At 40.6% G+C, this 115,184-nt stretch overlaps 2 protein-coding genes and 1 long non-coding RNA gene across 12 annotated transcripts; 2 read left to right on the top strand and 1 right to left on the bottom strand.

Moving 5' to 3' along the window:
- The first annotated feature begins 744 nt into the window (after positions 1-744).
- On the top strand, positions 745-17,411 carry hgfac (HGF activator). Of its 3 annotated transcripts, XM_085266969.1 has the most exons (15): positions 746-1,288; positions 1,395-1,446; positions 1,790-1,883; positions 4,881-4,954; positions 5,063-5,206; positions 6,955-7,086; positions 9,129-9,239; positions 9,773-9,947; positions 10,681-10,778; positions 11,635-11,676; positions 11,836-12,100; positions 14,031-14,170; positions 14,480-14,620; positions 15,022-15,164; positions 16,828-17,411. In XM_085266969.1, exons 1-15 carry the CDS (start codon positions 1,226-1,228, stop codon positions 17,020-17,022), a joined length of 1,869 nt encoding a protein of 622 aa, XP_085123095.1. In that variant the 5' UTR covers positions 746-1,225; the 3' UTR covers positions 17,023-17,411. The 3 variants fall into 3 exon arrangements, with proteins under 3 accessions (XP_085123097.1, XP_085123095.1, XP_085123096.1); XM_085266971.1 differs by lacking the exon at positions 6,955-7,086 and having other exon boundaries at positions 745-1,288; XM_085266970.1 differs by lacking the exon at positions 11,635-11,676 and having other exon boundaries at positions 747-1,288.
- Positions 17,412-19,502: 2,091 nt separating this feature from the next.
- Positions 19,503-98,118, top strand: LOC146580305 (protein Dok-7-like). 8 transcript variants are annotated; one of them, XR_014891247.1, is made up of 13 exons: positions 19,503-19,801; positions 19,897-19,942; positions 21,850-22,080; positions 29,013-29,213; positions 37,096-37,215; positions 48,642-48,740; positions 48,932-49,728; positions 51,594-51,642; positions 54,618-54,706; positions 56,443-56,512; positions 73,472-73,651; positions 97,740-97,936; positions 98,087-98,118. XR_014891247.1 is itself a non-coding variant. In XM_085266968.1 (13 exons), the coding sequence occupies exons 1-13, from the start codon at positions 19,748-19,750 to the stop codon at positions 79,379-79,381; spliced, it is 2,685 nt and encodes an 894-aa protein (XP_085123094.1). In that variant the 5' UTR covers positions 19,503-19,747; the 3' UTR covers positions 79,382-83,025. The 8 variants fall into 8 exon arrangements, 7 of the variants coding, with proteins under 7 accessions (XP_085123094.1, XP_085123091.1, XP_085123089.1 ...); XM_085266968.1 differs by lacking the exons at positions 97,740-97,936; positions 98,087-98,118 and adding exons at positions 51,832-52,443; positions 79,245-83,025; XM_085266965.1 differs by lacking the exon at positions 98,087-98,118 and having other exon boundaries at positions 97,740-98,014.
- Positions 96,119-97,031, bottom strand: LOC146580306 (uncharacterized). The gene is made up of 3 exons (XR_014891684.1): positions 96,871-97,031; positions 96,609-96,746; positions 96,119-96,464 (listed from the first exon to the last, which is right to left on the bottom strand). It is a non-coding gene; the product is annotated as an uncharacterized LOC146580306 (long non-coding RNA).
- Positions 98,119-115,184: the final 17,066 nt, after the last annotated feature.

Below are 115,184 nucleotides of genomic sequence, written 5' to 3'. Positions count from 1 at the left end.
AGAAAATTGATTTAAGGACTTTCATGGTTGTTGATGTCAGATGAGTGGAGCTGAGTATTTCAGAAACGGCCGATGTGTTCCTGCACTCGCTATGGTTCATAGAGAACGGTCTGAAAAGAGAAAATATTTGTAAGTGACGGGTCTCTGGGTGGAAATGTCTGGAGAATAGCCAGACTGGTCCAGGTGGATACTAACCACTCATTACAACCAAGGTATGCAGAAGAGCATCTTCAACAACACTTCCAGCCTTGAAGCAGATGGCCTATAGCAGCAGAAGACCGCACTGTCAACTAAGGAACTGCCAACAGGAAAGTGATACTGCAAACAATATCTCACCACAACTATTGGGACAACAGAAGATTGGAAACATGTTGTCTCGTCTGATGAGTCTCCGTTTCTGCTGCGACATTCAGTTGGTAGGATCCGTATCTGGCGTAAACATGAAATCAATCCCGAATTGTATCAGCGGTACAGACTGCACCGCTTAGTGAGCACCATTGAGACACCACAGCCTACCTGAGTATTGTTGCTCTCTATGACCACAGTATGCCCATCTTCTATTGGCTGATAATGTGTCGTGTCACAAAGTTCAGATCATCTCAAACTGTTTTTTTAAACATGACGATGAGTTCACTAACTCAAATGGCCTCCACAGTCATCAGATCTCAATCCAATAGTGCATCTTTGTTCTCTATTGTGGTAGCACGGAAGATTGGCATCGCGGATGTGCAACCGAAAACCTGCAGGTACCGTGTGATGCTGTCATATCTCGCGTCGATATGAAGCAAAATCTCTGTTAAGTACAGAAACGACGCACACCTACACCACAGGTGAAAGAAAAGCTAAAATTGGGCGACTTTAGGAGAAAGCAGTGTTAAACCTAAAAGGGGTAAGGATTGAGCGGTATTACCTCTCTGCCTGCCTCTGCCTCAAGAAACTTCTTGTTTCTTTCGTGAGTCGATAAGTCGTAATGATAAACCGTGGGCGAGCGCAGAGGGGGAGCTGGGGGAACACCAGCCGGGATACAGGATGCCTCAGCGTCAGACAAGCCTAATGACGCAACGGGTTTACTCAATACAGCTTCAACTTGTGAGGGACAGGATAATACTTGCAGGATTTCCCACGTTTCCTATGACCAAAAACGGGCTGAGGACTCTGACACTGACAGATATTACGTGACAGGCACACGGGAAATAAGCTTCTCGGGACACCAGGGAAACATCAGATGCAAACTTTCGCGATGGCACACGCCGTGATGCTTTTTCTCTCGTGCGTTTTCGCAGGAGTGGTAAGTTTTAGCCACACTTCTCTACTCAAGTGAGTCTGTGCTTATTGTTATTGCGTGTTTTTGAGAGCGTGAAAGGAGTGAAATAATGTCTCTCCCTTGATTTCAGCACACATTAGCACCTACATATGAAGCAGAGGCGGTGAGGGAGAGCCATACAGGCGAGTTTCTTTTTGTTATTGTTTGTTTGTTTGTTTGTTTTTACTCTGGTCTTAAAATCATTTTTCCTATATTATTATTATTATTATTATTATTGTTATTGTTATTATTATTATTATTTTACTTAGTTGGTGGTGCAGCACTCTTAAGTCCTGAGTGAGCTGATGTTTGCATAGGTGTTACCTGTAGGGGAGGGGGTGTAGCTTGCTTATGGATTTTTGTACATTCATTTGAAGTGAAAGGGGTCTTTGTGTGTGGAAACCAGCGAGAGAGTGGGTGGGTCGGGGTTTCCAAGACAGTTTCTGCTGCTAATGTTTTGTGTTTTCCCCTTTACGTCCTCTGCAGTTGTTACCACCACGGGCAAAGAATGTAAATTCCCTTTTCGTCAGGGTGGAAGGATTCATCATCACTGCATCACTGTCCTCTCCTCAAGACCATGGTGAGTCCTTATTAGCCAGCCTGTCTGTCTGGATCTACTGTTTTGGTTGCACAAACAGTCTGTAATGTGTGTGTAGTCAAGTCAAAACACACTTCTGACAGAAGTGTCAGTCCTCTGACACACACTGACAGATCTCTCTCTTCTCTCTCTCTCTCTCTCTCTCTCTCTCTCTCTCGCTCTTACACACACACACACACACACACACACACACACACGTTGTTTGATACGCATGATTTGAAACTTTTATTCCACAAAATGTAAAAAAATCATCTTTGGATAATTTACAGATTATTTGATTGCATGGTTTGTATTGAACTTATTTTCTTAATACATCTTTTATTTTTTTGCTGTCTTGATGATGCGTGTTTATCATTGCCTTTGTCACTTCCCACTTAGTGTTGTCACTGTATATTTTATTCTACCACAGCGACTTGAAAGCAGCTCCCGCTGCTTTTAAATGTGCTAATTAAATAAAAGCAACTAGCCTTGACTTGACAATACCCTTAGCACGGTCAAGGCACATGTAGCAGAATAGCATCGTGACTGATGGAGCGGAGTCAGGCTGTGTGTTTTGATTGCTTGATAGTTAAGAAACAATGAGCCATAATCTTCCCTTTTCAATCTCAAACTTACTGTATACACACAGGTCAGACAGTTAGCTACACATTCATGATGCAAATCTCTGTGGTGCTTAAATGATGCTCATTTAGTACTAAAGGACCCAAAGAAAATATCCGGTCACAACATTACACCGCCACCACCATCAGCCTGAATCATGGACTCGAGGCACAGATTCATGCATTCATGTTTTCTACACCAAATTCTGAGCCTACTCATTAGACCAGACAGCATTTATCTTCTGTTGGCAGGCGTTTGTAAATTGTAGCCCAAGTTCCCTGTTTTTAGCTGACAGGATCATGTGTTTTTTTTCTCTTGTTGTTTTCCATCTGCTTCAAGGTTTGACGTGTTATGCGTTCAAAGCAGTCTGGCCATTCTCCTCTGATCTCTGTTATCAACAACACATTTTCACACAGAGAACTGCCACTCAGTGGATATTTTCTGTTTTTCAGGCCATTCTTTGTAATCCCCAGAGATTGTTGTGCTGGGATATTCCCAGTAGATCAGCAGTTTCTGAAATACTCGAGCCAGCTGGTCTGGCATCAATACCATGCCACATTCAAAGTCACTTGAATCACCTTCTCCCGATGCTCGGTTTGAACATGTTTAAATGCATTGAGCTGCTACCATGTGAGGTGGGGCAAAATATCGATATTTTCATATATCGTATACCGTTTTCTTGTAGTACATTTATTGATGTACTGGTTTCAGATATCAATATATGTATTCATTATAGCAGACACTACTTCAGTCTTTGTGGTGGCAGTTATCAACTGAAGAGCTTAAAATGAGCTTAATGAGCTGACACTGAAGAAGAACAAACTCTTTACTTCTTTAAGTATAGTTCTTCTTGTTAAGTCACACAGATACGGTGTCATAGATGACTGTCTTACAGTGGATTACAGTATCACTGGAATATATATATACAGAATATGTCTGTGTAAAAAATAAAAGGCAATATATTTATATCAGACTTTTGAATTTTATAACTTTAAAAGAAAGCACTGGAAACAGTCAACCTTTGTGGGGCTGGAAGATACAAAGTGCAGCTTTCTTCTCAAGGGAGAAATGTCGAGTTAGTGTTCTTATTTCTAATTGGTTGATAGTTCCTGGCTTTTTGCATGCCCTTAAAAGAACAAACACACTGGTGTTTTCCATCACTGCTGTAATAGCAATGATTTGTACACTGATGCAGTGTGTTTGGGGTGTGTAGTCACACCTAATTACAGCTCGCGGGGATGAGGGATTTATGCGACAGTGCCATCTGATCACAAATTTTAATGAGGTAATGAGCGAAAAAGCTTTAATAAAATGCTTATTGCTCAATTACTGCTGGGGCCTGTGATGATTTTTATCATAATACAGTGTTATCATTAATAACTGTGAAGATAAAATGCAGAGGTACTCTGTGAAACTGCAACTATAGCTGAAGTTTAGCCGTTTCACAGCGTTTATCCCGAGGGTGCATAAACAGCTGCCTCAGTAAAACCATCATGGTGTAATTTGGTTTTTTTTAATCGCTTCAGATTGTGACACAGCAACAATCATCTTTTTATGATATTGGAAAAAAAACCCAAAACAACAGGAGACACGCTGGCAGGGTTTCAGTCTTCACTACTTGGAAATGATGCAGAAAGGGTGGATGCCAGTAAGGTGGAGCAACGTTTATGCAATTATACATGGGCCAATATTTTCTGGTCCACCTACATGTAAAGTTGCGGCGGTTTGACCCTGCTTGTTTTTGTGATGTGCTCATCAGCTCACCGTCAGAATGGGTTTGTCATTGAGTGTTGTAGTTACAGTGAGTGGAGAAGAAGTATGTTAATGTTACGCAGGTTAGATTAGTGGATGATTGACAGAGTTAGTTAGTGTGTGTTGGCAGAAGATGCAGCGTTCTGGAGCAGGGTGTCAGTACTTGTGGGTTTGATTAAGGGTTGGGTAAAATCCTCTGCACATGGTTTACGCAATTTTATGTCACAATATCTATATGCCCAACTCCAACAGTATAGCATGACTAACCGTCAGCGGGCACGCTAACTTACACGCTTAGTCAGGATATGCTTACTAAGGTTGTAATCAGGGTGTGATTTGTGAAAAAGACGTTTGATGATTTATTTATTATTTATTTATTTATTTTTACATGAAAAAAAAGAGTGGTCCTATATACTCCTTTATACAAATTCAGAACAAAAACATCCAACCATACTTAAAGAAATTACAGAAACTTGCTTAAGAGAGTTCAGGTTATGTTGAAGAATAAAGGTGATCATACCAAATATTAACTTTCAAGCTTGTTAGAATTGTGCAGACTCTGTTTTTGGCATATTTGCTGCATTTGCTGACTTGCAGGTGACTCTCTTCCTGTTTCCTTTGTCCCAGGTGCTCTCTTACACACAATTTTGATCGGGACAGGAAGTGGGGTTTCTGCGCACCAGAGAGAAGCCATCCAAATGGTTAGCTCACCAAACCAGCTGCAGATTGAATTTCCACTGCTGTTTAATTAGAAACTACAGTGTTGCGGTTGTTCTCCTGCTGATTATGTTTTGATGTTTTGATTTCAGTTTTTGTCCACACTTCACGCAGAATCACAGATCCGTGTCAGGCGAACCCGTGTCAGAATGGAGGCGTCTGCACAGCGATCCCACACAGACGCACATTCGAATGCTCCTGCCCTGAGAGCTTCTCTGGGAGAATATGTGAACAAAGTAGGCACCTTTATTAATATTCTATGAATTAAAGGTATAGTGCTTGTCATCCATTCATATTTGGTTTTGTCAGACTGTCTTTTTTTTTGTCTGTTCCCTGAACATATTCACATCAAAGTGCACATTAGGCAGCCCATTGTCATTCATCTGTTGTCCACAGATGTAAACCAAAATCAAAAGCATGCCAGCTAAAAACTCTGTAATCAAATTCATGCTTAGTGAAGGCAGTTGAGTGTGAAGAGTTAACTCCTTCTTCTCTGGGGACCAGTGAGCCACATAGAGAGGCTATATTTGTTAAAAATGCTCAACTGTTGACTTTTCAGAAAGGTTGCAGATTGTGGCTCATTATGCAAAGAGGCCACTCATCATACAATGACTAAATTGGTGTGGCATTTGACGTGCTTCATTTCTGCTACATCTGCTACATTCAATAACGTTGTAGTTTACTGGCTCACTGGTAAGTGCTGTTATTTACACTGATTTACAGCTTTGATTAGGAGGAAAATTGCTGTCAGTAATTGTTGGAGGTTTGAAAATTTCACTGGTGACAAGAATAAGGATACTTTTATCCACAGAGCCCAACGCTGTTCTTTGTGAGCTTACCTTTTCCCAGCTGTGAACAACTAAATTTGGAGATTTTTCATAGATAGAAAATTTACATTATAATCTGGACTCGCTGTGCTTGCACAAGGTTTTCTATGGGAGTCAAAGAACATGCTAGGTTATAAGGCTGCCTGTATGGTCCCAAAATACACTCGCAAAAGAGACTTTTGATCTTAATTTCCTGCATAAATAAAGGTTGATTAAAAAAAGGAAACAAACCGTGAAGACAAACAAAAGCATGACAGTCTAAGTTCACTCTTGATTATCACAGTAGTTAAGAGTCTGCGTGGCTTTCAACCCCACCTCATGTAACCCTGTTCTGCCGCTGCCAGTAGCACCACCCCATCTGTTAGTTCCAGAGATTTACACATTTACAATAAAAAAAGATTGTGGCCGATGCCAAAAAGCTGCCACTAGCAAAGCACCACAAAGTTGCCGTGCCCAAAGGTGGAATCACTGATGTCTGATGCAATAAATTCTCCAATGACTGGCAAGCTGTGATTATCAATTTTTGTAATTATTGGTTCCCAAACTTATCTGGGCAGGAGCTTCATATCCTGAAGGAGTTAAGGCAGAACTGGTTACAGACCAGCAGTGACACAGTGATTTCGCTCTTTTTTAGCAGCAAATGTAGTTTGTTTAATTGACTTTAAACTGGTTTAGCTGCATTCAGCTATAGCCTCACACGCCACTGACAGACGTGACCTGATGCTATTAAGATGACAACTGAGCAATCTCTATTTGCTGATATAGACACTGAGATGTGATTGAAAGATCTGAGTGGCAGTCTTATGTTCGCCACAGTCCTATAAATGCGGCATACGCTTCACAATAACGTGACGTGTATAACATTGAAATGACATGCCAGTTTCATTTAATCTGTGTTTTCCGTTAAAATGCTGCTGAAATTTCGCGTGCTTGCCTTCAGGCCAAAATAATGGCAAATCAGTTATGAGTTACCTGTAAACAGGTTTCACTTTTCAGCTGAAAGCAAAGCAGTGAAAGAAGATGGAAAAACACAGAAAAATGGATCCGTCGCAGCAGCTCAGCCATCGGAGATTTGCTCCGTACGCTCCATTGAGCTCTTCAATCTGCTCTCCCATTTCAGCCCCGACGCCTTTCATGTGTTGTGTCGGCTTTTTCAGAGAAGTGCTACGAAACCGTACACCTGCGCTATTATGACATCGGAGAGTCTTGGGGACGAATTCACCTCCGTAATGTGGAACAGTGCACATGTGTGGCAGGGGAAATCAAGTGTGAGAGAGTCCACTACACGAGTAAGACATGCTTTCTGCTTTTGTTGTTCTGCTCTGAATGTGTCCAGTTTTTTTTTTCTTGGCCATTTTTTGCTATTTTTGGGGTGATGAGAGCAAAACTCAATAGGCTGCAATGACTTCAGCGCTATTTGCTTTGACAGCTGCTTGAATTGATGCTCAAATCGGCGAATGACAAACGAAATATTGCTACATGTTGGAATGTTTTGGGGTTTGTTTGTTTTTACATTAAATAAACATAAAGATAAAAACCTAGCAACCTTAGCAACTCATATAATTTTAAAAAAATAGTATACAACTTGATCTCAGGCCTCCAAAAAAGTATCAGATCTCCTCCTAGCCTGAAGAATTTTTTTTTTTTTCACTCTCATAAGAGGGGGTTTGAAAGACGTGCCCTACCCTTTCTTTGATCACAGCTCCATAGTTACAAGAGTAACTTTGCATTGAAGAAAAGGCAGATTATATGACTCACTGTGACTCAGGAATGGTGTTTTAGGACACACCCCATGGGTCCATAGGGTGCTTTCATCTCAATGTTCACGGGCATTTAGCAGATTCCCCTGGCATAAAGGAGATACAATCAGAGAGGTATTTTCATGCTTCTTCAGCTGAAACTGCTTTTGTCATGATGATAGGGGCTCAGCTTACAGGAGTCGCAAAACTAAAAAAAAAAAAAGTTTTCTAGCTTGAACCTGACCCTTAATGTGCTTTACATTGTTTTTCTTCAAAGCACATCAGGACTGCTCACTTTCAGTAAAACCCAATAAACTCATGGCATCTCTGATCCCCAGCATATTTTCTGTATGTTATATTATTTCACAAGAGGCTGCTCAGACCCAGATATATTACATGTACATAAGAACACAGATGCATGGGTGAGAGCGAACCAAAGCCAAAAAAATGAGACCGGAAGATGTTAGTAAGTCCACCTGAGCGGAACTGTAGAGTCAGGTTAAAATACTCAGAGGTTTCTTTTGCAGTTTTCTTTTGGTAATCTAAAAATATTAAAAATTACATTTAAAACCTGCGTGGGAAAAACCATGATGGTGTAGCAATGCTAATTATTGTTGAATTATTGTCTGTTATAAATGTACTATTACAGTGATTTCCAATGATTGATGCCACAATACAGAAGTTTTAAATAGCGAGGTCAGTGTATGTCAGACTAATCCCTGTGAGCCAAAAGCTCAGGCTTCATACTGCTGTAAATGCTCAGTTTCACACAGTTTTTCTTTTCAGACGTGGTCATGCATGATTTAATACATATAGTACATACATAATACATATATATTATATACATATATAATTCATACCTCATACACAAAACAGCAGCAACCACCTAAGTGCTGTTTAAGCTTTCTCGTTATGAGGGGCAGCCAATCAGCATAAAGTTCCCTTAACGCCCCAGTCGCACACGTCTTCAAAGTAAAAGTTGTACAACTTACGTTCTCTGTTTTACTAACACTTCGCAACTAGCTGGTGAGTGTTTGCAGATGAGTCTGTGGCTACCACACAAATTACTTGTGACAACAGCAAATTGCTAGTGTCCAAAAAGAATCACAAGGAAGCTTTAATGCATCAACAGCAAGCAACAGGTCAGTCAGGCAATACACTTTTTACCTTAGCAACTGGTGGTTTCCTTGGTTTAGTTCAGACCGGTTGTTCCAAAGTGTAAAAATTGCAAATGTCTGGCCATTTGCTACAATTTTGTTGGCATCTATAGGAATTCTACTTCAGGACTCTACATTAACTGCTTACATTCAGAATTCAGAATCTCATAGATTTGAAACAGAAATTCCTCCAAAGACAGTAATGTAGGAATGGCAATTTTAATAGTTGCAATTTCCCAGCAAAATGACCTAGGTGCTCGGCAACCATTTTATTTTATAGAAATATAACCAGAATACAATACTTTTAAACTGTGCATAGCGACTATCATAATGGGTCCGTTAAACAAGCTAAATGTTAATAAAGTTTTGCTGAAAAACAAGCATTTTAAAGAGAATGGCATTAGGATGTGACAGTGTGTGTCTTGATGTGTCCAGTGTGCCGTACAAACCCATGTCAGAACGACGGAACGTGTCGACTGATCGTATCCACCGGAAAGGAAGTGTGTAACTGCAGGCATGGCTACAGTGGACCTCACTGTAGTCTCGGTAAGTCATACGCTGAGTGCTACGTTCCCGTTTTCCTCATTCAAATGGAAATGCAAAATTTGCTCTGAGCAGAAAGCACAGTTGACATGAAATGATGTTTGTATTGGGCTAAAAATAGCAGAGGGCAGAATTTCTAGTCACTGCAGTCTGCATAGAGCCAGAGTCTTTGTCATATGCGAGAGCAGATGTATGGAATCCTCATTGTGTCACGTATGCACAGACGCATGCTCGTGCATGTGTGGATGACAATAGTTTGATTAATGGTCACAGGTGAGGGCGTGCTGGTGAGCTTGTAGCCAGCTGTCATTGACGCGTTCAGAGAGAGGTTTTAAAACGTGTTCTAACTCATTCTGAAGAGAAAAGAGCTGTCATCGCACACACATATCTGCTGCATCGGGAGTTTGTGTGATCGCTTTCATATTGTTTACATACCTGTGTTTTACTGTGGTCACGGCTGGGATTATTTCCATGTCTCTCTCTCTCTCTTTCTCTCTCTTTCTCTCTCTCTCTCTCTCTGTGGCTTGTGTGAGCAGAGCCAGAGACAGAGTGCTATAGCAGCAGGGGCACAGGTTACAGAGGCCTGGTGGGCACCACCGTGTCCGGCGCCCAGTGTCTGCCGTGGAACTCAGACCTGCTGTTTGATGAGCTCCATGTGGGCACAGTGATTGCATCACCTGTTAAAGGCCTTGGGGAGCATGCCTACTGCAGGTGTGTGTGCTAAATCATCCTGCCTTAATAGCAGCTATGGTAGATTTTCTAGTAGTTGTTTCTCCAACAGTTAATCAAAATGAGATATTAAAGCCTTTGTCGCTTGCTGTGCTGCAAACAGTCTTATCTGGGAGGCCACATTTCTATACAGTTTGCACATAATTTCTGTTTTAAAGCTGCAGTATCCAACTTTTTTTTTACCCTGAGCTAGCAAAAGCCGTATGCTCCTTATCTGTCAATTCCATGTGTCAACTCTTGTCATTCGTGTGACTTACGAGCACATAGCTACTGAGGGGGAAACCCTGAAACCATCATGCCAAAAGGCTTATCTCTGGCACATTCACCCTTCCTGCCTTCTTCCATCAGCTGATTTCTTACTATGACTTCTCATGAGCAGGAAGACATACTGACAGCAAATGGCACGTTTCCCAAATTTTCCCAGGCCAAAGCAAACAATGGGACTTAGACTTACACCCAGGCTCGGATAGATCATTAATTATTGGTAAGATTGCATATTGCAGCTTTAAAACTAAAACCTGAATCCTGGTTGTTAAAACGTGAAACGAATGTAGAAAGAAAGCGAATTATCTGCGTGTGAGTGTGTGGATTTGAATGGCAATGGAGCCCCTGTGAGACATTCAGCTAATGAAGCAATATATAAAGATAGGAAGCAGCGAGGCTACACGCACAGAAGCACGCACACACTCTGTCCGTTGTGTATCTCTGTGTGTAGGAACCCAGACGAGGACAAGAAGCCTTGGTGTTACACAATAAAAGACAACGCCATCTCCTGGGAGTACTGTGACGTCCCCTCCTGTGTAATGGCTGCGTGTGAGTAAGCAGGACGCAGGGAAGGAGTTTGTGTGCAGAATGTAATTATGTTGTAATTGAGGCGTTATATTGGAGTGTGGATATGCTTTAGCATAAGATTAAGGCATACATCTGTTAGCTTGACCAGACACCTGAGCTGTTCTGCCGTTTAAATCTATATATGTACATATTCTAATACCCCTCGTTTGTAATAATGTTCATATCCAACTCTTGGCTTAATTTTGTTTCCTCGTTAAGAGTATCAGATTTATTTAGCTGCCACTCTCTGAACATTCATTCCATCATTACAACATGCAATAAGTAATGATCTTACACAAAGGTCACGCAGTGCAGCAGCGTCTTCTCTCTCTCTCGGCCTCGTTCATATGACATTGACACTGACGCTCCGTATTCGAGAAACATTTCTCGAATGTGGAGGCTTATTAAATGCCTTCACATTTAATTAAAATCCAGTTTTAGATTTAAAAACAAAAAAAAAGTGCAGAGAAGGCAGCTAATCTGTGCCGCTGAGTCACGCTGCTCTCGAAAGTTAAATTCAGCCAAGCTGACTGGTTTAGTGAAAGAGCTTTTTTTTTTTTAAAGGAAAAACATTGGCTAGGTTAGATATGGGGGAAATAATAAGACATTACTCACCCTGAATCAACACGTCACGTCAGGTGGAGCCAAATGTTGATGTGGTGAGTGGGGTTTGCAACAGCTGTCTATCTGTCTGTCATGATGCCAGGGGTATGCACCGAATTCATAATCCTCTTCCTGATCATCCTCAACACATGATTTGCAGCCAGAGGAAGCTTTGCCACACTGAACATCATCACCTTATAGAAATGACTATTTTTGTTTTTTGTGCTTCTTGCAGGGGGAAATCAACCAGCAGTAGATTCAAAATTATTCAGAAGAGGTATTTAGGAAGCTAGTTTTAAAAAAAAAGTCTAAATCTAAGCTAGTTGATTGATTTGTAGTTTCTTATCTGTTAGGGTCTTTTAGCTCTTTTTAGAAAGTGGCATTTTGCTGTGTCCAAGTTAAGCTGAAAATAATCCTCTGTTTGAACTTTTCTCAGCTTCTTCTCTGAGGTTTACTCCATTCAACGTCCTGCCCACCATTGAAAAACCCAAACCCTCCAAGCCGGCCAAAAAACCCTTATGCGGGAAAAAGCACAAGAAGAGGTTATCGACAGCCAGAGGGAGGATAATGGGTGGAACTTCGTCTCTGGAAGGTAGTCATCCATGGATGGCAGCCATTTACATCGGACAGTCAGACTTCTGCGGCGGCACTCTCATCTCCTCTTGCTGGGTCGTGTCTGCGGCCCACTGCTTCTTCAGCAAGTATGTATTGAATTCTACCGCTGCAGAGGATGTTACACACATTAGTGGAAAAAAGGCAACGCTATGAGTTTTTCCAGCCATTTTTTCCTCTCTACACAGTGTTATCTCTTAACCTTGGAAAGTGTGAGTCTTTTAAGAAATCGTATCCCCTTTTGAGTCAGTCTATGAAAGACTATAGGAAGCTTGACAAAAAAAGTCACATTTCTTGAATTTTAAACAGTAATATATTCTCTCTGTATTATATAACAAACGTGTCTAAATATGCATGTTGTAATGTTTACATGCAAATGTTAGCACCTTCCTCTGATGTCAGTAAAACAGATGTCTGTTTACTGACATCCACAAGTTTAAATCTTTAGCTAAAGCAACTGAATGTTGCACTGGACCTACACAGCAGAGTGCATATAGGAAAATACAATATATGGTATCTGCAAGGCTTTCTTTTTAAGCCCCATGTCTACTGCTACAACTGTGTTTTAGTACAGTTGGGGCATGATTGGATTTCTTATTAGAAAGTATTAATTAAAATTCATAATATAAAATAGCATTATCAACATCGCAGGGGTTTAACTATCTTATAGATAGTTGGTGCTTTAGGAAGGAAAATTACAGAATTAAGTGGATTTTTTTTTACAGCACAAGTGACATTAAAATCATTAGATTTTAATTATTAGACTTTAAAGCAGTGTAATAAAAATTAGACTGATTTTTAGCCCAAGTGACGAAGTGGTAAGAATGCATGCCACATGGCTAAAAGATCGGTCAACCAGTCTGACTCCCTTTGTGTGTCATTGTTCTCTTCCTGTCTATTGTTGCTACTATGGTTCCTACAGGTGTAACAATCATGATAAGAATGGTCTTTTTGCCATCTTGAGTGACCACATTTGGATGGTAGGACGCTGTGCTAAATTATCAGCTAATGATTGGTTGGTAAGCTTGGTTAGCATCCTGTAGCTATTTACCGCTCCTGGAAAAGTAATGGCTAAAGCCCCAGACAAACAGGGCTAGAGACCAGTCACTGAATCCTTAGCAACTGCCAGTCACCAGCATAAAATGTGAATTAATTAGTGAAAACCTCTTTGTTATTACTTTGGTCATGTTTTCAACTTGTCTGCAAACACTTTCCAACTACTTTGCAAACAGCAGTAAGATTTTACAAAGTGCGATGCCAGAAACGGAGACTGTTTCTGGTTTGCGTTGCACTTTCTCCAAGTTTAAGTACCGCTTTGCTAGCAGTTAGCAATTATACAAAATGCTGTCTTTCATGCAAACTGCAAAGAATCTGCTTGCAGCCAACACGTTTTTTGATACAGCATCGTCTTTGCAACTGAGTTTAGCTAATGAGGGCTAGCAGTCTCCAGCAACCACTCACCAAGTGGTCGCAAAATGGACAGTTTTCCTGAGTGACATGCAGTTATATCACATCCAAAAGGGCAGGCAACTCTCAAGCAATGTAAGCATAATGCCAAGCAAGGGCTGGTTTAAGGCACGTCTGCATTTGCTTCACCTTTTAGACCTGGAAGCTATATTCTCTTTAATAATGCATAACTTTAACTTTTGGTATTGTTTTGTTTGCTAGCAGATTCATGCGTTCGTCCATAGTTTGCACTTAATACGCGAACAAATACTCATCGACTACTTTCCAAATGGCAGGAAAAACACCCGTTTAATTGCAGCATTTGGAAGTTCTGCATTGGCTTCCTTTTTCACCCCCCTTAAAGGCCAAATGTGATTGACTGTGCTGCTAAAAGCTCAAACAAATGTTCTGTGAAGGTATTTTGGGTTCTCTAATTTTCCCACCAGATTTCACGAAAAACAAGGTGAAGTACTCCAGTTACCTCAAGTTTATTTTGACTTGATGAGCTTTGTGAGTGTGGACTTTGGTATACTGGTATACTATAATGAATTAATTAAGAATGTCTTTCTTCAGCCCCCTGAAATCTCAAATCCGTGTGGTCCTGGGCCAGCATAGCTTTAATACCACCAGTCCCAACACGAGGACATTTGGAGTGGAGGACTACATCTTTCCAAGGCACTTCTCAGTGTTTAACCCAACACTGCATGACATTGGTAATTATTTAACGCATACACACACGCGCACACATATGCCAGTGACTCACATAAACTGGAAGACCTCTTGTCCCTGTTCAGAAACACACAAACCCACTTAAGAACCCAGTCTGTATGCACAGCTGTGCTTCACTGAACAGCTGTGTCCCTCTGCACCCCCGCAATAAAAACACGCACAAACACAGATGCACACATATATGTATATTGACAGTTGGGTGTGGCATTTTCCCAAGGCGAAGTCAGCCACTCGCTTCATACCTTTGCTTCATTTCTTTTCCTGTTTCATAACATTTCATTTCTGTTTGGCAGTTCTAATCAAACTGAAGAAGCAGGACGGGCGATGTGTGAAGAAAACCCCGTTCATCAGGCCCATCTGTCTCCCAGACAAAAGCATGACGTTCCCCGATTACTACTGCTGCACCATTAGTGGCTGGGGACATACACAAGAGAGTGAGTAATGAGGAGGTCATGGCAGAGCTGTGTCATTTCCGTTTTGTCACGATGACAACTATTTACATTCGTGCATTGATCACAGGGAGCACATTTGTCGTGCACCTCCAGTGAATTATTTATTTGTTTACACGCTTAAACCGTGAGGGTGGGGCCAAAATTGTTTGCGCTGCTATGTGTCTTTGAGAAAAGTTTCAGATTTATTTTTAACGCACATAAAAGAAACATTTTGTCACTTTGGAAAATAATAATTTGCTTTCATCTTGAGGGCTAAATCTGTCACAGCCGGGAGACGATTAGCCTAGCTTAGCTTAGCATAAGGACCGGGAAAAAATATGGGGTGACAGCTCGGTGTTACTGGGCTTTTATCTAACACGACTCATTTGTGTTTTATTTGACAGAGGGAATGGGATACTCCACTCTGCAGGAGGCTGGAGTAAGACTGACTCCTCACGATAACTGCAAGAAGCCAGAAGTGTATGGCAACCATGTCACTAGTGACATGATTTGTGCAGGGATTAACGGCTGCGTTGATGCGTGCCAGGTAGGGAAGCATTTTGAGGACTGTCGTGTTTTGATGTAATTCTGCCAAGGAAGTGCTGATGTCCTAAAACAGAGTCCCATGATAGAAACATCTTTTTTAATTTTAAATTAGCTCCTGGCTCAATGTTCTATTTGCAGTTAAGACACCAGATTCACCAGCACTATAGAGCTCAGCAGTGAGGTCCTGGAAATAAAACTCATAGTCACGTTCTGATTATGAGCCATAATACTAGAACTATACATAGTAGAGCTGCTATGACATTGTGAAATGATGATATGTGTCACAAGAAACCATAGGTCTATATGATAACAACTTTGTTTTTGGGGAAACAAGTTTTATTTACTATGTCATGAAGAAAATGCTGAATTTAAACAGCGGTATCTCTCGTGGTTGGATATGAAGGTTACCATGGACATATCTAAAGGAAGGTTAGAAGGTTAGAAGTCGTTTGCTGTAAATTCGATGAATTGCAAAACATTATGGGTTTTAACTAATCATTTTTTTCTTTTTATTTCCCTTTAATTTTTTTATCTGTATCTTTTCCTTTATAGTCATGATTCACCTCATAGCTGGTTGGCTGGGTTAAAAGCTTAAAACTCTATATAAGGCTTTTCGGAAACATCAGTGGAGTAGGTCCATCCATCCATTCTCTTCCGCTTATCCTTATCAGGGTGGCAAATTCACTTGGGAAAGTGGGCGATTGAGCGCAATAGTGACAATATTATCTCTTATTATCAAGTTATTTATAAAGAATATCAATAGGACTTTAACTTCAGGAACTTTTTTGCGATTTAATCTCTTTTCTGTCATTACATTTTTTTTTTTTTCATTTCAGATTCTGCTTCACTTATTTTACTCTCAGCCAGAACCAAAAAGCTGAGCATACTTTTTACATTTTTTTATTTTATGGTATATTTTTGTTAGTTTTTTTCTTTAATTATTTAACAGTATTTAAATTAAGAGTTAGATTGTATTAATAGTTCTAACTCACAGTGTTAATGCTCCTGCTCTCAACTACACTCTTACACGCTGCATCAAACAAACTTTGATGCACAGTCATGTGATCCCGCTGCAGGTCATTGCATTTATATGAAGCTGCTGGATGTTGGAGATATGAACTACTTTGCTTCATGAAGATCACATTTTAACCAAAAATCTATTTTACAATGACAGATTTTAGAGTTTAAAAAAAATCAACGTTACCTTTTCAACATCTCATTTAATGCGTGACTACACAAACTTAAATACACGTGAATTCAAGAAAGAAGAAAACAAATGTCTTTATTTCACTGTGGCTGGGACGGTACAGTACTTAACCCGCCGCCTTGGCTCTGTTGGGGATGACATCAGAGGCCAGGCTCGAGGTTTCACAGTAATGGAACAGCACTTAAGATGGCAGGAGGGATTCCCCTGAGTGAAATGTTGGGGGAAGGCAACGAGGGTCTCAGTGATATTCAGAGATGTCTGTGGTGTGACACTACCCCCTCATCCTGCTGTGTAAAATATTTGAACTCCTTCCTGTTAAATGAAATGAGACAACTGACTGTTTAGCTCATAGGTAGAGAGCAATTTTGAGCAATATATTCATTTTTAAGTGTGTGACTCAGCCGTTTGTGTGCCTTCACTGTGATCATCCACTACATCCACTTGTGCGTTTCCTCAGGGCGACTCCGGGGGCCCGCTGGCTTGTGGGAGGAATGACGTCAGCTTCTTATACGGGATCGTCAGCTGGGGGGAGGGCTGCGGCCGCTCCAATAAACCCGGAGTTTACACAAAAGTAGTGAATTACATAGACTGGATCGATTCAGTGATCAAACGCAAACCCAAGCCTTCACCAAACGACATTACCTGGAAATAACCTTTCCTGCATGAGATGTTTAGAGATATTATATATGAACTTTTTTACAATTTTTTTTATTATTGTAAAGCTTCTGGAAGTTTACAGGTTATTTGTTTAACTGTGAAATATTTTGAGACTGAATAAACCTTCAATGACTTTCAGTGACATCAAACTTTGAGTGTCTTTGTTAAAGAGCTGTGATATGTTGTGAATGTAATTAAAACAAGCCAGTCTCAAGGTTACCATGATGTTTTTCTCCAAGTGGACTTTTCTCTGTTATCATGAGGCTGGATTTTCTGAGATTTGATATGTATTGCTGTTCAGTTCATTCATCAGATATTTCTCTCTTTAGTTTTTTTTTTAAATTAAGTATATAAATGGGCTTTAGAAATAATAGATGGATTAAAAATAGCTCATCTCAAGGTCTTGAGTCCTTTTACTGTACTAGTTAAGCACATTAGCTTTGAAACAGTGAAACATCTCTAAGAAAATAACAGAAACTGGGTAAAAAACAATATATATTTATTGCTGATATATGTACAATTACATAAAAAGACTGTATAGACTTGATGTGGTACTTTTAATATGCACAGTTCAGTTTTAAGGTTGTTTTGTGGATAAACTTTCCAGATACCTAAAACTATGAAGCCAAATATAGAAAGTAGCTCCAAGAACAACTGAATGTAAAGATAATAAAGGGGTATTAAAAGCTTAAAATTACCTTAATAGGTCCAGAGACACTGAGTGTATGTGATTAGCTCCAGGGTCTGGGAGACCTTGGGTGGCACCAAACACACCCCTGAAGTTAGACTGCCCTGCTTTGGTTCTCAAATCAATGAAGTGCATGGATACAAATTACCTCGGGGTGTGGGTGACCTTTTTTCTGGAAATTCTAAATACACCTTCATGGTGTTTAGTTGTTTAATCCGTTTAAATTGAACTTCAGATTGCTTTCCGCCCTTGGTGTGGTTCTTTTGCACAGGTGTGCAGACTAAAACAACTGTACCAAGGCCTTTCAGAGGAGGCGGACCAAACAAACTGCAGAGCAGTTCGCTGGTGAGAATGCGATCTCACCTCGATGCAACCCAGTTACCAGGTATACACTAATCAGCAGAGTGCCACAGAGGTACACTGAACATTATTGGCTGAAATAATAATTAACAGAAAAATATGAATGTTAGGACTGAAGTCTCCATGTTACCACTCGTCCAGAATACACAGCTGTCTTCCTGTTTTTGCTCTTGCTGCTCCCACTGCAGATGTGTGGCCGACAATGAAAATGAAACTTTGCATTTTTGCAAACTCATCAGCTGATAAGTGGGCTAGAGTAAATGAAGTAGGTGTATCAATGAGTACCCCTTCACACGGTGAATCAGTGCCTCCTGCCTCTTTTACTGTGCAAAGGTTTTGTCCATTTTTTGGCCACATCTACTAATGTACATTTACACAGGCTGGTGATATGTCCACAGTTAAAATCCTTATAACTTGTTAATTGTCAAACCTTTTTCCAGTTGTTTTGTGTTTTGTTCTGGTTGCTTTCCATTGACTTAACCTTCAGTCCAGTTTACTTCCATTTGATGCAATTCAGAATCAGATTTATTTATTTAGTGCCAAAACACAGCAACACCTCAAAGTGCTTTATACTGTAAAGGACCTACAGTATTTTGAAGAAAACTCCAACAATCCATCACCACTTTGTGATGGTGGGAAGGAAGAACTCTCTTTTAACAGGAACAAACCTCCAGCAAAGGCAGGCTCAGGAAGGGGCAGCAGTCTGCTACAACCGGTTGGGTGGAATAAAGAAAAAGACAAAAACAGAGCACAGTGAGACAAAAACAGACAAACAAACAAACAAAAAAACAACCCACGAATCCTGGCAACTGCTTAGTTTAACTCGTTAACATTTTGACCCCACATGAACGCAAAAGGGTGGTGCTACATTCAATGGCCACTTTATTAGAAGATTAGTACACATATTGATCCATACTGATATGATAGCATTACACATTTGCTCCACATGCATCTCCACAAAGGTGCACTGCTGGATTGAGATCAGGTGACGGTGGAGGCCATGCCAGTACAGTGAGCAGGCTCATTGACATGGTGATGTTTTCCCGCTGGACCAATTTTTTTTAATCTTCTGTTGTCCAATGTTGGTGAGCCCATGACAATTATATAGCCTCAGTTTCCTGTTTCCTTAGTTCCCTCCCAGTGTGGTCTTCTGCTGCTATAGCCCATTTGCTCCCAGCATCACAATGTTCTTTTATGCTATTCAAGTTACTGTTTCCTTCCTCTAATCTCATCAACAAGGCGACCTCGCTGAGAACTGACGCTCACTGTACATTTCCTCCGTTTCATTCCGTGAATCCTAAAGATGGTTGCTGCCCTGTGATTGGTTGATTAACGAGCTGTTGAAAAGGTGTACCTAATAAAGTGTCCGGCGAGTGTATATGCCTAGTTTGATGTATTAACGTGCTCGGTTTTACTGTTAGAGTGGCGTGTGGCATGTTAAACACGCGGGAGCGTCTCACTGTACCAGCCCAGGTGGCAGCAGCAGCATGGCCGGCAGACGGACACACAGGCAGGCAGGCAGGCAGACAGACAGACACTGGTCATGCCATTTTCCATGTGCCTTCCTTGCTGGGGGGCGAGTTTGCGCCCCGCTAGAGGAGAGCGCAGCTATTTTGAAAGTGACCCCTCATTCAGGCAGCGACTCTGCAGCTGTCAGGAACCATGACTGAAGATGACGGATTCTGTTGTCGTGGAAGGATACGCCAGACTCAGAGACGGGAAAAAGGTTGCTTTTACTTTGTCTTAATATGCGGATATCTCCTATGCACACTTTGACCAGTGCTTTAAAACCCCCCAAAAAACTTTTCTTTTGTTTCACAGTGGAAAACTAGGTGGCTCGTGCTCCGCAAACCGTCGCCTGTAGCAGGTAAAAAAAAACTTAAAAACTAGCTAATTTTGTTTTTAGCATTTCTCGCTCGCATTGTTGTTTTGAAATTAAATCTGACAGCGGCTACACAAATCTGCCGCGACAAGCTGGAGGAGGACAGTGAGCTGGTGTTGCACTGCTTGTGTTTTCTGTTGCGTGAAAGCTCAACAAGCCTCGGCTTCAAAGGGCCTGCGTTTGTGTTCAAATACACAGCTTTGACCCAGGAGGCTATGGCGTCCAAGGAGGGACAAAAAGACCTAAAACTTTTAAAATAAGGCTTGCATGACAAATTCAATACATTTGAATTTCAAAATCAACATGTGTGCAAACCACAGTTGGTATTAAAAGACGTGTGTGTGTGTGTGTGTGTATATGTATATGTATATGTGTGGGGTGATACTGCAACTTGTGTTGTAGATCCGATACCAAGTAAATACGGGACCAGTGTTGCCGATACTTTGAAACCTAACCTATAAAGGCACTTTATCTAGGGGAGATTTGGTGAATTGTTGTTAATTTGTAAATTCTGAACACTAAATCAATGATTTTAACTTTTCCCAATAAGTAATTACCAGAGCAAAACACAATTATTAGGTTTTTGTGCAGTTTCGTGCAGATAAACAGTTTTTTTCCCTTTTATTTTGCCTGTAATGTAAATGTGCCACTTTGGGGAAACTTCAGTTGTTTAAATGTGTTATGGGCTATAAATAAAATAGACGTGACTGTCAACACAAAAAAGTTCAGACGTAGTGGATTTTTGACATATGTATATTTTTTTTTGTTTCCAAAATAATAATAATTTATTTAATACAGTTCAGCAGGCTACATACTGAACCTAGTGGATAGAAACAAAGTATGGAGCCTATTATTGAGCTAGTATCAATCTGACACCAATACCAGAGATGATATTGATACTATCCACACTTGCCCATCTCTAGTAAAACCTATATTACACAATGGTTCTGAAAAAGAGCTGAAACATTAGCACAAGCTAAAAGAATTTCATTAAACGTTTTTAATGACTCAAACGTTTAACGTGGGATTGTGTTTTAAAAAAATGGGAAAACTGATGCCAAAGGTGCTTTTAATCCACACACTGTCTTTTTCCCCATGCTGTAAACTCACTCTTGAAAGCATTTCTGCACAGTTTACTTTTTCTTTTTACACAGTTACATTTATAAATTATTTATTTTTACCACGTGTACTGCTTCTGCTGTACAACAGCAGGCTTTCAGATTATTTCTAAATCACAAGCTTCAAACCTGTGGTTCTTATTTGATCCCATCTTCAAAGCTAATGTGCTAAGGTCTGAGCCAGAGACTCGCTGTATTTTTAGATGTACCATGAATGTGAACAGTCACGCTTACCTGCGAGGCTTTGGCTCTGCGGAAATAAAATCTAGTAGTCATTATATTTGCACACATTTTCAAATATTTTATGGAAAAGTGAGTGGATTTAGCATGAACTTGTATTTGTACCGCATTCAGTTTTACCGCAGAAAGGTTTCTTGTGTATGTTGCGCTGCACAGCTCAACATGCTCCACAGTGAGGCTGAGTGCTGCTGCTCTTCAAATCTTTGATGTCATGTTATCCCAGCTGTCTGTGCTCATGCCTCAGTTATGCGAGTGTGTGTGAAGGAGAGGGATGATACACGGACACACACAGTGTTGTTTTGTCAGTTGACACTGATTGTTTGAAAGGTGGCAACAAACAGAGGACACTACAGTAGCTACTGTGGGTCAAAATACATCCTGTTAGTAACTGTCAGTGTCATTTGGGGATTCCAGTATTGATTTTACTTTTTTTTTTGTTACATCTTAAAAAAAAGAGTAGAATTTAATAATGTTTTAATGCAGACTGTGTTCTTCTGTCTTTGTTTCGTCTCCTGCTCATTGTCTGTCCTGCAGACTGCCTCGTGTTGCTGGTTTTTAAAGACAAATCAGAGAAAGTTCACGGCAACAAGGAGAGGGCGAGCATCACCTTGGAGGAGATCTGCGGCTTGGAAGCTGGACAGTGGTATGAGGGTGTGGCTTTTACTCTGACCATCCTCTGCCTGAATCAGGCTGTTTTGCTGGGCTTTGACAGCAGGGAGGCCCTGCAGGCATGGGACGCCCGCCTGCGATATAGCCTAGGAGAAGGTGAGAAGAACCATGAGTGTTTGTTTTACTTGTGTTTAACATCCAGTGTTTCTTTTTCTTTCCCCTCAAAACCTTTCAAGGAATTTAAATGATGATATTTGACGTTCCTATCCAGCTGTTCAAAATTACCCCCGTGCAATCATCTACATGCTTCTGAATCAATTTCCTAGATAAACAAATGATTTTTGTCTTTAATGAATATCTGTTATCTACTATCATACTACGTTTGTTGTCTAAAGTGATATTTTAACTTTTTTTTTTTCCATGTCTGATTACTCTTAAGAATGTCATTTAGTCAAGCACTGACTCTCTTTAGTGTGCATATTGTTTACTGTGTGGACTTGTTATATAAGTTACATGCATCATGAAGCAATAGGAGCTATTAATAGCAACGAACTGTTCAGTAGGTGGCAGCTGAATTTTACATTTTACATTAATGACAGTGCTGGGGGACCTGATTGTGTGGAAGAGGCTTAAGACAAATTGCATTGCAGTTGTTCCTTCCAGTTTGTCGTCTGTTTTGTGTTAAAGTATACGTGTGCATGCTTGGACAGATGCACTTGTGTCTGTTCAGGCTTGCATTGAGAGTTAGATAAGTGTGTGTGTGTGTCCTAATGTCACTGAGTGGAGTGCATCCAAGCTGGCAGAAATGTCACCTGCCAGCTGCTGGGCTGAGGGCCACCATGCACAGAGCTTTTGTTGTCTTACGTGAGACTGTATGAATCCTTTTTAACCTGAGCGATGATGTGCTGCACCTGGCCAACATGCCCTCGTCGCCGCCTCCGTTAATCAATCTCCCTGGCCAAGTTTGTTCAAATCCACGAAAGTTTTTAGTTTAGTGTTGTTGAGGAAGATCCACAAGATCCACACTTGCTGTGTGTGAAATTTAGCAAAGTCAAAGGCAGAAACGCCAGTGAAGTGTTGTGATTCGCTCTAATTTTATACCCGACTTTCCCCTTTTTCTTATTGTCGAGACTCAGACTCATAAAACACAGATGTCTGTGACACGCTTTGATTGATTGCGCTGGGCTTTAGATCTGAGCCCGTTGTGCTCGGCTTGCTGATTTCATTCTGTCTGCAGCTGTTTCCCCTTTTTATTTGTGAATGAAATCAAATCCATGCTGAAGTAATCATCGTGTGAGGACACTGTGTTTTCTGCCCCTTGTGAAGCTTTTCTCCTGTTTTTGTCAGTATGCAAAATTACATTGACCGTTGTCTTTCCATTACTCATTAGTTCTGCAATCCTGCTCACTTTAATCCCAGTGAATCCCAGTAGACTGTTTGGTGGTTTCTTTGATGGTTCATTAGGACATAGTTGTAGAGCCCTCAAAAAATCCCTATAGAGATAAAGTGCAGCCATTGACTGTATGTAAAAGATGGATGCAGCCAATGTTGCACCCTGTTTGTGAGCTTGCAAACGGAAGATTTAGCTAGCAGCCATCTTGTATTTTTTTTAACAGAAGTAAATATTTTGATAAGGATTTTGAGCCTGAAGTTATCATTTAATGCAAGGTTAGCAACTACATCCATAAACTGTATATATGGATGCATGTGCTCATTAGTCATAAGTAACAGATTAATAAAATAATGTGATTTCACTCACAAAAACAGGAGTACTGTCTTGACTTTTAAGTACAGTTAACCATCACAACAGTGTGTGTTATTTGTTAGATAATTGCAAAAAACATCCTACAAAGAAACAAAACCACTAACGAGGTTCAGTACAATGGTTTTAATCAGCCCAAATACTATTACTGACCTAGCTGCAACATTATGCTCCAAAACACAGCATCAAACATGGGCGTAGGTTCTAGGTTGGAAAAATAAAGCTAATATAAAAGTGTCTCAAACCTGCATTGTGTCTTAAAGACACCAGATGGTCAGCTTTAGTTTAGTTTACTGGTGTAATTGATTAATTAATTTAGTTAATTCCTTTTTAAATCTTTGTCTTACGTTCTGTATGCTCATTGGCTGATGACTTATGATTGACCAGTTGTTAGCCAATGAGCAAGTAGATTTTAAAAAGCAGGATGCATGTGGATGGGCAGATATGACTGTGAAACTCTTTTTTTTTTTTTTTTTTTTTGTCAAATATTTTTATTGAAAAAAGAAAACAACACAGTACTTGCAGTTACCGAAATACAATTAACCTTTCTTCATTTTCCTAAGTAAATATATATATATATATATATATATATATATATATATATATATATATATATATATATTAGGGGTGCAACGATACACAAAATTCACGGTTTGGTTCGGTTTGATACTTTGGTGTCACGGTTCGATATTTTTTCGATACAAAAAAAATGTTCATGCCTTTTTAATTTGTCATTTATTAAAATTATAAATATATATTTTAACTCAAAAGTACAGTTTTTAAATTTAACCCTAACCCTTGTGCGTGTTTTTTATTTTGACAGCGAATGCGCACCTGCGGACCACTTATGTGCAGCCCTGGTTATTTAGCTCGTCATATTGCAGCCACAGAAATTCTTTTGTCCATGAAACCATAAAGCTGCACTTTCTTTTTGCCTTATAGTCTGATTTGTCATAACTTCTCCGTTTTGTGGTAAGCTTTTCTTTGGCTGTCACTTCTTCACCCTGACCTGTCTTATTTGGCTCAGCAGAACTAAAATATATATCTGTCTGTGAAGGTTCTCAGTCATCCAGGTCATCGTAGTCAAATATAAATCCTGCTGCTTTTACACACGCACTCACATAAGCTCAGCGATTCTCTGCGATCAACCTCTCACATGTTTAAGCTGCGGGAGATTTCACTTGTCATGTTTGCATAGTAAGCTAACAATTAATAAGACGATGTCAGAGGAATTGGTGCGCAAATTATCATCACTCACAGATCAGTGCTGTCGCTCTCTATACACAGTTCGCGCGATTGCAAAGTGAAAGCAAAAAAACAAGCGCAAATTCAAACGCGATTTCAATATGTCACATATTGACAGTGGCTCACCGATGCCAATGACATAATTACCCAGCTACATTTCTGAAAGAATGCAAAAGCATTGACATATATTTTTCCTACAATAGCCCGACGGGCAGGGCAGAGATAGATTTTGGTACCCCGACTGAAAAAATCGCTAGCTCCAGGACGTCGGGCTAGCGATATTGCAAGCCCTGTATCTGATTGAGGAATCACTCATCTTTGGAAAAGAGTTTATTACAGAGGAATGTCTCTTTCCAAAATAAAAGCTATACTATCCGCTTCTTCTGGGCTATATTCTCAGCAGCATATTAAACATATAAGGAGAATCATGTGCTAACAGCTGTCTAAATGACTCGGCTAAAGTTAGTAGCATGCTTGTTGTTTTTGTCTTTGCACTAGGATGATGTCGGCGTAAATGTGCTGTCATATTCGTTGTGTTCCCACTAGTGCTTTCAGGTTAATCTCGTTGAAATGACCTTAACGCCACAACACGGCAAATCTCCGTTAACGAGCTACCGCCGATCGGGGCGTCCATGGGGCTAGACGGCCAACACGTTAACGAGCTAACTGCGCTAACACACTAGTTCCCACTCATGTAATTGAGCATTGCATGGCACATCCAACATACTGTTTTACTTTAGTCCATGACTCGCTTACCTTCAGGGTCATACGTCACATGAAAACCAAAATAATTCCAAACGCCAGATCTGAATGAGGGTGGGGGAGGTCCATGTTGCAAGGAGAGCTTAACTTCTGTCTCGCTAGCTTGCCCTGCGCTCTTCCTTCTGACGATGCTGTCTGTGTTGAGCGCTCAGTGAATCTGCATTCGACTACTCCGCCTAGGCTGCACTGTCGAGCCTAGGCGGAGTAGTCGAACGCAGATTCACTGAGCGCTCAACACAGACAGCATCGTCAGAAGGAAAGTTGATAAAATAAATTACAAATTTTGTATTGTTCGATACATATGCGTACCGAACCGAAAGCACTGTATCGAATGGTTCAATATCGATACGAATATCGTTGCACCCCTAATATATATATATATATATATATATATATATATATATATATATATATATATATATATATATATATATGCCCACACTCTAAAACAAAGACCCCCCCCCCCCCCCCCCCCCCAAGTCCCACACAGATCAACACAGCCATCAAACATATTACAGCGATATAACAATAACAGAAGTACATTTAAACAGGCAATACCTCTAGACTCGTAAAATAAGAGATAAAGGGTTGCCACTTGTGGAAAAATGTGGCTGTGCAACCTCTCAACGTATATTTAATTTTTTCAAGTTCTAAAAAAACATGACATCTTTAGGCCACCGGGAAGTAGTAGGATACTTAATAGACTTCCAATGTAACAATATTAGACGTCTCGCTAACAGGGATGTGAAGGCTATAATATCCTTTTGTGTGGTATCAAGTGTAAGTGAGCGATCAGGAATCCCGAATACAGCAATCGGAGGACAAGGATGAAGAGTTACCCCAAGAACAGTTGACATAATACCAAAATACCCTGTTCAGAAACCTTCCAGCTCAGGACACAGAAAAAACATGTAGCTAAGGTGACAAGGAGAGCCATGGCATTTATCACATTTATTTTTCACTTCTGGATACAATTCAGAAAGTCTAGACTTAGAGAAATGCGCCCTGTGTATGACCTTAAATTGACGAGCACAGGAGGTGGAAGATCGTACCCTCGCTATTAGGGATGGGTATTGATAAGATTTTAACGATTCCGATTCCATTTTCGATTCTGTTTAACGATTCGATTCCTTATCGATTCTCTTATCGATTCTTTTTTTTTTTTAAAAAGGAGAACACTAAAGTCGATTAGCTTAGAACTGTGTTTTATATCTTCTCTTTGAACAAGATAGAAATTTAGGAGTAACATGACCTTACAAACCCAACAGTGAGATCTTAAGAGAGCCACAGCCTACGGCTCTTCAATGGGGTGTCACAGGGTCCCCAGGAAAAAAAATGTATATGTAAAATAATAAAATAAATATTCTCCTGTAGCAATAACAAAGTTTAACATAAATTATTCTGTAGCAATTACACAAGAATATCCAGTAATGTCCTGCCTACAATTAAACACATTCACTTACCAAAGTGAAATCGGGGGCATCTGCTGTGGCAAATGGGTGCAAGCCTTTGACCACAAACTTAGACACTGCTGGGTGACATTCGTCTATCCTGGCCTGAAAGGAGACGCTACCGGTAGACTGCGGCGAGAACTGCCAGCATCTGAGCCAGCCAGACTCTGTCTCTCTCATCATGGTTATCTAAATGCAACGCACAGTAATAGCAGGTTTTGTAATAAGGTAAATCGCGCTAACATAATATGCAATGCTAATTGATTAGTTACCTGCAGTATTAACGGGAGAGGACATGGAAACGCTACCGCTGCTGCTGGGTTGAGCTTCGCTAGTCCGGAGCGGATCAAAAACACGACATTCGTTGAAAGCAATCGCGTGTTTTTTGAGCAAATGCTTTTGCATATTCGTAGTGTTTCCTCCCTTTGATGAAATCTCTACTTTGCAAGTATTGCACGTTGCCCTGTTGTCATCCTTTCTCATAAAGTGTAACCAAACTTTTGAGCGTTTGTGCCGCTCAGGCGCCGTGTTTCCTACTGGGTAAAAGACGCTACTCAACGTGATGACGTCATTCGGGGCGACTGGAATCGATAAGGGAATCGTTTTTAAAAGTGGCAAACGATTCCAAGGAATTGAAACTGTGGGAACCGGTTCTCAACAAGAACCGGTTTTCGATACCCATCCCTACTCGCTATAGCCTGTTCCCAAGACTCCTCATGTATTTGAATTCCTAGTTCTCCTTAAGCTTAACAATAGAGTGGTTACTAAAAGACAGGATAGTATCATAGAGTTTCGAAATGGTTGACTGTGAAACTCTTACTCATTGGCTAAAAACATCATAGTCATAGTTTGTTAGTTTGTTTTCCGTGAAACCGGTGTGCATTTTCACGGAAAAACTCCATGAAATTTAAATTTTTATTCATTATGACACAAAACGAATGACTGAGCCCATAAACCCATCAGAAAGCTTTTAAAGAGGTCAAGTCAGAAAGCCATTTTCCCGTAGACTTTTTGTTTGTTTGTTTGTTTGTTTGTTTGTTTGTTTCTTTACTTGCTTGCTTGCTTTTTTTAAATACCAAGATAGAGATCGTGAAAATGCTAATCCCTAGCCTTCAGAACAGGACTCTAGAAAACCAGTCAACGATGTTATATTAGCTAAGTTTTATACCATCTATGCCTGCCACTTAAAGTGGCCACACTTTAAACAATGGAAAATAGAATTGGAAAAATATATTCAGGGTATATCAGTTTATGAAAACAATTATCTCTACAGAAAAAGTGTTTATGCAACCTACCTGGCTCTGAACAGTTCTACTCTAAACTTGAATATTTTAACATGGTTGCTGTGTGGATTGAATTACCGTACTTCTGGACCAGCCCCAATGGACACTTAAGGTATTGCAGGGTTTCTGTGTTAGCTTTATTTTTCAGCCTCATACCAAAGTGAGGCTAAAACTCTTACAAAATACCTACACTTCATTATACCAGAGGATCTTTTTTCCAGCTCCCTCTTGCTAATTAGCTGCTAGAAGCTAATGTTAGCGATGTGTTAGCAAGCTACTATATTTAGGTAATGTACTTGCAAACATAATTACTCATAGCTTCCTAAATGGCACATATTTCACTGCAATGCAAGTCGAACGCTGATGCTTCAGATTTACTTACAAAAATATATTCACCCAGAACGGACATTTGGGTATTTGAGAGTGACAAAATAGGAGGTACTTCGCAGCTTATGAAGAAATGTGTTCAGGGTTATTTGCCTCATTTATGTTCCTCTTTACTCTTTCCACTCTTTCTACTTATTGTAAAACTCATTTACAGTTATTGGAATATGCGTTAAATTTGAGGATCTGTGTGTTTCTCAGTTCACAGATTCAGTGTTGGAGTCTTACCAGGGACCAAGTTGGAGAGCGGGCCTGCAACTCTCCATTTGTGCAACAATTTGTTGGCTCTTGCTCGGGATGTCCCTCCTGTTATTATTGGCCACTGGAACCTTCCAGACCTGCGTAGATATGGACCTGTACCAAATGGATTCGTGTTTGAAGGAGGAACAAGATGTGGCTACTGTAAGTTTATAGCTGCTTAATTATTGTCTGTTTTGTGCAACATTTGAGTGTGTTAAGTTTATGTAAATGGGTATTAAAATAATATTTTGTGCTTGGCAGAGGGTTTAGGGGATAATTAGCTATTAGGCTGCACAGTGACAAAGAAAATGTAATGCAAAATTTAATCACCGATTGTAAAGTGAGGCATCTGAAACACATAAACAGTAAAAGACATTAAACAAAAATGTAATAATATTAAAATAACACAATTGGAAGAAGAAGAGCATGAATGTTAAACCCCAACAGTGAATTTCAAAGAAAATGTGCTTTTAAGAAAAGACAGAGACTCAAGTATGACTGCGTTAAACATCTCCATCCTTTCATAACATTAATATCTCTCCATCATTAGAGGCTAATGGCTCATTAAATCATGATACGTGCTGTGGTTTGTGTCTCTCTCTCTCTCAAAAACACAAAATAATCACCGGCTGTGATTTGCGGTGATTCATGCTTATCTTTCTGCCCGTGAAAGAGAAGCTCTTTCTCAGTACAATAAATCTGACTCAAAAAATATGCTTTCTAGCCTGAGGAAATATAGCTAGAAGAGGAGAGGAAGTTTGAGTCTTTGTTATTGATGATTAGTTTGTCCTTGCCTTACTTTTGCAAATGTGCCTTGTGCAAAATAGAGTGGACCTAAAACCTTTTTCCTGTGACAGGAACAGTAAATAGTCTGCCGGAATAATATTTTGGTCCAGCAGTCCAGAGAAAATTAATCTTTCAGGCTATGTTCTTTCAGGCTCCGTTGTTAAGCGTAGAACTTCTTGGATGAAAACTCATCCTGCAGCGAAATAATAACTCAACAGTTTTTAATGTTGACCATGCTTCTGTCCGTACGATTGGGCTGATGAATAATTTATCAAACGTGGGCATATGAAGACAGCAACACACAGTATCCTCTGCTGCGTCCTGCAAACAAATTTAACTTTTAGTACTTTGGTTTAGCGCTTTTAAAACCCCGTGGTCATCTGTTAAGCATCCGTGGACCTGATTTGGATTCCTGTGTGATGCTCAAACTTTGAATTTGCATGTTTGCATGGAGAAGATCGCTGTAAACATCAGGATTAGTGGGTTGAGGTCAGTCACTGGGTGTGTTTTTTGCTCTCTGGTTGTACATCTGGCATCCCTCGGGCGGGCACGTTGAGGAAGGTGCTCAGTGGAGTTTCATGAACCAAAAAAAGAGAGCGCCCTCAGCAACTACATGTGCTGTTATCGTCACGAAAGACTGTATGGTCCTTGTTTTTCTGCTTCCTTTTTGAAAGGCTTCTTATAGAAACTTTTATCAGGCAGCTGATGGTGTGAGTTGGTCATTCGTCTTTAGATGTTTTATTGTAATACAGAATTTTGGTTTTCTTTAGTATATATTTAGATTTTAGGAAGTGTTTTTCTGACTATGATGATTCCTGCCATGATTTCCCAATGTAGGAAGATCCTATAGTGACTGTTTTCAAATGACATCATGTCATTGGAGAAACTGCAAGCAAAGCATTAAGTATAATAAGAGTGTTACTATAGCAATGCAAATGAAACACAGTTCTAAAAACCCTTCCACCAATGGCAAATCCCACCAATCCATCAGTCTCTAAACCATGTTGTGTCAAACAAAAGGCCCAGGGGCCAGAAACGGCCTGGGAAACACAAAGGAGTACATAGATTTTGGAAGCTGTGTTTTCAAAGGTTTTACAGCCTTTCCTACTGATAAAGACTGGCACCATACCAAAGTTATTAAGTAATTTTAAAAGCTATCCACTATAGAAGTTTCAGTTCTTTACAATAGACCCACAGTAAAACAAACAAACAAACAAAAAAATAGAAATGAAATTTTTCTGTGAATTAATGAAATAATTCAGTTTTGTAATTACAGGAGAGTCTGAGCGATGAGCTACCAGAACCTTTTCTGTAATTTTACACATTTATTTATTCATTCTGGCAGATGTCTTCCTTTTCATTATCTTATTAGCAGCTTGTCATTATCGAGTCCTACTGTTAAAACTACACTTCTATTTTGAGGATTAGTTGTGATAGATTTGTAGTTAAGGGTCTTTACAGTGACACAAAAGAGAGTTTTTCTATTTTGGCCAAATTAAGATCAAAGTGTGCTGTATGACATGATGTGAAATGAATTTAACATCTCAGCTCAGTGGCTCTAAACTGACACTGGAAATATGTTTTGATTTGTCCATATAACCTACCAGAAATATTGTTGTCTGGTCATTACTGATGAATCAATATTAGCTATTAGATAGCTAAAAAGCAGCCACTATTGCTTTAACAAATTCATTCCCCTTTCCCTCCCCAATGGGAGCGTTACTGGCCAGTTTGGCTCAGCATTACACAGAACGTTATATATTTAGCACATTTAGCACTGGCGTTCTTGTTATGCACTTTAATCTTGACGGAAGTAGAAGGGATGTGTGTAAAACCATTGCTAAAATGTTTCAGTGGCAGATCTTTTCTGTTTTTTACTAGTTAAAGTGCTCCAGCAGATCGTCTCTGTGGGTCTCAACTGCTCAAAACTGTCAGTTTGTTATTTTTTATTTATTTTTGCAGGGTGCTTTGAATGTTCACGGATTAAAACAGATGATATATTGAAAGGCTAGTGCTGCATTTGTATGGAGTATCTAGTTTCTTGGAACGGTGCTTCACCCTGCAGGACTTCGAAAGCTATGAATCACACAGTTGTGTCATTAAGTAAATCACAGAGCTGTCCACACTTTGCTTTTCCAAACTGTGCTCATAGGAGCATTAAAGCAGCAGATGAGCAGATGTGAATCGTTACTTCTGATCAAAATTTCCAGAGTATAATCAGAGCAACAATATGATGCAGATATTTTAAGTTTTGTCGAAGCGTCTGGCTTTATAGTGACGTAACAAGACACGTACACAATCATCTGATCACACGTGCTTGGTTAAATCTGAGAGGAAATTGGATTTAGATTGTTTCCAAACCCCACAACCTTTTGTTTTTTTTGCCACATAACCCATTTTAACACTACACAGTAAAAAGCATGTGGAGTAACGATGTCACAGCAATGTGTCTGACATGCTAGGTATCAGCTTACCATAAAGACAACACTTGAATCCACACTGCTGTCTGCTCAGCTGTGAAAATGAGAAACTGAGTTGGAGTTGCTCTGCTGGTCAAACTATATATAAGTTGTCTGTTGTTCTCATTATGGTCTGTATGGTACATATGGTACACAGGCAGCTCCTTACCTTTGAGTCTGTCCATTTAGTCTGTAGGTTTAAAGTTAAAAGGGTTTTGTTCTTAAAATTGCAGTTTTATTGAGTGAAATTAGGTTTGACTTTATTATGTCTTAGTCAAGCCCTGCGACAGACTGGCGACCTGTCCAGGGTGTACCCTGCCTAAGGCCCTAAGACAACAAGGATAGGCCCCCACAACCCTGAAAAGGATAAGTGGAAGAGAATGGATGGATGGATGTTTTAGTCGCATGCTAGAAGAGCACATATTCAGAAACTTCAACATGTCACCTTAGAGATGTCGTGTCATACATGTATTTTGGCCTTGTGGTTCTTCTTTTTTTAAATGACCCCCTTCTTTGAAGCATTATGTAATCACCCCACTTGAAAGATGTTCATTCAACTCTTTGACTTTGAACCAAATAAACAAACCACCACAGATGTGACGCAAATGCACGTTTGTTTAAAAGCCGAACATTCTGGCTTCATGAAACATGCCCCAAACAAGTTAATTTAATTATTGATCTGTTTTTCCCAGATTAAGCACAGAGGAGGGAAAATATGGAATCACTTTGTGATTTGGATGTGTAAAACAGACACTTTTTAATATTAAAAATAGTCAGCAGTTAAAAGAGCGTTTGCAGACCTCAGCAAGCTGTTACACCTGATTAAGAGGAAGCAGCTCTCCAAGAAGAGAGGTGTCAGTCAAAAGGATTATACAGCTCCTTGTTTTTCCCCAGTCAGCTGTGTCTAAGAAAAGTGCAAAGTGTTAAGAATAAAAAAGGAAAACTTAAGGGTAGATGGAAGATGTCAAAGAGTCAGAAGAAAATTGAAAATGCTCAAAACTCCCCATAAATTGGCAGAAAGAAGAATCAGTGGTTTTGTGATAAAAGTGTAAAAACTGGGATTGCCAAAGGAAAGCCAGCATTAACGCCTAATGGGAAGAAAACAAGGTTAGAGCGGGCGAACACAATTGTGCGCTGTGGATGATTTGCTAAGAGTCCCGTTCAGTGATGAATCTGCATTTGCCAAAGGGGATGATGCTGGGACTTATTATTTGGTGCCATAAAAAAGATGAAGGCCTTGAGAAATCAAGCAAAAATGGAGCAGGAGAGATGAAAGTCTTTACCTCAACAGTAAATGCACAGGTGTAGACTGCTTTATGCTTTTCTTATTGCACTGAGAGCGTGGTTTTGGTTATGATTAGGATTAGTTTTCGACATCACGATGATGATGATGCGTCTTGTTGTCACAGAAGAAAGGAAATGCAGACAGACTCATTGACACAGTCAGCACATAGTCCAGATCTTAACCCAAACAGAAAATTTACAATGTCTGGGAAAAAAATGTGCCATTACACAAAATTATTTAATTAGTTTGAAGTTTATTTCATGAAGTCAGAGTTGTTCAGATAGTAAACAACAAAAGGAACAAAAAAACAACGCTTTATCACATCTGTGGTTTGTTTATTGCTGCAAAGTAAAAGAGTTCAGTGAACATCTTTCAAGTGTGACGACTTCATGTTCTTTGCCAGAGGTTGTAAGTTTTTCCATGTAGTCTAAAATTCATATCCAGTGGCATACACTCCAATAAGGCCACATCGGCTAATAATATTGTATAGCCTTACGTATAGGTCGGGCTCTGAATACTACAGCGTATGATTACAAAGCAGTGATCACAAGAATGGAGACGCTGTGACTCGTGTAATATTTTGTACTTTGTTCAGATGTTCTTCTTGTACTTGCTTTTTCCTTTGAGATGCAAGATTGTTGAAATCCTGCTTTTGATTGCTCGTGCTTCCACAGACGTGTAGTACCAAAGACCCCAGGTAACTCAAAGTACTCTCTGAATGACTCACATTCAAAAGCTTCAACTCGACTCGTTTAAAAAAAACAACAACAAAAAAACAGGTCATGACGCTCTTTCTAAAGTGTTCCGGTGGCCTTTACTGCTTCATCAGTCTGATTTCTAAGCTTTGATTTTTGCTCTGTGCCTTTTTTCCTGTCCACACACTTTTGATCACGTGTAATATCAGTCAAAATTCAAAGAGTGGGCTTGCTGTGGCTGCTTTGAATTGCTTAGAAGTGTAATGGAGAGCACACAGCATGACAGACAGCAAACTATGTTTCAGTCGTTCTTGTTTGTTCGTTGCGTTTTATTGACTCGGCAGATGAAGCATTAGAAAAACATCTGTTCAGAACAACAAGAAAGGAAATGATTCAGGCTGTGCATAATCACCCCTGCTGTGCCCAAAACTCAGCAACATGCATCACTCTGGAGTTTTCCTTAAGGTCTGTTTGAACACGTCGGGCCGCGTGCGTCCCTGTGATAAGATAACGTTTGAAAAATTCAACAGATGTGAAACTATTAAAGTGAAGAGGACCGTATGTGAACACCTGGAGGGGACAGACAGACATTGGAGCATTAAAGATACATGATGACCCTCCTGGAAACATGACATTTTATTTTATTTTTTTAAATTTAAGAGCCAATAAGCCTTCAGTAGTCTACTGGCTTATCTTAAAGAAGGTCAAAGCTGCTTTACTTTTATACAGAAAAGGGGAAAAAGTAAGGCTGCATCTCAGTGTTTGTGTGCGGCGAAGGCCGAGCATTCCTGTGACATGTAATCCCTCGGCACAGTTTATCCACAGCACGGCGAGAAGTGATTTAGCTGTGCTGGGTGTCTCACTTTTGGTTAGAGCAGCTGTAGAACTGCAAGCTGCATTTGTCCTGCCTTTTGTCCACGCCACGGGCGAATGGTCATTTAAGTAAAGTGTAGGTGTGCGTGTGAAATGCTTAGCGCTAAAGTGACTGTACACTTTAGTGCACTTTGCTGTACCAAAGTGTTCAGAAAAACGATTTTCTCTAAACGCAGTCAAAATGACCTCTCAGTAATTAGTGCTTTAATAGTTTTGTTACTTTATTTACTTTCTTTATTTGTTCCTGAATTTTATCGTCCTGGAATAGTTAAACTGGATAATGTTTACATGCATTTCTGAAGGTTGCAAACATGGTAGTGAAGGAAATCTGAATTTCACTTTAAAGTAATTAAAGTTTGCTAGACTTTCATCTTGAGCCATTTGGATGACTCTGCTGCTTTCGAAATAAAAATGCCAACCTTGGCTCTCGGCGCTTGCTCATTTACACTTCCCACTTAACAAAGTTGGATTTTATAAGCTGTGTTACTTTGTATGGATGCTGTGTTTTTATCACCTCTTGGAGCAGAGACCAGAAGGGTCCATTTGAGTTGTTTTCATTCCTGCAGAGATTAATGTGAACTAAAAAGCTTTGCCACCTGTTCTTTGTTTTGTTTTGAATGTTTGTTTTTGGATTTTTTATTTTTTTGGTAATCGTGCATTTAGTAGTGTAACTAAAATGCAGTCACCTATCAAAACCAACGTGTATATAAATTTGTAACGTTGCAAGATGAACGTGTATGAGGTGAGACACCACTTAATCAGCTCCATCGTAAAAGCACAAAGGAGGCAATAAATCTTTAGTTTGAACAGGTTAAAACAGTTGAGCAGACTTTGGTGCTGACCTTTGACCCCTGCTCACAGCCACAGCAGTGTAAGGGCAGCTTTGACATGGGTGGCTTCAGCCGCAGAATGACACAACAACACTTTGTAAAGCGCAGGCCGTTGTGCTGTCAGAGGGAGGTCAAGAGACCTCAGGAGAACGTGACCTCTCTGACCTCTCCACTATATTAAATCCTCCTTTATTACACTCTAAATTGTTGAAATAGACAAACTGGGAACCATAAAGAAGGAACTTTTTTATTATGTAATACTCTATAACTGCAGCTTTGTGAAACGCATCATGCCTCAGTTTCTTTCTGAAAAGGTTCATGTAGTGCTCGTTTACATATACTACACACTATAAATAATCTGTCTATGTCTATCTGTATCCATCTCTATATATCTCTATCTCTATATCTGTCTACATCTACATCTATCTATTGTAACAAATTCTACTTTTAGGTGGTATTTTATTCAGGAAATTATTTTTATATTGATATGAAAAAAAAAATAATTTGATGTCATAAAAAAACAATAACTAACAGATGCTCTTTGATTAATTGTTATTATTAGCAGCTGTGTTTTGTAAAATATCTGAGTGGTCCATGATTTTGGCGAGCTGTTGACTTTCCTTGTAGAACCATCGAGGAAAGTTGTGGCTTGGAGTAAAAACTTTATGTCCCACTTACGTAAAGATTACGGCCGCCATTTTTTTTTTTTTTTTTAACATCAGAATTAAAGCTGTTCTCACTGGTCCCGGGTGAAAATTGTGTTGCTGCAATATTAATTTGCTCATATAGTAGGCTACGAAAACAGAAAGGGTCAAAAACCTCAGCATGTTAGCGTGTTGAATGACTGTCCTGGTTTAAAAGTAAAAGACAAATAGTTTTTAATTTTAAATAGTAACCAAATATATCTCAGTTTAGGACATTTTGATGGTAGTTGAAAAGTAGAAATGTTTTTTGTAAAATTGAAAAGTTTGTCTCGTTTTACTGATTTATAGCAAGAAACAGCCTGTTCTTTTTTTATTATACTGGCATCACCAATGTTGCACTCTTTCTTGTTGATTATTAACCGTAAAATACACTTTCACAAATTAGCTTAAAACTAATGAAGTCTATTTTCAGGGGCTGGTGTTTTTCTGCTCGCATCTGCTGAGAGCGAGCAGATCAGCTTTCTATTCGACTGCATCGTCAGAGGCATCTCCCCCACCCGAGGCCCTTTTGGACTGCGGCCCATTTTGCCAGGTCAGTATCAGAGGTGTTTCATATTGCTTGGCTGAAAAGAACTGAAGTTATACGGAGGGGGAATGTCAAGATGAAGGAGTAATTGTTTTAAAGCCGTGCTTCTTGGGGAAAGCAAACGGCTCGCTGACTTGTTGCACTAAAATGTAACTTTTAGCCTTTTAGCGGAGGCTGGGGGGAGTGACTTCTGAGAATTCCTGCCTCAAAGACAAGACGTGGACTTCTAAGTATAAATACTAAAGTCAACATTTACCATTATAATTTTAGCTAACTCTGCTTGTGTTGCTTATAGAGATTCATCATGGCTGACATGCTCTAGCTTCCTGAAATCCACCCATTTTTGGCAGAATAAAGCCAGAGGATTTCTTTGATGATGGATACGCTTTGATCTGCCTAAATTATGTCTGGCAGCTGTGTTTTGGTTTTTTTGTTTGTTTTTAAATGCAATTACATAAATCCCCATGAACCAATTTATCAACGTCCTAACCCCTGACTTAAGTGATGAATGTAAAGCTTTAGGTCACCTTAAACTTCAGTAAGAGGATGACTATTATACTCACTCTGATTAGGTAACAAATTCAATTGTATTCTATGTATAGTCCAGGGTGAAGTGCTACTGGTGGGCACGTTAGAGGATGGCTCTAGTTCCAGATTGTTGTCAGGTTTCAGTTTGTGAAAGATGCCAAGCACCAAAATGTAAATGGTTCTTCTGTTCCTTTGCAATCTGCTGTGAAAATCTGACACGTGTCAGTTGTCTTCACTAATGGCAGATCTGCCTTTTGTGATATAATATCACTATTTATTTAAAACACTGTAGTGAAAGTAGATGAAAGGAATTCATCAAAAAATGTGAAGTGAAAAAATTCTATTTTTTTTCTGCATAATCCATCATATAAAATTGAATCAAATGGAAAAATCTCTTTATAAAACTTGTTTTATTAGTTTTAATCTTTTAACTTTATGCACATTGAATCAAGCAAGAATTTAATTATATGCAACAGTCTTTGACTTGAAGAAATTTATTTAACATTTAAACCTATTTTCTGCATATTCCAGCATATAAAATAAAATTATTTTTTTGTGTCTACACTCACTCTTTCAAATAAATGCAAATAAATAAAATCATAGATTCAGCAGCACTAAGTCCTGTCGCCCTTAAATCTATTTTTACCTGTTTAGCAGGAGTGGGGCCTGTGAAGGTTTGCCCAGTACCGCGGCGTTCATGTCAGTGGGGGGATCTGAGTGTTTCTCTGTGAATTTCACATTCCCACCGCAGCGTGCTCGGTGCTTGCTTAGATTTGAAGTTAAATTTTTCGCTGTAGAAAGAACTTTTATTCCCACGCAGAGTGAACAGCGGACGCTAATGTTTTTGTCACTTTTTACTAAATCAAATGCAAAGTATCGTCACTACTTCTGAGCTTTAAACGCTGCATGGTCGTTCTCTCTCCTGCACTCCATATTATCAACTGTTGATCTAAACACGTCTGTTGCTGCCACGGATGTCGCACACTTGTACGTCATGGTCATGAGACACTCTCACAAACAAAATCAGGGTTTAGTACCGCAGTAACGCAGAGTGCTTACGTTAAGTAACAGTAATCTAATTACTGTTTTTTTTTTTTTTTTTTTTTTTTTTAAATCCCTTACTTTACTCGTTACTTGAAAAAAGTAATCGGATTACGCGTTACTGCCCAGCTCTGTTGATGAGTGACCATTTTTGAGTGGGAGGGTTCTGTGCTAATTTATCTCGCAGTGCTTGCTAACTTGTTGTAGAAAGGGCATCCATGAATTGCATGGGTGTATCATATAAACACCAATACTTGCTAACAAATTTTGACTGACTGTACAAAGTGGAGCACAGATCTCTTGTCTTTGGTACAGTTACTGTACAGCATAGCATATTATTTGTTTGTCCAAAGTGCGGCCCAGGGCCTCCTGGTGCCCACAAAGGTACTAGAGGTGGTTTGCAGCAAGAACAGAGACTTAGTTTGAAATTACTCATGGTTACAGTTCCATCCATCCAATCTCCCTTACTACTTTGATCTACATTTACTGCTTTTTCTTGAATTTTGAATAGAGTGAAGATTTAAGATTGGGTGGGCCTCGTGGGAATTTTCTGGTTTTTAAGTGGGCTGAAACATTCTCCACGTTGGGAATGGCTGTGTAAGATTATCTCAGTAAACACGCACACCAGGTCTAGTAAGATGGAAAATAAAATAGAAGTTGTAATTTGGTACGGCGTCATGATCCATGTTATATTTGTTCATACATTAGATACAAAATAGAAAAACCCTGTAGCCATTCTTGGATATATTTTGTATTTTACATTTCCCCATATTTGGTCACTTCCTTTAAACACTTTCAAATGTTAGATTACGTGTTACTGAAGTGGTTAAACATTATTTGGTTCCCCGCTGTTTCCAGCAACACTTTTGATTTTCCACACTAGCAGTTACAAAAAAAAAAAAAACATTTCTCACCCAGCCGCCAACTTATTAGGAAATGTTGAGAGAGTAGCTGCAGGGCCTTGTGGATATTTTGGTTTTCACACATCTAACCGCCCAATCGCATGTTGAGCTCATATTCCTATTATTGTGATGCATAGTAGAATAAATAGTAGGGAGGATGTGGGTTGGGGTGGGGGTGGAGGTGTCAAAGTCATGGTAGCAGAGCAGCCAAAGCCTCCTAATCGCTTCGGGCATGTGTGTAACCTCATCCACAGCATTCCACTGCTGCCTCCCCCCATCATTCTTGGTCACAGTGCTCTTGGCTCTCCCCTCCCCTTTTCCCTCATCTTTCACTTTGTCTCATCCCCCTTCGCAGTCCTTAACCGCGTCTCTCGTTCTCACTTACCTTTCACCTCTCAGTCCATGTCCGAGTCTGTCTGTGTCACATGATTAAATCTCTGTGCTAGCTGCTATTTTGATTAATTGCTGTTAATGTTCTTGGCTTATTTATCTGTCTTTCGTCCTTGGATGCTCCAGTGTGTCAACCTATAGTTTTCCTGCTTTGTGTTTAGTTCCCAGCATACAAATTGTTCCTGCAGTGCTTCTTTTTTGCATTTAGTCATGAGTACATTCGTGTGTAAATACGAAACATGTAAAAGCAGGTGGACACGTAACCTACATGCATTTTAAGCTGTCAGACAAGGAAAAAACACCTCAATTGATGAAAGATTATGTAAAACGCTGATGGCTGGTTAGATTCACCTTCATAAAGGGCTAAACTAAGATTGACATTTGATCATTTGTACTTATCACTGTAGATTTATTTCATGTAGATTCTTTATTCCACAACCGAAGACATTAGAAAAATGTAGTGAGGACATTTATGAAGCCTGTTTACAGCTCACTGCCATCTTTGCCAACTTCTGGAGCCATAAAATCCATAAGTGGCCAAAGGGGAGTAACCCTGAAGGCCTGAACAGAGCTCAGCCGGGATGTGCAAACCTGAAAAATATTGATGACCTTGATAGATTGGATACCTGTCAGTCAAGGAAGCATGACCTGAGGCTGGGTTACTGCTTGTTAGAAGTGCAAATGATTTTCACTTAGTTTAAATTTATTTCTCTCTCTCTCTCTCTCTCTCTCTCTCTCTCTCTCTCTCTCTCTCTCTCTCTCTCTCTCTCTCTCTCTCTCTCTCTATATATATATATATATATATATATATATATATATATATATATATATATATATATATATATATATATATATATATATTAAAAAAAAAAACACCCAGCACGCCCCTGCGGGCGGTTTATCCTGCAAGCTCGGGTCCTCTACCAGAGGCCTGGGAGCTTGAGGGTCCTGCGCAGTATCTTAGCCGTTCCCAGGACTGCGCTCTTCTGGACAGAGATTTCCGATGTTGTTCCCGGGATCTGCTGGAGCCACTCGCCTAGCTTGGGAGTCACCGCACCTAGTGCTCCGATTACCACGGGGACCACCGTTACCTTCACCCTCCACATCCTCTCGAGCTCTTCTCTGAGCCCTTGGTATTTCTCCAGCTTCTCGTGTTCCTTCTTCCTGATATTGCTGTCATTCGGAACCGCTACATCGATCACTACGGCCGCCTTCTTCTGTTTGTCTACCAACACTATGTCTAGTTGGTTAGCCACCACCATTTTGTCCGTCTGTATCTGGAAGTCCCACAGGATCTTAGCTCGGTCATTCTCCACCACCCTTGGGGGCATCTCCCATTTTGACCTCGGGACTTCCAGGTTGTACTCGGCACAGATGTTCCTGTACACTATGCCGGCCACTTGGTTATGGCGTTCCATGTATGCCTTGCCTGCTAGCATCTTTCACCCTGCTGTTATGTGCTGGATTGTCTCTGGGGCATCTTTACACAGCCTGCACCTGGGGTCTTGCCTGGTGTGATAGACCCCAGCCTCTATGGATCTTGTGCTCAGAGCTTGTTCTTGTGCTGCCATGATTAGTGCCTCTGTGCTGTCTTTCAGTCCAGCTTTGTCCAGCCACTGGTAGGATTTCTGGATATCAGCCACCTCCTCTATCTGCCGGTGGTACATACCGTGCAGGGGCCTGTCCTTCCATGATGGTTCCTCGTCTCCCTCCTCTTTCTTGGGTTTCTGCTGCCTGAGGTATTCACTGAGCACTCGGTCAGTTGGGGCCATCTTCCCAATGTATTCTTGGATGTTCCTTGTCTCATCCTGGACTGTGGTGCTGACACTCACCAGTCCCCGGCCCCCTTCCTTCCGCTTAGCGTACAGCCTCAGGGTGCTGGTGTCATGGTCCTGGGTCGTTGACCCAGCGTTTTGCGTTTTTTCTGATCTGTATTAGTTAGGGTTAACCTGAAGTTTGGTGTATTGTCAGCCCTACCTGTGTCTGTCCTTGGTGCTCTGTTCATGTCCCCGTGTTGTGTTGTACATCAGTCTGTTTCCTGTTTTATTTTGAAGGCTCGTGTTCTGGATTTCCTGTTCTGTTCTGAAGGTCTGTGTCTGTTGTTATTGTGTTCAGCTTGTCTCCTCCGGTCCCCAGGTGTATTAGGTTCAGCTGTTCTTCCCTCCTGTGTGTGATTACCTGATTACCTTGTGTGGGTATATTTAGTGGGTGTCGGTCTGTGTTCGTTGTCGGCTCGTCTGCGTTCATCCATGTATCACTGCGTTAATCTACATTCATCTGCGTTCTATGGTGTTCCTGTCTCTGCGTCTCTCTGCCCCGCACCCCTTTGTATGGTCCCAGGTTTGTCACTTAGTTTCTCCCAGTTTAGGTTTCCGTTTGTAATTACTCGTGCTTCATTGCCTGTTTTTGCCACTACCACCCTGTAAATAAAACGTCACTCGTATCATCAGTTTGCTGCATTTTGGGTCCTCCTTTTCCTCCACACCACACGGCTCCCTCCGCCAGCCGTGACAGCTGGACTTGGGGTGAAACCCTCCATGCATGGTAAGGAGCTTTCTTGTCTTGATGTCAGTGGCTTCTATCTCCTCCTTTGGCCAGCCTATTACCCCAGCAGGGTACCTGATCACGGGCAGGGCGTACGTGTTGATGGCCCGGATCTTGTTCTTACCATTCAGCTGACTCCTCAGGACTTGCCTGACCCTCTGCAGGTACTTGGTGGTTGCAGCTTTTCTAGCGGCCTCTTCATGGTTCCCATTCGCCTGTGGGATCCCCAGGTACTTGTAACTGTCCTCTATGTCTGCAATGTTGCCTTCTGGTAGTTCAATCCCCTCAGTTCTGACTACCTTCCCTCTCTTTGTTACCATCCGACTACACTTCTCCAGTCCGAACGACATTCCAATGTCATTGCTGTATAGCCTGGTAGTGTGGATCAGTGAATCGATGTCTCGTTCACTCTTGGCATACAGCTTGATGTCATCCATGTACAGGAGGTGGCTGACAACTGCTCCGTTCCGTAGTCTGTATCCGTAGCCGGTCTTGTTAATGATCTCACTGAGGGGGTTCAGGCCTATGCAGAACAGCAGTGGGGACAGAGCATCTCCTTGGTAGATCCCGCACTTGATGGTGACTTGTGCTATGGGCTTGGAGTTGGCCTCTAGTGTTGTACGCCACATCCCCATTGAGTTCCTGATGAAGGCTCTTAGGGTCCCATTGATCTTGTACAATTCTAGGCATTCCAGTATCCAGCTGTGGGGCATTGAGTCATAGGCCTTCTTGTAATCAATCCAGGCAGTGCACAGGTTGGTCAGTCTGGTCTTGCAGTCTCGGCTGATTGTTCTGTCTACCAGTAGCTGGTGTTTTGCGCCTCTGGTATTCTTGCCAATTCCTTTCTGTGTCCCGCTCATGTATTGACCCATGTGCCTGTTCATCTTAGCCGATATGATGCCTGACAGGAGCTTCCATGTAGTACTGAGGCAGGTTATTGGTCGGTAGTTGGAGGGGACCGGTCCCTTCTTGGGGTCCTTGGGGATCAGGACAGTCCGGCCTTCAGTTAGCCATTCTGGGTGTCTCTCGTTAACTAGCATCTGGTTCATTTGTGCTGCCAGACGCTCGTGGAGTGCAGTCAGCTTCTTCAGCCAGTAGGCGTGAACCATGTCGGGCCCTGGTGCTGTCCAACTCTTCATACTGGAGACCCTTTCTTGGATATCTGCCACTGTGATGGTTACTGGACCCTGTTCAGGGAGGTCGCTGTGGTCTGCCCTCAGATCCTCTAGCCACTGAGCATTGCCGTTATGGGTTGCATCCTTCTCCCATATGCTCTTCCAGTATTGCTCCGTCTCCAGCCTTGGTGGTGCTGTTCTCTTATTGTTCCCTTGCCACTGAGAGTACACCTTTGCTGGTTCTGTGGAGAACAGCTGGTTTATTCTCCTGCCTTCTATCTCTCTGGTGTACCTCCTCAAGCGGCTGGCCAAGGCTGTGAGTCTTTGCTTGGCAGTTTCCAAGGCCTCAGGTATGGACAGCTTGCTGTATTTCTTAGGCACCTTATTTGTCGCACCTTTCTGCAACTCCCTTAGTTGGCTAACCTCCCTCCGTGCTACTTTGATCTTGCCCTCTAGCCTCCTTCTCCATGGAGGGTACTGCCCCTTGTGGCTGTTCAACTTGTAGCCAAGCATCTCACTGATCACTGCTGCCGTATTGTAGATCAGCTTGTTAGTGTCGGTAATCGTGGTTGTAGGTATTGTCCGTAGTGCTGCATTAACATCATCTAGCAGACCTTCTGAGGGTACTTCACGTAATCTTGGTAACCGGCTACGGGGGATCCAGGTTTCAAATTTGGCCATGATCCTATTTTTCAGGTCAGTTCCTCTCGCACTCAACGATCCTTCTCCTATCGCACTTGGGGCTATGTACCCAATCTCGGGTGGGGGTGATGATATCGCCCCCCTGACCTGGCTTCCTGACTCCTCCTTGCCGTACTTGCCGTAGCATTTGTGTTGTACCTCGTCAATCTCTAGCTGTGAGAGCAGTCCCTTCTTTCGAATGTTGGAACACTGAGCTACTAGTTGTTTCGCCGTCATTGTGGATGTTGGGTATCGAAGAATCCATAGGTCCCTCATCCTATTCATGTAGCCCCTTCCGCTGGGGTTACTTGCGTAGTAGCATTCCAACAACGCCCTGTTTTCGTCTCTTGCCCACCGATGCCTTCTTGTTCCAGTAGCCCACTTTTCGTCAGGGTGCCCTGGTTCCTCAACACCTGACGCGGACCTTGTTGATCATGCAACGATACACAAAATTCACGGTTCGGTTCGATACTTTGGTGTCACGGTTCGATATTTTTTCGATACAAAAAAAATGTTCATGCCTTTTTAATTTGTCATTTATTAAAATTATAAATATATATTTTAACTCAAAAGTACAGTTTTTAAATTTAACCCTAACCCTTGTGCGTGTTTTTTATTTTGACAGCGAATGCGCACCTGCGGACCACTTATGTGCAGCCCTGGTTATTTAGCTCGTCATATTGCAGCCACAGAAATTCTTTTGTCCATGAAACCATAAAGCTGCACTTTCTTTTTGCCTTATAGTCTGATTTGTCATAACTTCTCCGTTTTGTGGTAAGCTTTTCTTTGGCTGTCACTTCTTCACCCTGACCTGTCTTATTTGGCTCAGCAGAACTAAAATATATATCTGTCTGTGAAGGTTCTCAGTCATCCAGGTCATCGTAGTCAAATATAAATCCTGCTGCTTTTACACACGTACTCACATAAGCTCAGCGATTCTCTGCGCGATCAACCTCTTACATGTTTAAGCTGCGGGAGATTTCACTTGTCATGTTTGCATAGTAAGCTAACGATTAATAAGACGATGTCAGAGGAATTGGTGCACAAATTATCATCACTCACAGATCAGTGCTGTCGCTCTCTATACACAGTTCGCACGATTGCAAAGTGAAAGCAAAAAAACAAGCGCAAATTCAAACGCGATTTCAATATGTCACATATTGACAGTGGCTCACCGATGCCAATGACATAATTACCCAGCTACATTTCTGAAAGAATGCAAAAGCATTGACATATATTTTTCCTTCCTACAATAGCCCGACGGGCAGGGCAGAGATAGATTTTGGTAGCCCGACTGAAAAAGATCGCTAGCCCCAGGACGTCGGGCTAGCGATATTGCAAGCCCTGTATCTGATTGAGGAATCACTCATCTTTGGAAAAGAGAGTTTATTACAGAGAAATGTCTCTTTCCAAAATAAAAGCTATACTATCCGCTTCTTCTGGGCTATATTCTCAGCAGCATATTAAACAGCTGTCTAAATGACTCGGCTAAAGTTAGTAGCATGCTTGCTTTTTTTTGTCTGCTTCCACTTGTCTTTGCACTAGGATGATGTCGGCGTAAATGTGCAGTCATATTCGTTGTGTTCCCACTAGTGCTTTCAGGTTAATCTCGTTGAAATGACCTTAACGCCACAACACGGCAAATCTCCGTTAACGAGCTACCGCCGATCGCCCGTGCATGGGGCTAGACGGCCAACACGTTAACGAGCTAACTGCGCTAACACACTAGTTCCCACCCATGTAATTGAGCATTGCATGGCACATCCAACATACTGTTTTACTTTAGTCCATGACTCGCTTACCTTCAGGGTCATACCTCACATGAAAACCAAAATAATTCCAAACGCCAGATCTGAATGAGGGTGGGGGAGGTCCATGTTGTAAGGAGAGCTTAACTTCTGTCTCGCTAGCTTGCCCTGCGCTCTTCCTTCTGACGATGCTGTCTGTGTTGAGCGCTCAGTGAATCTGCATTCGACTACTCCGCCTAGGCTGCACTGTTGAGCCTAGGCGGAGTAGTCGAACGGAGATTCACTGAGCGCTCAACACAGACAGCATCGTCAGAAGGAAAGTTGATAAAATAAATTACAAATTTTGTATTGTTCGATACATATGTGTACCGAACCGAAAGCACTGTATCGAACGGTTCAATATCGATACGAATATCGTTGCACCCCTAATAAATATAATATATATATATATATATATATATATATATATATATATATATATATATATATATATATATGAGAATAAATTGATAAAAATACAAACTCCTCATTTTACACTATTTAACAATCTGAAATACTCAGTGCAGCTGTTTCAGTAGCAAAAACCTTACAGCATTAACTTAGTGATCATTTACTGAGTGACTTTATCAGTCTCTCATGTTGTTATGGTTAGGCAGACCCTTTTTCAGTTTCAGCATTTGTGTATGCACAGCTCTCTTGCGGTCCTACCACAGCATTTTAGTCGGGTTGGACAAACACATTCTTTTCCTTTTCAGATATTCTGTTGTAGATTTGCTGCCGTGCTGGGGATCATTGTCCTGTTGCATGATTCAGTTTCAGCCAGGCTTGAGCTTTAGACAGATGGGCTCTAGAAAACTTTGCTACACAGAGGAGTTCATGGTGCCAAGATCCTGAGGTCTGCAAAACGAGCCCAAATCATCACCCCTACACCACTGTCATTGACAGTTGGTATGAGGTGTTTGTGCTGATGTGCTTTGTTTGGCTTTTGGCAGACGTGCACAGCCAAACATCTCCACTTTGGTCTCATCTGTGCAAAGGAAATTGTTCCAGAAGTCTTGTTCACATGCAGCTTTGCAAACCAAACCTCGCTGCCATTCTCCTGCAATCCTTCCAAACACATCACACTTGTTGAGCCCTTTTCTAACTGTACTGTTATGAACTTTGACATTTAACATACTGAGGCCTGTAGATTCTAAGATGTAGTTTTTTTGCAGTTTCTACAGTATTGCTTCAATATTCTGTTATACTGCCACAATAGGGGATGCTTATATTAAACATGGCCAGAATTTCAAGTAATGAGGTTAGTGTATGTGCCAGTAATCTCTGTGAGCCAAAAGCTCAGGCTTCAGACTGCTCTAAACACTGTGATGTCAGAGGATATCTCAAATATGGTCGTATGAGCACTGAAACTCCACCCACCTGCTGTCCAGACCTTCTGTTTCTGAGTGGCAGGCAATCAGAAGAAAGTCGGCTTAAAGGGAGAGGCTATAGCTGCTTGTTTCAGGCAGAGGATGATCTAAGCCTTAGGTCTTGTTGTAACCCCTTAGATTCTAAGGGGTTACAACAAGACCCTAACTTTGACTCATGCAAAGGTATGTTGTAGTCCAGTAATGTAAGCATGGAGTTCAATCAGAAACAGGAAAAATCCACAAAAATCTACAAAATACTTAAAGGAAAAATAATGGAGGAACCTCAGCCTATATGTATAAATATAAATATATGTATATGAGGAAGCCTGCTTTCTCAAGTGGCACCATTAAAGGAATGTGTGGTCAATATGTGGGGAAAAAAAGACACTTTTTATTTTTAATTTTTTCCCAGTGTGACCTTTTTCAAACACCTTTTTAGACACTCCTGTACACTGGAGGTCAGTACTCATCACCTGGGATTTCAGACTTATGGTATATTTACCACTTTACTGATGCAGGATTCAGATGGATATAAAAAAATATATCAGCCCAGTGTTAGAACTGACCTTGATGGTCCAAGGCACATTAGATTCATGCACTGCCGCCAGCAGCAGAACGCGTACCAGCAGAGCCACGTGGCAGCACTATTAATACACCCCTCAGTGTTGCACAAATACTGCTAGGTGTTCCCCTGTGTGACCCTTTTCTCTGCCTGTCCAACAGCACGCTACACTCAGGGATCAAATAATAGCACACGTCCGCAAAGTTGTTTACTCCTTTTCACTTACACCTTGTGGCTGACACTGTTTGCGCGTTCACAGACAGTTGAGTGAGACCGTTGCAGTTTAGAGTGTCCCCTCTCATGTCTTTAGAGTAGCTGGATGTGTTTTCGCAGCTGTGCCCGTGTCACTGCCGCGGTTCAGCTGCGTCACATTTGATCCCATATCTCATTGACAGTGTCGAGATTCATCACACTTAGCACTTACACTTCATTTTTCTCTGCCCGACTTTTCATGATTGAGATCATGCTGGCTGCTATTTATAATACAGCCCTTTGTTTTTTTTTTTTTACAGATCCTAGTGGCAGCCAGACCACTTCAGAGGAAAAGCTGAACCTCGAGGCCCAGGAGCTAGAGAAACGACTGAGCATGCTCTCTCATGGGAGTGGCACAGGTAGAAAACACGACTAAAGTTTTTGGGTGCGCTGGCAGGTGCTTTGATTTATTGTTCCGTTAAGTGGAAGGAAAAAAAGACCGAGGCAAAGAGAGTGTGTCATGATTCCTTAATGTGCTTTGTTGATGAAAGCAGTGTTTTTGTTGATTAAATTCATTAAAGGTTTAATTATGTTCTGCTCGTCTTGGCAGTCTCTTTGACTTACTGCCCGTCTGCTGGGGGCGACGACCGCAGCATTTCCGGTTCTTCTGACACTTCAGACACCAGCCACTCAGACTGCAGCATTGGCAGCCGGCTGGGAATTTGGACTGAACCGGCTTCCAACCCACCTGAAAACGTCAGCCACACGCGCGCTAAAGTGCCACTGCAGATCAGCGAGAAGCTTTCTGCCAACCAGGGAGGTGGACACCGGCCTGCGGCTAAGCCGCCCCGGCAACTTCAGGAAATCGGTCGTCAGAGCTCATCAGACAGTGGCATCGCCACTGGCAGCCATTCCTCGTACACTGGCAGTTTCTCCTCCTACACAGGCAGTCTGGATATGACCCCTGGAGAGGACTTTGGTTCTTTTTTAAGCTTGCCTCCACATTTGGCTCAAGATCTCAGCCCTTGCACTTGTCCTGCTGTTCCTGGACGTGACTACCAGGTGCCAACTTCACTTAGGTATGTCTATGACACTCCCAGGAGTGTTTTACAGGAAGCAGGTGGAGGTGCCAAAGACAATGAAGCCTCCGCCTCAACTAAAGACCCTCCAGCCCTTTTAGGGTTCACAGCAGAGGCAGCAAAACAGGACAAGAGCAGTGCCACAACCCCTGAGGCTCACTCAGAAGCTACTGAAAGTCAGTCAGTCAGTGAACTCTTTCAGGGCCTTTCAGTGACGAATAAGAAAACCAAGGTGGCACCCTCTAGTGACTCTTGTAATACCTGCACCTCCTTCACTTCTGTCTCCAAAACCATCGTGACCATCTGCTCTGTATGCGGTGGAGTTAAGGTAAGTGGAAACACAAGTATTCTGTTTGTTTTCTGGCAAAAGGGAATGTTGATCAGATCTGGGTTAAACAAGCGTAGCTGCTCTCATGAACCATCTGTTTTTCCATCAAACTTCAAAAAACGAAGGAAAAAAAGTCATCAGTCCTGTTCAAATGGTCTCGTGAACACGCTCCATTATATAACCTGCTGTCACGCAGTAGCAGCTTGTGTGCACAGGCTTTATCATCAGTGTATCATCTGTTCTGTAGCCCGCTTGTCAGTGTGACCTTTGTGGTATCGTGCCGCGCTGCGTTTGGTGTCAGAACAACTAACAGTCCCACGGCCCATCTGTCCAACACGTTAGTGTTTCTGCACTCGGTTCAGTTTTACACTGTCACTGAATATGGCAGATTCACACCTTGTAAGTTATGAGTGACTTGCAATTTTCTATCCTTATTACACCTCTGCATCTGTATATCTGTGTATGCATATCTAGGTCAAAACACACAATCTTTATTTAATGCCTTTAACGCCCTTTAGGCTCACTTCAAGCTGTTTAACTCCGTGCGTGCTTCACTCGCCTGTGAGCGCCGAACTATTTTGCTGTTTTATTTTATTTTTTTAAATACTCAAGTACAGACTTTGGTGGTATTCTTTGTTTGAGCTTTGGCTGACTTCTTCTGTGGTGTCAGAGTTGGTGTGAATTTTTCTTTTTCAGAGTGTAGTCTTTGTAAGGGGTACAGCTGATAATTATTTATCTTATTAATGAATCTGGGGACTATTTTGACAAAGATTTTGTGCATATTATGTGAATAAAGTACTATTATAATTCATTCAGGGCTAGAATTGGAGACAGTTTTTTGCTTTTTCAGAATTGCATGATACATGATACATGTTCTGATTGGCCAGCGATGGCTTAAGGATTAATCATTTGTTGACTTTTGGAGTAACAGGGAGTTATACACATATACAGTGCATTATCTGATGGCTTGCTGCTTTCAGGTACAAAAGTAGCTGAAGGTTTTTTCTGTTCCTTATTAGTCACTTTTACTCAATACAGAGAGCTCCACCTGCTGGCAGTGCATTTATTTAAGAGTGCAAGCTGCATTTGTTTGATTGGGTAGATAAAAAAAAAAAAAAAAAAAAAATCAGCTCTGTATTTTCCGTTGGTCTACAGTGAAGTAGATGAATACTAGTTATTGGCCAGGTGGATCAGACATGAATGCCACGGGAGGGGATCCAACTCCTTCAGCCTGAACAACACCATCTACCCCTGTAGTGTTGACTGGCTCAGTGGAAAAGGGCTAGTTCACAGGACACATTAAACCGTGACTATTATAATTACAATCACATGGATGTAATAAGATTTAAGGAACCTGGTTGGTTTCTCACTTGGGGAGTTTGTGTAATTGTTTTATAAGAAAAAACAAAGCAGCGCTGGCCTGTGATCATGTGATGCCGAAGTCAGACAGCCCCCGATATAACACTCATTCACAGCCATGACGCCTGATTTACACTCAAAATCAGGCGAATCGTAATAATTTGGAAATCATAATCAGTCAAATCAACATAATTTTACTGCATTTCCTCAAATAATACAGTGCAGATGTTTAATGAAATGACTGGGCCTTTTTAAACTCAGTGCATAAATAAAAATATATAATTTTGAGTCATTTTATAGATTTTTGTTCTCAGAGGAAGTAGTGGGCTTGTGAGCCATAGCCAGGCTGTTGAAGCGTGAAGTCCCTGAGTCACTTTTGTTCTTTTTATCAGCTTTGTTGACAAAAAATAAACTAATATGTAGGTCATTGCGAGCCTTTCCCTCATATTTCAATACTAGAGTGGACTGTTAAAATAAAAGTCATTTTTTTCGTCAATATTTCACAGGGGACTCCATACAGCCCTTGTAGTTCTTCAGTGATACCTGCCACACCAGGTAAGGATACTCCTCTGAAGTCTTTCATGCACGCTGCGTGTGGTTTCTCTTGCATGCATAAACGGTTTTAAAGCACGCTGGGCAAAAAACATTGATGTAGCAGCCACAGCTTGCTGTTTTGATTTGGGACAGAAATCAAAGTTGTTGTAGGTTTTTTTTTTTTTTTTTTTTTTTTAATTTTGCCTCCAGAACATCATATTTTTAATCCAGCAGATCAAAGTGGTGACAAGTCACCATGCAGACCCAGTACCAGTGAACACACTGGTGCGGAGATGAAAATTCAGGAGACCTCTCCTGGCTCTGAAATCATCCACAGTGCGGGGATGCCAACTGTGAAGATGAGTGAGGAGTCACGGCTGCCAAAAAAAGGAAGAGAGAAATTAGCCTGTCTTTTAGCTGATCTGCTCAGCTTTCCAGGCACAGATAGCCAGCCAGAGGCAAAGACACACAGATTGAACCTGTATGAGTCAATGAGCCCTGCTTTTGGTAATGAGCTTAATTTGGCACCAGCAGTACCATTACAAGACTCACAGCAAGACAAAAGAGCTGTCATTTATGAAAACTGTTTGAAGTGTCAAGGAGAGCACTGCCAGCCTCCACCACGGGCCGTGCCCGCTCAAAAGTGGCGCAACAGGAACATTTCCCCTTTAAAAAGCTTTCCGACTTGGCTGCACCTGAAGAAAGGCCAAGAACATCCAGCTAATGAGGAGTTACTGTACCAAGCCCTAAACGATTCATCACAGAGCGCGGATGGGCAGTGTTGGTATGAAGAGATAAATGGATCGACAGTGACCAGTGAAGGTAAGAGGCCACCTTCGACAGTTTCCTCTTCAACTGATCGCAAACGTCAGATCCTTGGCTGGTTTCCTCTTTTTCCCCATTCTGTTCCTTTTTGAGGATCTTTTTCTGTCCCGTTCCTTGTGTTTCTCTCAGTGAAACCACTCTTTCTTCCTGGCTTATTTTCTCTAATCAGTCACTTGTAAGGCTTTGTAGAGCTGAGCCTTGAGGTGAGCTTTGCCGCAAAGTTGCAAAATCAGGAATGATAGTTTATCCTGTGACTGTCACTGTGTACCAACTCAGTCATTTACAGTCAGTCTTTTACCTGCTAGAGCAGAGAGAGAGAGTCATGTGTCAAATCAAACACAGCAGATTGTGTCCTTTTTGGAAGTTTGCAGTAATTAACTGTGATCGTTAACTGTTGTTGTGGTACTTTTGCATTGAAGATGTTTACGTACAACACTGAACAAAACCACAAAAAGCCTTATGAGCATGTTACGATTGGATAGCAGCTACTGCTGTCAACAACGTCCATAATTTTAGCTTCAGCTTTAGCATTAGTAATACATCCTCTTCTCATGGTGGTCTCTTCACTGCCTCTACCTCTGTAGTTAAGATGGCAAAGGTGCACAGAAACCAACACTAAACACTTTGACCATTACGCTACATTGCCTGGGTATTTATAGTGCCATGCATGTAGTCTCGCAGAAGTGTAATAAAAAATGACACAGCTTTTAGAGGGTTTATACACTCACTGGCCACTTTATTAGGTCCACTTGGTAATACTGGGTTGGAGCCCCTCGTTTGCCTTCAGTGCGGTCTTAATTCTTCATGGCACAGATTCAACAAGGTGCTGGAAACATTCCTCAGAGATTTTGGTTCATGTTGAAATGATAGTATAACGGAGTAGATGCAGATTTGTTGGCTGCACATCCATGATGGGAAACTCCTGTTCCTCCACATCCTGAAGGTGCTCTGTTGGATTAAGCTCTGGTGACTATGGAGGTCATTTGAGTACAATGAACTTATTTTCATGGGAATGTTTGAGATGATTTGAGCTTTGTGACATGGTGTGTTATCCTCCCATCAGTGTACACTGGTCATAAAGGGATGGATATGTTCAGCAGCAACGGTCAGGTAGGCTGTGGTGTTTAGATGATGCTCAGTTTGTACTAAGGGGATCAGAGTGTGCCAAGAACATGTCCTCCATACCATTACACCACCGGCAGCCTGAACTGTTGATACAAGGGAGGACGGATACACGCTTTCATGTTATTTACACCAAAAATCTGACCCTTCAGAACTCTTCAGAGTAGACACCGTTTTTCTAATATTTTAGTATCCAGTTTTAGTGAGCTTGTGTGAAGTGTAGCCATGTCAAACGTCTCTTAAATCATCTTTCTTCCTCATTCTGATGCTCAGTTTGAACTCCAGCAGGTCGTCTTGACCATGTCTGAATGCACTGAGCTGCTGCCGTGTGATTGGCTGATTAGACATTTGCATCACTGATCAGTTGAACATTATACCTAATAAAGTGGCCAGTGGGTGTAAGTGGTCTCTCGTGAATTTAATCCTGTTTACAGAAAGATTAACTAAGACTTTTTAAATGAAATGTCATCTGTAAATTTTTAAGTTTTTTGTGAGCACAGAAAGACCACTTTTTAGGAAAGGAGTAACCATTTATTAATCTATTGTCGGAATTATATATGTGTGTTATAAGTAAATTTTAGGATGGGGTCTGTTATTATTTGTTCCACAGATCAAATGATGACAACATGATAATTTTATTTATATCTATAAATATTGACAGTAAATGAAGCCAAAATGACACATCTTAAACATTTTAACAAAATTCAGGGTGCAATTTCTGTCCTTTGCTTGTTATCCATGATTCATACTGAGCAACAAAAGGATCCTATTTAACTATTTGTTCTTTAAAAGAAAAAAGGAAAAAAACTCTTAGTATTGTGTGATGATGACTCAAGCCTTTGTTGTTTGTTCTCACCACTCGATCTGCACGAATTCCTCCATTTGCATGGAGAAAATTGTGTCTGCTTTGGTTCACAAAGTGCATTTAAACAAAAAAAGAAAAGAAAGCAACACAATGTGGTATAATTTTTTTCCGATGAGTTACAATAATAAAATGTGTTTTTTTTGTTTCTTATATGTAAAATGCACAATATCGTCTCTTTCACCAGACAAAAGGCTTAGTAGTAAAGAGGAAAGACGCAGAGCCGATCCTGCTTATGAGATCATGGAGAGTCGGATGCTGGAGAGGAACCCAGAGGTAGACACATCCAAAACACTGTAATCCGCTTTACACTATCAACAACTCACACATTTTTACTTTGCAACTCATTGTGCTCTTAGTTCAGCTAAGCATTTGGGGGAAATGTCTGATATCATGAGAATATTAACTGAATACACAGAATAAAGGGCAACCCATAGAGGTTTGTTATTAAGAGGCTTCAGTAGTAAATCTGAAATTAGACATGGAAAAATATGTCCAATAAGCATTTTGTAGTTTTGAGCCTATTGTCCTGATATTATTAAGCATTTGGATTAGAATAAGCGAGTTTAAGGGTTTGTATTTTCTCTATAATGAACTGAAGTTTTAGCATGAAAACAATGTATTTAATGCACTCGTTCACGTGTGCTTGCTCAGTTTTGTGACAGTATCTTGCATGATTACATCGCTATGTTTACAAATTCTCTCCAGGATATAGATTTTATATACAGTCATGTGCAAGAGAGTTTTTCACAGTTGTGTGAAAAACAAACACAAGAACTAAGAGGGTAAGCAGCAGCCGCAAATACACTTGATTACGTGATCATCATCAAGCATGAACAAAAAGCAGACATTTTGGCAGTTTCTTGGTCTGAGGCATAACACACAGGAAAAGACATCAGCAGTGATCTTAAACAAGCAGTTGTTGCTGCTCATCAGTCGGAGAAGAGTTATGGGGTATTTCAAAACATTTGAAGTCCATCATTCTGCAGCGAGACAGACTATTGACAACCAGAAAATACTCAGGATGGCTGGAATTCTTCCCAGGAGTGGGCTTCCCAGCAAACTCACCCCAAGGTCAGATTGTGCAGTGCTCAGAGAAACTGCAAAAAGCCCAAGAGCTACACCTTAGACCTTAACGGCCTCAGTTAGGATTTTAAATGTTAAAGACATGCAACAGGGCAGTGATCCCAAGCACAGCAGCAAATCTACAACAGTATGACTGAGAAACAAAAGAATCAAGGTGCTGCAATCATCCAGTCAAAGTCAAGACTCCACCCTTAAGGAAAGGGTGTGGTGACCTCAAAAGGACTGTGCATAAATGAATACCAGCAGATCTCAATGAGCTGAAGTGGCTTTGTAAAGAAGTGTGGGCCAGAATTCCTCCACAGCAATGTGAGACACTGATAAAGTCACACACACACTTACTGCAAGCATATTACATGTTCATGTTTGTCCTGTGCTGTCGTTCTTTTTTTATGTGACTGTAAAAGATGGCTACCATTATGTCACCTACTAGTGTCTGGACTCTGTATTTTTAAACTTTAATATTAGCATCTATAGCCCAGAGAGTAAAGTGCTAAATATCATCATCATTGTCATCATCGTCATCATCATCGTCATCATTGTCGTCGTCTATTTATATAGCACTTTAAAAGGCACCAGGCAGACCAAAGTGCTGAACAATACAAAAACAAAGAAAAGCATATCAAGTAATGTTAGCATTAAATGCTAACAGTTCATCATACAGACATGGGTAAGCTCACTAAAACTGGAGCACAATCTTATTTAATGCTCTGCACTGCAGTGGGCCTAAAGTTCATGGTTATCTGTCTGCAGCGATGCTGCACAGTGTTCGCACATGTAAGACATAGCCCTGAGTTCTGAGTAAATTCCAAATGTCTATAAATACTCCTCATGTGCCCACTGAACAGTCATCGTCACACTTATGTAATAAACTTATGTCACTCAGTGCAAGTTATAATCAGCAGTGCTTACTTTAATGTGTGTTGCAGGCACAGGAAAAACACAAGTATGAACTAATGGGCAGCTACGGCCAGCAGAGGTTCCTTCAAGAGACTGAAGGTGAGTGAGACTGACGCCAGGCAATCAACATAACCAGGTTGTTTCAGCGATTTGGTTCATTATTTTTTTCAGCCAAGCTATTCAAACATATGCAGATTTTCAAGTCCGTAGCGGCACAAATGGATTTTTCTTTTTTCTGAATGGACCATTTTAGTTTTTTAAAGTGCTCTGAACACTTTTCAGCTGTGCATTACCCAGGCTTCTTACAATAACTGGGCCCACTTACGGAAAGTGAATTAAATTGAGTCATGCGCCTGAATCAACATCGCTGTAAACCATCACCTGTTGCTTGGTGTGCTTGGACTGAAATGAATAAATGAAACGAGGCTCATTCAGAGTCTGAAAAGCAGACTGGCACTAAGCATAACATCCACAAGGCTGAACATAGGAACATGTTATATCTCGGCGCGCTCGCCATACACCTGCTTGACTTCAGTCAGGGCAGTGAACTGTAATGCTGATGGGGACTTGCCTTCATGAAGTGGCTATTACTACATAGCACATGAAGCGCATTACAGAGACTCTCTGCAAGCACCAGCTGTCAGATTAGTGTAAACAAAGGGGTAATTAGCACTTTATTACATGTAAAATAGTTGTGCCATGCAAACTAGTTTGTATGGAGAAATTTTTTGCTGCTAAATTTTTAAGCCTTTTCATTGCAAATTTGCACTGTAGTAAACGTCACTGTTTGGAAAAAAGCTGCTTAAGTGTAGCATCAATAGCTAAAATTGCTCAAAACTAAAGGGGAGCTCCTGGTCACTCAAGGAGAGAGGATTCTGGGAAATCTCCATAATAAGAAACACCCCTGGAGAAAGTATTACATTAGAAACAGTCATTCACCTAAACAATGAACTTATTAGAATTCGTTTACTAAATAATATTTTACACGAATACTAATATAATAAAATTATAGAAATGCTATTTTACAGTATGGTGCAAAACTCCCTGCACTTCTTTGCTTTTTGCAAGTAAAATAGGGAATAGGTGCAGCAATCATTTTTTAAATGTGTAAAGATCAATGTCAGTGTTTGGAATGAACACCTTTCTTGTAATTTCTTTAAGTAGTGTTCAGGAATAGTTCTCCAGGCTTCTTGAAGGACATTCAGAGTTCTTCTTTGGACCTTTTGTTCTGTTCTCTGTTATGATGATGCTACAATCGATGACTGATGGTTTCTGATTATGAGTTTTTCTATCCAGGTCTGTCTATCTTTTACTGCATTGGCAGTGTGCTTGAGATCATTGTTATACTAAAAAATGAAGCCTTTCCTGATGCTATTGCATGGATGATAAAAGTCTGATGTTACTTTTTCTGTTCATAATTTCATCAATTTTGACATAATCCCTACACCACTGGCTGAAACCAGGACAGAGCCTCCACTGTATTTTACAGGGTTCCACTCAGCTGACCTCCTCTATACACACTGATAATTTAAACTTTTTAAAACATGAATGTATTTTATTTATATAAGACTTTACAAAATGTGTACAAAAACGAACATAAAACAAACAATTGGCAATGATAAAAGAAACACTGAAGACCAATAAACTGAAAATGTTAGAAATTTGAGTATTGAGGAAATAAGAGCGAGATATGTAGCTATAGTATCAATCAATCAATCAGTCAGTCAGTCAGTAAATACATATGCATTAAAACAGGACTTAAAGGAAGTGACTGACTCCATGACTAGTTGGTTCTGTTCCTGATCCTGGCCTGATTACCACTGAAATTAAAGGCGAACCTCCTATTTATTCAGATAGGTGAAATAACTGCACAAATAAATACGATGGCTACTGTGTGGCAAAACTTCCAGACACACTTCTCTTGTAGATAATGTGAAGTAGTAAAAGGATATGAGAGAGTATTCACTCTTTGAACTTTTTTACATTTTACTAATGACCTGCTTTTAAAGGAAAAAGTTCTAAGAAATTTGTAAAACTTTCCAAAGCAGTTCCCTTTTTGTTAAGTTGATACTAATTAAAGAAATGCTATGCAAGCGCTACAGTTTTTATTCGTTTAAAAGGAACCGTAAAGCTCGAGGTCCAAACAACAAATTAATATTAAATTAATGTGATGTTTACCCGAGGTTAATTTCAGCATTTGGCTGTTTTTCTTTTCCCATTTTTTTGCACATCATTGTGTCCTTTTGTTTCTTTCCAATGTGGGAATGAATACACAAAGGGACAAATTAGGGCTAAACAGAGGTGTAATTTAAAATGGCATTAATTTACCCCATCTATGGTTAGACAGATAAATCGCATGCAAAACAGACAACGGCATGAGTCACAGTCTTTGCTATTTGGGTTTTTTTTTTTTTATGTCTTCATTGGCTTTTTATCCAAAGCCATAAACTCGAGTTACGTAAAGGCCCATTGTGTGCTGAGAAAACTCACAGATGTGTAACCAGAGAGTGCAGTGATGTGTGACGGGCTGCCTCCCCTGATATGAGGCGAGAGGACAGTTGTCAGGGGACGTTTGGCCACTTAAGCATCCCACACCCAGAACATGCCCTCAGTCAAACACACACCTGCTCTACAAAGTCCCTGCAGCTGTCGCAGTGTGGCACCAAACCCATCAGTCATTTTCACGTACCTACACACGACTCACGACTCCCTCGTCATCTTTCCCATCATCCCGCTTCAGCGGACACTTAATGGATGGGGGGTAGGGCTGAATGATATATCGCATTTGCGATAATATCGCGACATGATCAAGTGCAATTTTCTAACCGCAAAGGCTGCGATTATACTCTGGACATGTCCAAATTCATGGGCTGCATCCTCCTGAGGCCGCATTTGTAGACCGATTACGTCACAGCGACGCGCCGAAGGCTGTCCAAATTACTACCATATCCCAGAATTCATAGCGCGGCCCAGCCAAACTCCAGTTTCCAACAATGGCGGCCGCTACTAAGTTTTAAAATTACTCATACTAATCTTTCTGGGTCACAAAATAAACTTTTAACATATTTTCAGGCGAGAAAGTAGTTGTGTAAACATCAAATATCTGCTCGGTTTATCAAGATATCCCATATTTGCAAAAGTGCTTCGACGTTTTCAGAGGCGTCTGCTACCCACCAGCTCGACAGCTAGCCGGGAGCTCGAGGGTTACTGATGCGGCCGAGAACGGCACAACTCCCGGCACATCATTTTCAGATCACCGCGGAGTTTCGCTGCTCGGGTTAAACGTAATATATAAGTCACTTAGACAACCTAAAAATGTTATTGTTGGGCTTTTTTCAGTGTTTTGTTTGTTCGTGAGTAAATCGGTTTGGCTGAGATTAAAGTTATTAGATTAGATAAAATAAAACTTTATTAATCCCCCGGGTGGGTTCCTCCTTGGTTTTCACACAGCTGACTAAACGTCAAACAGAAAACTTATTAAACAGAAGTATGAGACGGTCGAGAATTTACGCCAGTGTCTGGTTATATTTTAGATAGCAAGAAGCAGACGGCCGAGTTTATTAAACTCCACCGAGACAGCGGTGACGCTAATCAGAACTAGACCGTCCAATTTCACGCCTTTAAACTTTAAAGGCGTGTTTGTGTGTGTGTTTATACAATTGCTATTATGTTTGCACTTTATGTGTAATGTTACTGACTGCAGAGATCAGTAAGATGTGTGTATTTTTTATTTATTAGTTTTATTTATTTAATATTATTTTTTAATTGAATGACTGTCTAGTAGTTCACAGATGTCGAAAAACTGAGTGTGGTAAAGCCACTGATTTTTTTATGTATATTTCTGCAATCTGCACATTGTACTGACTTTCATTTTAATGTTTACACCAGGGTTCCTTGTCAGCACTTTATGCTCAGATGTTTGTAAGCTAAAAATAAACTATTGTGTATGTTCAAATATACTGTTGTGATTGAAGAAGTTAAATAAAAATGTCAGTCATCAATTCATGCATCACCTCATGTCATCATAACAGAGGTCTGTCTTCCAGGAAAGAACAGTTTAAAATTAATGTAATATAGTATTGGCCATACTATATGATGTATTGCTTGTCTTTGTTTAATAATACAGAAGACAAAGACCTTAAAAAATAATCGCATATCGCATCACAATCGCAATATTGGGGCAAAAAATCGCAATTAGATTATTTTCCATAATCGTTCAGCCCTAATGGGGGGTAGACCGGATGTGGCTAAGTCCAGCAGCTAAGGTATGTGGGCTTAGTGGAAGATAAGCTACAGAAAAACTGTCATATGATTTAAGAACTTTTCATATTAAAGCAATGCACACAGGTCAAATAAATAAAATATCAGGTTTGAGGCATTCCAGACTTTGCAATAAATCATAGCTCTATGTGATGAAAAATGCAAGCGGACACACACATGCTTGCATCATGAGTGCGTCACTGTATCAGAACGCAGCTAAACAAACACTGGCTTTGCCCGTGGCGTTTTAGATGCTGCTGTGTTGGTCATTACATGTTACACACTAAGTGGTCGGCTTGGAGAGGTGTGAATTGCACCTCAGGACAGTTTAGGCTTCACACTGCTAATCCATTTCTGAAATGATATTTGTAGAACCAGCCCATAGCCATTATGTTGTCTTTAATTATTCAAATTTTACTGTTTATTGAACTTATCTCCTACTCTTTGTTTCCCACCAAAATAATCACACTGGTGCTGACATGAAGAGAGTATCTCATTGATATTAAAATGAATACCACCAAGTCTCAGGTGGGAATTAATACAAATACACCATTTTATGCTAAAGCTTTTAGCTTACAGGCAGGGGCTTCTTTCCAAGTTCAGCGGAAGAGGCATTGTAATCAAAAACCTGCCAACAGCATGACACCAAAGTAAGCAGTTTGAACCCTTGAATTACTTGAATCTTCTTTATAATGTTGCTTTAATTCATTGAGGTTTCCGGGCATTTGTTTAGGCACAGCTCCTTATGTACTGTTGAAATCTCCCAATTCTTTGAATCTTTGGGCTGAAGGAGGGACAATACTCGGTGTATCAATGCTCAATCAACAATCATTTATTTCCATACAATTCAACAGTCAGAGCATTACAACGTCCGGACGGGAGAGATGCTGCCAGAGGGTCAGGCACATGTCTCAAAATGGTGACGGGTTGCTCAGCTTTTTATAGTCTCTAGTGGCCCCCAGCTAGTCGTAAAAGCCAAAACATCACATTTTTTCTCTGTTACAGCGCCTAAGTTATGACCTCGGCAGTTGTTTCTCTGCTTTCTGTAAGGTGGGGGTGTGGAATGTGGTCTATCTATCTCCCCTGTCTTTAGACACAGAGTCTCCTGCTTACAACCTTCTCTTCATGATTCAACAATTAAGCATGTCAAGAAAACAGTGTAACACATTCCCAGCAGATCAAGGATACAGAGTGATGCACATTTATCTAATGAACTAATATGTGAATATGTTCTGTTAACTCAAAAGTATAATGAGAACTACACTACATACAGCTCACACACTCTATATTAAAGGGTATAATGTGATCTACAGCAGTATTCTAATTCAACTACTTTGATTACATATATAAGGTAACATATAATAACAGAATAATCTAATAATTCCCCCTTTTGATCTCTGAAAGAGATCACTTACAACATACACTCCAGCATTGCAAGGTCCAGGTTTTCTTGATCCTGAGGCCCTCTGTCCCCCTTTAACGGGTGGACCATATGTGGGATGACCTCTGTGTTCACGCAGTTCAGATGCAAGCAAAGTTAGATTTACAACCATAACAGCAGTTACAGATGACTCTCCCATCACTCCCCAATTCTCCCACAGCTTTATTTTGGTGCTCCAGTTTTCCACTCCCATTTTAATGCCACCTTATACCTTTCAAATGTACTTAGACTAGAACCTCTGTCTAAGGAGCTTTTAACCTTTATTTTTATTGCTGCAGCTACCAGTGTCTTCCAGTTGGGTGATTCTCAGCTTCTTTCTTCGACCTCCGGGGTTAGACCACCCTTTAGTCATTGCACAGTTCTGGGGATTATTCTGCCCCGATTTCAAACAAGGATCTGTGTGTTTTGGGTTCACCGGCGTGTCCCCCTTTTTGCCAAGAGCCTCTCGAACCTCGTTGGTCTGGTGTTCCTGGTTTTCGCCAACCCCTTCATGGTTATTGCTGTGTTTGTGGGATCCATCTTCTCCAGGAGCCCAAACGTCATGACACTTGACCCCAGTTGCTGTCTCGGCTGTCCCTACATCTGTCTCTGCTGTGAAGGGTCCTCACATCTCCGTGTCCCCGTCTGGTGTCTCTTCCTTTCTCTGCAAGAGACAGAAAACCAAAACACCTCTCTCCCTAGCCTTGATAATCTAATATTGTTATCCATTGTTGTTCTAATGATTCAAATTTGGTTTAAAATATTATGTTCAGGACCTATTCTAATCATAATCTATGTGTGTGTAAAAGAAATCAAAAATTAGTGAACCCTTTCTAAGTCTAACACATTATAAGCTTAAGTTTTACCATAGCTAAATTATTAAACACAGAAATAACGTCATAAGATGTTCATAAAACCATTGTTTGATGTTCGGACTCAACTTCCCCCTTTTTGACACACTCCCATGTGTCAATTCATTGGAGCTAGACAATTAAAAGAGAAGGTTGGTGACATCATATCTCAGAAAGTATCAGAAATTCTTCTCTCGAGTACCGTTGCTCCAGCCTTGTCATCCCTGAGGATCTTCGATCCCGAAAATGTCCCTTCTCCTCATGTAATAAAGTCTGTCATCCTTCCATGCCCTGGTAACTGGTCCATCCAGAGCTGTAACATTTTGAAATGTACATACAACAAGCCAAACCACACCTTGGTCACACCAACCCTTTTCTGCCCTGAAGATGTCCAACACCATCTTAGTCTGGACCAGGGTTGTAATAGTTTTGCAATTTTCATCAGTTTTAATCAGTTTTTACCAATTGTTTGCTAGTTTAGTTTAGTTTTTATTTTCTGAAAATCCTTAGTTTCAATTTAGTTTTATTTGTGTTTTGCAAAAATTATGTGTAACAAAATCCCAGTTCCATCATATCAGTCATGCTCTTCTGGTTATCCTTGGGTGTTGAGACTAATAACTATTAACTCTTGCCGCACCGTGTGGTCCTAATTTTGGTTGAAGTGAATTGATAACCTTTTGAAGGCGATTGTTTCACACCTTTATTTAGATGTCCCAGTCCTGTTGTCTCGGGATACATCACGCTGCCTTATCTGGGGTTAGCTGTTTTCTGGGGATGCGGGTTGAGTGGGTGAGCTCTTCAAGGAGGGGGAGTGTGCTCCCCCTGATGAGGTCTTCTAGGTAAGCTAGGTTAACCTTCTTGTGTGAGCTTTTCAAGTGCACTTTAAGGTTAGTGGGACTTTTAGTTTTATAAATGTCCCTCATGTCCCCCTGATGACCCAGTATTTCATTTTTGCACACTGTAGTACACATTTTAGTTTTTGCTTGTAGCTCGCATACTCTACTTGCCACTCCTCTAAGTCCTGATGTTTCTTAGAGAGGGCAACAGTACCTTTAAAATTATATCACATGTGTGGGGGTGTGGCCTTGCCAATTGTTTTGCCCACCTTTTCAAAATGGCTGGCGTGCCCACAAGCACATTTCATGGAAAAAGAAAGGTAAGCTTGATATTTACATTTAGAATGTTTTGTTAAACTCAGATTTTTATTTTATTCTTTTTGCAAGTACCCCTCCTCGGTGGCGAGAAACTGTTGGTGTGGTCAAGTGGGTGCTCTAGAAACAAACGCTCAGGACAGAACAGTTATCAGTCATGTACTTCCTACAAATTTTGCATATGTTTTATTCCATATTGATCCTCTGAGTGTAATGGTACATTTTAATTTGAATTTATCCAAACTAAACACAATATTTTCTTTATTTACTTTGCTCTTGTTCTTTTTCAGTACCACATCCTATCAAATGTCCCTGTCGATTATATTCTACATTTAATAACTTACTATTTCAAGTGAGAACCTAAATCACGTGGACCAATGTTTATTATTGCATATCTCTATTCTGAATGTGGCCAGTCATTCATAGGTATTGTTAAATTTTGGCGATTTTCCTCTATAAAATTTAATTGACTTTTTTACAGTGGCCTGCTGTGGTTAATAGTAACATATTCCAGTCATGAGTGGTATCAAAAGTCTTCTCCACTGTAGCATTTGGCATTCCCAATAATATAACATGATACCTTAATCAAAACACAGCTAATATAGCACAATTTTCTTAATGCAAACATCAGTAACTCAAAATCAGCAACCACAGTGTTAAGTCTGCAGTTCATACTTATGTGAAGCTAGAGTCTCCTCCTCCAGTCTCTCTTATCCTCCTGCTCCTGAAAAAACAAAACAAAACAAAGCGAAGCATCCACCCTTCTCTTGTCGGCTGGGTGAATTGTTTATTGGCATTTACTAATCCTAAAGTGGGTGCAGTCATTGTCTCAGTATCAAGTCAGTCAAAGCTTTTAGTCGTCAGTCCATCACAGTCCATTCACATGCATACCTCCATACACATTCATACCAGATGTTGCTGATAATGGAGTCTCACGCGCAACCTATTCGAGCATCCATCACCAGCAAGATGACGTCATCATTTTAAAGGAAAACAATTCCTTGTTGTTTTTTGGGCCGGATTGACTCGGTGCAATCCTTTTAGACTCAGAACTTCTCAGTGTTCCCTATAAGTGAATTTCTCCCAAGCCAATTACAATCATGGAGAAGCACACTTTGCAACTGTTTTTGTAAGAATATTTCATAGCGCTTTAAATTTCAATCTTTCAGACCTGGTTTAAAGAGCTGATTGTTAAATCATAAACTCACAAAATATCAACATATCACCACCGGTGGATCACACCTCTCAGATTTTCTTATCTCAGTGCACTGTAACAAAAACGAAAACAGACATAACCAACAAAATACTACTAAAATAACACAAACTAGGGCCCGTTGCAGACATGTCCAAGCATAAAACTATCCCTCTCTCGCTTACGAGAAAGAACACAAGCCAAAGCTCACTGATAACATCAAACTAGCGCTAAACAAAACCAAACAATCAACCAGAAATTCACAGGAACATTTTGCTTCCTGCCGGGACAATATTGTGTGGGAATGAGAACCTCAGGTGCCGTAACACCTTTTGTTCCTCCTTGAATTAATCTCAATCACAGAAAATGCCATACTCCAACCTAAACTTACACTATTACTTCATCATTTTCACTCTGTGCCACTGTTCCTCATCAGGGCTGTGTGAAGCACAGCAAAGAATTCAGTCAAGGCCTTGAGCCATAAACAGACATCACGCACAGACATTGTTTTCATAACCAAACCGTTTTAGAGCTTATTCCTAAAATCTACATAAATGCCCTCTGGGTGACATATAACACATTCTAAGTAATCAATGGCTCCTCATAAAAATTATGCATTGGGATGTTTGTGTGCAGCATTTTGCATATCAGCATAAGCAAAGCATTCTTCATTGCATCAGCGTGTGTGTGTGTATGTGGATCACTTCTCAGTGAATCAGCATTCCAATGTGTGTGTGTGTGTGTGTGTATGTGTGTGTGTGTGTGTGTATATGTGTGTGTGTGTCATTTCTCACTCACTCAACGAGTGCACGTGTTCATGTGTGTATTTCACTTCATTCTGAATCTGTGTGTTTGGAGACGTGTGTGTGTGTGTGTGTGTGTGTGTGTGTGTGTGTGTGTGTGTGTGTGTGTGTTTCTCTTCATTCTGAGTCAGTGCATGTAGATGTGTGTGTTTGTGTGGGTGTTTGTGTTCATCACTTTCCTGTTCTGGTGTTCTGGGTAAACCACGGCCTGAAGCATGCCCTGGGGTCCTGCCCCCCTCCTTTTCAGTTTGTTTGCGACCATTGCTGCTGCTGCTGCTGCTCAAAATTCAGTCCGTCCTGGTTCTGACCCCAATTGGGGCAGTCCTTTCTCCAGTGTCGATGTTCACCGCAGGTGAAACCTGCATCTTCTTCTGTGTTTTTTGTCCATTCTGAGGTGCCTTCTGTCCTCAGTTACTCCTCTTGTCTCGGTCACGCCCTTTTTCGCCACCCGATCATCCGTGTTGGTCCATCACTGTCCTGCACAGTGTGAATGCAAAGTTATCAAGGTCAGCATTCTTTCGCTCGGCCTTACTTTTCATTCGGGCTTGGCGGGCGTCTCTTTACAGCTCTGTCAGCTGACGCAGTCTGGGAATTTTCCCCCGTGTAGTGAAACGGGCCTTAGGTTTAGTGCTCTCCGTCTCGGCTGCATGAGATCACATTCCTGCAGGTCTGTTGACATTCTCAGGTCGTTGTTGTGGGTCCAGCTGTTGCAGCATTTGGTCAGTGTCACGTATGGGGGAGAGCAGGAGTCCAGTCAGCCTCGGCTTTCAGGGCCGGCAAAGCAGCCTGTAATTAAATATGTATAGAAAAAAACAAAAACAAAACAAAACAAAAACAAACGAACAGGAAAATGATGTTGTGTTGGCTGTGTTATTCAGAGGGGAGACACACCGGGACCAGGCCCTGTGTCAGCCTTCTCTCCCCCTTTTTTTTTGTTTTTTCTCTCTCGATATAATCAACTCCTAACCCACCAAGTTGACAGGACAACACAAGTACATATTAAAATTCTTAAGATCATGTTTAAAAACCCAAAAAAGGAACTTTCTTTCATTCAGTAATCACTTTTATTAATCAATCAACAGAAAACATGTCACAATTTGACTCTTTTTACCACTAAATTTGTTGCGTCTTGCCTGGTTGGTTAGACCAGTGTTCCTTTTTTTTTTTTTTTTTTTTAGTTAAATTGTTGTCCTGCAACCCAGAGGGTTTCTTTGTCAGTAATGTATAGACTTCATCATTTAAGTATGTTAATTTTTCTTTAACCTTGCTGGAAAATCTTCACGTGTTCATGAGTGTAAGCTGTTTCTTCATTGCGTGTATGTGCATTTGTATAAAAGCAGGTTAATTTTATCTTTTCTCAAACTAGGCGTTACCTTAAAAGGAGCCTTTCTCTCAGATTTCTCTGCTTGTGTGTGTTTTTGTTTCACCTTTTTGTTGTGATGCTCCGGACGCCTTCCCAACCTCCACAAGTCCGTTGGCCCCAATTTTATGTGTTAAAACTTCTCTTAATTTCTCCTCTAATTCTCTCCTCGCTGCTGTCTTTTTCACAGCTGCTGATTCGTGCTGGGTGTGGTTCCCATTACCTATAATTTTGCTTCGGCCGCTGTGCTTGTGGGGGCAGTTGGTCCAGGTCCGCAGCTTCCTGTATTAACACACTAAGAGATTTATTTAATTTCATTTTCATCACTGTTAAACAGATAAGCAGGCAACCCGCCTACCTTGACAGCGTAAACTGTACGCCAGTCTCCCAACACATTCCTCTCTGTACTCCTCCATAATTCTCCACTGCACACCTCTTACTATCTCTCCTTTTTATTTTTATTACACCACAGAGTAATACACCCAATTATGCCCGTCTATCTCTATGTGGCTCCAAATTCCCTCTTTATTTTAATTTCTCACTCGTCAGGGGACAGGCACACAACAATTTCAACCACTGAAACGAGGAATTCAACCTTTTTATATTTCTTTACTAATCTAGACTCAACCTTTGTTCGCAAAATGTGTCTTGTTCTAGTCCGGAATAAATGTGAACCCGTGATTACACGGCCGTTCCAGTGTTATTTCCGTAGCTATGCGGGGGCCCTCACCTCCCCAAGTCACCACCTCGGCACCCGGACGACGCCGGTCCTGGCCACGCGTCCACGGACAGGAGGGTCGCCACTCCTAGGGCAAAATGTTCCACAGGTACACTAGGCATCAACCTTTGATCCTAAAATGTGTATTTGCTCTAATGTCCTCCTAATCAAACACATCAACCGTCACTGTCACTGTGTTCAGACTTCACACACACAAAAAGCACACTCAGAGCGCGCCTCACCCACGGCCAGAGCGCGCCTTACACACACAGCGCGTTACACCATCAGTGTGACACACAGAGAGCGCCTCTCATCAGCAGAAATTTGCACAGAAACCTCTGAGCTCAACTATTAGATCTTCTTAAAGCACACTGCACCATAGACCAAAATACCCCTTTCTCTGCGCTTATGACCGCCACAACGGGGCAAAGTCGCATCATAAAAGTGATGCTTGCATCCCCGAAGTTATACCTGACATCATAAACCAGGTGTTGCTCTATGTACTTAAAATTTTACTTTGTATTATGACCGCAGCCCTTAAAACTCGACTGACGCCACAAACCACCGTCAAACCTCTATCCAATGTACTAAAACTAGCACCAACCACTACTGCACTTCACGGCCGCACCACCGGAACACGCCGTATCATAAACCAAACCTACGGACCGTCTTTGTGGCTCGTGCACATCTGTGATGTAGTCTTGCTCTCAAAAACTATTTTAATTTCACGCACCCGCCTCTTCAACTTTTTACACAAGTTTATCACATCAAAAAGTGGATGTTGTTGTCCTGGTGAAGGTCTCATTTAAAGCTGAAACTGGAGCGGGAGTGAAATGGTAAGGTGTTCTAGTCAAAGAAAAACAAACACCTACACTAGGGCATTTTGCTTTCCCATTCCCAAAGGTTTCCACATGCATACGTTGCCATAAATTGTACATTGTGGGAGGTTTACAGGTCTTTGTAATCCTTTTTGTGTACATACCACAGCTTAGTGTCCTTCTGCAACAATAATGTGGGAAAGGTGCAAAACCCACTCACCCTGAATACACAGTTATTATCTGAACTGTGTTTTCCATCCGAAAGCACTTGACTTTTTAAGCTGGGGGTCACTAAACTCTGTCAGGTATTGCCTCTAACTTGTCCCCTGGAGGTTTTGCAAAGTGTATTATCGAGGCGTCCCCCAGCCTTAGAGCTGTGGGCAAATCCACTGTTGTAATGGAAGCCATTATAAAGCACCACACTCTCCTGCAAGGGCTGGTTGGTGTCTGATCAATTAGGTTAGACTTTGCCAAAGGCTGTACCCACTGAGACTTTGCTGGCGTCTAATGGCTTCTCACTGATTGTAAGAGTGTCCCCTGGGGTTGATGCTTCTGAGCTGCGGGTAATGGCCACTGCCTACTACCATTTAGGAAGAGTCAATAGCAGGTGAAATCTTTTTTCCCAAATGTTGTTCTATACAATCTGTATGCCAATGGTAACGCACTATCTGTGACAGGGTAATTGCAACAAGAGAAATATGAATCCATGTTGGCGCATATATAATCCTGTAGGTATTATATATGCGCCAACATCTATTGTTTTATTTACTATAAGACGGTTATAGACGTTCTACTACAGAGTCCACACTCTGATTAATGTTTCTGTTTGTAGTTGTGAAATGCCTCAACCAAGCTGCTTTGTGTTGCTTTGATTGACAAATAATGACGGAAGATAAAAAAACAAAAAAAATAAATATTTTCTGTGATCCAGATCTACTCTTTAATCTTTAAACATCAATGCACACACAGCAACGGACTCAAAGAAAGATAGATAAATGTTCACAGGCTCAGATCAGCAGTGTTTGCATTGTTAGGAACAGTGCGTTGTTTTGCTACGTCTGTAAGGGTCTGGGCTTTTTGAATTCTTTTTGTTTTCTTTTTAGTTAATGATGAAACATTTTTTGTTGACATTATACTTGAAAAAGATAACACAGGCTCTGTTTGTGTATTGTAGCTCAACTATGATCCTTGAGGGTAAATCAGGGAAAAATGTATTTGCATTGGTGCGTTTTTCAACAATTCACTCTTTTTTTGGGGGGTCAGATATTAATATAAAAACAGATATTGTTTTTCCCTAAAATAATTTCAAAGAAATTATATATGATTTACTGTTTGGACTCCACTTTGTACATAATGAATACAAGACTGTGTGTTTTTTCATATTTTTTTTAATAGTGCTGAAAATAAAGTGAAACTATAAAACTATAGTATTAAATAATTAGTTAATCATTTGATCAGTTTTGCATTGCATTTCAAAAATCAGCAGATAAAAAAAGATATTCATGAACAATAGGGATGGGAATTGTAAACTGGTTCCTGTTCCCAGTCTTCCAATTCCTTGGGATTGTTAGTCTGCCTGCCAGTTGATCCCACTTTCTTGCACTCTTGCAACGATGAACTGTTTTCAGTTCTCGTGTCAGAGGAAGGAAATGGCGACACAGTCTAGAACGTGGATATGAACAAAGACGAGATAAATGGTCTTTGTGTGCAACGTCGAAAACTGCATCCAGGACAGAAACAACCACATTATGCTGCTGACTTTTTTCTTTTTGGAAGCAGTAATGAGCCTGCAGGCCCTGTTCCAACTTTCACAAGTTGATGGAATTGCCTTATCATGATCCAACACCACTGGCAGAAATACAGCCTCGAACCATGACACAGTATTCGCCATGTTTTGTAAATGGCTATAGATACTCACTGTTGTCTCTATCTCCTGAACTTCTCCATGCACACGGATGGTTTGAACAAAAACATTTCAGCTTTAGTTTCATCACTCCATAAGGCCCACTCCACTTTCTTCCTGTTTCCCTTCTTTAAGAGTGGCTTCTTGACAGCAACGCTTCCACTTAAACCATTTCTGATGAAGCTTCAGTGAGCAGTCGATGGATAACCTGAAGGCCCAGATGCATCTCTCAGGTCCTGTGTCAGCTCTGTTGGGTTTATTAAAGACTTGAATTGCAGCTACTTGAACTGCACTCTAGTTATGTGGTCACTGCAGGCCATAGTGTACGACTTGCATCACTTGCATGCTCCTCAAACATTCAGTGACCCCTCGTGCTCTGTGATTGAGGCTAGATTAGAGTCCTTCCTTCCACGCTCTGAGTTCAGTTGGAAAACAGTCTTCGGGTCTCAAAATGTGAATTTTTTTTTCCTTTTCTTTTTTTAAATTATGGACCGCTAAAGATGAGAGGCAACATCTGGCTTGCTGTCAGCACGCAGTTAAAAAGCCAGCATCTGTGATGGTATAAAGGGTCATTAATGCACATAGCATGAGTAACATGTTTGGAGGCACCACTAACAATATGTTGAAAAATAGACACAGCTTTTGGAGCAACATATGCTGCCATGCAGATGATTTGATTATCAGGGAAAAGTCTTGCCTGCGATGCCAAACAACATTCTGCATGTTTACCAGAAAACATCAAAGTGAAGGTGTCTGAAAATTGGATGTATCCGAAGTCCAGACCTTTAGATCGGATTTGGTGCATTATGAAACAATGAATTTGACAAAGAAAGCATAGGTGAGTCTGTGAAAATGTTTATATTTCAGCATTATAGTAATTCTTTCCCTTAGTTCCCAGACACCGTGTTGCTAATCATGCCCCTGTCCCAACAAATTCAAATGGGCAAATGTGTTAAAAAGAACAAAAGAGATATTTATACATCGAAACTCTGATAGTGTGTGACTGCCATGGCTCATCTATTTTGTGCTGGTAGACAACTTTTTGTACCTGTCATGTAAGCCCATCAACCGGGTTAGATGATTCCTATGAACAGTACCGCAGTACTTGTTGTAGTAAAACCACAAAGCATGTAGATTCATTTGGCTTTCTTGACTCTCATTTGCACAAAATTAAAGTGACAGCAAACATTTATATCACCGTTCAGGATAAGTGATTTTCACTGGTCTCTATTCACGTATTCAAGTATTCAAGTTATGCTAATTTCAAGATATCCTTGAGCGTACTGTACTCTGGTTTTGAAGGTTGCAGCTATCACTGCATTAATGCATACCCAGGCACCACAAAAAAAATATGTTTGTGTCACAGAGCTGAAATATGCACATATTTTATGTAGTGGTTGTTCTGAAGCTGTATCACTGAGATGCTGAACTAATCATTTCTGCAGCCAGCAGAAAACTTGACTGCAAATCTGCCTTTCTCAGCTTTTAGGTTTATGAAGATAAAGCCGTGAGCTGTTTCTTGTGATTTGAAACAATTTTTCTGGCACAATTAATTAGATGTGCAATCCACTGTAGGCAAAAAATCTGGCAATAATGTGTGTTTGACAGGAAAATCAAAGAGGTTTGGGTGTTCCTATTCAAGTTTTAATGAACGTTTGCTAATAGAAAAATGAGATTTTGCTCCATAAACCCTCAGATATTTGATCTGGACACGTTCATACACTATACAGCCGCATGACAAAACAGCTTGATGATGATTAAAAGAAATATTGAGTTTTACTTCCTCAAAGCATTCTGTGCTTCGAGGACGTAATGTGTATCCCATAAATTATCTCTGGGGCATATCAGCTAATTTCACATAATTAGTCTCTGGGGCGGGGAGAGAACCAATTCATCGTGAAACGCTGTGTTCCTGTGCGACTGCCGATCCCATTATAGCTACCGTTGTTTTTACTGCTGGAAACCGTATTGATACTTGTGTTGTGGACGTCTGTATTTGAATATATCTAATTGACACTGGGCTGCAGCCTGGAGAGCTGCTCAGACTGGAGGGTAAGTTTAGCTTTTGATTAAGGTTATAATGACAAAAACAAATCCAGTTTCAAAGAAGTGTCAAAGTGTAAGTCTGGTTCAATTTAATCTTATAATTATTATCAGTTCTGAGAAAGACTTGATTGGTACTGTGTGCCGTCATAGCCCGTTTGAGCTTGTCTCTCTATGCCACGGGAATCCTCACGACAGGAAATCTAAACATGGGCTGTTGCACTCGGGCAGCATTTATCATGTTAAGAAACACAAACTGTCTAGAAGACACAAGTGAATCTAGAAATACGTGTAGTGTGTGTTCATTGTGCTGAACCCAGGTGGCATTGTTCTTTTATGTTTTTAATAGATTTTGGTTGACAGTGAAGGCTTGGAGGTGCAAAAAAAACAGCATATTATCAACAGGACAAATTGCTTGTTATTTTTAGTTTCTGTGGGGGATTTTTGTTAAAAACAAGTGTTCACACGTTAAAAAAAGAAAAAGCATGACAGAAACGAACCTAACACCGTCTGAGCTTAATTTACTCTCGCATTTTCAGGGGCCGTGTTTGTGTTCCCCCCAGAGGCTCCGCTTGCTGAAAGACCTCGCGGTGAAGGTGTGACGTATGTGAATATTCCTGTTAGCCCCACGTCCAAGAAGCAGCTCAACTACATGGAGCTGGAGCTGCAGGATCCTGTGCATGGCACTAAAGCGGCTGCCGCACATCTGCCAGCTCAGAGTAAGGAGGCATGAATATCTTCTGGTTAGTAAAGGAGATAAACGCCAGATAGTTGGTGTCTGAGGAATGAATGTTCTGCTTTCGATTTATACATACCGTATAACTGCAAACGGCAGCTGTGAGGACCAGTCAGGGTGGACACTTGGAAAATTGTCATGTTACAAGATTATAGTTTAAAGGATGTCACCAAGACTGTGTTTTATTTGTCCAATAAGAGCATTAATCTACAGAGAGCTTTTTGATTGGTGGTGCAGAATTGCTTATTGAAAGCAGGTTTAAAGGGAACTGCTCTAAGAAGAGACGGTGGCAATTCACTGCAACCACCACATGATGCTGTAAGCTTAAGTATAGAGCAAAAAAAGTTTGTCTCATTAATAAATCTTTGAATTTTAATAGGCTGGGTATTGAAGTGAGCTGTTGTCTTTTTTGGCACAAGGAAATGTCTTCAAGACCGGCTGTTAAACTGTCAAATATTACAAACTGAAACAAATTCTCAGACTTGTGTAGTTATTTTCAGTCGGTCTGCAGCGCACGTCTTCCATTAACCTTTGAACAAACTACTAAGAAATGTTGTAATCACATTCATGACCCACAGAAGATGAATCCTAATGACTCTGCTAATCCTGAATTTTTATGTCCACCTCAATGCACCTCTTTTTTTGGCTGCATGTTATAGCACCACCAGCCAGCAAGCAGTAACATTTGTCCAATGTTTTCATTTAGCACCAATTTCCTGTAAAACTTTCTTACTAACCTAAGCTATAGTTTGTCTTTAGTGCCTGTTACCACCATGGATTGCTGCCTGTGATAAAGCTTGTCGTGGGACACATTGCTGTGTAGCCACAGACAGAGTCAGAGTGCCAGAGTGCGCAGCACATCCTGCAGTCGATCCATTTTATTTATGCAGAGCAAATTCAAAACAATGTTCATCTAAAGCTCATCAAATGCCATTATGGACAGAAATCCAACAATGCAAAGTTCCCCTATGAACAAGCACGTGTTGGCGTAAGAGGAAGTAAAAGAAGCTGCGGGCGAACTATTAGAGTTGGTGTTAGTCAGGTCTGATGAACCACGTCCTGCGTTTTTGGAGAGTAAGCTGTAAAATCATTGTTTCCTTTTATTCTCTCTTCAGATTGTCTTTGTATATTTGTGAGATTTTCCCGGGACTGTCCAAAATGCAAATTGTTGAATTTTAGAGACCACCTCCTTGATTTAAGAAACAAAATGACCTCAGTAATGCCCTGATACTCATAGTGTGAGGTATTTTTTGCTTTTGCTCAATGTGCAAAAGTGTTCTGTGCAAGAGCCAACTTACAGTAAGCTGGTGTATCAGCGTTACGCAAGGATGAAAGCCATTGTAGTTACATATTTATGTGTAATTCTATTCGACCTACTCAGAGTTACTGGAATCGCTCGCAAACAATTGAGATGATTTCCTCTCATCTTGGTAAAAGACAGCTGAGTCCTTGTCATCGGAGCCGTAATTGACAGACACGTTGGCCGCTAGCGTCACTGCCCTCGAGAATACGAACAGCGTGGCTCGAGCTCTGACATGAGGTTAATGTCTAATGTCAGCAATACAGTTTATATCCCGGCATGCGGCCTCATTAATCTGTCACCTGGGAGGAGGAGTGTCCTATTTCGGCACTGAAAGGGGGTCGCAGGGCATTCAGATCACAGCTGTAAACTCAGTGGCCCTAATGGGACCCTCCTCTAGGGACTATTTATGTGTCGTGAGGAGCCGGTTTTGATGTCCTCAATTCTGGCACTGTAAGGCGACAGGACTCTAACAGGAGACACATATTGGTGCACGAGGACTGATGTTGTGGGTTTAAACTCTGACATTTTGCTTATATGATTTTCACACAAGGTATACAGTGGGGCAAAAAAGTATTTAGTCAGCCACCGATTGTGCAAGTTCCCCCACCTAAAATGATGACAGAGGTCAGTAATTTGCACCAGAGGTACACTTCAACTGTGAGAGACAGAATGTGAAAAAAAAATCCATGAATCCACATGGTAGGATTTGTAAAGAATTTATTCGTAAATTAGGGTGGAAAATAAGTATTTGGTCACCTCAAACAAGGAAAATCTCTGGCTCTCACAGACCTGTAACGTCTTCTGTAAGAAGCTTTTCTGTCCCCCACTCGTTACCTGTATGAATGGCACCTGTTTGAACTCATCATCTGTATAAAAGACACCTGTCCACAGCCTCAAACAGTCAGACTCCAAACTCCGCCATGGCCAAGACCAAAGAGCTTTCGAAGGACACCAGGAAAAGTATTGTAGACCTGCACCAGACTGGGAAGAGTGAATCTACAATAGGCAAGCAGCTTGGTGTGAAAAAATCAACTGTGCGAGCAATCATCAGAAAATGGAAGACATACAAGACCACTGATAATCTCCCTCGATCTGGGGCTCCACGCAAGATCTCATCCCGTGGGGTCAAAATGATCATGAGAACGGTGAGCAAAGATCCCAGAACCACACGGGGGGACCTGGTGAATGACCTGCAGAGAGCTGGGACCAAAGTAACAAAGGTCACCATCAGTAACACACTACAACGGCAGGGAATCAAATCCCGCAGTGCCAGACGTGTTCCGCTGCTGAAGCCAGTGCATGTCCAGGCCCGTCTGAAGTTTGCCAGAGAGCACATGGATGATACAGCAGAGGATTGGGAGAATGTCATGTGGTCAGATGAAACCAAAGTAGAACTTTTTGGTATAAACTCAACTCGTCGTGTTTGGAGGAAGAAGAATACTGAGTTGCATCCCAAGAACACCATACCTACTGTGAAGCATGGGGGTGGAAACATCATGCTATGGGGCTGTTTTTCTGCCAAGGGGACAGGACGACTGATCCGTGTTAAGGACAGAATGAATGGGGCCATGTATCGTGAGATTTTGAGCCAAAACCTCCTTCCATCAGTGAGAACTTTGAAGATGAAACGAGGCTGGGTCTTCCAACATGACAATGATCCAAAACACACCGCCCGGGCAACAAAGGAGTGGCTCCGTAAGAAGCATTTGAAAGTCCTGGAGTGGCCTAGCCAGTCTCCAGACCTCAACCCCATAGAAAATCTGTGGCGGGAGTTGAAAGTCCGTGTTGCTCGGCGACAGCCCCAAAACATCACTGCTCTCGAGAAGATCTGCATGGAGGAATGGGCCAAAATACCAGCTACTGTGTGTGCAAACCTGGTAAAGACCTATAGTAAACGTTTGACCTCTGTTATTGCCAACAAAGTATTGAGTTGTATTTTTGTTATTGACCAAATACTTATTTTCCACCCTGATTTACGAATAAATTCTTTACAAATCCTACCATGTGGATTCATGGATTTTTTTTTTTCACATTCTGTCTCTCACAGTTGAAGTGTACCTCTGGTGCAAATTACTGACCTCTGTCATCATTTTAGGTGGGGGAACTTGCACAATCGGTGGCTGACTAAATACTTTTTTGCCCCACTGTACATTATGGTAATGTGCATATGGAAGACAGTGCATGACAGGAATGTTAAATGCTTCAGCTAAATCATTTGCATATGATTTGTGTTGTGATGCGCTGTCTCATTCTTGAAGCACGCAGACTGGCAGCGAGGGCAGAGGTGTGTGTGTGTGTGTGTGTGTGTGTGTGTGTGTGTGTGTGTGTGTGTGTGTGTGTGTGTATACCGTATTTTCTGGACAATAGAGCGCACCTGTTTGTAAGCCGCATCTGCCGTATTAAAAAAAAAAAGATGTATAAGTCCAGGACATTTTCAAGTTCAGGCCACCTGCTTTTATGTCCTCTGAAAGCTTTTCTCGACTTTTGGCATTGCATGAGCTCTTCCCGCTGCCGCCTCCAACGTCTCACCATAGATTCATTGACGCTAAGCTTGCGTGCAGCAGCGCGGTTTCCTTCCTGAATAGCAAGATTGATGGCCTTCAACTTAAAACTCATACAAACTTCTTTGTGTGGTTTCCACGATGAAGGGGCGAGGATTTGAAAATAATTAATAATAATTACACCTTTGTATAAGCCTCATGGTTCAAAACCTAGGAAAAAAGTAGCGGCTTAGAGTCCAGAAAATACGGTGTGTATATATATGTATGTATTAATGTTTTAAGATGATCTAGGAGTGTTTTTTGTCACTTCCACAATTAATGATTCAAGTTCAAGAAATGATTATATCCCCTAACAATTCATTTCCATAATCTTGTTGACAAAAGAATGTTGGGATTAATGAAAAATGCCCAAAGACATCTGCAAATGTGTAAACCAAAGGGAAACAAAAGAAATATTATGGAGTAAAATTTATAAACAACACTTTGCTGATGCCACCTTGCAGCTATTTATATCAGGAAAGTGAACTTGCATACTTGTATATGATTGATGGCTCATGAAGGGAAACCAAAGCCTTAGGCTAGATGCTTATCTCCGACTTAGCTAGGCTAATCAGTCGCTACAGGTAGGAGTGAAATAATCTTAATATTATAAATGAAATCATCATTTAAAACTACATTTTATATTCACAGAGTTTATTTTTGTTTAATATAAAAATTTGATGATTTGTAACATTTAAGTGAGAGAAAAAGGCAAAAAAGCTAATTAATAAAGAAGGTGGGAAATGTTTTTTCACAGCACTGATATAAGAAAGTAAAGTTTATTTATGTAGTGCTTTTCAAGAATAGTATAAATTGCTTCACAATGTCAGACAGTAGAGCATTAAAACAGCATAAAAGGATAAAACCAAATAAATGCACGTTTGCATAGGTGGGTCTTCACCTTCCCTTTAAAGGTATCAGCAGTGTCAACAGATCTTTAGTCTAGTGGAAGTGAGTTCCACAACATGGCAGCGAAAACCTCCTTTTATCCTCGACTTGGACTGAGGTACAACCAAGAAGCATTGATCAACTTGCATCAGAGACCTAGCAGTTATGTATGGATGTAGAAATTCACTAATATAGGGAGGCACCACAAAGAGCTTGGAAAGTGATAATCAGAATCTGAAATTCAACTTTGAACTTTGTGGTGAGCCAGTTTAAAGAGGGCAGAATCAGTGTCACAAGGGACCTTTCAGAGGAACTGGTGAGAAACCTTAGGGCAGCATTCTGGGCTATCCAAGGATGCGATCCAGAGATAATTTGGTCAGCGGAAGTAATAACAAATTACAATAATAACAATAAAGTGAGACAAAATACACAATTGGCTGCCATCCGGTTATTTATAAGACAAATAATTTGGTAACATTGAATGACATGTACAACTGGGCATCATCTCAAACAATGATATGAGATGTCTTCAAAGAAGACAGGCCCCAAAAATGAACCTTGGGGCGCACCACAAGATAAAATCGTAGAAGAGGACAGGAATTTAGCAAAGCGCATGAAAAGCTTCTGTGAGTGAGGTAAACGTACGATATGATATTGTATGATACTGATACACTCGTTGGAATATTTCTAAAATGACAAGCTAATTTTTAAAATTTCCATTGTCAGATTAATCATCTAATAGCTTCTGCTCTGTGCAGCTAGTTTTGTGTGCAGCACAACACTGATGAATAATTAAATGGTACACTGATTGAGTTAAAAGAAGTCCCACTTTTGTGTCCTGACAGGAAAGAGCTCCACCAAGTACGCCCAGATTGACATCACTGCCACAGAGATGGCCCACAAAGTCGGCACGTTGCACGCTCTGGGTCGGCAGGAGGGCCTGCACACTCTGGAGCTGAGAAGAAAGGGGACGCCACATTGAATTTTCCTTCACTCAAACGTTGATCTCAGCAGGATTTTTTTTTTTTTTCACAACAGCAGAACTACAACATCAGACTATAACGTTAGCAAGAAACGTGGCTCTGTGGGCCTTCCTGTGGGATTCCTTCTCTATTCTGTTCCATCTTTTGAATACAGATATCTTTGAAAGCAACCTCAGCCAGTTTACAAAACCCAGAATCCCAGAAAAATGTATTGCGTCCAATGTCTACTTTGTTAGATCGAGACTGTAGTCACAAAGGAGCTGGAATATGGAGCTGGCTTTAGAAAGGTTTGGCTCTTAGTCATGAGATTTCACAACGTTTTTTTGTGAACAACATCTCGTTAAATGGCATTACGCTGCTCCTCGAGCTCCAGGCTCTCTAGAAGTTGGATGAGCAAACCCTGGGCTGAGTCAGGGGCCTCACTAATACCCCAGAGCAAAGGCACTTTACAGCTCACTCAAGCCATCACTAATTGTGTGCTGTTTTTGCCCTTGTGTGGGTAAAAAAGAAAGGTAGGGTGTTTGCAGGAAAGGAAGTGGAAACAGTGTTTGTTCTCACAAGGAGTTCACACACATTTATTCCTCAGTGATCTGTAATTCCATATGTAGTTGCACATAACTCTTTCTGTGTTTCAAATTTAGGAAAGCTTACCAGCCGGTCTTACTCAGAGTGATGCAAAATTCAGAGTAGCTTGATGCGTAAAAAAAAAAAGATTTTTTGTGTAAAAGTAGCACAAGTACTGTATTTTCTGGATTATAGAGCGCACCAGTATATAAGCCGCAGATATCTATGTTGAAAAATTAGATATTTACTGCATGTACAGAACGATTTTGTACTGTAAATGTACATGTATGTACCTGAACAGATTCTTTCAGTGCCTTTTAACGGCAGCAACTTAGCTGATTAAAACGGAACAGAAACAAAAGAAAATAACCGGTATTAGGATCCACTGACAGACATCAGAAAAGGATGCTTCTCACCACTTGTCATCCAAGTCTCCCACTCAACCTGGAGTGCAGCTTTAAATGCCCGATTCACACTGATGTCAAGTGGCTGCAAATACTTTGTTGTACCTCCAGGTTTAGGGCCCGGATGGCTTGGGGATAGAAGCTCCTCTTGAGTCTCTGTCCTTGCCCAGATGATGCAGAACCTTCTACCGGATTTCAGAAGTAGGAACAGTTTGTTGCCAGGATGGGACGGGTCCTTCAGTGTCTGTGCTGTTCTAGTCCGGCATCTCCTGGTGTAGGTGTCCTGAAGTGGGTGAGAGCAATCCTGCAGCAGCGTTCAGCTGTACGGATCACTCTCTGAAGAGCTTTTTGGTCCTTAACACAGCTGTTCCCAAACCAGGATGTCATGTTCTGTGTGACGATGCTCTCCACAGCGCCTGTATAGAAAATCCCGAGGATCTCTGGAGAGACCCTGAACTTCCTCAGTTGTCGTAGGTGGTACAGGCGCTGCCTAGCCTTTTTGGTCTGGACCTGAATGCGGGCAGCCCATGTCAGGTCTGAGGAGATGTGGACACCGAGATATTTGAAGGACTGCACCCTTTCCACTGGAGCTCCATTGATGATAATGGGCTTGTAGTCTCTGTGCTGACTCCTTCTGAAGTCCACCACCAGCTCCTTGGTCTTGCCAACGTTCAGCTGGAGATGGTTATCCTGGCACCATGATGCATGATGGACAGGTTGTCCATGTGCCCTGATGGACAAGTTTTTACGTCTCATAAATCTGAAACACCACGACAGCCCAGCTTTGAAATCTTCAATATTCATTTCGCGGACGATTGTTTTGGCTTTCAGTCGGATCTGTACAGTGAGTACACCTCGGCCACCTGCTCTCTGTGTATTCACCCAGTCCTCCAGGACATATTCAAGTTCAGGCCACCTGCTTTTATGTCCTCTGAAAGCTTTTCTCTACTTTTGGCATTGCATGAGCTCTTCCCGCTGCCTCCTCCAACGTCTCACCATAGATTCATTGACGCTAAGCTTGCGTGCAGCAGCCCGGTTTCCTTCCTGGATAGCAAGATTGATGGCCTTCAACTTAAAACTCATATGAACTTCTTTGTGTGGTTTCCACGATGAAGGGGCGAGGATTTGAAAATAATTACCAGTTGGTAATTTGTTGTGCGTGTTCTGTCTGCTAAAGAAAAAGTATCGTATTCTTCTTTGCATTGATTTTTCGTCTGTCTTGTTTTTGATTCCAATTCCGGTGAGAGCGCCCCTAGCGGTGGAAGAAAAATCCACAGAATAGCCGCACCTTTGTATAAGCCTCATGGTTCAAAACCTAGGAAAAAAGTAGCGGCTTATAGTCCAGAAAATACGGTAATGGTTCTGCATAACACTTCCATTCTATGCGTGGTGACTCTTGTTAGCCTGGCTCTAACTAATGGGAAAAAGATCAGTTGCTGCCATACATTTTCCCTCCTGCTTCCCAGTTCATATACAATTGGGTTTAATTTGGGAAAGTCTTCATAAATAATGCAAAGCTTTGTTTTGTTTTTAAATCAGTGGCCGTTTTTGTCAAAATTATATTATACAATGTTTTTTTTCTAATCACCTCCCTGAAGCTATTAGCATTTTTGTTATTCCATACTGTGTGTCTTTGTGTGGATATTGGCATTTTACTGCAGTATTGAAAATAGCTTGTATTTGTAGAGCTACTCCTCTTGATAAAGCCAGTATTGCTTTTTTTTTTTTTTCATGTTCTGTTCACATACCACTGATTTGATTAGCTGTAAATATATTTTCTTTCTATTTGGGTGGATTGTCATAAAATGTGAAGGTGTTTCTGTACAGTAAGCATGTATGGAAAGGGTTCAAGGATGGCATCTGCTTCCTAAGGATCTACTTTTTTTCATGTAATACTCTTTTTCTTGTAAATTATTTATGTTAACACTGCTTTGATGTGTTCTTTCTTTTTCTTTTTCTAGAACAACAGTAGATCTCATATGGCTCTCCCTCCATGTACAGCTGTAAACCTGTTGGGTACCATATTATATAAATCAGCCTTACCATTGATGTGTTTGCTTCATTCACCTGTAACACCACTGGTTTATAATGCAGATAGCACAAATAATATTAATACTGATCATCTTATTACAAACTAGCTATACATATCTAACTTTTTTTATTATCATGCTGGAAATGTTTTTTTCTGTTAACACTGAAGACTTAGGCTTGAAAGCTGAGTCAGTAACACTGAGGGTGCAGCTTGCAGACACTCTGTAGCTCTAATTTTTACTCATTTATTACAGCAAGAAAGACGAGATGTTTTGATAATTTCTGGGCAAACTGGGAAAGTAAAACATAAGTAAACAGAAGTATTACATTGATAATACATTGAGCATAAATGTCCAGCTTTATGTGCAGAAAACGTGAACATGCACAAATTAATATATGGTATTATATGTCACACTGCATTGATGGACAGAGTTTCAATAATGTGAAGTGATTACAAAACACTCCTCCATGTACAAATTTGACTTAAAACCCTTAGTAGTCTTTGCCCAGATTTGAAGTCAGTCATTAAATAATTGAAAAAACAAAACAAAACTGCAAAGGTGCCTTTATTGATCTGATGCAGGAATATCAGCCAAAGACAGACAGCATGGATGATAATGGAGACTGCCTGTGTGACCTCATCATGTCAGTTGCATCATATGATTTAATATGGTGCTGCACATTCTGCTGGGTGTAGCAGAGGTGCTCAGAACATCATATATTTCTTGGTGTGTGTGAGTGTATTTCCACTTTCTGCTGTGCGAGGTAGCTTACCATGAAAATCCTTTGCTCGCAGCAGATATTTGTCCCCTTGTTGCACAGAGGATATCAACATATAAAGAACACCTGTGAGAAAATCATAGTGAGGTGGTTGTGTTGGTTTACACAATATCTGATGTGGTGTTCACATTTAAACACGGGATCCAGTAAGCTGTTCAAAGGTTGATTTTTTTTTTTTTTTTTAAACTAATGATAGTTAGGTAAGTTATTGTCCTGAAAGCTAGCATAACACAGTAATCTAATGTAACACAAGTAATATACAGTCACTGGTTACTTCATTAGTTACACATTGCCAGGACTGTTGACCTCCTGTTTGCTGTCAGAACTGCCTTCATTCTTCATTGCACAGATTCAACAAGGTGCTGGAAACATTCCTCAGAGATTTTTGTCCATGTTGACATGATACCATCACACAGATGCTGCAGATTTGTAGGCTGCACATCCATGATGTGATTTTCCCGTTCCATCACATTCCAAAGGGAGCTCATTGTCACCTTCAAGAACCAGTTTGAGATGATCTGAGCTTTCTGACATGGTGTGTTATCCTGCTGGAAGTAGCTAGCGGTAGATGGTTACACTGTGGTCACAATCAGATGGCTATGGTCAGAAAAGATACTATATCCCCCACCTCGTTTCACAACCACCTGTCTAAACTGTTGAAACAAGACAGGATAGATCCATGGTTTTATGTTCGTCTGACTCTATGCAATCCAAATCTTGCAGCAGAAATCAAGACTGATCAGACCAGACATTTTTTTTTTTAAATCTTCTGTTGGACATTTTTGGTGAACCCCTGTGAATTGTCGTCTTCTGCATTAGCCCATCTGCTTAAAGGCTCAACATGTTGTGCATTCAGAGATGCTCTTGATTTTAACAAGTGGTTATTTGAGTTAGGGATCTTTTCCTATCAGCTCAAAGCAGTCTGTCCATTCTTCTATGGTGTGTCCAACTAATTGACAGAATGTAATGTAGTCAGCAAGGGTAAGGTTATTAAACGTTTAATTTTAAGAAACTGTCTTACCGAGACCAGATATTGATTAATCTGAGTTTCAAAGTGGCAATGCTCTAATGGATGCCAAACTTCATTTGTGCCTGAAATGCAGTGTATGCATGGACTGAGCCACAGGTCCAGTGTGGGAGCATACACTAATTGTCTCCAGTCCATCTATCCAGGAAAGGATCTGTGAGCTGCTTGCCGTTGCAGGAGCTCTGGGAGAGAAAGTTCCCATACAGTTGCCCATTATTCTCAATCTAAGCTGCACATCAGCCTTTACAAATTTCAAATTAAAAGCTCCCTTACAGAGAGATTATCAATGGGGATTGTTCCCGCTCCACGTATTTTTAAGGTAGTCGTATCTTATCCACCAACTCTTAGTGAAAAATGATTAACAGTGACTTGTCACAGACTTGCACCCTGGACATTAATGTCACTGAACTGGAACGGAACCATATGGTGCAGTGAAGTGTTTCATGAAAACTCATTTACCTTAATAAATTTAAATGGAGAGAGCTGTTAAATTCATAAAGCATAATGGACCGCCTCTGTGGACAAATATTGATATAAATAAATTAATGTTAATGTCATTGAGAAACTAGTGGCAACAGTTTAATGAACTATGCAAATCCACAGACAGCTTGTAATTGCAGGACCTGCTTTCAAAGAAGGAAAAGCGGTTTTAATCTCTCCCGCTGTGCCTACCAACAGCGACATACACCACAGGCCTAATTCAGGACTACCATCTGTCTGCAAGAGCTGGAGACCTGGGACTCACTTAAGTCATAAAAAATGAGGATTTGCAGGCTTAAATTACTTGAGACTTCTCTACCTGAAGATTTCCCTTGCAATATTATGTGTAGGTGTTGACCTGAGGAAAATCAAAACTAGTATTTACACCACATGAGGCCATGAATGCCTTACATGACTTCATGTGCTGTTAAACACTTGACTTCTTTACGTGGTCACACCACAGTGGTTTAAACCTTGGTAAGTCCACCCTGATTTTCTGAGTCTAGGAATGAGTTCATATAAAAAGGGGCTGTGCTGCCACTGGATGCTTAATCACACACGTGGGCAAGTTAGGAAGCAGACGTTTAAAACGGGCTAAAAGCAACACATTTGCAGCAGCCAAAACCTGGAAGGAAAGCTGGAAGAAAATGTTCAGCTGGGCTTATCTATATCACTGCCTCAACATTAAGCCACGGGTAGATCTAAATAGAATTGTCTTCCCATTAACTTAATGTGTTGCTTAGATACTGTTCTAAGCAACTATTCCTATGGCCTCCCAGGAACATTTAACACCATGATGGTGTTAAATGTTCCTGGGAGCAAGTAAAGAACAAAAACACAGTTTAAAACATGAAATAGTCGTACTTACAAATCGTATAAAAGGTGAACTAGTAGGCTGCAAGGCTTTTGTGCTCTTTTATGTGTTGTTGTACAGAGGCCAGGTGAACAGTGAAGTAGTTTTGGAATTACAGGAGCTGCAGCCATCTAGAATAAAATGAAGCAAGAATAAAGTTCTTTATCCTGACAATCTGTATTCCTCATCTATCCCGGACTTTAAACCCATTGTCAAGCCAAAAGGTTTCAAATTGTCTATAAAAAAAGAAAAAGGAGCAAAATGTCCAAATGACATTCTACTGAGAAAAGGCTGCATATTTTTCCTCTAAGATCTTTAGACTTGTTTGACATGCCCCGAAAGTCATCTTTTATCCTAGACTTGAGACTCAACTTAGGACTGTAAAATCTTGAGTGGCACTTAAGACTAGACTGAAAACTTGACAAAGGAATTCAAAAAATTACTTTTCAACTTACTTTAAGAAAACTTCAGGAAATATTTACTCGGAGTTCACTACAGTTCACTGACTCAAAACCATTAGTCAGAAGCCAGGTTTGACCTAAAACGTCCATTTTTACACATGCAGCCAGCTTCAAATGTAGTGGCTCTGTAGTGTAGTGGTTTACACATTTGCCTAGCAAGCAAAAGAACCCCAGTTTGTTTTAAGGAGGATATATAAAGGCTATATCATTCAAACTGAACAGAACATTGAATGGAGTAGAGCTATAGAAGTACTGATCAGTTAATCAAGTCTATTTGATAGCACCTGACTTGTACTTAAGCTCTCAATCCCTATGAAGCATCAGAGGAGCACATATTTTTTTCATATGTTTTGTTACTTAAAGCCTTAAACTGAAAGAGGGTTTACTTTCTTTTTCCTGGGGCGATTGTGGCTCAAGAGTTGGGAGTTCGCCTTGTAATCGGAAGGTTGCCGGTTCGAGCCCCCGGCTTGGACAGTCTCGGTCATTGTGTCCTTGGGCAAGACACTTCACCTGTTGCCTACTGGCGGTGGGCAGAGGGCCTGGTGCCGCCAGTGTCCGGCAGCCTCACCTCTGTCAGTGCGCCCCAGGCTGGCTGTGGCTGCAATGTAGCTTACCATCACCGGTGTGTGAATGGGTGTGAAGCGCTTTGGGGTCCTTAGGGACTAGTAAAGTGCTATACAAATACAGGCCATTTACTATGACCGATGGCTGTGCCCAGGAAGTAAATTAATGTGGTCTTCACTCCAGAATATTTGCAATAACTGTAAATGCCACTGTTTTTAGATTTACATGGGCTACAGTGTGTTAAATACAGACAAAGGCTATGTATTAAAATCCAGGATCATTCAGCTGTGTTCCTTGTGCCTGTTCATTTATCTGAAATCTGTTTCTCCGCCTCTAACTAAATTACATCTACTGAATAAATAATTAGTCTAATTTGCGTCACCATTCTTATACTTGTCAGAAAACAAATTCAAACAACTCCGTCTGTTTATTTATTAATGTAAGGTCATTTTTCTCCCTCTGCTTTGTGATACTTTATCATTGATGTTGCTGTTTTCATAGGACACATAAAACCTAAATGTAATAAATTACGCAGAAACCATGCAAAGCTATTATGTTCATACGACAGCACTTAAAGGCCAAACAACAAATTATTGTGCAATGATGATTCTTCAGGAACATAAAGCCTTAAAGAGTCCACTCTCTGCAGTGGCTAATATGGCTGGAAAAGTCAGTGGATTACTGCAAACATTGATTAGGAAATTTTCTACATCATAGGGGTAAAAAAAAAAAAAAAAAAAAAAAGCTACAATGCGACACCTTAATGAATCTGTAGCAGCACTGTGTAACTTGAAGCTGCATTGATCAATATTTTTCTCATAACCACGAATCAAATGAGTATGTGTGAAAAGCTAATGTTCTTGGTGATGAACCTCGCTGGAGTTTCTCCTTTCTTTGTCAAAATCTTTGTCAACCAGGGCTCTAGACTAACTTTTTGACATGGGCGCACCGGTACGCCTAACTTTAAAAATTTAGGCGTACCGGCACAAAAGTTAGGCGCACTCAAATTTTTCAACCGCATCGCTTAACACCGCAGTTTTACATGTGCACTTTCTTTGGGGGGGGGGAAGTCCATACAGACAATATTAATTTCTAAATTATTAACTAACAAACTTGTGCTTAAAGTGCTTTGTCAATATTGTAGAAAATGTTAAAAACTTAATCATCATCTTGGCCTCCTCTGACGACCTGTTTGCTGCTGTCTGCTGCTGAAAGGCCGTGGGGAGAGAGGACACTTGGGCAGTGCATTTACTGCAGCATATAATGTGTTTTCTGGATACACTGTGCTTTTTCAGCATTCAAATATTGATGGCACCGTGTCAGAGCACTGGCTATGAATTTCAGACAGATCAGGCCTTAACTTAACAAAAAAGTTATCAATAGTTCTTTTCATCTTTTCTTATTACCCACAGCTACAGTACATCCACTTCTCTCAGGCCTAGGCTGCTCACTAGGGCTGAGTATCATCACTGATTTCTATAATCCATTCAATTCCGGTTCTCAAAGTCCTGATTTGATTCAATTTAGCCTCAGACAGTCAGAAATATTATAATTCTGATCATTTATCAGTACTGATACACATGAGACTTCATCAGAATTGTGAAAATCACAGCAGATGCCTTTGTGTGAAAGTAACTGAGAATAAAACACAGGAAAACATGAAGGAGATTTTCCTGGTCTGGCTTTTTATAGCAGATAACCTTAAAAATATTCTGCAATTTTGCATAATTTTAAGAAATTTTAATTTCTTCAGTATTGAACAGCAGAAATTAGGCTTTCTTGTCCGAGGTCATTTAAGTGAAAAAAGAAAAAGCGCTGTAAACAACGCTAGACTGGTGGGTAATAAGCGAATGAATAATGCAGAAAACAGATTTGAGACGGGAAACTGTTCCTGAAGTACAGAGAGAGAGAGAGCTGTGCAGGAAGTGTGATTTTTATCGTGGTGGAAGCAAAACAGCAAAAGTCAGAGGGAATTCATGACGACATTGATCAAATGTGAAGCGCAGTTTGCTGCTTCTTTTGCTGCAGGCTCGGTGAATTTTGGTTGGAGAGAGACAAAACCTGCAGCTCAGAATCAGCGCAAAAAGACGTAAACACAGCGCGGACCCGAAGAATCGCTAAGCTCCGACAGCGTGTCCGTGTTCAGGCCGTCGGGTGAGAAAGCCGAGAAAGACGAAGCTGATTCTGATGTGTTGGGTCCGCTCCGTGTTTAGGTCTTTGTGTGGAATCCGTTAATGAATTGATATCGCTTTATTCAAGCTACTCACCTCTCTCTTCCACCTGCACTTTCAACTGGACCACGGCCAATCAGAGAGGTCCCGCCCCTGACTATCTCTGATTGGTTTAGTCCACGATAGGGGCATAATGTGTGTCTGTTGTTGACCACACGGAGAGTTACAGAGATTTTTTTTTTGTTACCGGAACAGTTGGTCGCACCTGTGCGACCAAATATTTATTTTTAGTCGCACCACTGAAAAATTTGGTCGCATTTGCGACCAAATTGGTCGCACTCTAGAGCCCTGTCAACGTTGACAGACAAGGTTAATATCTTGCTGGTGAATAAAATGGAATATTTTGCACTGGAGGAATAGATAGAAGTGGAGAGTGTAGACATGTGGTGAGAGCTTGGAGAAAGTTAATGTGTTTCAGACATCTGATTACGATGCTTCCCTCTGGGAGGAAAGTCTGTCCAACTGGGAGGAAACGATGGTTAAAAACTTACAGTATCTCTACAGATCTCTAGCTAAAGAGATGATCTTGTCTGGCCTGGGAGCGCCTCGGGATCCCACAGGAGGAAGAGAAAAGCTTTGCGGTGGGGAAAAGGATGTCTGGAATACACTGCATAGCCTGAAGCCACCATGACCTGACTTTGCATAAGTGGATGAATTTAGCAGTGGAGGAGCAGAAAATAACAAATAAAATCAGTTTTTTAAAAAACAATTTAAGGACTAAAGATCCTGTACTCACTGCTGATATGCTTTTATCACTCCACCACTATTTAAAGCCTCGTCTATAAGTGGAACATGAAGCACAGAAGGCTTGAGGAGGTCCGATCTCTCAAAGACAGCTATATCTCAGCATGGAAAACCAGAAGGTGGTCATTTTAAGAAGAAACCCTCCGATATCCCATCCTGGTGTATCCTACTACTATCTCCCTTACAGCATCCTCTGGCAGCCCAACACCACTCCACAGCACCAGCCTCCAGCCATCTCTTGGCCTAATCTACCATCTATGTCACCCAACAAAGAGCAGCATGCCAGAGGCAATGAGAAAAGTTGGATAACTAAGCAAAGGAAAAACAAGTCTCCTTAGAGGGCAAACCACCACTATAGGGGAGCACCACCTCCAGCTATGCCCTCATCCCAGCAGCTCATAGACGGTATTGTTGTCAAATAAAACATTGGTTACACACTGTAATCTCAGAGGAATTTAGCTATAGTTCAAAAAGTTTTGAGCCCCCACAGCTCAGTCTGTATTTGTCAAAGAACTAGGGTTACAGTGTGTAACCAATGTTTCGTAAGCATCCAAACAATTTCCAACTAACTCAATATATTAATCTGACTACATGATACAGTTATTCACATACTTCTTTCTTCTTGTTTAAATCGATTTCTTTTTTCTGTACCACATATTTTCATCAGCTTTTATTTGGCAGAGCACAAAAGACACTGAAATGTGTTGACTTTTAGCTTAACTGACCTTGCCTTGCTGTACGTGGGATTGAAATAAAGTCATCCAAAGAGAATATTTTACATCATATTAAACAGTTCACAAAGGTGAGGCTATGTCTCAATGAGACAGTTTGGCAAAACCCGAAAGTAATACATGGCAGAAGTGTTGAGTCCGCTAAGCAATGAGCTACAGTCTCTTAACTCATGATGCACTGATGCTTGATCCAACAACCTCAGAGCATCTAAGTAAATGTTATGCATCCACAAATAGCAGCTGATCGGTTTATCTGTCGGAAGTGATTTGTTGCAATGGTCAAAGCCTGCAGGGTTTGGTAGCATTTCCAAACGCCAACCCAATAAACTCGAGCCACTGACCTTTTTGCTCTGGTCATTGGGCCTGGTCATTGGCCTTGTTCAGCCCAACTCGATTATGACCCCTAATGTCTCACACAAACACATAAAGAGCCTCTTGCAGTCACTGCCCACAAGGCATCTCAGGAGGAAATGCCTAATTTTGTTTTTTTTTCTCCTTATGCAGCCTTCATTCTCATTGCACTGCAGCTGCTCTATCGCCTGACACTTTCATTATTGCCTTCTTTGTGCTCACTTTCAAAATGTGCTCATATGCTGATAAGAGTGTATTATAATTTGCAATAATCACATTATAGCTTAATAAGAGTCTTCCAGGCATTAAGCATGGTGATTTATAGACAGCTAGGAATACAAACATCATCATTATCTCTGCAGGATCTTATTTTTGAAGGCTGAAAAAACACACTGACACACACATACACGCCAAACTGTGCATCAGCGCTGGTACAGTAGCTCTTTAATGTGTTCATTCACTCACCCTGAATACTTCTCAGTGTGCTGGGTGCCGAGTGTTCATTTCAGGGGTCACACTTTGCGTAACAGTGGGCCCATAAATAATACAGCTCCACTGAAGTTTCTGCAATAAACTTTCTTATAGCCAGTTGTTAAAAAGGTGGATTTGACTGAAAAGAAGATAGTGACAGTATTGTCTGCAGGCTTAATGTTCTCTGCTGGGTCTAATCACCCCAACATAAAACACATTAAGATGTGAACAAATTCGATCTTTCAATTCTCAATCTCACATATCATCAGCTATGCAGCTGCAGGCTGGACTTCTAAGTTTTTGGGTATGACTCACTCATTTATAGCTTTAGGACTGATGATTAAGGTCCCAAATATTGTTTGCCTAACACTACCTTGAGCTTCAAAACTTTGTGATATCGCTGCAGGAGAGGTGCGTGGAATGGACTAGCAGCTGCTACATTTTACTATGTGTAAAAAATTAGCCAAAGCTTTAGCAAAGTCAGTCAATTTGTGACCTCTCCTTGGCACATTCAGCTGAGCTGCGATGCTGTAGTAAGCTTTGTTTGGGTGTGAGTTATGTAACGAACCAAATGGAGGCCTGTTATTTCTCTGTCATATGAGCAATGAGCATTCAGCCAAACATTTCAGCTTATAAATCGATGCTCATTTTATGGCTGTTCCCTATGAGGCAAAGACAACAAAATTGGTCAAATGGTTGACAAAAACAATAATCAGCTTAGTGGCACCACTTTAGCACAAAAGCCCATTTTTTCTCTGAAGCCAGCACCACTTTAGCCAAAGAAAATAATTTCCATATGCATAATTTATATGCATTTTGGAGACAAAGTTAGAGAGGCAAGGCTGAGATGGTTTGGGCATGTGCAGAGGATGGACAGACAAAGGATGGTGGAGCTACCAGGCAGAAGACCAAAGAGGAGGTTCGTGGATTTAGTGAAGGAGGACATGGAGAGGGCTGGTGACACAGAAGAGGATCTAAGAGATTGGATGAAATAGATACAAACAATCAGCTTGGTGGTGAAGAAAAGAGGAAGCAGTGATTATATCTTTGTTGTTGTGGACCTGTTTGGCAACCTACCAGGAGCCTACAGCAGACATCAGTAACAATAAATATGAGACTGAGCAAGTCAGACACAGCATGAAATAGAAGAGGTGGGTTGCACAGTGGCTTGCAGATTAAGCAGAAATAATATAAGCAAACTAAAGCAGCTTAAGTAACATTCTCTGTGTGAGATTGGTTGGATATGTGGAGAGATTTACATGCCCAAAGTAAGGCCGTACTTGTAAAGGCTTTCACCATAATGTTGCTGCTGGCATGTTTGCAGAAAAAGGACGCTGTAGATACTTTTTTACTTTATAAATTAAAAAACCCCTCCTCTCTCCTGTTTTTTTTAAACCAGCAAACATTCCCTTTATTCTCACTTGTCTTCAGCTTATCGTTAATCAGTTGAAATCTCTCTGTGTTTGCCTGGATGATAGAAATGTGTCAGAAAATTAGCTTTTACATGCAGACTAATTATCGCAGTCACAGCTGTGTGACACAGTGTGACTCATCCCAGCAGGATACAAACGATCTTTTAAATGGCTTGCTGATTTTTTTGAAAAGTTATCACGTATTCAAAAAGAATGGGAAAAGGAAATCTGAAAAATGATGATGATTGTGAGCGACGTCTATTACCTTCTTGGTACTTCATCCTGCGGTTTTGCTTGTTTTGCTTTTTGACACTACTTGGGATGTATTTTCTTCAATTCAGCTGCTTCCCACCATTAAAGTAAACAGTCACTGTAAAGTGTTTTCACAGCAGCTGGGGGCGAGAATTAGCAGTCGAGTCCAAGGAAAACATGTATTTTTAAATAGTAAATTAAAAAGCTGAAAGTCTAATACGGTGCATAAACATAGATTTTATTTTCGCGTCATTCTCTAATTTCTGTTTTTTTTCCCCTCGTCATTATTCCCAACAAATATACCCATACCCAGAATATTCTCATCACTTTTGTCTGACGTGCTGCCAAAATCAATATTTTCACTGTATTGTGATTTAGTTTGGATTACTTTTCTTCTATTTATGGAAAGAATCTCAAGTATATTAAATGGGAAGTGATGATATCTTTATGCTGCAAAATAGGGCATGCAGCACTTAGTGCCCTATTGAGCTTAAAGGCCTTGACCCTGTGAAATGTGTCAGCTTTAGTAGGTCTGTCTGATCTTTGTAAACATCACATATGATGAGGTGAATGAAAATGGTATACAGCACCATCAGGAGTGAGATCAGAGCAGAGGCCTTGTTGTTGAGTTACATTATGTCTGGCATTACGTCTGGCGCTCTCTCAGTAAACACTCTGTCATCTGTCTTTCCAGGCAGATCTTGTGGACCTTTGCAGGCTTTAATGTTTAAAATATCTCTGCATAGTATTTGGTTTTATAGTCTCTGCTTTGTTGAGGCAAAGCCCCAGTTGCATTCAGACGTCTCTCTGCTCAGCTGATAATGAACTGTTATCAAAGATTACTAATGTTGCAGATGGGGTTAAAAAGTTGAGAAAATACTGTTACCTTTAGCAGGGGTGTTTCTTTCCTGCTGGGCTTTCAGTAATCTGAAGGGGATCCCGGCACATTTGTGTGAAGCAGAAGCATGACCTTTGATTAAACCTTCAAGGCAGATGAGACACTCATCACACTTTCAGAAAAACTTGGTATTTTAGAAATGAGTCACAAGGTTTCAGTTGAGTGGACTGGAAGGAGAAAAAAAGACAACCATTGCTCAGCAAAATGTTTGTAAGATTATCTTTGTTTAGCCAGTGAAGGTGACTTGTGTGCAGATACTGTCCAGCTGACGATGTTAAGATGACACTTCTAATCCAAGAGGGAAGCTTCAATTACTGATAATGTCTTTTGCACTACTGTGTTTTTAATTGCACAACAGGTTCATTCATCTCATTTGATGCTGTAGCTGTTTTGCTCTCCTGAGACTTCCAAAAATTAAACTATGTCATCGTCTCACACACTTTCTTAATCACTATATTTTCAAAATCTGGAGTTAATCTACAGACATTTTTCCCATCTATTGAAAATAATAGTTTGGAATTTGGAAAAGAAAAATACAAATTTGCTTTTTGGCCAAGAGTTACAATAAAGTTAAAACAGTCTGACAACTGGCATTTCAAGTGGTTGATCTGCAGATTGATCCACAGCTGAATACAGTTAAAGTTTGCTGTCTAAGATGTTATATATAGACTTGGGGAGTAATGAATAAATATCCTTCCTGGAGGCTGCAGGTGGATGCTGGGATAGTGGAGTGGTTAAAAATGAGAAGTGAGAAATAATTTTTTTTATCCCATAATTTTGAAAAAAGATAAATTGCATAAAAATTGTAATACAGATAAATTGTATTTCTGGAGCTGTCCTTGTGGCAGTGGGCCTGAACGAGTCTGTTAAAGAAGGTGCTCCGCTGCCTGCCCAATAGGTGGTGCAGAGGGTGGTCAGGTGGTCTGTGATGGACAACAGCTTGATCAGTGAACTCCTCTCCACCACAGCTTCAGTATCACAGCGCCAGCCTTCCTGATCAGTCTAGTCAGTCTGTTGGTGTGATCAACTCTAATGGTGCTCCCTCAGCAGACCACAGCAAAGTGCACAGCACTCACAACATCTTATGGCACACACTGAAAGGACTCAGGATTTGTCTTCCAGTTCGGCCTGTGATCGATGTAGACGTTCAGGTACCTTCAGGTAAATATAGAGATCCTCACCATCTCTCTGACCTTTTTCACATTCAGAGGCCGATAACTCTCCCTTCCAGACCACTTCACTCCACAAAATCATTCAATCCTACTCTCGCCCATTAGTTATACATCCAACCACTGCAGAATCATCAATATTTCTGTTGGAAAAGCGTGAGCTGGAGAGATTCAGAAAGACTTCAGAAAATCCATATAAAAATGTCTCTCTCACACCTACAACAAATGTAATTTACCCGAGCAAGTAACTGCTCCCATACACAAAATACCCTGCTTCAAAAAAAAGAAAAAAAGAAATCAATATAAACTGAAATTTCTAACTTGGCACCTTTGCAGTTTGGTTTTTATATGGAATTACTGAACAAAAGGTGCTTGTTTCTGAGCCTCCGGATGTGCTGGAAGGCATTTATTTTTATTTTTTTTTTTAACTTTCAGACAGGCAAAGTACTTTTTCCCTCACTGCTTCCAGTGTTTATGCTAAACTAGTGTAATCATTTTGCGAGTGTAGATATTTGACCTTACTTTAAAAAACCGAATGTTTTGTCAGCTTAATTTATTGGCTGATATTTGGAGGACTTTTCCGTTTATTAAAGCAGGCTGATGCATTGGATTAATTTGGATTCACTTGCATGAAAGCAAATCATTTCGTTTCCGAAAATGTTAGATCAGCTGCGTCAGTTTAAGGAGGGGATGTCAAGCCCATTTTACATCATGGATCACTTACAACCCACATTGGTCTTCAGTGGGCCGGATGACTGAAACTCGCCTCTCTGTCAGTGTAAACTAGCATAACTACACATTTAATCCCTGAGCTATTGCAAGTGCAGTTTCAACAGTACATTTCAGTTTTTCTATGATGAAGTTGCTGTAATGAAAGAAGGAAATCTGTCAGCATATTATGTGTAAAATAACAGAAAATTCTGGCTTCATATTTCTCAGACTGCTAATTCACGTAAAATTCCTTATTTTTACTATTTTGTTTACTTACAGGAACTTCTCTGTTATTTAAATTACATTTAAAAATATATCCATGCTGTCCATCCATCATCTAAACGATCCTACTGACATAAACTCACTGCGCAACATTAGAAGTCACTTCTCTCCTGTTTATGCACTACTGTGTGTGAATCAGTGGAACAAGATGAATGGCTTTCCTCTGACAGTGAATCGGCTGTTTAAGGCGGTATTAACACATTTATAAAAATATTGGTGCTCGAGGTTAAGCAGATTTACTCATGCTGTTGCTTCAGTGTTACTTTGATTTTACTTTTGGTGTCTCAGTGAGAGACGGCATACTGTAGCGGTGCACGATTATCTGTCATCACAGCTGGACATAATGGGCAAGTTAATGGCAAGACAGATCGACATTTAACATGCTCTTTTAAGAACTGCAGGCCCCTTTTATGTCTTTGGTGCATGGCTGAGAATACTATATAGAAAACCTGATATTAACTGTGTCTGTAGCTGGAAACGAGGGGGCATAATGGAGGTAAAGTGTAAAATACAGTAGCACATTGATGAAACACAATCACAGGAACATTATTTAGAGTAGCCTGGTGCTGAAATCTCTCCACGTGTCTCCATTTTCTCTTCACTTGAACAAGAGGATGAGTGGGAGTTGTCACAGCAGGCCTCCTCAAACAGATTTTGCACATGGACCTACGCAAAAAAAAGAAAGAAAAAAGATGGGACCTCTTTCAGCAATTAACACTCTTGAATAATTGGAACAAATAGATTTGGATGCAGGGTTTCAAAGAGTGCCATTGAAATAGCCTGTTCACTGAAGATAACGGGCTGGCTTACAGTAGCCACAGTAAAGCCTCGGACATATTCCACTTTGATGAGGTGTCACTGCAGACTCGCAGAGCTGATGATCAGCGAGAGACACAGTAAAAGGAAACCATACCAGTGGAGACGAGTATCAACTGCTAGGTTGTGGATCTGCAAATGATGATATGTTTTACTGGTAATATTTCAAAGCTCATAAGATAAGACATTTATTTGTGTGGGAGTTTTTCCAAAGCTGCAGTATGTAGTAGCAGAAGGTAGTGCTTCTGCTTGCTACCTTATTTCCCCAGGGGGTGTCCGGAGTGGATCCACATGTTGATTTAGCACAGATTTGACGGTGGGTGAGTTTCCAGTTCCAACCCTCCCATTTATACAGTGTGCTGACGCCCTGAGGCTGGGTCTCTGTCTTCCCCCAGGCTCAAACTAGTGATGTTTTGGAAGGCCCTGTTAACCAGGGCGATTATAAAAGACCAGCTCCATCCTAACCAGCACCTCTTCAAAATCCTGCCCTCTGGAAAACGGTTCAGATCCATCAGGTGCAAAACCAATAGACTAAAAAAAAACAGTTTCTTTTGGTGGGCTGTTTGAACTCTTAATGCAAATTAAGAGTGTGAACAGACTTCTTTTCACTCTGTCGCTGCTATTGACTATGTTGCTGCCATTCTCTGTGCAATATTCTGGCAGATGTGCAATTACCATACCCATCCTAAATGACCAGAGCCCTTTCACCCCCACAATGTTTCTGTGACTCATACACCATATATATAGTTTACTTATTGCTTTTCTTTGTTGTATATTAATTTCTTTACTTTTGCACCTTTGTGGTCTTGCTACCTAATTTCGCTTTTCAAGAAACTGTACAATGACAATAAAAGTTCTAACGAATACATCATAGGATGCTAGCACATATGATTAAATAACTAGTTTGGGCAATTTTCATTTTTCCTCAGCATTATTTGAGGAGACCATTGCCAGAAGCGCCCTGGGTGGAACAACTAAAGACTAACAGCAGCTCTAAAGCTCACTCATTATTAAACATGTGGTCCTACACAGATAGTTATATGAAAATTTTATTTGTGGCTGTAGGTGTTCAGTCAGCAGCTGTACAATTTCTTCATTAACAACAGTTTGTCCTTATCTTGACAGGCTAGCCTTCTCGCTTACTCAGCCGCTGTAGCCTGGAAACCATTCCTCCTCCTAGAGCCCGACCCTAGGATGGCTGCCACACCTGTTTCCCATTCCTCATCTCCACTGGATCACTCTCAGCTTGTCAGAAAGGAAAGCTTGCTCACCTGCCTGTCTGTAAACCTGTGGCTGCTGTCTGGGTCTGCTCCCATAGATGAGTCCACCTATTCTTGTTAAAAATTACACAGTGGTGTTCAGTGGCAGTTTTCTTGTTGCAGATCTAATTTCCTTTTCAAAACACCATGTTAGTAACTAGTAAGTGGAATAAGGGTGTGAGTATAAGCAGCTGAATTACGTTTTGTCTCTAGGGCGGCTGGGCTCAGCCTTTACTGATACCATGATGAGCTGATCTGGAGAAATCTTGGATTAGAACCTCTGCATCTCTGTCAGACTGAACCAGCTGAAGAGGTTCAGTTTCTGGTTTGGATGGCTTGCTTTTCATTAGACCAAGAATTTGCCGGAGAGCGTGCCTTGAGATCCTGTAGGAAGAGCTGGAAATTGTTGCAGAGAAAAATGATCCATTTTCTTCTGTTCATCCGTTTCAGTTCTCTGGATGGAGCGTTGGAGCCTCTGTCAGAGCAAGAGACAGGGTACAAACTGGACAGGTTGCCTGTCTCAGGGTTATTACATAGACAGACAATCATTCGGTCAATTATGACTCAATAATTTACCTAAAAACAATCTTCAGGATGTGGAAGGAAGCCAGAGTACCCAGAGAAAACCCTGGGAAAAAATACAAACTCCACACAGAACAGCCTCAGGTTGGATTTGAATCCTGTGGTAACTACCACACCCTGTACCAACCCAATTCCAAATGGCTTTCTAAGAAAGACCTGCAGCTACTGTTTAGAAACCCAGAAAAACTCAGGGAGACTTTTGATTTCTGTTTTGGTTACACTCCGGGGAATTACTCCAAGCTATGAAAAGTGCCACGTCAGAATAATATAACTACAAAGAGAGCAAAGGGAAAGCAAAGTCATTATAAAGTAATTATCAGACTTAGGAGTGTAATTAAGACACCAGGCTGCAGGCATATAGGAGTCACTTACTGCTTTGCACTGCAATCAACAATACCGGAACAGAAGTAGCAGGTGTGTGTGTCTGTGTGTGTTTCTCCGTGTGTATATAAAATTAAAAGTAAAGCATCACGAGGGAGCACACTGATACAGAGACCACCCCATTATAATTGCAAAGTTTGGTAGCTGTTTTCCAATCTGCTTATAAAATGAGAAATCAGATAACCACAGGCTTCCTGGCTGTCTTGATAGCGGCTTGATAATGGATTGAAGAGGGGGACAAAATCGATACGGCTGTCCCTACTCTGGGCCAGGAAACCATCACCAGAGAGCCCACTGTACCTCCACGAGGAACGGCCTGGATTGCACAGTCCTCTCAGAAACCCCAATGAAAACGAATGCAAGCAATCTATCAACAGCAATCAGGAGCCATTTGCAACAGTGAGATTCAGTGGCGAGTCATTCTTTTTCCATTTCTGCAGAAATGCCACATGATGTCTGAGTGGGGGTTTCATCAGTGGTCTGCTCTCTTTTGTAACTGGAAACCAAAGTTTAGGATAGACTTGCAAAAAATGTTATAGTGTTCAAATAGTACGCTCTCTCTCCTAATACAGACTGGCTCAGCTTTCCACAGGAAGCAGACAAACAATGATCAGGTAAAGTAGGAAAGCTTGAAGCTAAAAAAAATGTTTTAAAAAAAATCTAATTGCACCGGAGGCTCAGGAGGTTGAGCGGGTCGCTACTAATTGGAGGATCAGTGGTTTTGAAAACCTGCTTCTGTAGTGTGCATGTCAAAGTATCCTTGAGCAAAACGCTGAACCTCAAATTGCCTCTGAAATAGTGTGTGACTGTTCGTGTGATCGCTATGAAACACTCTGTGAATGCTGCTTGGGGTGTCAGGACTCTGAGAGCTCAGTTAGAAGAGAAAAGCGCTGTATATGCTTAGATCCATAAATATGTGGACCTAAATCGTTTGGGGTAATTTGTTATGGTATAGCAAGTGAACAGGCCACACTTAGCCATAAAACTGTTGGTGAGTCACCTGTGAAAATTGGGGATTGTGTATAAAAAAGGCAGTAATTCTTAAAAGGTCAAAGCAATGCTCTTGTTAAACCACCTGAATTAAGAAAGCCTGAAAAGGCTGAAAGTTTGCACGTCAATGCCACCAAAAAAAGATCACAAATAATGTGTACTGTAGCAACTCTAACTATCAGTCCATTTGCTAAAAGACACTCTTTTTTTTTTACCCATCTATGACAATTTATTGAGTATAAACTTAAATTTGCTGGGGAAGTTCATGACATTCTTCCCCAAATCACATGACTGTCACATGACTTCAGACTCATCTTTTAGATTTTTATTTTCACTGTTGCCTGTTGATGTTCACTCACTGTTTAGTTAGTTTCACTGGCTTATTTGGTGGTTTGTGTAAAAATGTCATCCATGAGTAGACCTGGCTTTTGTCTCTTTCTCTCTCATGTGTGCATGAGTGTGTAGGTGGAACGAACCACCGTCATCCAGGAGCAGGCAGTCCTGGGAGGAGCCCGGCCGGCGCACCTGTTTCCCATCTCCAGTCACTGCAGTATTTAAAGCTACTTGTTGGCAGATAGTTTACTTACTTCAAGCTGTTGTACAGCATGTGTACTCACCCCCTTGTCTCCTTCTTCTCCTCTGAGAGAATCCTGTTTGGTGTGCTTGCTGGAGCAATCACTGCTGTTCTTCCCTGACTACATCAGAAAATCACTCAATCTTGGGATTTTAACAGAGAGCAGCAAAAGTAAAAAAAAAAGTTAATATATTTATTTTAATACTGAGTGCACTCTCTGTGTTTCTGTTTATTTCTGACATGATTACAGCTCTGAAAATGCCTTCCAACACTAAAAGCATTAAAGATTACTATTCTATAACCTAATAAAGGAAATGTGAAAATCAATTTAATCTGTCCGCAGAGCAATGTGAAATCAATTTCATTGATTGAATAGATGATTGATGATAAATTTGATGATAACTTTCTACTCTGTGCTCTAGTAGAAGCAATTTGAGCAGCAGATTAGAATCAAGAATAAGTATATTTCCTGTATATGCACAGTTTGCATTGCTGTAACTTTACAGCTGTGTGACACTTTATTCTTTAGTCTGAGCCATGAAATAATTGCCAGAAAAATCTATTTTTTAAATGGAGAGTTTATTGAACCATCTGACAAATTTGTTAAAAACAATTCCCATATGTGACTTTTCATTTGCACTGTATTTGATAGATCTGTGATACACTGGGCATTAAAGGGTTAAAACATGCTTTAAATAAAAGAAAATGTTGCAACACTGAACATAAACTGCTCCTGACCAGGTTATCTTTTTAGCACAAGTTGCCATAGTGATTTATCCAGGTAAAAAGAGAGTCATTGTGACACATAAGTCAGACATTAAGCTTGACATAACCATTAATTACACGTATATATCTTAGGATTTGACCTGAGGATTTGAAGTGCCGATGTTAAACTCATACGGTACAAATGCAACAACAAATGCTGTTACGGTTTAGCAGCAAGTGGTATTCAACACCGGCGTTTAGACTCCGGGCGTCCTGTCCTAATTCCTGTCATCGTTGGCTTTCTGCTCTGCCATGTTGGGTCATCTGAGTCTAATGAAGGAGGATCTTTCTTCACAGATGATCCTTGGCAAGTTTTCAGTGATATTTAATCCAAGTCTTTTCTAAGATAAAAGTAAATTGAAATATGAAATATCTGATTGCTTTTTTTGTTTACGAATGAATAAAATGAATGATTATGCATCTTCTGCACTACCAGTAGTTAAAAGAGGGCGTCTACTGGACATACGGGAGTGATCACAACTGATAACAGCCACTCGGTGGGCTTGTAACATTCAAAGCAGGTGCTTAATTATAAGAACCAAAGCATAGCTGTGGCTATAGACACAATCACAGCAGCAGCTTCATCTGATGGTCATAATCACAGCTATTTCCAGCTTCAAAAGGCTTTGGCAGCTGTCAGGGCTAGGTTAACAAGGGCTTATAATGAGCTAACTGCAGAGGCACAGACTGGTGGATTACTGGTGAAATATCAAAGTGCAGCTCAGGCACCTTCTTGTTAAATGAGAATGCAAAATTTATGGTGGAGTAACATGAAAGTATGGCAAGAAATTGGGATTGGGAACTACAAGGTAACAGTTAAAATACAGTCGTGGTAATAAGAGAGTACACTCTCTTTTGATTCTGAGGTTTTACATATCAGGACATAATTTAAAAACAAACAAACATCTGATCCTTACCAGGCTGAAAAATGAACATATTTGAACAAATCTAACCTCATATGAACAACAACACATAAGATATTACACCATATATTTAATGAATGTATTTATTAAACATTAATTATGCCATAATGCAGAAGCAGTGTACTGCCTCCAGTAACGTTCTGATAATTAAATCCACGTGATTATTTGATCAACAGCAAATACGAGCACCTCTGTGAAAGGGAAATCTTGGCAGTTTGCTGGTCTGGAGCATTCAAGTTAGTATTAAGACCAACAACACAAAGGAGGAAAGCCATCAGTGATCTTAAAGAAGCAATGTTGTCAAGGTGAAGACAGATAGGTGGGCATTTCTGTCGTGATAAAGGAAATTCACAAGACAGTTGTCAGTCTTACTAGAAGGGTGCTTACCAGCAAATTCACCTCAGGTCAGACTAAACGTACCTCAGAGAAACTACAAATACCCAAGAGCTACATCTCATACTCTACAGTTAGCATGTTAAATGTTAAAATTCAAGTCAGTGCAATTAGAAAAATACTGAACAAGTATGGTTTGTTTTAAGGGTGGATGGAGGATGTCCCTTTTCTCTAAAAAAACCCCAAATATGGCAGCACAGCTTAGATTTGCACAACAGCATCTGAATAAACCACAAGGTTGATACAGTCATCCAGAAAACAATGGCTTTGAGTTCTTGATGCTATAGGTGGTTCTACATGCTGTATTTGTTTTATACACATTATACTTCTACACTTGTAATATGTTACATGATGATCATCTCAGGTTGTATTTGCCTCATTTCATGACCTGAGAAGAGCTACACAATTTTTTAAATCTGCAAATCCTTTGACCTGAAAGAAGCTGTGTTTTCTTTTTGGCACAGCTGCACAACATTTTCCCGTGGATACGTGGATTTAGTGTTATTTCATTCCACTGCTATGTACACTCTCTGGTGTTTCTTTTTCCTTGCCTTTGAACAGTTTTGAATTTAATTTCATCTCAAGAATGAAATGATTACACCCTTAATCTGAAATGATGATGATTTTTAATTAGCGTGGAATGAATGTGCACAGTTTCATTAAATTAGAGGAGATGCTTTGTTTTAGTTTTCCCCAGACTTCATCTGAACGCTGCTTTTCCACTTCACAAAAACACAACTATTATGCAAAACCTATTTTGTGCTCGTTATCCTTTTGCGCCACAGTTCAAGGTGAGCATTGTTTGAGGCAGAGGTTATTAATATATGCAATATATGCATCTCACAGGTGTTTCGCTGGATCAGGATCTATGGACTGCATAGGTTACTGCATATCTTTTCGGTGCCATCAAACTACTCAGTGACCTATCGCGCCTTTGAACGAGGTTACATCACCCAGCGACGTTGCAGGTTTACATTCCTGCGTGTTTTCCCTTCAAGATGCCCTAAATCCTCTATGGTACAAACAGCAGTTCCCTTTAAGTGCTAAACCATGTCTGGGCAAAGATAAGTTACACCACTAAGCCTAAGCATCAACAGTAAAGAGCTTTTCTTGCTCGCTTGCAGAAGAGACAAGTGTCCATCTGCTCTTTGCTGGCTGGTATTGGAGTTGCCACTCTCTCTCCAAAGATTAAAAACACCAAGTTTTTGGCTGACATGTTTAAAGATTACAACAGTTTCCACAATCATGAAATATTTATTCCCGTGCATTTAGGCTTCGAGAAGAACATCTCTATTTTGCATGCAAATGAACTTGTCCTAATGTTACAGTGAAGTCAAAAAAGCCTATTTTTCCAACATTACCACAATCTGACTGCTCATAAGTGTCAGCTGCTTTGCCTTCCAGTGCATAAACAAATCCTTTCAAGCATTTTCAGTATTTCCCCCCATGTCCCTTGTCTCAACTCTGCCGCTTTTATGTTTGCCTGAAGGACTTTTGAGAGAGGAGTCAGGTTAAAAGGGGGTCAGAGGTCATTCTTTGAAGAGCTGGTACATCTGCGCCTGTCCCCCAACACTCCTCCAACCTGCCACGCTTGAATACTCGCCTGCTGCTTCATGGGTTTCACTACCTGATGAACAAAGGACGAGGGAAGGATACCGAATTTGCATCCTGCACACATGTGAATTTTCATTTAAAAGTAATATTAACTCCCACAAGAAGGGAATGTAATTTATTTTTGGCATCTTTTGATGCCTCTTCCTTCTTTGTTCATCGTATTGAAGGCAGGCATTTTTTATCTAAGGGCAGTGCTGTTTTAACAACTTGACAAAACATAGTATAGAAGATGGACGCAGCTACAATGATGTCAGCCCATAATTTTGAAGTCTCAAGAGCATTTCTGTTATTGCCATCCAAAAAATTAGATGTGATGAGGAAGGGCGAGCTCGACTGTGAGACTGCATGCTCACTGGTGATTGGTCGATAGGCTCTTAACCAGTGATCTGAACTTTCCCTTAAACTTAGAACTGGAAAATGTTTTGCAACCAGCTATCGCAATCTGGTGGCCCTCGGAGAGAATTTATGCTTTAAAATTGAGTCTGTCTTCAAAGGCCCAACGTTACGGGATTAAAAGCATTTTTACAGGCTGGTTAAAAAAACAAAGAGGTTTGCTGTTGATGGATAGTTCCCCTCTTCATAACATGTTTACAGTGGCTGAATTTTAAACACAGCTCAACAAACATTGTTAAAATGTTTCGTGAGCAACACCAAATATCTTTTGAAAGAAGTAAGTAGATATTTAGTAGATTTAGTAGAGTTCAGAGACTCACAGCTGAGGAGCGTTGAAGCTCTCCTGGTGACACCTATTGGCTCAGCACTTTACAGAGACACCTGTACGGTTAATTTCTGCCTCCCTCTGTCAGAATCACGCAAGTTAAAGTTATTGTGAGGTTTAAAGTATCTCTTTACATTGACATAGTTTGTGTTTTCTGCTAGTGACCGGGTTGGCTGTTAGATCCCAAGATCCTCCACATACTGAAGTGATCTGGGGAAACTGAAATCCAGGTGGTTCCCATAGTCAGGCTGTTGCCACGAACAGGTACAGTGCACCGTCTGTAAAAGATCAGACCATTTGTAATTTTCAAAAAATAAAACCATTTCTGTTTGCTTGACATTTAGCCCCATTCACAAACATGCATCCATGTTTTGCCACTGCATGTATATTTCCTGCTGCATAGAAGCAGTGAGCAGGTGCTTTTTCCATTCGAAGCAGGAAACAGAGTTTAGATTCACATGAAAAATTAATCCACAAAGTGGTCTTTTCTTCAGCAATTAATCATTTTTAAATATTACATGGAGACGCACTGAGCTGTTAGCTAAAAAGCTGCAGGCACCAACTTCTCAGTAACATAATTAAGTTTTACATGAGTCATATGCAACATTAGAGTGAGCTAGTTATCATGTACTCCAGCTCCATATTTTTATTTTTGAACTCTAGCAATGCATAATTCACAGATATTAAGTTCTTTATATACCGAGGCTCGGTGCGGCCTCTCAGCTCATCTGCCTGAACTCTCTTCTGATTCGTCGCCCCTCATAAATATAAGGTTTGAACAGCAGGCAGGTGGGTGGGGCTGTGTTTAATGCAGTCTGAAGCCTGCATAGCTGGTCATAGTTATTTAGAACTTTGGCAATGTTTAACATGACAATATATGTGACAGAAAATAAGGAAAAACATAATAGATTCCTCTCAACATCAGTCACGCAATTTGTACAAGCTGCACTTTTTGAAACTGTGACATGCATGCATTATTCTCTTGCTGCATGTGTGACGAAGTGGCAGAAACACTCAAAGGGCTCGTGTTTGGTGAGGTTAAATAGTGGCGAGATGTCATTTTCTTTTACCCTCATTTACAAGTGCAGTTACACCCCCACCCTATCTAGGAACATTTGATCGAATTTGGCAAGAAAAGGCACTAAGAAATGTTCTGCACATAAAAATGTGATTACTGATACGAAGTGAAAGCAACATCTCTTTATTAAAGGGCACAGAGGGGCAGAGGAAAAGGCTCGGGATCCCACTGTAATCCATTTTTACTAATATATGTAAAAGATTTAGAAAACCCTTCAATTAATTTGTGAGGCAGTCCTGTACTAAGCACTTGGCAAAAAAAAAAAAGATTAAGAACGAAAACACAACATAATGGCGTTGATTGTGTGTGGTGTTAGTTATTAACTCGCCTTTGAGTTTTCCTCATGTGCACACATTTTTTCTCCCAATCAAACAAATATTAGCTGACATTTCAAGGATTCAACTGCGATCTTCTTTTCTGAGCCTGGCCTTTCCATGGCTTGACATTTATCCCACACTTGATTGGTCGAAGGAGAAGTGCTCTAGCCTCTTATACGCTACCTATTCCTAGTTCTCCTTGTCTCTTTCAATTAGGGACTCTGCCCTTAGGGCTGCCCAGAAAACGCTCTAAGGCTTCAAAGCATCTTGCTTGGCCTCATAAAGGGCACAAAATTTGAAATTCATGGCATTTCTGCCTGCACGAAAAGCCTTTGGCACGCAGTTACAAGTCGTTATGGCAAATCAAGCGATGTGTGCGGCACTGCTGACACGGACTCGCTAACAGTTGTGTGCGACACAAAATGAAAACTTCTGAGGCTCATCAACGGGTTTGATTTTAATTAAATTCGGGGGAGAAGAAATGCATTCTGTGCACAATGTGTGATGATTCATAAGAAGCCTAATCAACTAATAATCAACCAAGTGTGTCCCTTTTATCAGTCCTGAGGCATTGCGAATACTTTTGTAACCAAGCAGCAAGATTGAGAAAAACAGAAGAGCCCATTTCTCTTATCTAACGGTGACACACTTAAAATTCAGAGCCCTGCTTTGTAAAAAAACCCACTCATGTTCAGTCTTATTTAATTCGATGCAGCGTAAGATAATTTTTTGTTATTGTACAGCAGATTCATTAAGGATACAGGCGACCTGGTGGTATAGGTAAAATGTCAGTTACATGTCAAACAGATCGTCGCTCCTGGAGGTGCTTTGTGAATGAAAAGCGATTGCCCTTGAGAGGACAATGTTCACCATCTCCTGGTTGCCTGACGCCTTTCACTGTGGGGTTTGGATCCTCTTCCTGTGCCTGCATACGTCCTCTCATGGAGCTCCAGCTCCATCCAACAGGACATACATGTTAGGCTATGTGATCATTCTGAAATGGTTGTGGACAACCAGTGGAATAAGAGATGTATGATTGTAGTCTAAAGCACTTTTAGTGGTAAAGAAAACAAGAAAAGCTTTAGTCCAATTCTATCTTGAAGTACAAGACACTGGCTGTACATCACAGCTTCATTTTTATTAAGTATGTACGCACAGCTGTACTAAATTAATACAGCTGATGAAAGGAGCAGATAAAAGTCTTTAAAAGATACTTGAATGTCAAATATATAAACTGAACCATAAATGTCCCAGTATTTACTGACATGACTCTATTTTTTGTGGTATTATCTAATATTCATGTGTGAAAGGAAGTCTTTCTAATCCTAATGATGATCATAATGTAGCTGCAAGATGCTATTAAACTGTTACATGGCGATAACCATCAGCTGTCACTGCCACGTTGGAGAGTTGGCTCCAGGGACTGTAGCATTAGCTGGGCTAGACTGAACAAACTCAATCTATTGTGCAGATTACCATGAAACTTCGTACAAACACTCACTACATGGTTGACTGGCGCACACTCATGATGTCTCCTGAGGAGGAAATGTTAAAATCTGATAATCTCCATCAATAAGTCTTTTTTTTTCCAGCACCAACCTCTAGTTGGTGTAGTTGGAATATTTCTCCAGGCTTCTTAAAGGATTCAGCTTCTAACTGCTTCTAACCCTAACGGCTATTATATGTAACTTATGATGCTGTTATAATATCCAACACCTGCTACCTGGTGAAGCTTTAAAAAATTTGCCTCTAGATTAAGAAAACTGATCCTGAAAGTCTCAAATACCGATGTCAATGTAGAGAGTTTGTGCTTTAAGCCTAACTAATGTCTGAGGTGAAAAACATTTGCTGTGGGATGTTGATTTCTCATCCTATAATTGTTGTTGATGCGATTACTAATAAATGTGATTCATGGCAGGTCTCGATGGCCTTAATGATTAATCTATTTACTTTCTGGAGTCAATTAACGGACTTTTTAACCCAGTCTCCACTGGTAAAATTTCTGTGATGCAACAGCAATCAAATTCTAATTTGGTCGCAGCCTTCCACTGCAAAGGAGCAGCATCACTAATGCAGGCGCCAGGCAGCTGAGTTAAAGATCTATTAGTCTTGGCTTCCTGAGTGTTATGATCAGAATGAGCTATTGTTGTTAAGGGAATTCAATTTGTGCAGCGACTCTGTTGCCTTTCAGGAACGACGATGGGGAGAACGCCGGCACGCACGTGCTTTTCCTCGCTTCGCCGGAGTGATTCAAACAAGTGGCTTATTGCGGGTGAGCAGATAGAGTTGTGAGACATCACAGGGATGGCAGTGATTCATTATTTCATTTTCATGCAGCGTCAGACATTATTTACACAGATGGTTCAGAAGACCCACTGATGTATAGCACGGCTGAGCCGCTCACAGCTCAGTGAACTGATAAATCAGCCTTGTTTGGATTATCCTCCTCTTTTTTGCCCAAATCTGGAAGAATGTCAGGGTGTGACGTTGTCAGCCACTCCCTTGATCAAATTTTCAATTATTTTAGGTAAATTCAATAATAATTCATCTTCAGAAAAGATAACTCAAAACAGAAGGGCAACTCGGATGGATAAAAATGTTGTAATAGCTCAATATTCAGAATGTTCAATAACCTGTGTGTGATTTTTGTGAGGTCCCTGAAATTCTCCAAATCTAAATGCGTTTCATTAGAAGTGAAAAATATTCTTGGAAGTCATAGTCAGCATGTTCTGTGAGCAGTCTATTTCAAATTAGATTGTTTACACTTCCCTACAACGGTTTCTTTAATCAGTTTAAACGAATTCAGGTTTGTTTTATCTCTTTCGGTATTCGATAAGAGCAACCACTTAGAGATAAAGTGCCAGCTATCAAAAATGATCAGTGTCTGTTTTCGCAGATACAGAACAAAACTCCTAAACTGCTGACAAAACTCATCCTCTGAAGCTTGCAGCAGAGTGTTTCAAGCCAGCACACACAGCCCATTACCACAGACAAGTGCATTAATATTAATCTGCTATCTGCGGCGGGCCGAGGGAAAACCCAGCGTATTGTCAGTGCAGTCGCCTCCTCTTCAGTGTGCATCTCTAATGCTGGCATATGTTCAATTAAAAGAGCTGTGATTAAAAATAATCCCATGCACGAATGTTCCATCGAAACGGTCAACAGATGTACTGATGTGAAACTCTACAGCTCTATTTCCTTCATCCTGTGAACAGATCACAAAATGTTTTATTAAGGTGTCAATGCATTCTAAAAGTTTTGCCCACATTACAGAACTGCCTGCAAGGCGCTGTCCCCTGAGAGCTCCTGCACTTGCCGAGTGTCACGCAGCACTTATTCGAGGTAGCCATAATACAGTCGAGAGAGATGAGTTTGCAGGCCATATGGTAACACAATCTGTCCACAGACGCACATATAAACACCTGCCAAAGCACTCATGAGCGCCTCTGTTTCCCCAGGACCTCATTTCTACCGTGATGAAACATACAGACACACTGACCAACTCATAAAGCCGCAGCTAGTACTGATCCATAAAGAAATAAAGAAACAGCATTCTCATTGCATTCAGCATGTGACAGAATAATATAGTAGTCGACATTGTTACTTTGCATTTTCAAGCAGGACATCTGAAGAAATGTGATTTCTTAGGATGAGGAGTACGATTTACAAGCATTGCTCCACTCCACGCAAATTTGGCCGGGATTTTTTGGACGGTGTACATAAATCTAATCAAGAGCAAAACAAGCTCCCACTCTAATAGGATCCAGGACCTGCTCCCTCTCAGGGCCTGCTCTCACAATAAGAGTGAGAGCAGCAGAGCAGAGTGGATGTGGACGTGACATGGCATTTTCAAAACTTGCAATTTGTAAACCCACAAACTAAGCCCGTTGGAGAATGCTGGAACTGCTAACAACCCTTGGTCCCTAGTGGAGGTACTAAATTAGTAAGTTGGACTAACTACTAATGAGCAAATTTTAGCTACATTAGAAGCTTGTCTAAAACATATCTACCGCTTTTGCTCCTGTTGGTTGGAGTTTGCAAATGCAATAAACACCACATCACTTCAAATTCTCTTAAAAAGAATTCTTAACAAGCTAAAGCTTTACAGGCGTGCTGTTACCACACTTTAGCCTATGTCGGCTAAAAAAATAAGAATACTGCTGACTGACAGAACAACTTCAGTCAGATTATGTACAATTATACCGCAGATAAAAAAAAGTATCTTGTTCTACATCTGTCTCCAAATTGTACCACTTAACGGTGCATTTATTGAAATGTAGCTCAAGTATCACTGTTACCACCTGTTGCTCCTTTTAGTGGATGTCATTTGCTGAGGCAAGTGAAATTCATTTGACCATGCGCTGAATTGCACTCACATCACCTGGCTCACTTGTAGATAGTTTAAGGATGTTGATATGTGCTTCTGATTTTATTTAGCTCCCATTTCCTCCCCACTGGATTCAAATGATGAGCTAATCTGATGCTGAAGCTGCTGCTAAAGTCCGAAAGTCCTGTCTCGGTTTACACTTAGTGATGTAAGATGCACTGGTTGAACTTGACAGTGAATGGTTTGTTATAATTGTAAATGTCTGTCTAACCAGAGTGTCTACGGAGCTCACTCTCTCTGGCACTTTTACATGTCTGGATACATCCTAGATTTCATTCTCAGTTACCTCAATTACATTTTAGCTCGTCAGTGGGATATGAGTGAATGAGGGGAGGCTGACATAATAATATAGTTCAGGGGTTAACTGATGGCACGACCATAGCTGGACTGGCCATCGGGCATACAGGTCGCAGCCAAAGTAGGTATCCCCGACAGAATTTGTTTCCCCTGTGCTGGGAGCATGCAGGAAGTACTGATGTTTTCATTTTGTGAAAAAGTGAAAAATTAGTATTGTTACATTACCCTTCATTTTGAGGGTTACAACAGAAAATTATATATTTATTGGTCACGGGCAGTGTTGGGATTAACGCGTTATTAAGTAACGCGTTACAGTAACTACGTTATTATTGTGGTAACGAGCACGGTAAATAGTTATTATGCCAAAACCAGGAACGCGCTACTCGTTACTGGGATTTAAATATCCTCGTTACTTCGTGTGGTGGCTATCACGGAGCTTCCACAGATTCAATAACATTAGCAAGTGGTGGATGCCAGGTGGATGAAGGAAAAGGGAGGCAAGAGGAGAGACCCGAAGCGGCCGCTGGTCCGAGAGTGTCAGGTGAACTGAACTTCAGGTAAGAAGTTATAACCTGCAGTCCATCTGGGTCAGATATGAACCAAGTTTAGGTGGAGTTTATTTTCGTACTGCGTGCTAGTATTAAATTATTCTGTTATTATATGTTACCTTATATATGTAATCAAAGTAGTTGAATTAGAATACTGCTGTAGATCATATTATACCCTTTAAAATAGAGTGTGTGAGCTGTATGTAGTTTAGTTCTCATTATACTTTTGAGTTAACAGAACATATTCACATATTAGTCCATTGGATAAATGTGCATCACTCTGTATCCTTGATCTGCTGGGAATGTGTTACACTGTTTTCTTGACATGCTTAATTGTTGAATCATGAAGAGAAGGTTGTAAGCAGGAGACTCTGTGTCTAAAGACAGGGGAGATAGACAGACCACATTCCACACCCCCACCTTACAGAAAGCAGAGAAACAACTGCCGAGGTCATAACTTAGGCGCTGTAACAGAGAAAAAATGTGATGTTTTGGCTTTTACGACTAGCTGGGGGCCACTAGAGACTATAAAAAGCTGAGCAACCCGTCACCATTTTGAGACATGTGCCTGACCCTCTGGTAGCATCTCTCCCGTCCGGACGTTGTAATGCTCTTATTGTTGAATTGTATGGAAATAAATGATTGTTGATTGAGCATTGATACACCGAGTATTGTCCTTCCTTCAGCCCAAAGATTCAAAGAACTGCGTATTTTCAACACTAGCTAGCATGACAGAGTTTCTATACAGCTGGGTGGTGCTATGTTACTGATGTTGAACTTTATTTTGTTCATCAGGTTAATTATTAGAGTTGCCAACCGTCCAATAAAAAACAGAATCGTCTCATATTCAGAGAAAATATTACGCGTTTCGTATTGAGGTGAAAAGGAACATTTTGTCCCGGACTTCAGCTACAATGAAAAAGACACAAAGCACAAGTTATTCTGTGTTTACGCTGCACAGCTGCCTCTTCTTCTCTCATTCTCTCCTCTCCTGTTTTTACTTCAATCATAAAACTGATCAGTGATCAGCATATCGGCTTTTCTCTCTTGTTTGTTTATCGCCCACTTTGCGCCAGAAAGAGGAAACCAGCGGATGTCGCGCTAAACAACAGCAGCACTTTTAAGCTTGATCAGCTGTTGTTAGAATTTATTTAATATTAATTTCTAGTATCAGCTGATGTTTGCTGGAGCCACAGCTGTAAAGCTGCTGGTCATGATGTCGGTTTGTATATGTGGTGAGAGGGAAACATGAAGATGAAACCAGGAGATGTCCTTACTGAATCATCAGAGCTGAACAGGTGATGGAGAAACAGGTTTACCTTTTAGGTGACATGGATGAGTTGAAGGGAAGTTATGAACTGTTTCTGAGAGACAAATAACACCAGGATCCTTTTTTATGTAGCTGACAGCTGGTAACTGTGCAGGGGCGGGTCTAGCAAAGTTTTGCGAGGGGGCCAGGTAGGGCATTAACAGGGAGAGGTGGGCACAAGGAAATACTTTTCTTTCTAATTCTCGTTTAAAATGTCTAGCCTTTATTAAATAATTATCTGAATCTTACAACCAAAGTTTTTATCTGATGTACAACGTATAGAAATCATACATATACCAACAAGACTGTACATCACTGTCACAACAGCGTTTGTTTTCATTCAAAGGCTTTATGGCTTTAATACCTGGTGGGCCGGTCTGTAGTCAAACTGCCCAGGCCGATTTTTTGTCCTAGTCCAGCCCTGGGCATGACACGCAGTGAGTTAATCTGAGAGGGTGCATTAAAAAATAAATGGCCGGGCCAGCGGTGCACATTGCAAATTAGCTCGCATAGACATAGTTGTGCCGCTTCTTAATGACGATATCTTAGCTAACAACCCCAACTATCAGATTCAGCTTGTAATTGGCTAAAAATCACTTAGCCTACTGGTGAGAGAGACGTTGCTAGCTGTCAGTTTTTTCAAGCGATGTTGAAATTTCCACATTCTAGCAGCTACTGAATTGTGGAATGTACTTAATTTTTCAAGAACTCTCTTCTTCACAGCACTGTATGATGTAGTAATGTTTATGGTGCACTTTTTTGAACATGCAATTCTTCACTGAGGGTAACAGTCATTGTTGTCTTTGTTGGTGGAAAAACGATCTTTATTGCCATTGACAAATGAAATGATGAATGTATTTTGTGACGATTTGATGTCGCTATGCATTTTTCTTATTCTTTCATAAAGGCAGCTATTCTACAAGCACTTCTCACCCCTGGCTGTCACACTGTGCACGGCTTAGGCTGAGTGAAATGAATGCCTCACAAGGTCATGAAATCAGACAGAGCATATGGTAAGTGTCCCTCTACAAAGAAGTCGAAGAATAAAACAGAACATGGCCCTGATACTTTTTTTAAATTAAGATTTAAAAAGACTTCATAGGTTCATGGGAAAATAGTGGATGGAAAAACACAATTTTCACTAAGTTTGCATTAGCTTGCATGCTAGGGATACTAGTAAGTATATTTTATTTGACTAAAAAACTAAATAAAACACAAGGACTTTTTAATTAGTGAGACAAAAGAAGTTATTTTATTTTTATATAATTTTTATGATGATTTATTTGATTAATGTAATCACAATTTATTCATCTCTGCTGACATCACTGCTGGTAGTGATGTCAGTAGCAATGAAAAATATTCTAAATGTTGCTTATTCTTACTGTCAGTGAGATATCAGAGAGGTTTAAAACAGGGAACAGGGAAAAAATACATAAAGAGTGCATGTCCTTCTCTCTTTTTTGCACATTATGACTCACACTGTAAAAGGACAGTTTGTATGTGTTTGACTGAAATGGAAAGACATGCATTATCCTCAGATCTGCAGATCATGGCCGGCTTGAGCTTTTGAATAAAAACCACATAAAAAAATAGAAAAGGAGAAAAAAAGAAAAAGAAAATCGCTGAATAAATTTATCAAAACTCAACCCACTTGAACTAGTCTACTTCAAAACAATGGGAGGCAATAGACAGCGTAAACAACCATTAGCTAATGTGCAGCCAAACAAGAAACCTCTTGACATTTCATTTGCATGCTAGTCCTTGAACAAATATGGAGAAATTTATCATAACAAAGCAAAGAGCTGTCACACACAGTCAAGCTGAGGTTGCATTCAAGGGGATGTCATTTAATCAGGCATGTCCACCGCCTGATTGGATGTTTTGTTTATATGATTTAGAAAAAAAAACTACACTGACTCACTCAAAAATATTATGTAAACCTCATTGTGCAAACACATGTCTACGATTTGCACGTTGCTGTAAGGCTCAAAGATTCAGGCAAATATTGATTTTTATGCGAAAAATATTTTCCATGGTAAGAAAATTGACCAAAACTAGCTTTTTGTGTTCTTGTCTTACACAGCTATCAGGTGTTCTGCTAATTCTAGATTATGGCCAGAACAATTACACTCCCAATCCCAACTGAGTTTGCAAATCCCATAATCCTGCCTTTTACGGAACACAAAACATATTTAAAATGTTTACACTGAGAAATTTTACATTTATTTTTAATTGGATGGCAGCAACATGTCTCAAAAGAGCTGGAACACCACCTTGTTTACCACTGTGAAGAATGCCCGCTTCTTTTAACAAGCTTCTGAAAACATCTGGAAACCGAGGAGAGCAGCTGCCGGAGTTTTGGGAGAGGCGTGTTGTCCCTTTCTCGTCTGATACGAGATTCTAGCAGCTCTAGATGCTCCAAATGTTTCCAGTTG

The sequence above is a fragment of the Mchenga conophoros genome, linkage group LG3, assembly GCF_057382185.1.
Source record: "Mchenga conophoros isolate Kocher_MC1m ecotype Shallow Benthic linkage group LG3, M_conophoros_male_GT1.1, whole genome shotgun sequence".
Lineage (NCBI taxonomy): Eukaryota > Metazoa > Chordata > Actinopteri > Cichliformes > Cichlidae > Mchenga > Mchenga conophoros.
Note: the sequence above shows the minus strand (reverse complement) of the source record. Positions and strands in the feature narration are given on the sequence as shown.

Bases quoted from the DNA above. Each gene is read 5' to 3' on its own strand.
- LOC146580305 (XM_085266968.1), top strand. From the start codon at position 19,748: ATGACGGATTCTGTTGTCGTGGAAGGATACGCCAGACTCAGAGACGGG. The intron at 19,943-21,849 runs GTAAAAAAAAAC...TCTGTCCTGCAG, and splicing joins CAAACCGTCGCCTGTAGCAG to ACTGCCTCGTGTTGCTGGTT. The intron at 48,741-48,931 runs GTAGAAAACACG...TCGTCTTGGCAG, and splicing joins CTCTCATGGGAGTGGCACAG to TCTCTTTGACTTACTGCCCG.
- hgfac (XM_085266969.1), top strand. From the start codon at position 1,226: ATGCAAACTTTCGCGATGGCACACGCCGTGATGCTTTTTCTCTCGTGC. The intron at 4,955-5,062 runs GTTAGCTCACCA...TTTTGATTTCAG, and splicing joins AGAGAGAAGCCATCCAAATG to TTTTTGTCCACACTTCACGC. The intron at 10,779-11,634 runs GTGAGTAAGCAG...TGCTTCTTGCAG, and splicing joins CTCCTGTGTAATGGCTGCGT to GGGGAAATCAACCAGCAGTA.